The sequence below is a fragment of the Bos taurus genome, chromosome 3 (assembly GCF_002263795.3).
Source record: "Bos taurus isolate L1 Dominette 01449 registration number 42190680 breed Hereford chromosome 3, ARS-UCD2.0, whole genome shotgun sequence".
NCBI lineage: Eukaryota > Metazoa > Chordata > Mammalia > Artiodactyla > Bovidae > Bos > Bos taurus.
Genome location: NC_037330.1, coordinates 17,771,305 through 17,915,483, shown reverse-complemented (window position 1 = coordinate 17,915,483; position 144,179 = coordinate 17,771,305). Strand labels below are relative to the sequence as shown.

Genomic DNA, 144,179 nt, shown 5'->3' with positions numbered 1-144,179 from the left:
CTAGCATACTAATAAGCACAGAGCTTATCAGTGACCAAAGGGACATGTGACTACCATGTCATCTAAACTGGAATTCTCAGACAAAAGGATCCTATTTCTCTCAGAGGTGCAATATTCCCGTTAAGACCAGGTGCACTCTAGGGTCATAGATTTTTTTGTTGTGACTGAGATTTAGTAGATTTTCTTGCTTCCCCAATGGCTCAGCAGGTAAAGAATCCACCTGCCATGCAGGAGACACAGGGAGACACAGAAGACGCAAATTCAGTCCCTGGGTTGGGAAGATCCCCTGTGGAAGGAAATGGCAATGCACTCCAGTATTCTTGCCTGAAAAATCCCATAGACAGAGGAGCCTGGCATGCTACAGTCCGATGGGTTGCAAAAAGTTGAACACAATTGAGTGGCTAAGCATGCACTCACACACTTGACTAAAAGTTTCTGCATTTGTTGTATGTCTCCAGGACAATTTACATAGACTTTAAATACTCTTTTAAAGTAATTTTCAACAATTACAGATGTTTTTCTGGAGGGGAGGGTCCATGGAGTTTTTCATGCTATCACTCTGGAAGCCTTCCTTTAAGGTCTTTTGTTTAATCTGATTTAGGTTTCCTTTGAGGTTTAAAAAGACTGTGTCTCAAGATTTTAAGTATTTATGTATTTATTTAATAATTTATTCTTTAAAAGTTATTTTATGAGGAGTTTAAACAGTCTAACCTCTAAGCACAGTTTTAATTCTTTTTCTCTAAATCTCAGGAGCTTTTCTTTTCTTTCTTGGATGGTGAGAGGAGAAGAAAAGAGACTGACCCCTCTGGTGAAGGCAAGCTTACATTAAGCTCACTTTTTGCTGATAATTTCTTCTACTAAAATTGAAACCAAGCATTTAGACCCTATCAGTTAAGTTCAGTTGCTCAGTCCTGTCCAACTCTTTGCGACCCCATGAATTGCAGCATGCCAGGCCTCCCTGTCCATCACCAACTCCTGGAGCTCACCCAAACTCATGCCCATCAAGTCGGTGATGCCATCCAGCCATCTCATCCTCTGGAGTCCCCTTCTCATCCTGCCCCCAATCCTTCCCAGCATCAGAATCTTTTCCAATGAGTCAACTCTTCGCATGAGGTGGCCAAAGTATTGGAGTTTCAGCTTTAGCATCATTCCTTCCAAAGAACACCCAGGACTGATCTCCTTCAGAATGGACTGGTTGGATCTCCTTGCAGTCCAAGGGACTCTCAAGAGTCTTCTCCAACACCACAGTTCCAAAGCATCAATTCTTCGGCGCTCAGCCTTCTTCACAGTCCAACTCTCACATCCATACATGACCACAGGAAAAACCATAGCCTTTGTTGGCAAAGCAATGTCTCTGCTTTTGAATATGCTATCTAGGTTGGTCATAACTTTCCTTCCAAGGAGTAAGCGTCTTTTAATTTCATGGCTGCAATCACCATCTGAAGTGATTTTGGAGCCCAGAAAAATAAAGTCTGACACTGTTTCCACTGTTTCCCCATCTATTTGCCATGAAGTGATGGGACCAGATGCCATGATCTTTGTTTTCTGAATGTTGAGCTTTAAGCCAACTTTTTCACTCTCCTCTTTCACTTTCATCAAGAAGCTTTTGAGTTTTTCACTTTCTGCCATAAGGGTGGTGTCATCTGCATATCTGAGGTTATTGATGTTTCTCCCGGCAATCTTGATTCCAGCTTGTGCATCTTCCAGTCCAGCGTTTCTCATGATGTACTCTGCATATAAATTAAATAAGCAGGGTGACAATATATAGCTTTGATGTACTTCTTTTCCTATTTGGAACCAGTCTATTGTTCCATGTCCAGTTCTAACTGTTGCTTCCTGACCTGCATACAAATTTCTCAAAAGGCAGATCAGGTGGTCTGATATTCCCATCTCTTTCAGAATTTTCCAGTTTATTGTGATCCACACAGTCAAAGGCTTTGGCATAGTCAATAAAGCAGAAATAGATGTTTTTCTGGAACTCTCTTGCTTTTTCGATGATCCAGTGGATGTTGGCAATTTGATCTCTGGTTCCTCTGCTTTTCCTAAATCCAGGTTGAACATCTGGAAGTTCATGGTTCACGTATTGCGGAAGCCTGGCTTGGAGAATTTTGAGCATTACTTTAGCGTGTGAGATGAGTGCAATTGTGTGGTAGTTTGAGCATTCTTTGGCATTGCCTTTCTTTGGGATTGGAATGAAAAGTGACCTTTTTCCAGTCCTGTGGCCACTGCTGAGTTTTCCAAATTTGCTGGCATATTGAGTGCAGCACTTTCACAGCATCATCTTTCAGGATTTGAAATAGCTCAACTGGAATTCCATCACCTTAGACCCTATGGTCTCCTTTAACTAGCTAATCCTCATAACATTATAGCCTTGTGTACAAGTCAGCATAATTGGTGATTTGGCTATGGTCCTACTTGGAGGAAAACTCTAGGACCAGAAAATCTCTTAGCCTTTCTTTCTAGAAAAAAAGAACATGGATGGGCTCTGAAATAAGAAGTAACTGTGAGAGCCATAGGATAGATGTCCTGAACACTCCCTCTAAACTATATTTGCTAACACATTTTAAGCAGAAATATCACAGTGTTCAGGAAATGTAGTTGAGGTGTCTACGGTGTGATGTAGACAACCCCACCTCACTGTGTCTGATCTTGCTGTGGCTGAGTTCATATTCACCTGAAATTAATCAACTTAGGACATAATATTTGAAAAGCATTCTGGGTAAATGTTTTTTTTTTTTTTTTCCTTTTGGCAAAAGTTTGTGATAGGAATTTTTTGAAACTAGTTATTCAACTAGCATGGCAATTAACCCTTGTGCACCCTGAAAGGAGATAGAAGATGTATGAGCCATAGCTCTGAGAAATGGAGTATTTCCTGTCATATCAGTAAACAAGGATTTCACATTCCTCAGCCATGCCAGTTCTGCAAATGTGAATTCTTGAGCCCTAAGAGCATTCAGGAAGGAGAAGAATACCTGTGCAAACTGGCAGCCATTAGACTGCAGCTACTCCCTACTATGAGCACTGAGGAACTCAGGATGTGAAAAACACAGGATGCTGGCCCCAGATGGCTGAGATGCATATGAAAGGAATGGTTTCAGTAAGCCCAGACGCTCGCATATTCCCATACATAGAAAAGTGCTAATTCCTTAACTTGGGATATCTGGTTTTCTTTAATTCACAAAATACTTCTGATGTTCAGACTATCTGTCCTTTGTTGCAAACTTCTAGGCAACCTGATTCCTCCTCCCATCTCCTTGGAGTAGTTCTCTCAGGGTTACTTGAGATGCTATCTCTTGAGCTTGAAGTCCGAAAAATTCCCATCAAATGAAACATAACTCTCAACTTTTAGGTTGTGACAATATTTTAAGTCAACAGCCCGTGCTTGAAATGTTTACACTCTCACATAAAAGCAAGTGTGTGTGATAAGTTGTATGCGTGGCAAGCAATGACTCTTCTGAAGATTTTCTTCATTAGGTATTGTCAGGGAGCCCATTACAGAAAAGGTACTCTCAGAAAAGGATTCAGAACAAAAGAAAAAGGCAGAAAGAAAGATAGGAAGGAATAACGGAAAGAAGAGAGTGAGGGAGGAAGGAAGAGAGGGAGAAAGAAAGAAAAAAGATAGGAAAGAAAGAAAAAGGGCAAAGAGAGTGACAAAGGGAAGAAGGGAGGGAGGGAGAAAGGAAATGTCTATTGCTCAGAGAAAGAGTCACATATAGGGGTTAAGGAGTGAGAAGGGAATGGGTAATTCTCAGCAACAGGCTGTCCTGACCCCAGACAAGGCTGGATGTCAATAGGGGAACCACATTACTCAAAATACCATCACTCTAACATGGTACATTTCTATTCTCAGCTCATAACCAGAATTCACCTGCCTCTCTCTGTTTGTCCGTCTCTCACTTACAGTCTTGTGTTAGATACCAGTGTGTCTATATTCTCTCTAATGTGAAAACTTTGAAGAATAAGATGGGACTCATATTGTTTGTATCCAGAATATAGCAGATGCTGATACCAAGTAAGGCCCTGAGGGGCTCCTGGGCACAAAGCCTTTCTGTGTCCCCCATTTCTTTGATTACAGGAAATAGCCTTCATTCAGCCTCTATGACCTGAGTTCCAATGTGCAGATTCAAGCAATTGTTGATCAGGGAAAGGAAGGATGGGAGACAGGGAAAAGCAAACAGTCAAGAGAAACAGTGGTGCAGCCCTGGGGCAAGGTCCTGACTCCCCATCAAGGTGCACACAAAACAATATCCTCGAGCTGTTTTGCAGATACTGAAATCCCCCAGGTGGGGGAAATTAATGAAGATTAATGATGGTGTGCTGTCCACAAGCATGAAGACCCCAGATCAGTTGGAACCTGAAGGTTGATGATGCTGACCCCCACTTAGCCCACCACCAACCAATCAGAATATTGACAAAATGTTCACTCCCTCTCTGAACCACTACCATAAAACTCACTACACTCTCCAAGTGGAGACACACAGTTATAAGGGCATTAGCCCACTGTGGCCCCCTTTGCCTGCCAAAACTAAAGAAAAGCCAAAACTAAGAAAGTTCTGTTCTACTTCATCCCAAACTTGTCTCTGAGATTTAATTCTGTGTTGGGGTACAGAGGCCAGATTTGGCTTCAGGTCTTAATAAATATCAAACTCATAAATACAATCTGAACCAGGAAAAGAGAAGGAGAACATTAACTTTCTGGAGTCCTGACCTGGAACTGACTGGACTTATAAGTCTAGCTGGAGGACGAGAAGCTCTGTTGGTCTCAAGCAAGCTCACTTTAGGGGATGAGCAAAGCTAGATGCTAATCTCCTCCATTGAAAAGGCCAATTCTGGTGGTGTCAATCCCCAGTACTGAAAGCTTGTTGTTGACACACCAAAAGACGCTGGGATTCTTGGCCTCCAGAGGAGAAGAATTCAACCTAGGGCCAGAGACGAGGCTTGATTGCTCAGAGCTTTGTGTAATAAAGTTTTATTAAAGTATAAAGGAGATAGAGAAAGCTTCTGACATAGGCATCAGAATGGGGCAGAAAGAGTACTCCCTTGCTAGTGTTAGCAATGGAATTATATACTCTCTAATTAGTTATTCAGTTCAATTCAGTTCAGTTCAGTCGCTCAGTCCTGTCTGACTCCTTGTGACCCCATGAATTGCAGCACACCAGACCTCCCTGTCCATCATCAACTCCCGGAGTTCACTCAAATTCATGTCCATCGAGTCGGTGATGCCATCCAGCCATCTCATCCTCTGGCGTCCCCTTCTCCTCCTGCCCCCAATCTCTCCCAGCATCAGAGTCTTTTCCAATGAGTCAACTCTTCGCATGAGGTGACCAAAGTATTGGAGTTTCAGCTTTAGCATGATTCCTTCCAAAGAAATCCCAGGGCTGATCTCTTTTAGAATGGACTGGTTGGATCTCCTTGCAGTCCAAGGGACTCTCAAGAGTCTTCTCCAACACCACAGTTCTAAAGCATCAATTCTTCGGCGCTCAGCCTTCTTCACAGTCCAACTCTCACATCCATACATGACTACTAGAAAAACCATAGCCTTTACTAGACAGACCTTTGTTGGCAAAGTAATGTCTCTGCTTTTGAATATGCTCTCTAGGTTGGTCATAACTTTCCTTCCAAGGAGTAAGCGTCTTTTAATTTCATGGCTGCAATCACCATCTGAAGTGATTTTGGAGCCCAGAAAAATAAAGTCTGACACTGTTTCCACTGTTTCCCCATCTATTTGCCATGAAGTGATGGGACCAGATGCCATGATCTTCGTTTTCTGAATGTTGAGCTTTAAGCCAACTTTTTCACTCTCCTCTTTCACTTTCATCAAGAGGCTTTTGAGTTCCTCTTCACTTTCTGCCATAAGGGTGGTGTCATCTGCATATCTGAGGTTACCGATATTTCTCCCGGCAATCTTGATTCCAGCTTGTACTTCTTGCAGCCCAGTGTTTCTCATGATATATTCTGCATATATGTTAAATAAGCAGAGTGACAATATACAGCCTTGACATACTCCTTTTCCTATTTGGAACCAATCTGCTGTTCCATGTCCAGTTCTAACTGTTGCTTCCTGACCTGCATATAGATTTCTCAAGAAGCAGGTCAGGTGGTCTGATATTCCCATCTCTTTCAGAATTTTCCACAGTTTATTGTGATCCACACAGTCAAAGGCTTTGGCATCGTCAATAAAGCAGAAATAAATGTTTTTCTGGAACTCTCTTGCTTTTTTGATGATCCAGCGGGTGTTGGCAATTTGATCTCTGGTTCCTCTGCCTTTTCTAAAACCAGCTTGAACATCTGGAAGTTCACAGTTCACGTATTGCTGAAGCCTGGCTTGGAGAATTTTGAGCATTACTTTCCTAGCGTGTGAGATGAGTGCAGTTGTGTGGTAGTTTGAGCATTCTTTGGCATTGCCTTTCTTTGGGATTGGAATGAAAACTGACTTTTTCCAGTCCTGTGGCCACTGCTGAGTTTTCCAAATTTGCTGGCATATTGAGTGCAGCACTTTCATAGCATCATCTTTCAGGATTTGAAATAGCTCAACTGGAATTCCATCACCTCCACTAGCTTTGTTCATAGTGATGCTTTCTAAGGCCCACTTGATTTCACATTCCAGGATGTCTGGCTCTAGGTGAGTGATCGACACCATCGTGATTACCTTGGTTGTGAAGATCTTTTTGTACAGTTCTTCTGTGTATTCTTGCCACCTCTTCTTAATATCTTCTGCTTCTGTTAGGTCCATACCATTTCTGTCCTTTATCGAGCCTATCTTTGCATAAAATGTTCCCTTGGTATCTGTAATTTTCTTGAGGAGATCTCTAGTCTTTCCCATTCTGTTGTTTTCCTCTATTTCTTTAGTTATTACAGTGAATCAAAAGAATGGCTGGAGATTGTAAAGACCTCACTAGACCAACTCCTGTGATTTACATTTTAAGATAACATGATTAGCCAGAAGGTTTTTTTCCAGAGACTGTCCTCAAGCAGGATACATTATTGTTATATAATCCGAAGGAATGTAGAGGGACAAAAAAGTTTGTCCTTTCTTCCTCGAGAATTCCAGACCCCTCTTTCCTTGGGGCCCCTAGACTTCTTATCAACTTGCCTAGGAAATGACTCTCTCAGTACCATCCTACATGTTATGAAATTTCTTTGTGCTGAAAATGATGGGACCTAGAGATTCTTGTGGACAGTTATCATGAGGAGTGGCTCAGGGAGCTGTGGAGGTATCAGGGAAGCCTAGCTCATCCAGGGCAGAGCCCCAGAAAGACTCTTTAGCCCTTTCATAGGGGCAGTAGGGGTTGGGCAGATTCTAGTTGACCTCAAGGAAACTCATTTGTGAGTGTAGGTTTACTTGATGGGTTCTGGGTGGGGATAAGGAACAACTGGTAAACTGAGACAGAGTTCCTTTGCCCTTCTGCGAATGCTTGGTGTGTCTGCAGCTTTTCTGAGGAGCAGTTTATGGTTTTTCTGATGCCTGAGGGGAAGGAGAAGAGTAAGAGAAGGATAAAGAGGAAGAGAGGGAGAAAGTGAGGAAAGAAGGGTCTAGTCTACAAGGCCCCATTAACCAGGTGCTCTCTTGTCTCTAGTGAAATTGAAAGTTGCTCAGTCATGTCTGACTCTTTGCAATCCCATGGACTGTAGCTCTCCAGGCTCCTCTGTCCATGGGATTCTTCAGGCAAGAATACTGGAGTGGGTTGACATGCCCTCCTCCACGAGATCTTCCCAACCCAGCCCTCCTCCAGATCTTCCCAACCCAGGGATTGAACCTGCATTTCTTACATCACCTGCATTGGCAGGTGGGTTCTTTACCACTAGTGCCACCTGGGAAGCTCTCTCTCTAGGGTCTTGTTCTAATGGGATGAGATGGGTTTCATATCATTCTCTCTGTCCTACTCACAGGGATCTTTCTCCACTTTCATCCAAGTTACACATCAAGGCTGCCTCCTCCAGGGAGCCTTCCCAGATGAAGCAAGTAAGCCCTGATAATCCTGACCTGTTGAGCTTGGGGTGCCAGCAGGTGCTCCTATTCTTGTCCTATTTACCACCCTGGTTAGGTACTAATCCCTCACCCCACATATCAGTCCTACCTATTTTTTGTCCTCTATGTGACTGAAGCCTTTGAAGACTGCTCCTTAATCAGAATATCCCCTGCAATTGTTCATCTTTTTCTTTTACTCAACAGTTTCCTGAGTCCCTGCTGCTGCTGCTGCTGCTGCTGCTGCTGCTAAGTCGCTTCAATCGTGTCCGACTCTGTGCGACCCCAGAGACGGCAGCCCACCAGGCTCCCCCATCCCTGGGATTCTCCAGGCAAGAACACTGGAGTGGGTTGCCGTTTCCTTCTCCAATGCATGAAAGTGAAAAGTGAAAGTGAAGTTGCTCAGTCGTGTCCGACTCTTAGCGACCCCATGGACTGCAGCCCACCAGGCTCCTCCATCCATGGGATTTTCCAGGCAAGCGTACTGAAGTGGGGTGCCATTGCCTTCTCCGCCTGAGTCCCTACTGGGTGTCAAGCATTGCAAATGCACAGTCAGGCAAAACATCACCCCTAAGATCAAGGAACTTCATCAGGACCTTTTTTACTTAACTGCGTGTCAGCAGTAATTCTGAGATGGGCACATCCAGAAGTTAGGGACTGTATTTAGATGAGAGTATCCCCACTCTAAGGACAGACAACACATTTTCATGAAAGATGAAGAAAAAATTTTCACTCTGGACAGCTTTTCCCTAAGTTCTCTTGCTGCTAAGTCACTTCAGTCATGTCCGACTCTGTGCGAACCCATAGACGGCAGCCCACCAGGCTCCCCCATCCCTGGGTTTCTCCAGGCAAGAACACTGGAGTGGGTTGCCATTTCCTTCTCTTGATGACATAAATAGCTCCCTTTTTGCCTTTTAAGAGATGGCAGGGTGTATTAGTGTTTTACTTTCCACACTATTTTTGGCCTGTTCTATAAGATGAGGTCCATCCACAGTGTTCTCTGCACTCTATGAAACATTATTAGGCAAGGATGTGAATGCAAGTAGTTGAGATCTGATCCACAAAACAAACATGAGCAGGATCTTGTTTTCCTCCTGTCTTTTGTTCTCCCCAAACTCAAAGTCTGTTCTAATAGCACTTAGATTATTTCATTTGACAAATATTTATGTGTATCTTCTTTATGTCAGGGACAACATCAAGCTCTAGGAATGCAGATGTGATAAAGATAAGATCCCTGTCATCAAAAAACTGTTTAATAGTGGAGTTAGGACAAGAATTTAAGTCCTTGACCATGAACAGCTGTAAAGGCTGTGGAGAGGCATCTATGAAGTTCAGAGGGTGGAGGGCTTGCATGTGGCTGGGAGACCAAGCTACTTTCCATGGAGGCGATGGCATTGAGCTGGATGATGAAAGTCATGGGTGATAGGAGCAGGGGTACAAGAAGGATCGTCCTCACGCTTGGATGGTATTGAACTTGATCCCTCCATATCCATTCCCAGGTAGAACTGTCGTGTCCGCATTCAACTCCCCCAGGGATGTCATCTAGACTTGGTCAGTGTACACCTCCACTCAGTCCAACCTGAAAGCCCTAATCTTCGGTCACTCACTCATATGCAAATCCCTTTGACATACATCCAGTTGCGTGTGTGTAGCTGAGGAATCCAGCCCTGGGAATTGTGAAACATCCGGATAAATAAACCACTCCATGGCTGCCCTCCAATAACAAGTAGCCTGGAGGCTTTAATTGGAGTAGGTATAAAATGCCTCTTCCTTCCCAACCCCACAGGCCTCCAGACTCTTCCTGGGGTAAGTTATCCACACGTCTTCCTCTAGAGCAAAGCTATGTCTGGGTGGGGAGACGCATGGAGGTCCCTCACTCAGAGGCCACTAAAGGAGCCCCATTTCCTTCTCTGGCTTCTTCCAAGAGAATAGATGCACCAGGAAGGAGAGGTTTGGGGCAGGGAGAAGGAAAGGGAAATGGATCCCTTTAAAAGACCCCACATGATCTAACATGGAAGAAAGCCACAGAAGCTAGAAGAGCAGAGAAGGTATATGCAGGCTTAGGAACTTCAGGGTAAAGCAAGACTGAGTAACGAATGGGTAGAGACTCGGACCTCCTTAACCCTTGACCATTGGGGACATTGACCTGGGAAATGTGGACTGCCAGCTCAACTAGGTTGTGGTTTATTTATTTATTTATTTATTGTCTAAGATAAAGAGTAAGTGATTTGCTTGATTGTTGCCATAGAGTCCCCTGAGAGTTCTTACCACAATTCACTCCCCTTTCAAATCCATTATTCCCCTCCTGGGGTAGATTTTAGCAGGCTGTAAATGCTAGGCTCCATGAGACAGCTCCAGCTCATGAAGCAGAGAAACAGACACCCAAGCCCACTGGGTTCCTGATCTAACCAAATGTCCTTTTTCCTTCCAGGTTCCACGGGCTAGCCAGGCCATGTCACAACAGAATCAGCAAAACCACGGGTCTCCGGGTGCTCTCAGATGCCCCCCTCCCCAACGCCCAACTCCTTTCCCAGTTTCCTGCTCTGCTCCTTGCCCTCCCTATGCAGGACACTGTGGTTCTGGTTCCCAAGGGATCAGGCCCCGGGATCAGAGCCTAGCTGGCTCTTGGAGGGCCCTCTGGAAGCCCCGCTGCCTCAGCGGTGGCACAACCCACCATATCAAGGAGGAGGAATGTTGAAGAGTGTTAAGGAGACAGGCCCACCCTGATTTCCTGCACTCATTCTGCAGGAAGCACAGTCTCCTCCCTTGTACCTGGGCTCCTGGCGCCCCTACACTTAGGAGGCAAGAACTCTGCTAAGCTGTACTTCAGCTTCTGTCTTCCACCCACCCCTTCAGCTCAGCACCAACACCGCTGCTCTGGAGCCGTGGCTGCTGTAAACACTTGGGTTTTCTGCTCAGACATGCTAACACCTCTGCTGGTGCAGGCTGCCTCTCTTGCTTTCCACCTAAGAGAGACAGGTGGCTTGAGACTTCTGTCTGAGTTCTCAGCATCCTCACTGCCATTGTCCTGTGTCATCCCCTGATCCTAGCATTGAAGGCTTCAGTGTAATAAAAAAGTGTTCAAAACCTACTGTGTACTGGGCTCTGTGTTCACAAATATAAGTAGGAGATTTGTCTCTGCTCTAGAGAAACTTACAATCTACTGGAAGAAGCAATGCACACTTCAGATGGAAATAGGTGGACTAATACAGTTTTAAGCTGATTGACGTACTAATTTTTTTCTTTGTGTCTATAAGAACTCAAAGGAGAAAAAATAGTATGAAAAGGCAAGTACAGCAGGGAGAGACTCATCCTGATGGTGTAAATCTAAGGTGGCTTCCTGGGCCTCGGAAGGAAAAATTCAAAACAGAGCACACCACTTGTGGGAGAAGAGAACAGGCTTCCTGGGGTAGGAAGCATGTAAACAGGTCCTTGGAAATGGCAACCCACTCCAGTATTCTTGCCAGGAGAATCCCATGGACAGAGGAGCCTGACAGGCTACAGTCCATGGGGTCACAAGAGTCGGACATGACTTAGTGACTAAACGACCACCGCTTAAAGATAAGCAGACTTTGAGACTTCCCTGTTGGTTCAGTGGTTGGGACTTCGCTTTCAATGCAGCGGGTGTGGGTTTGATCCCTGGGCTTCCTCGGTGGCTGAATGGAATAGAAACTGCCTGCAGTGCAGGAGACACAGGAGATGCAGGTTCAACCCCTGCACCAGAAGCTCCTCTGGAGGAGGAAATGGCAACTGCAACCTACTCTAGTATTCTTGCCGGGATAATCCCATGGACAAAAGAGGCTGGTGGGCTAAAGTACACAGGGTCCCACAGAATCGAACATGACTGAGCATGCACACACAAGGAGGTTTAGGGAGCTAAGGTCTCACATGCTTCTTGGCCAAAAAAAAAAAAAAATTGAAGAAAGAAAAGAAGCAATATTGTAACAAATTAAAGACTTTAAAAATAGTCCACATTAAAAAAAATATTTAAAAAAAGAAACAGATAAGCAGACTTTGATGCTGGGGGTGGGATGAGGAGGAAGAATCTTCTAGTAAGAGGATACAGCACAGATGACAAATGCAAGGTAAATGAGGTATTTCTTAATGACATGATTTTCAATTTGGCTGGATTCCCAGGTATAAAATGATAATGTGGGGCAGTCTGTAACTACAATTCCTGGTGAAAACTCAAACTGGTTGAATTTGCTGAACTTAAGATATAAAACTCCAGCAAGGAAAAGATTGTACCCAAGTGCAGGGTCTCTCAGTCTGGGACTGGGAGTATCTGAGGGAAAGTATAGAGGACCGAAGGGCCTTGAGGTGCAACTCTGTTGCATATCAATATAAGTTTCATGTGAAAATTTTAGCTGATTCTCATTTTCTGGGAGATACTGAAAATATTTTTTTAATCAGGTACCCGACTCAGTAGGCTATATTGCCCAGACTCAGAGCAGAATATCAGCCTATTATTTCCTATACTTAGGTTGCTTATTTCCAGAGTATAACCATCTTCCTCATTGCTAAGACCTGATTTTGCCTCTGTTGTGAAAGATCTATATCTAGACATATAGATAGCATCACTGACTCAATGAACATGAGTTTGAGCAAACTCCGGGAGATAGTGTAAGACAGGGAAGCCTGGCACACTGCAGTCCATGGGGTCGCAAAGAGTCAGACACGACTTAGCAACTAAACATCAACAGCATAATTACATATAATTATAATTTTAAATGTATTTTTTCTCATAAAACAAGTGATATATACTTTTATGTATGCAACATATGTCAATGTAGATAAGGAAGATGATTAAGACCAACCAAAAATCTTATCACCTAAAAATAACCACTGCTAATAATTTTATGGATCTATTTCCATACTTTATAAAAATCACAAAATAAGATTAGTTCAGAATATTTTACAACTTTTTTTAATGTACAATACCCTTCTATGCTCATAAATATTGATAAACACTATTTTGCTCTATTGGATGAATACACCATAAATGAATTTGTGCCACTATTTCGTTGATACCTGGCACTTATGTGTTTCCACTCTTTTGCTGTTTAAACAGCAGTAAAATAAACTCTGTTGTTGGTGATTATTATTAGCCATTTTTCTAAGATAGATTTTTAGAATTGGAATTCTACTTTTGAATTTTTTCTTGAGGTACAGTGATTTACAGTGTTGTGTTAGTTTCAAGTCTCCAGTAAAGTGATTCATTTACATACATATGTATTATATTCTTTTCCATTATGGCTCATTACAAGGTATTGAATATAGGTCCCTATGCTACAGAGGAAATCCGTGTTGTTTATTTTATACATATGGTGGTTTGCATCTGCTAATCCCAAACTTCTAACTTACCCCTTCTCTACTCTCTTTCTTTTTTGGTGACCACAGTTTGTTTTCTATGCCTGTGAGTCTTCTTCTGTTTTGTAAATAGTTCATTCAATGCCAGAAATTATGAAGTTTTTTTTTCCTTTCAGACCCTCCATGAACACTGCATCTTGGTATCAATTACAGTGCTTCCATTTAAGAAAATGATTTGGGGGAATACTTTTTTTTGGGAGCAAGAAGGAGTACTATGTTAAAAAATTACCCTAGCTACAGAAAAAAAAAATCTGTCTTGTGAAAAGAAACATTTTTTGAGAAACTTGACAAGTGTCTACCTACTTTACTGTCATGAAATCATATTCTCAGAAAAAGACTAGATGCTTTATCTTTTTGAGGGAAAAAGTGTGCTTTATGTTGTATAAAGCAATGTCTTAGAAAGTTTGATATACCATTGCTTAAACTTTCATATTTAGTTGATAGATTAAAAATTTTTTTTTTACTTTAGATATTCATTTACATTTGTGTGAGAGATTTCTGCAAATGAAATCTCATTTTTCTCTAGGAAACAAGCAAAATATTAATGCTTAGTTGATTGTATAAAGCTTAATATCTAAGAATATGTTTTTTCCATTTTTTATTTCTGCTGTTTATTGAAAACAGACATTCTCCAAACAAACAGACAAAAAACAAAAGACTTTTTAAAAGTTTTAGCAGAAACACATTTCCTTTGACAAGAGTAATCCTTAATATTTTGACCTATTCAGATTTCCCTATTCAGCACTTGGATTCCCTGTGCTAATTGTTTAATTTATATAGTATTTTGTTGACACACTGTTTAGTCTGTATCAAATTGACTTCAAGATTACTACTTTGAAAATAAACTAGTAATTTGATATTGTTTCTTGGTAAAGGTCTACATTTGGCATCTTCACATTTTCCAAATGTTTATACATCAAAAATATCAATACTATGAATGTCTTTGTCTGTGGCTTTAGTACTGATTCATTTTAACATTGTATATTCATTGTGCATACATACTCAGTCGCTCAGTCGTGTCCAACTCTTTGTGACCCAATGGACTGTAGCCCACTAGGTTTTCAAGGCAGAATATGGAGTGGGTTGCCATTTCCTCCTCCAAGGGATCTTCCTGACCCAGAAATCGAGCCCTAGTCTCCTATGTCTCCTGCTTTGGCAGGTGGATTCTTTACCACTGAGCCACCTGGAAAGCCACATACATTGTACATTTATTTATTTAACAAAAAAAACAAAGACTTCACATTTTGTGCAAATTGTCCTATATTCAAAATTTTAACAAGTTTATGCTGCTGAGTCACATCAGTCGTGTCCGACTCTGTGCGACCCCATAAACGGCATCCCACCAGGCTCCCCCATCCTTGGGATTCTCCAGGCAAGAACACTGGAGTGGGTTGCCATTTCCTTCTCCAATGCATGAAAGTGAAAAGTGAAAGTGAAGTCGTTCAGTCGTGTCTGACTCTTCGAGACCCCATGGACTGCAGCCCACCAGGCTCCTCCATCCATGGGATTTTCCAGGCAAGAGTACCGGAGTGGGGTGCCATTGCCTTCTCCAACAAGTTTATAGGGCTAGCAAAAATCAGTAAGCGGTAACATCATTTTTCTTTAGACTGTATCTAATTTTATGGTTTTAACAAGTGTTAAATATTTACACATTTTAAATACTTTCTAATTAGAAGAAAATTATGTTGGCAGAGCATTTGAAATTTAATATGTTCTTTTATCTAATTTTCAAAAAGTGTCAAATGCAGTATTGTGGCGGGTGTGATGTGTGCGTGCTCAGTTGCATCTGACTCTTTGTGATTCCACGGTCTGTAGCCTGCCAGACTCCTCTGTCCAAGCTTACTCCCTCGGTCTAATGAGATTTCAACAACTCTTAGTTCACAACATCTGCAGACCAAATTTTATTACTAGATACTGTACACTTCATGATTCAGCACAAACATTAATAAAAGTAATTTTTGTTTCTGTCTATAAAACTGTCACAAATAAAACAATAAAAGAAAATCATCCTATGGTGAAAGAAAGTATGGGGTGCTAATTTTCTCTCTTATTTAGTAGGAAGTCAAGAAATACTGTCTAAACTTGGCAAGTGAAGAGAGAGAATTTTAGTTATAATGTTTAAAGTTACAGTGGTAAGGTGGTAAAGAACCCACCTGCCAATGCAGAAGACACAAGAGACGTGGGTTTGATCCCTGGATCAGGAAGATCGCCTGGAGAAGGACTGGCAACCCACTCCAGTATTCTTGCCTGGAGAATCCCATGGACAGAGCAGCCTGGCTGGCTACAGTGCATAGGGTTGTAAAGAGTCAGACACAACTGAAGTCACTTAGCACGCATGCACATGGTACTTGAAAAATAAAACCATGTCTAAGTAAGGAGGAGGGAGGGAGGGGTTGATGAACATGAGCTTCATTCACTGTGTTTCGCTGGGGGAAGTATATAGACATGTCTGTAAGGTATAAACAGGTTATTTAGAATGAGGCATTTTTCATATTACAAGCTATTTTAATAACTTGGTTTTTAATTTTTACTTAAATATATTATTTTTTCTAAAAATCAATAAAGCCACATCCCATTTCTACACCCTTGTATGAGTCCCAGGCCAAACCTTCCTTAACAGATCAAGTGTAAGTTCAACTCTTGGTCAGAGGGAACCCATTTCAAATCTCTAATAACTCTGTCACCTTACTCGAGTTTCTATGCTTTTCTGTGCCTCGGTTTCGTCATTTAGAAATAAAGTAACATAAGAGTATCTGTTTCCGAAACTGTGGAGGGGGTTATGGGTGATATTGTAGATAACGTGTTTTGACACATTTAGCTCAATTGTTAGCTATACCTTACATTTGGGGTATACTCTATTTTTAAAATTTATTTAGTTTAATTGGAGGATAATTGCTTTATAATTTTGTGTTGGTCTCTGCCAAATATCAACTTGAATCAGCTATAGGTATATGTATGTCCCTTCCCTCTTGAATCTCCCTCCCATCCCATCCCACCCATCTAGATTGTCACAGAGCATCTGATTTGAGCTCCCTACGCACACAGCAACTTTCCACTAGCTATCGATTTTACATATGGTAATGTATATGTTTCCATGCTACTCTCTCAATTCATCTCATTCTCTCCTTCCCCCATTGTATTCACAAGTCTGTTCTTTATGTCTGGTTTTTTTTTTAATAGGCTTTGTATTTAGAATAATTTTAGATTTATAAGAAAGTTGCAAAGACAGTACAGAGAATTCCCCATATCCCCTGTAACAGTTGCCTTTGTCGTTGAGATCTTACATTAGTATGGCATATTTGTTACACTTAAAGAATCAATATCGATACATTATTATGAACTGAAGTCCACACTGAATCCTGATTTCCTTAATTTTTACCTAGTGTCTATTTCATGTTCCTGGATTCCATCCAGGACACCACATACATTCACTTGTCTTGTCTCCTTAGTCTCCTCTCGACTGTGACAGCTTCTCAGACTCTCCTTATCTTGGATGACCCGTATAGTCATGAGGAGTACCAGTCAGGCATTTTGTAGGATGTCTCTCAGTTGGGATTTGTGTGTGTTTTTCTCATGATTAGAATGAGATGATGGATTAGGGGAAGGAGGACTGCAGGGGTAAAATGCCATTCTCATCCCATCATATCCAGGGTAGATACTATCCATATGACATCACTGTTGATAATGACCTTGATCACCCAGCTGAGGGAGTGTTTGTCAGGTTTCTCCACTTTAAAGTTATTCTTTTTCCTTCCACTCTGTATTCCTCTCTGGAAGGAAGTCATTATGAGCAACCCATTCAAAGGAGTAGAGATTTGGGCTCATCTTCTTGAGAGGGAAGTATCTATATCAATTCTTTGGAATTTTTCTGTAGGAAGAGTACCCCCCCTAGTTTACTCAATCATTTATTTATATCAGTATGTACTCACAGATACTGGTATCTATTTATATGATACTTTGAGTTTTAATCCATTGCCAATTTATTTATTTTGTTGCTCATATTATTCCAACTTTGGCAGCTCTTTCAGTGAGCTTCAATATTCCTTTGGTAACAAGCTACTGGACTCCTTTTTAAGCACTTCCTTATTTTATGACATTTTAAGATGATTCAGGTTCATTTTGTGTATTCTTTACCCCAGACCTACATTCATCTATTTGTCTTGTGAATCTTAGTTTGTTTTATTGGGAAAGTATATTATGAACTAAGATCTGAGTGTTGGTTGTGTTCAGTGCTACTGGGATATCACTGCTTCTTATCCTTCTCAATGGATGGAGCTTCGAAATATATATGTGTATAGACATGTGTCTATAATTCTTTCAATAGTTTTCCATTTATCTATATATTCAGCTGCCTATAAATTCATACCGATGTCTTCAACTCTAATTCAGTATCACATGGCTTGTCCTAGCCTCATTTTTTGCTTATCTATAATCTTCTCCTCCAGCACTGAGAAATCCAGTTCCCACCTTCTGTCTCACTTATTTGTTCATTCCCAGTATGCAAGAATAGTGTGCATTCTGTTTTGAAAACAAAATTATGAAAGCCCAGGAGGAAGTTCGTGCTATGTAAGAAACTTTTTTTCTTGCCTCTGGAGGCTATATAAACTACTGATTAAAGAGGAAAGAATGGGGAGCCAGAGTCCTTGAACTTATATAAGTATGGGTCAAGATAGAGACCAGACATCCTGAAAGCCAAGGGACTAAACTGAAATGGATTGTCATTCCACGAGGACTTCTACTCCCCACCCCCAGAAATCATCTGCCAAATATAGATGTCTCAACTTCCTCCTCCTGGCATCCCACCTTAGCATACTCATTTTCCATCAACAAGTTCATCACACGGCTTAGGCAAAAAGCATGAGATCACGAACAGTTTGTGTGGGACTGTGGGCATGAGAAAGCCTCATTCCATTCCTGGGCATGGGTTAGGACCAGTCTGGATTCTCTCTATGAACTAGAACAGGAGAGGACATAGCACCTCTGTCTTAAAACTACAAGTATTATAGCACATAGGAAGTGGGAGAGCCTGTGGGTAGATAAAAGAACACAAGTATTAAACTTGTGACCTAAGTAGTTCCTATATCTCAGAATGGTGGGTAGTTCTGAATGTCCTAGTAGGTAAAATCTAGATACAAATTATTTGACATATATAGTCTTCAAGAGAAGGCTGTTCTTCCTAACAATGGATTCTAAAAGAAATTGCTTGCAATGATCAGTGATACACTTAAAAACATTACTAGAACAAAATTACAGATGGATAACAACCAGTATTGCTTTACCTCCCACTGAGAAAAGCAAATCATATTAAAACAAAATGCTGAGAGGGTCAGTGGAAAGTATAAGGAAACCTGAAAACCGAAGGTCTTGCAAGTGTAGTCATTGCTCGGTTCACAAGGATTGTAATTCATCCATATGTGAAATACAGATAATAAAATACTCCTGTTCTTCATTCTGGTGTGAAATGATGCTCGAAAAAGATAAAGGGGTCTAAGTAAATCTTTTTTGTTCGTGCATGCCAGTCGTGTCCGACTCTTTGTGATTCCATGGACAGTAACCTGCCAGACTCCTCTGTCCGTGGAGTTTTCCAGGCAAGAATATTGGAGTGGATTATCATTTCTGCTCCTTTAACCATCCTGCTGAGGCATCATCTAAAACCCAAGACTGCTCTAACTGCATCTAACTCCTAGACTGCTCTGTCTTCAGCAGCTCTGCCAGTCCTTTCAAGTCCTTAGATTCTCACTGATCCCAATCTTCCTCTCTGGAGCTTCAATATACCCTCCCAACACGGACCTTTGGATGTCTCCATTCTTCTTCTGATTGAGGTCCTAGAAGTTCTCCCCTTATCTCTGACAGGTTCTCTCTGTCCTGCTTTGATTGCCCATGAAGTGGAGGGATTGACACATTCTAAACCCCAGGCAAACTCAGTCCCTGCCTGGATCTACCACTAACTCTACTCATTTCTTTAGTGCTGAGTTAATAAGTTTGCTCTCAGAGAATACAGGTAAATGATTTTTAGGGAACTTTCCTCATTACAGCTTTACGAGAGTGATTCTTCAAATATATGGCTCCAGTCAACCCTGAATCCTTGCCTGATCCATCCCAATGTCCAATGCCACAGCTATAGCCCAACCCAAGCATGACTCATGGGGATATTTGTAGGTGGTGGCGGTGGTCCTGTTAGAGGTTGTAGGAGAATGTTGTGAAACCAGCTTTTGCCAGTCACTGACATGTTCTTGTGATATCCACTAGTATTTATAAATCTTTAGAGAAATAAAAATATAGATCGTAATTACTGAGGGACACTGGACTAGCCAGATAATAATATAATAAGAACAGCAGCACAAAAAACAACAGCAACAATCTGTATTTATAGAGAGCCTACTATGTACAAGCACACTGCTAATCTCTGTACACATATCATTTACTTAATCCTCAAGACATCTCTATGTTGTTGTTGTTCGTCACTCAGTGGTGTTCGACTCTTTGTGACCCCATGGAGTCAGGATGCCAGACTTCCCTGGTAGCTCAGCTGGGAAAGAATCCACATGCAATGCAGGTTCAATTACTGGGTGGGGAAGTTATCCTGGAGAAGGAACACCACTCCAGTATTCTTGGGCGTCCCTGGTGGCTCACCTGGTAAAGAATCCACCTGCAAACTCTTGTTTGGAGAATTCAATGGACAGAGGAGCCTGGCAGGCTACAGTCCACGGGATCACAAAGAGACGGACATGACTGAGCGACTTTTCACAGCTCTATGAAGCAGATGCGATTTTATCATCCTTTTACGAATGAGTGATCAATTACAGAGACGTGACAAACCTAACGCTGCACAACTGCTAAGTGATGAGACCCAGATTCGAAGCTGGGCGGTCTGAGTGCAGATACTAGACATTTAGCCCCTATGCCATGCTCTCAGAATGACGGTGCTGCCTCTCAGCCCCGAGTCACCTCTCCACCCCAAGGATGAACACTGGGTAGAATCAACTGACCTTGAGTTTCATCCTACTTCTGTCACAATTTTAACTCTGTGAAGTGGCTCATCTGATCCTCCAACTCTCAAGTGTGAAATATAGACACTTAACCAAGTCAAATGACATATTTTATTTGTAATTAATTCACTCATTCTACTGACTAATATATCAAGAACTGCTTCTTGAGGTACTATCATTCTTTCTTTCTTTCTTTTTTTTTTTTTTTTGTATTGATGTTGTTGCTATTTAGTCGCTAAGTTGTGTCTGACTATTTTGTGACCCCAGGGACTATAGCCCACCAGGCTCCTCTGTCCATAGAATTCTCCAGGCAAGAATACTGGAGTGGGTTGTCATTTCCTTCTCCAGGGAATCCTCCCAACCCAGAGATCAAACTTGCATCTCCTGCCTTGGCAGGTGAATTCTTTACCTCTGAGCCACCTGGGAATCCCATTACCAATTTTATTTGTATATTCAACTGATATTTACTGGGGAGATAAAACAACGCAATTTGGTAGATTCAAAGATGGTAAGTAAAGGCAGAGACATATAAGATTTTGGTTTGCCAAGTCAGATATATTGACGGGCTTATAAAATTAGAGTTATTTTCTAACAAAAATAGCAGAAGAGTAATGGCCTAGTTTGTGAGGTAATGCATTATCCAAATTAAAGCATTTTATTTGAGGCCAGAAGTGCAGCATCAGGCACATGGGGGAGAGGATGTTGGCACCTGACTAGACGTTTGCTAAGACTCCTCCAAGGCTGAATGAGTTTGTGACTTGCCTGTGCTCCTTATATCTTGTAATAGCCTATGAAGATCCCTGGATGAGCTTGGAGAAAGGTAGCAGCGTTGCCAGAATGTTCCATGGGCTGACTTTCATTCCAAGGTACTACCAGCACCCTCTAGAACTATGTTTCTCAAACTAGCGGCATCACCCAGAGAATATTTAAGCAGTGAGAATGCTTAGGACCCAATTCTCAGAGACAACTCAATAGGTCATAGCTGGGAATGTGCATTTTAAAAAAGTCCTTCCCGCAAACGGCTCACATGCACAGCCAGGTTTCAAGTCTCTGATCTGTAACAGCACCAAGGGCAAGACTGAAAGAATTCTTTCCTTGCTTCATGAAACTCCTTGCTGGGTTGGCCCTCTTACTTAGAAACCTAGAATTGTGTGATCTTCACTACACATAAACTTACCAATATTCTGTTTTTTCATAGCCAGTAACACTAAACTCATAGCGTTGTTCAGGGGAGAGAGTAAAACTGGTGAAATGTAGTATAAATGTGGAGGAATGTGACAGACTTCCCTTATGGGACTACTTCCCTAAACCTTGAATGGCTTAGAGCTACAGTTCACAGACTGGCAGAGCAGAAATTCCTAATGCCGCAGAGAAGAATTGCAGGCCCCACACTGAGCACTTGCCTAAGCCTTCATCATACCTGAGCCCTATGCTCTAACAGTTTAGAGGACAGGCCTTCCTAGGTCAAGATAACCTCCAGATCCAAATTGAAGCTGACTTTTTGAGGGAGGGGTGGTATCACTATCCCTGCCTTTTTCTTCTCTTTTTAATAATTATTTATATTTAATTGGAGGTTAATGGCTTTACAATATTGTACTGGATTTTTTTAAGATGTGTTCATGGCAAGCTGAAGGATATGATCTACTGGACTATGTCTCTTTGGCACAGTGGAGAGAAGGATGGTGAAGTCTTTGGCATGGGGTTGTGATGAACCAGAGATATTATGAGTACGGAAATCTCTAAGAATGGTAGGATGACAGAGTCAAAGATCTATTCTTTTCCCTTTGGTGAGCATCAGAAGAGAGGGATGAAGCTATACAGGAGCAGGAAAGCCCTGTCACTATAGGCTGCAGTGTCTCGTTTCCTGGTAGGTTCAGAAATATCTTCTTGGGATCATTGCCTGGAGGAAAAGGAGTAGGCAAGGTGATCTCTCTGTATCTTTTCTGACCTTAGGACTAAAAGGTGTCATTTGATGGTGACATTTGTAAATGTAAGCCCTAGAGGTCTTAGTAGGCTTCCCAGTGGCTCAGTGGTAAAGAATCCACCTGCCAATGCAGGGGATGTAAGAGATGCAGTTTTCCGTCCCTGGGTGAGGAAGATCCACTGGAGGAGAAGATGGCAACCTGCTCCAGTGGTCTTGCCTGGAGAATCCCATGGACAGAGGAGCCTGGCAGGCTATGTAGTCCATAGGGTTGCAAAGAGTCAGACACAAGTGTGTGATAGAGCACACACTCAGGAGGTCTTAGTTATTGCTCAACTCACTGAGGTCAACTGAGGGTCAGGGTGGAGCCCAGGATTCAAAGGAAGATGCTTACATTTGTTACCAACACAACCATCAAAAATGATAAATCAGAAAGTCACTCAGGTCCTAAAAAGATCAAGCAGCCCCCATCATTACCTGAGAGATCAAGATAAGAACAATAACAACACTCATTTTACAAGTGAAGACACTGCAGCCTGGAAGAGGCAAGTGACCCACAGGTGGTCAATGTCAGGACTGGGCCTGTGCCCTAGGGTGACCTGCTACTTCATTCCAAGGGAGTTTTATATAATGGGAGCCTAAAGAAAAGAGGGGCCATAATGTTGGTACCAGATTACATTGCTGTGTGTCCCCTGGTCCCACAGGAATAAGACTCAGCAGCTGGTGAACATTGGAAACTGCGATAAAGAATGATAACGCTTATGCTGTACCTACAGCTCACAGAACCCCACTCAATGCTGGTGTTGTTTTCTTCTTTCAAACCACCATCCTATACAACGAGGTGGGCCTATGTCTCTAGTCCACACTGTACAGACAGGGAAGTGGGACTGGATTTGAGGCCATGTCAGTCCCAGAAGCAAGAGTTGGGGATGTGCTATGCTGAGTAGATCGTGTCTCTTTCTTCTATCCCCTAATTGGGATGGGTTCGGACCCACAGGGCCATCACTGAATGCAGGTCATGACTTCCATCCCAAGCCAAGCACAAGCATCATGGTCCTTCAGCAGTCCAAATGTGAATCCCATTGCCCTTGAGAGGACCATGAATCCTCTCCCTAGGCTGTTTTGCCACCAGTCTGCCCACACACTGGTGTTCTGGCCCATAGGAAGATGGTTCAAAGATCTCACTGCTCCGTCATAATGAAGATCCTTGTTTTCCTTTATTTCATCTCTTAGGAATTAACTTGATAAGAATCTCATACATGCCAGTGCTGGCCTGGTTGGTTCCTCACCCTTCTATTAAGGGCACACCCAAGACAGAAGGAATCCTGAGCATGCCTGAATCCTCAGGCAGGCAGGATGGTGAGGAGGTGTTTGGGCAGATGAGAGCAGAGTCCAGAAATGCACAAGGAATTCTCCAGTCCAGTTTTCTGTCAAGGGAAGACCTTCAATCACGTTTCAACAATTACAAACTCATTAACAAAAGAGCTCCCCCTAGTCCCACTCTGATCCTCACATCAGACTTGTAGCCTGGTTGTCACCACAGACATCAGCTCATGTAATCAAGTCAAGGCACCTAAGGCCACCTAAACTGAGGAATCTTTCTAAAATGTAAATCTCATCACGTCCCTTCTTTGCTTAAATGGTCAATGATGCCCCAACTGTCTCTTAAAAAGGTCAAACTATTTTAGGCAGCATAATAGAGTTTTCAGATGAAATTGATTGTTTACCTCCAATATATACAGCAGGTAAAGGTGTAATGACTCTGACTGCAGCAAAAGATAAGTGGAAGGTCCAGACTGATGTCTCCTCAGAACCCCCACCCCCACATAGCCCAAATGGTTAAGAATTAAAGATAAACACGGAGAAGGCAATGGCACCCCACTCCAGTACTCTTGCCTGGAAAATCCCATGGACGGAGGGGCCTGGTGGGCTGCAGTCCATGGGGTCACTAGGAGTCAGACACGACTGAGGACTTCACTTTCACTTTTCACTTCCTGCATTGGAGAAGGAAATGGCAACCCACTCCAGTGTTCTTGCCTGGAGAATCCCAGGGACGGGGGAGCCTGGTGGGCTGCCGTCTCTGGGGTCGCACAGAGTCGGACACGACTGAAGTGACTTAGCAGCAGCAGCAGCAAAGATAAACAATCTTTTAAAACCTGACTCAAAATTTTTAAGGAATCTTCTTATCAGTAAGATGGTGAGGGAAAGGAAGCAAAAATGTATTTACAATCTACTACCTGTTAAACGTTACTCTCATTATCACAGTAAATAGTTCTATGGGGTTCTTATTTTACAGATTAACCCCATTTTATAGATTAAGAAAAAGAGATGAGGCTCAAAAACACTAAATAGCATACTCATGATTCAAAGGCTAGTGCCCTGACTCTGAGAACCATCTTCTTCCAGCTTTTGTGCCTGCAGAGACAGGAATTTAACACAATAGCAACAGTGGCGGCAGGGCGAAAGGACTGGAAGTGACCCAAGGCAGAGCAACTCATACTGTCTGCAGGCGTGGCTCTCCAAGGAGGTGATATTTGAACATCCCAGGCAATAGGGTTTTGAGGGATATAGTTTTGGAAACCATTACTCTATAGGCTAAAGTACACAACCCAGTATGTAACTCTCCAGATGCTCTGGGCCCTCCTTTCCTTTTCATCCAGCTGGTGTCCTACTTCCGGCTCTTATCCAACAGTGTGGCCACTCTGCTCCCGGAAAAGATTAAGCCCTTTCACATCTCTGTGCCTATGCGTGTGTTCGGTTTCCCTCTCACCCCCTGATTAACGCCCACTCTGGTTTTGAGCCTCCGTCTTATTTTATGTTGTAACATGGGGTTAACAGCAAGAAACTCAATGAGATAATGTTTTGGAATAATGAAAATAACAAGTTTGACAGACGACAGGTTAAGAATAAATCTTAATTCCCTTCCTATCCCTCATATCAACCTACCTGTATCATTCCTTAAGGGCAAATAAGTATCTTAACCTTTTTTGTGAATTCACAAAACCCTGCACCCAATAGGTACTCAGTGAACAAATCAATGTCATTAAAATGGTCATTTCCAAGTTATGGTTAGAAAAGATTTTCTCTGGGATAAATAATTTTTCATGATTGAATCAATGGTTCGTTGATGATATTAGACCAATGCCATAGAACTGTTTTTCAACCTTTGAAAATTATTTGTAATGTTTTAGTGGGGGCCATGCAGTTCAGTTCAGTTCAGTCACTCAGTAGTGTCCAACTCTTTGTGACCCCATGAACTGCAGCACATCAGGCCTCCCTGTCTGTCACCAACTCCCAGAGTCCACCCAAACCCATGTCCATTGAGTCAGTGATGCCATCCAATCATCTCATCCGCTGTCATCCCCTTCCCCTCCTGCCCTCAATCTTTCCCAGCATCAGGGTCTTTTCAAATGAGTCAGCTCTTTGCATCAGGTGGCCAAAGTATTGGAGTTTCAGCTTCAACATCAGTCCTTCCAATGAACACCCAGGACTGTTCTCCTTTAGGATGGACTGGTTGGATCTCCTTGCAGTCCAAGGGACTCTCAAGAGTCTTCTCCAACACCACAGTTCAAAAGCATCAATTCTTCGGCACTCAGCTTTCTTCACAGTCCAACTCTCACATCCATACATGACCACTGGAAAAACCATAGCCTTGACTAGACAGACCATTGTTGGCAAAGTGATGTCTCTGCTTTTGAATATGCTTTCTAGGTTGATCATAACTTTCCTTCCAAGGAGCAAGCATCTTTTAATTTCATGGCTGAAATCACCATCTGCAGTGATTTTGGAGCCCAGAAAAATAAAGTCAGCCACTGTTTCCCTATCTATTTGCCATGAAGTGATGGGACCAGATGCCATGAAGGGATATAATGTTGCCCATCCCACAGATCTGGGCTTCAGTGGCTCAAACTCTTAGCTAGGAGAGAAATGACTAGGCAAGAGTCACATATATACACAATACTCCGCTTTGTCACAGTCAGATGACTTAAGTAATTTTCTCTACTAAATAGGATGAACTAAATAGACTATAAGGAATTGCTTCCTCATCATGTGTCTTACCTTCCAGTGTTTCGCATCCTCACATGCACATTAGCCATCATCTCCTCCTTCAGGTTCACTACCACTCACAACCCCAGATAAAATAAGTTCAGGGACAATAGCAAGCCAGGAAAAGCCCTTGAAAGTCTGATGTTAATGAGTAAAATACACATTTGAAGATGTACAGAGACCATCTGGTCCAGTCTCCTTTGAAACCCAGAGGACTAGCAGAGCCAGGACCAGAGGCCTGACTTCATTGCCAAACTCTTACGGCTGATTGGCACTAATGACTCCACCCTGGGAGCAGCCTCCATATCTGACCTATTTACCTGCCGCTGACCTGGCCTCCCAAGGTACTCTCTCTCCAGGAGTGAAAGGAGGGAGACCTTTGCCTCAACCACAAAGAGCTCATTAATTCACTGAGCAAAACTTTTTTTTTTTTTTTTGAGGCCTTACAAGATGTTAGGCATTGCAGGTGCCGAGGATAAACAGTGAACTAGCAAATACTGAGATTTCATTCTATCCAGGCTGTAGTTGTTCAGTCGCTCAGTCGTCTCCAACTCTTTGCAACCCCATGCAGCACTCCAGGCTTCCCTGCCCTTCACCATCTCTCAGAGCTTGTTCAAACTCATGTCCATTGGGTCGCAGATCCAGGATGACAGGTATTGAAAAATAAATGCAAGTATGGTGCAATGAGAAGTACAGGAAGCTACAATGATAATCTCTACAATCTTTTGTAGGAGATAGAAGAATCCAGAGCAAAGGAGTAGAGAGGCATTGGAAAAGAAAAGGAGCTGATCCTTCTCTAACACAGGAAGTCACAGAAGATAGTCGCAGGCATGGATAGGCTTGAAGACTTGGTGGTGGGAAGTGGAACACTTTACACTTGAGGCTCTTGTCTGCCCCAAGAAGTGGAGGCAGCAGCATGTATCTAGAGGGAGAAAAGTCATGATGTGTGTGCAGAGTAAGTACAGAGTATACGGGATTGCCAAGCAGTGTTTTGGGCTCAACTAAGGCTGCTGTCTCGGAGAAGGCAATGGCATCCCACTCCAGTACTCTTGCCTGGAAAATCCCATGGACAGAGGAGCCTGGAAGGCTGCAGTCCATGGGGTCGCAAAGAGTCGGACATGACTGAGCGACTTCACTTTCACTTTCTTTCACTTTTATAGCAGCAAGGCATAACAGGGAAGATTCAGCCAAAGTTGGAGTTTTGTCAGTCAAGTGCATTGACAAACTAAAGGTGCAAGAAAGTTTATTTACTGTTTTTCAGTTGCTAAGTCGTGCCTGATTCTTTGTGACCCCATGGACTGCAGCACACCAGGCTTCCCTGTCGATCACCATCTCCCAGAGTTTGCTCAAACCCTTGGCCATTGAGTCGATGATGCCATCCAACCAACTCATCCTCTGCTGCCCCCTTCTCCTCTTGCGTTCAATCATTCCCAGCATCAGGATCTTTCTGAGCAAGCTGGCTGTTTGCATCAGGTGGCCAACGTATTGGAGCTTCAGCATCAGTCATTTCAATGAATATTCAGGGTTGATTTCCTTTAGGATTGATTGGTTTGATATCCTTGCAGTCCAAGGGACTGTCAAGAATCTTATTCAGCACCACAGTTCAAAAACATCAATTCTTCAGCACTCAGTTTTCTTTATGGCCCAATCCTCACATCCATAATTTGTTGGTCAAAATGTGGTTGAAATGATGAACTAAGAAAAGCAAACTAGGAAAGTTGCTGGTGGGAAGGGAGCTAGTAGATTTCAAGCAAGTTAAAAACAAGGAACTATGATCAAAGAAAGAGCTAGCTAGAGAGTTAGGAGACCTGGTTTCTAGTTCAGACTCTGTAAGACTCAGAGCATCTCCTTCATCCTCTCTGGCTTTCAGTTTTGTCATACATGTGTAGAGGGTAAGAAGTGGCCTGAAATCTTGTCCAGGTGGGCTCTTCTATGAGGCTACATCATTGGTCAATGTTTTAGACACTTTGGGATCTGAATCAGATATACCAATCCTTCGGTTGTGGCCCCAGGGTGCTTGGATGACTGGCCCCTAATCTGTTAACAGAGTTTTCAGAAACTCCTACATATGTCCTGGGTGACCCAACATTTGTGGCTTCAGATTTTTATCTCAAGCATGCATTGGATTCCTCCATAAACCCTAAATTCAATCTCTGGGTTATTCTGTTCCCATATAAACCCCTTGGAAATCACAATCTGCTCATCTTTATGGAAATACTTCCAGGATTTATGGTGGGGAGGATGCTCTGGAAAGATATTCATGAGCATCCAGTAATGACCAAGTGTGACAGAGTGACAGAGCCCCTGGAATGTGGGAAATGGCCACCATAAGGACCTGGTTGGGAACATCTTTCATATGACCATGGCTCATTCCCTCGAGTTGGGGGCAGGACACGTATAAAAGGCCTCAGATCACGGTGTCTCCTCACTGCATTTGATATACCATCACTTGCCTGAGGTACGAAGAACAAGGTGAGTGTCTTCATTGAACTGATGGCAATTTGGGGAGGGCCAGGACTGCCACACATCAACTAGACAAGCCACTCCAGGTTGGAGAGAATGGGAACTACCTTGTAATTGAAGGACAATCAGGCTCATGGAAATCACTGAGGTGGCTCAGAAGAAGCAATCCTGGTCGGGGGGTGGGGGATAAATGGTAACCAGAGATTGGGCCAGGGGGTGGGGGGTGGTTACTTTGTAAGACAAGAGATAGCCACACAGGGCTTAAGGCAGAGCCCATGATGTAAAGAAAGAAAAAAAGGCAAATGATGAAACCGGTTAGTATGACCATGGGCTCAGGCTAAACATGTGGTTTCTAAGGTTCTTAAACCAGAAAATGTTATTTAAAAGTTTAAGATTTGGGGAACTATCTAGTGCCCCACATTGCTGCCTTTGAATTCAGAAGACTTAGGAGAACCATAACAGGTCAGAGAAGGTGTGTATGTGTGTGTGTGTGTGTGTGCTTAGTTGAGTCCAACTATTTGCAACCCCGTGGACTGCAGCCCACCGGCTCCACTGTCCATGGAATATTCTCGGCAAAAATACTAGAGTGGGTTGCCATTTCCTTCTCTAGGGGATCTTCCCAACCCCAGGGATTGAACCCATGTCTCCTGCCTTGCAAGCAGATTCTTAACCACTTAGCCACCTGGAGAAGGTGTTACCAAAGTCTAACTTACACACTGCTGATTTCCCCTATGCCAGGAAAGTAGGGCTACTCTGCTATAAAGATATGGGCCCTGGAGCCACAGAATCAATTACAGAACATCAGACTCCGGGGAAAATACTGATACAAATGAGGTTTATATTCACTGACCTTTTGGAATATCTGCATTGCTTTACAGAGCAACTGAACATTCTCCAAGATGTTCTGCCAGCAAAACCAGCAGAAGTACCAGCTCCCCACCAAGAGCCTTCCCAAATATCCACCTAAGCGCTTCCCTCAGGTTCCTCAGGCCCCTCAGGCCCCTCAGGCCCCTGCTCCCTACCTGCCTCCCACCCGCACCCACTATGTCTCCAGCTGCTCTATTTCTGGCTTTGGAGGCTGCAGCTCTCTGGTATCCCATCGGTTCCCAAGCAACTACCGACGCCAGCCCCAGCCTTCCAGCTGCTTAGACGTGGAGCTTGCTGGATGTTCCAGTTGCTGCCACGGTTTTGGGGACTACAACTGTTGAGGAACTGTTGTTGACCTGCAACTGTTGAGGATCCAAAGAGCCACAGCCAAGGACCAGTCTGGAGCCAATGTCACTTCTTGGTCTTATTCTTCCCTCTCCTCCTGAATTAAGCTGCTGGGATGGATTCCTCTTTTTCCCGAAAATCTCGTACCTCCTGGCCTTAGCTCTGGTCTTAGGTCAAGAAGATCCAAATACTGGAATAAAGTCTGCTTCTTAAAGCCTTCTCAGTGTGCAAAAATAAAGTTTATCTGTCTTGGCACCCAGAACTTCTTGGTATTTGTTGATGCCCCCAGCCTCGGCTCTGAGACGTTCCCAGGAATCTGGATTCCTTAAGCAGACTTCCTCCAAGAGACACCAGGTGGGACATTTCTCTTAGGTAGACCCTGGGTCTGAGCGGTTTGGGAGGCTGTGAACAAAAGATCCAGAGAGAAATAGGAGGGGGGGTCCCCAAAGTAGCATGACCCAGTTCCACTTCTGTGGCCCCCTTTGCCACCATCACTGAAGTTTCTTCCTACTCAAAAAGGACACACTACTTCCCAGCCCCAGAATTTAGCCTCCAGAACCTTCTTATCTGGGGTAATCATGTGCTTAAGAAAGAAATGACACAAAGGTACTTGTAGTTTCCAGATCTCAGTTCAGAAAGCCATGAAAATGATTCTCTGAGCAAATCTGCCTGACCTAGCCCCTCACACCTTCTCTCCACTCAGGTGCCAGAATCTGGTGGGAATATATGTCGAGGTCCAGTGAGCACAATACCCCTGAGAGACATTCGGGTCCTGCTGTTGCTTTTCATCCCATGTCATTTCTTTCCCTCTTTTATTTAATGGGACAAGTGGCATGGGTTGGGGAGCAAGTTCTCAAAGTACTTTTTCCAGACTAACAGTGGGCCATAGGCAACAGTAATACTTCTGCCCTTCCCCCAGCACCGTGGTTCTTTTTTCTTAAATTTTTATTTTATAATAGAGCAGAATTGATTAACAATGTTGTGTTAGTTTTAAGTGTGCAGCAAAGTGATTCACTTATATATGTATCTATTCTTTTTCAAATTCTTTTCCCGTTTAGGTTATTAGAGAATATTAAGCAGAGTTCACTGTGCTATACAGTGGGCCCTTGCTGGGCTTCTAGTTTTTTAAGTACTTTTATTCTTAAATTCCTTTATTTTATTTACTTTTGGCTGTGCTGGGCCTTCGTTGCAGCACGTGGGCCTTCTCTAGGTGCAGCAAGTGGTGGTGACTCTCTAGCTGCTGTGCACAGGCTTCTCGCTGCAGTAGCTGCTCTTGTTGTGGAGCCTCTAGATGTGCAGGTTCGGTAGCTGCAACTCACAGGCTCCAGAGCACCAGCTTAGCAGTTGTGGCTCATGGGCTTATTTGTCCTGCGGCATGTGGAATCTTCCTGGACCAGGGATTGAACCTGTGTCCCCTGCATCAGCAGGTGGACTCTCAACCACTGGACCACCAAAGAAGTGCCTAGCATATCTATTTTAAGTGTTTTAAATTGACAAAGGAGGCAAGAATATACAATGGGTTAAAGACTATCTCTTTAACAAGTGGTGCTGGGAAAACTGGTCAACCACTTGTAAAAGAATGAAACTAGAACACTTTCTAACTCCATACACAAAAATAAACTCAAAATGGATTAAAGATCTAAACATAAGACCAGAAACTATAAAACTCTTAGAGGAGAACATAGGCAAAACACTCTCCAACATACATCACAGCAGGATCCTCTATGACCCACCTCCCAAAATATTGGAAATAAAAGCAAAAATAAACAAATGGGATCTAATTAAAATTAAAAGCTTCTGCACAACAAAAGAAACTATAAGCAAGGTGAAAAGACAGCCTTCAGAATGGGAGAAAATAATAGCAAATGAAGCAACTGACAAACAACTAATCTCAAAAATATACAAGCAACTCCTGCAGCTCAATTCCAGAAAAATAAATGAACCAATCAAAAAATGGGCCAAAGAACTAAATAGACATTTCTCCAAAGAAGACATACAGATGGCTAACAAACACATGAAAAGATGCTCAACATCACTCATTATCAGAGAGATGCAAATCAAAACCACTATGAGGTACCATCTCATGCCAGTCAGAATGGCTGCGATCCAAAAGTCGACAAGCAATAAATGCTGGAGAGGGTGTGGAGAAAAGGGAACCCTCTTACACTGTTGGTGGGAATGCAAACTAGTACAGCCACTATGGAGAACAATGTGGAGATTCCTTAAAAAACTAGAAATAGAACTGCCCAGTAATCCCACTATTGGGCATACACACTGAGGGAACCAGAATTGAAAGAGACACGTGTACCCCAGTGTTCATCGCAGCACTGTTTATAATAGCCAGGACATGGAAGCAACCTAGATGTCCATCAGCAGATGAATGGATAAGAAAGCTGTGGTACCTATACACAATGGAGTATTACTCAGCCATTAAAAAGAATACATTTGAATCAGTTCTAATGAGGTGGATGAAACTGGAGCCCGTTATACAGAGTGAAGTAAGCCAGAAAGAAAAACACCAATACAGTATACTAACGAATATATATGAAATTTAGAAAGATGGTAACAATAACCCTGTCTGTGAGACAGCAAAAGAGACACAGATATATAGAACAGTCTTTTGGACTCTGTTGGCATGGGGGGGATGATTTGGGAGAATGGTATTGAAACATGTATAATATCATATAAGAAACGAATTGCCAGTCCAGGTTCGATGCAGGATACAGGAAGCTTGGGGCTGGTGCACTGGGATGACCCAGAGGGATGGTATGAGGAGGGAGGTGGGAGTGGGGTTCAGGATTGGGAACACGTATACACACATGACGGATTCATGTTGATGTATGGCAAAACCAATACAATATTGTAAAGTAATTAGCCTCTAATTAAAATAAATAAATTTAAATTAAAAAAATAAATAAATATTGTAGTACATACATGTCAGTCCCAAACTCCCAATCTATTCCAGTACTCTGGGTCTTCATCACAGTTTCATGACACTTGGTTACCTGTTGGGCTGGTGAGAGACAAAATATGGAGTTATGGTCAGTCCTCTAGAAACTGTACATAGTCCCAGCTTAGTTGAAGCAAGCCACACAGCTACTAAAACATCTGGGTTCACACAGTGGAGTGGGTCTCACACGTGAACGCTGTTCATTAGGTGTGTTATTGCAGAAGAGACGTGTGCAGGCTGCTGGGCCAGGCCATCCTCTTGGGTTGAAACTCATGGTTGGCCAGGGGCATCCAGGGCACTGAGAGCTCTGGGGTTAGAATGAAGGTAGACCTGACCATCTTTTGTTACTTCCCAATACTCTGTCCAAGGAAAAGGACTTTTAGTTCAGTGGTCTTCAACCTCTAACAGAAAGAACAGTAGGAGTCCAGAGAGGTATTTCAGAGATTTTTGACATGACTGCAAGAGAAAGACTGTGTTTGTGTATGCTTAAAATGCTGTGATAATATTCAGAATGCTCACCAAAAGTGTTAAATAAGAGGTGACAAATGATAATGCTTTGGAGATCATCAGGACTGCTAACCTCACTAGTAGATGTCAGATTAGAAACTGGGTAACACCTCAATGTGCATTTTTAAGGTCTTAGCTATATCAGTTGACTTAAAGAGTAATGTTCTTTTTGTCATATTCTAGATTTATTCCTTTTAAAAATTTATTTATTAAAGTAGATCCTTTTTGGTCACTAGCTTCATTCTTTAAAGTATCTTCCACCTCAAACTCAACAGAAGGACAGCTGGTGCAAATCTTTCCATTTTGCTACAATATGTTCAAATAAGTAAATACAAACGTGATTGATAGGTACTCAACAGAAAAAAGTAACTGTTTACATTGAGATCAGATTTTTTATATACTATTAAATAAATAGGTAAAAGTAGTGTTTTACTGAGACTACAAAAGCAATGGCAAGAAAAACCATGGCTGGAAGTTGTGCTTTGTATAGACATTACTGCTCAAACGTGTTAAAGAAATTGTTGCGTGTTGCAGCAGCAGACAAGTGGATTTTATAGGAAGCTGACACATCACAAAACAAGACCTGACAAAACCATTCGTAAAAATTGACTTTAACTTGCCAGATTTCCAGTGTCATTTGTGTGAAATAAGAAGAAACGGTATTTACTTTTTTATAACACAGACGATTGCCCATATAGAGGCAATGTCCTAGCACAGATATTTTGAATATGATAAGAATGATCATTTTGTTCATAAACATAATTATGGTTGATAAATATATCATAATTGCATAAGTTAAACTAACAAATTAGTTGCCAAATTTTACTGATCTATATAATAAACTCAACATATTGCAATGCCACTGTTTAAATCAGCAGATAAGTATAAACAATGAAATGAAACTTTTGACTCAAGATAGAAAAAGAATAAATTCAATTTTTTGTGGGAATTCCCTGGCAGTCAAGTGGTTAGGATTCTGCGCTTCCACCACACAGGGCACAGGTTCAATCCCTGGTAGGGGAGCTAAGATCCCACAAGACAGGAGGCATGGCAAAGAAAAGAAAATGAAACATCTAATCACTATTACATCATTAAATGGATATTTATTAAGCACCTACTATGTGCTAGGCATCAGGCTCAGAGATGAGGATATAGCTACAAGCAAAAAGAAAATAGTCCTACTCTTGTGGAGCTTAGAATCTAGTGAGAAAAGCAGACAATAACTACACAATAACTAAATGTTTAATACACTTTAAACATGACTAATATATATAGAGAAGAAGTGAAGGAAGGTTGGCGAACTGAGACTGCTGGGGCAAGAGGGCTGCTAGATTATACAGGGTGGTGAGGGAAGGCCTGTGCGATAAAATTTTCTTTACAGGAAATGAAGACATGAACTTAATGAATATCTGCAGCAACAACATTTTAGGCAGAGGGAGCCATGAGTACAACTCAGACAGAAGCATGCTTGCTCTTCAGGCACAGCAAAGAGGCCAGCATGCCTGGATGGAGTGAGTGGGATGTCTGGGTAGTTGTAGGAGCACAGAGATAACTTGGATCCAGTTTATGAAGATTTTATTGAATTTTGGCTTTTATAATGAGTGAAATGGGTATGTATTAGAAGATTTGGGGCAGAGGTGTGCCATTACCTAACCCATGTTTTAAAAGCATAATTTATGTGCGTGGATTTATCTCTGGGCTTTCTATTTTGTTCCATTTATCAATATTTCTGTCTTTGTGCCAGTACCATACTGTCTTGATAACTGTGGCTTTGTAATAGAGCCTGAAGTCAGGTAGGTTGATTCCTCCAGTTCCATTCTTCTTTCTCAAGATAGCTTTGGCTATTCGAATCAGTTCTAATGAGATGGATGAAACTGGAACCTATTATACAGAGTGAAGTAAGCCAGAAAGAAAAACACCAATACGGTATACTAACGCATATATATGGAATTTAGAAAGATGGTAACAATAACCCTGTGTACGAGACAGCAAAAGAGACACTGATGTATAGATCAGTCTTATGGACTCTGTGGGAGAGGGAGAGGGTGGGGAGATTTGGGAGAATGGCACTGAAACATGTATAATATCATGTATGAAACGAGTCGCCAGTCCAGGTTCGATGCACGATACTGGATGTTTGGGGCTGGTGCACTGGGATGACCCAGAGGGAGGGTATGGGGAGGGAGGAGGGAGGAGGGTTCAGGATGGGGAACGCGGGTTTACCTGTGGCAGATTCATTTCGATATTTGGCAAAACTAATACAATATTGTAAAGTTTAAAAATAAAATAAAATTTTAAAAAAAGCATAATTTATAATTTTGGCTGTTTTTTTTTGAGAATAGATTGTGGGGTTAAGGGCAGATCAGAGTGGCCAAGTGGGCTTCCCTGGCAGATCAGATGGTAAAGAACCAGCCTGCAATGTGGCAGACCTGAGTTCGATCCCTGGGTTGGGAAGATTCCCCTGGAGGAGAGCATGGCAACCCACTCCAGTATTCTTGCCTGGACAGAGGAGCCTGGTGGGCTACAGTCATGGGGTTGCAAAGAGTCGGACACAACTGAGCAATTAAGCATACACACACACACACACACACACACACAGAGTGGCCAAGTAGGAGGTCACCACACTAATCAAGGCAAGTATTAATGCTGGCTCGGACTAACAGGATTCATTAGTAAATAGGTATGTGTATATAAGGAAAACAGGAGTCAGAGATAGCTTTCATCTGACCTCTTTTCTTCGCCATCAGTTCAGTTCAGTTCAGTCGCTCAGTCGTGTCCGACTCTTTGCGACCCCATGAACTGCAGCACGCCAGGCCTCCCTGTTCATCACCAACTCCCGGAGTTCACTCAGACTCACGTCCATCGAGTTGGTGATGCCATCCAAACATCTCATCCTCTCATCTCATCCCTTCTCCTCCTGCCCTCAATCCCTCCCAACATCAGAGTCTTTTCCAATGAGTCAACTCTTCGCATGAGGTGGCCAAAGTACTGGAGTTTCAGCTTCAGCATCATTCCTTCCAAAGAACACCCAGGACTGATCTCCTTCAGAATGGACTGGTTGGATATCCTTGCAGTCCAAGGGACTCTCAAGAGTCTTCTCCAACACCACAGTTCAAAAGCATCAATTCTTCGGCACTCAGCTTTCTTCACAGTCCAACTCTCATATCCATACATGACCACTGGAAAAACCATAGCCTTGACTGGACGGACCTTTGTTGGCAAAGTAATGTCTCTGCTTTTGAATATGCTATCTAGATTGGTCATAAATTTCCTTCCAAACCTGTGGCGGATTCATGTTGATATATGGCAAAACCAATACAATATTGTAAAGTTAAAAAATAAAATAAAATAAATTTCCTTCCAAGGAGTAAGCATCTTTTAATTTCATGGCTGCAATCACCATCTGAAGTGATTTTGGAGCCCCCAAAAATAAAGTCAGCCACTGTTTCCACTGTTTCCCCATCTATTTCCCATGAAGTGATGGGACCAGATGCCATGATCTTAGTTTTCTGAATGTTGAGCTTTAAGCCAACTTTTTCACTCTCCTCTTTCACTTCCATAAAACTCCTCAAAAGTGTTCTTTGTGCACTTTGTCTCTAATTCTTCTTTTAACCTAGTCAGTCAAGCTTTTATCTCCACCACTTCACCCAAATCATCAAGGTCACTGTTGACTTTCTGGTTGCCAGATACTATGACTCCTTTTTCAAATGTTGAGATTAGCTTAATAGAAAAGTATACTGACAATGAAAACTGAGCTGTTGAAACCAAAACAAAGTGTTAGTTGCTCAGTCGTGCCCAGCTCTTTGTGACCCCATGGACTGCAGCCCACCAGGCTCCTCTGTCCATGGGATTTGAAACCAAAACAAAGAAACAGACAAATTCCAACAACTGTTAGTACTGGCCTATAGGTGGGGATTTCCTGGTGCCCCCTGGGGTTCTGCAGTGCATAGCCTGTGCAACTCTGAGTAGAGGCCCTGATTACCATTTGCAAAGTAGTGATTATGATTTTACCAATTCTATCCAACCAGAAAAAAAACAATCCAGAGAAAAGGGTGGATGCTAAACTGGTAATAAAACTTCACTGCCATCTGCTATCCACGGATTATTTTGTGTTGATCAAAATAGTCTAATTTCTCTTAATTGATTAATTCATAAATTTGAATGCAAAAGTAAACTTAAGTGAATAAACTCTTGTCTGTTTTATATATAGTGGTCCCAACGTAAGGTTTTGTCTGAGAAAATGGTTGTAGTTGTTAAAATATTTAGTTTCCACAGAACATTAAAGATTCCACGCTATATAAATGGGTATTCTATTAAAAATAATTGCAAGTGATATTTTTCTTTAAAAATATAAATTGTGATATAAATGATATTTTTACTATTTTTATTATTAGCATGCAAACTATGTTTAAGAAAATAACATGCCTAACCAGTGAAAACCATAAAGTCATTCATAGATTGTCTGACTTGGGAGCACATGACCTTTAACTTGGGCATTAATTCATGTGTAGAATTTCTGGTTAAATCTCTATCTTGATATATGTTGTATAAAGGATGGGAAAATGCAATAATATTTCTCTTATTTTTCAATATCAGAATATACTTGAAATACTATTCAGTGTTATTAAACAATAGGCATTTTACTACACAAATTTATTCCTCTTTGATGTGTTACTGAGAAAACCAATTTGTGGAATCTTTTTTTCTTCTTTAACATAAGGGTTTTTTTTTTGTTTTAATAGAAGGCATTATGTGTACTTTTTGAATAAAATTAAATGCTTTATTCCATTATTAAATTTAAAAATATCACCTGTGCCCTGTTCAAATAATTTTGGGAAATGCAGCTCTAGAGCAATGTTCATCAAATTTCTATTACAAAGTAACCCGTGCACTTCACTAATGAATTAGTACCTTTATTATTGGGCTAATTTTAAGTACGACCTAATGAAGAGCAAAAAATTTAAACTTACAAGATTAGGTTATTATAAGAAACACTTCTCTTTGAGTCAGGCTAGACACCGTTCAGTGTTGCGTAGAGTCTTCTTTGAGGACTAGAGCTGGAGACTTTCAGCCCCGTGAGCTGACAGATACGTTTCAGGAGTTAATATCTACTTGACCACAAGAGGGCAGTGGTAGGAAGACAACGGGCTATGCAGGTAGACAAGACCCTCTTTTTACAAGCTAGCAGGTGGCTTCCAACGTGCCTCTGAGTCTCGTCTCGGACCTTTGAAAATGACAGCATCCTTTATGACAATACACACTAAGCTGGTATTATTGTGAAGATTAGATGAAATAATGTATTTTGAAATGGTTTCTAAATTGTAAGTATTGTATGAAATGTTTGCCATTTGAAGTAAATTCAAGGACCATTAACTATTCAGCTCATTTGCCTTTTGCTTGATTTTATGTTAACATTTCTCTCTGCCTTTGGTTCTATCGGGTGTTTTTCTGGCTTATATTTTCCTTTTCTGACCCCCCCCCCCCCATTTGTATCTCCTTAACTGGCTACATCTAACAAAGCTTGCTGACTTGTAGGCACTTAATGTGCTCTGTGTAATTCTCATAATGACTGTACAAGGGCACGTAATCTGCCCTCTTTTTACAGACTGGGAATCAGAGTTTCAGTAATTTGTTCATGGTCACAGAGCTGAACAAATTTTAGAAGCAAGCTTTGATTCTGGGCTATCTGACTGTAGCAATGGGTCTAACCAGGTTATAGAAACCAATCAGTAAGTTAGAAAAGGAAAGTTCAATATAAGAATCATTAACAATAGTAAAAGAAAGAGTTCAGTTCAGTCACTCAGTCGTGTCCAACTCTTTGTGACCCCATGGACTGCAGCGCACCAGGCCTCCCTGTCCATCACCAACTCCCAGAGTTTACCCAAACTCATATCCTTTGAGCCGGTGAGCATCCAACCATCTCATCCTCTGTCATTCCCTTTTCCTCCTTCACTCAATCCTTCCCAGCATCAGGGTCTTTTCAAATGAGTCAGCTCTTCTCATCAGGTGGCCAAAATACTGGAGTTTCAGCTTCAACATCAGTCCTTCCAGTGTAGATACAAGATACGACAGAGGCTAAGGAAAAGTACTCAGAGGAGGACAGACTTGGAAGGGGTCCCTGTGATTGGAACATTTGGTTCAGCCACCAGGTAGCAGAGGAGCTCTCTGGTTCAGCCAGACCAGAGCTGATCTGGAGTTGCCAGGCAAACAGACCACCTTCCCAGTGCAGGGCAAGGGGGCCCTTAAGAACCTGTGTGGCTTGGGTCTGCCATGGGCGTCCAGGCCACAGTGTGGGCAGGAGGCCTTCAGCGAATGCCAGCAGCTAGGAGACTTGAGAGGGAGCTAAAGCTCTGTGTGGAAGACCACCATCCCCTTTCATCAAACAGAAGGCTGTGTGCACTTGGGCCAGTGGGGACTTTGATTTCAGGGTGAGAGGGCTGAGAAAAAAGGTCATCTTCATGTGGAGACAGCGAAGTGGCCCATGACTGGGGCGAGCACCTTCAGATGTCCCCACACTCACCTGTGTCTGCCCTGGTCCCACCTGCGTGGATATCGAAGGAAGCCCCTTCCTCCTGCAGAGTTTCTACAGCGCCCTCTATGGAGAAAGTTTAACATTGTGCTCACTTTTACGGAGAAATGAGCACATGTCCATTGTTCATCATAAACCACATATTAAAGAGTGCATTTGAAGCCAAGAAGCAATAAATTGATAACTGACATAGTGGTGTGCTCTCTCGCTTGCTCTCTCACACACACACAAACACAGACAAACACACATTCACACACACTCGTAATGTCATGGAGACCTTTGTTTCTCAGACAAATAGACCACATCACTGTCCTGGAAGGATGTACACTGGAGACAGTGATTGGATTCACACTTCAGTAAAGCAACTGAAGAGGAAAGCTCGTTTCAGAACTGTAAGGATATTTATATCCACCAGGGGGCAGTAAAGCTATGCCTTAAACTAAACTGCAGCAGCAATGCTTGGTCCTGAATTACCCGGAAATTCTTATGCTACATCGTAATCTTGAAGAGCCTTCTGATTTCTGGCTATTGGTGAGGCGAATTGGAGATGAAGAGAGAAAGGGACAACCACAGTCATCTCTGGGAGTAGTTCTTCCTGACTGGAGTTTGGACCCGAGATGTCAGCGTGGTCTTCAGAAAAGAATGTGATACTTTTACCCCTTAAAAGCAAATCATGACTGAGAGGAGGTTGACCAAAAAGTTCATTCTGGTTTTTCCATAACAAACGAACTTGTTGGCCAACCCAATTCTTCAAAAGTCCAATAGAGGACAGATACAGGTTTGAGTTAAAGGCTGCAGCTTTAATATTGCTTCCCATTCACATGGAGGGACTCAGGAGGTATCCTTGACCACATCATTCAGGCCTTTTACAGATCCCAGTAAGTTGATGCAAATTCATAGGTGGTTCACAGATTGTTTAGAATAATGAAGAATAGAGACTCCTGTACTTGTTCTGCTGCTGGTGGCAACTGATCCCAGAGATAAAGAACTCACTAAATGAACTGAGGGTGGTTCCAGAATATACACCTGGTTTAGGGACAGCACTCAGGATAGGTGGAAAGGTAGACAAGGGACTTGCCTAAAAGCTTATTTGCATAGTAAGCACTTTTATTTTTGCTTGTAGCTCTAAACATATAGAAAAGTTGCTAATCATTTTTCAATTCAGCCCTTATGCACTACTTAGAATGTGACAGATCACCATAGCAAACCCAAAGGCGCTTTAAAAAAGGCATTTACATAAAAATTATGTGTGGCTGAAATCTAACATAAAGGAGAAAAGGAAAGATATACCCATTTGAATGCAGAGTTCCAAAGATTAGCAAGGAGAGATAAGAAAGCCTTCCTCAGTGATCAATGCAAAGAAATAGAGGAAAACAATGGAATGGGAAAAATTAGAGATCTTTTCAAGAAAATTAGAGATACCAAGGGAACATTTCATGCAAAGATGGGCTCAATAAAGGACAGAAATGGTAGTGACCCAACAGAAGCAGAAGATATTAAGAAGAGGTGGCACGAATACACAGAAGAACTGTACAGAAAAGATCTTCATGACCAAGATAATCACGATGGTGTGATCACTCACACTCACCTAGAGCCAGACATCCTGGAATGTGAAGTCAAGTGAGCCTTAGGAAGCATCACTATGAGCAAAGCTAGTGGAGGTGATGGAATTCCAGTTGAGCTATTTCAAATCCTGAAAGATGATGCTGTGAAAGTGCTGCACTCAATATGCCAGCACATTTGGAAAACTCAGCAGTGGCCACAGGACTGGAAAAGGTCAATTTTCATTTCAATCCCAAAGAAAGGGAATGCCAAAAAATGCTCAAACTACTGCACAATTGCACTTATCTCAGATGCTAGTAAAGTAATGCTCAAAATTCTCCAAGCCAGGCTTCAGCAATACGTGAACTATGAACTTCCAGATGTTCAAGCTGGTTTTAGAAAAGACAGATGAACCAGAGATCAAATTGCCAACATCCGCTGGATCATGGAAAAAGCAAGAGAGTTCCAGCAAAACATCTATTTCTGCTTTATTGACTATGCCAAAGCCTTTGACTGTGTGGATCACAATAAACTGTGGAAAATTCTGAGAGATGGGAATACCAGACCACCTGACCTGCCTCTTGAGAAACCTATATGCAGGTCAGGAAGCAACAGTTAGAACTGGACATGAAACAACACACTGGTTCCAAATAGGAAAAAGAGTATGTTAAGGCTTTATATTGTCACCCTGCGTATTTAACTTCTATGCAGAGTACATCATGAGAAACGCTGGGCTGGAGGAAGCACAAGCTGGAATCAAGATTGCTGGGAGAAATATCAATAACCTCAGATATGCACATGACACCACCCTTATGGCAGAAAGTGAAGAGGACTCAAAAGCCTCTTGGTGAAAGTGAAAGAGGAGAGTGAAAAAGTTGGCTTAAAGCTCAACATTCAGAAAACAAAGATCATGGCATCTGGTCCCATCACTTCATGGGAAATAGATGGGAAAACAGTGGAAACAGTGTCAGACTTTATTTTTTGGGGCTCCAAAATCACTGCAGATGGTGACTGCAGCCATGAAATTAAAAGATGCTTACTCCTTGGAAGAAAAGTTATGACCAACCTAGATAGCATATCAAAAAGCAGAGACATTACCTTGTCAACAAAGGTCCATCTAGTCAAGGCTATGGTTTTTCCAGTAGTCATGTATGGATGTGAGAGTTGGACTATAAGGAAAGCTGAGCACCGAAGAATTGATGCTTTGGAACTGTGGTATTGGAGAAGACTCTCGAGAGTCCCTTGGACTGCAAGGAGATCCAACCAGTCCCTCCTAAAGGAGATCAGTCCTGGGTGTTCATTGGAAGGACTGATGTTGAAGCTGTAACTCCAATACTTTGGCCACCTGATGTGAAGAGCTGACTCATTTGAAAAGACCCTGATGCTGCGAAAGATTGAGGGCAGGAGGAGAAGGGGATGACAGAGGATGAGATGATTGGATGGCATCACTGACTCAATGGACATGGGTTTGGGTGGACTCCAGGAGTTGGTGATGGTCAGGGAGGCCTGGCGTGCTGTGGTTCATGGGGTCGCAAAGAGTTGGACATGACTGAGCGAATGAACTGAACTGAAATCTAACGAGGTCAAAAACACACCAAAAGATATTGTACATTTCATAGCAGAAAAATGGGCTAATTTCCCCAATATAGTATACACACCACAAATCAATAATAAAATGATCAAAAATCTAATTAATTATTAGGTAAATTGTATAACTAGACAGTTTCCCAAAAAAGAAATATTATGACTCCTAGACAAAAGAATTGAGCTGACTTACTAAGAAAAACCTCAAACCTACTCTGAATTATCAGTTTTACTTATTGGATTGATTAGAGTGAATGAGGTCAATAATGAACTCATTGTGTGAGTTTGTGGGGAAACATGAAGTTTTATACATTGTCAGGAGGGATATAAATTCGTGAAACCTTTATAGAAGAAAAATTGACAATGTCTCTCAGTTTCATCCTCTGAGGTGGCCACTGTACTTGGGCTGTGTATTCCATGTCCACACTGTCCGAGGCATGAAGAATGTATGGTATGTCACTGTAGTGTCATTCACAAGAGCCCAAACTGGGGATTTCCATGTGTCTCTGCCTTCCCAGGTGGTACTAGTGATAAAGAGCCTACCTGCCAGTGCAGGAGACGTAAGAGACAAGATTTCAAACCCTGGATGGGGAAGGTCCCCTGGAGGAGGGCATGTTCTTTTGCCTCCAGTACTCTTGCCTGGAGAATCCCACGGAAAGAGGAGCCTGGCGGGCTACAGTCCATAGGGTTGCACAGAGTCGAACAAGACTGAGTGACTTAGCGTGCATGTGTCTCTATATTATTATTCAAGCTGCAAACTGAATGAAGGTACTCTTTATGTACAGAAATCCCCAACTTATTGAATATGTTGGGAGGAAAATCAGTGAGCAAGACCATGTGGAGTTTCTTTTCTTATTTTGTTAAAAGAAGGGAAGATATACATGTTTTTGTGTGGCTTTTTGCACATACAATACCCTGAAAGGATATCTGAGAAACAGATCACTATTGGCTAAAGGAATTGGAGCAACAGGGGGGAATCGCACTCTGTATCCTTCCTACCTTCTGGGTTTGGAACCAAATGAATATATGATAATAGTGGATAGTATCAAAGGAGACTTGCTGGAAGCTAGGCCTCAGGGACCGGAACACAGATGTGAGCAGCCACAAAGATTTATTCCAGTAATGTTTACACCACTAGTTCCTACAAGGTGGCCTCGGTCTTTCTCACCACCAATAAATTAAGCTTCTCTGGCTAAGGAAGATGATCACAATCATCCCTAATTTTGATGACAGAGGCAAAAAGAAAAACAGAGGAGTGGACTATGAAGTCACACATTCTGTTAGTTTGGATGATGTTTTGAGAACCGACTTTAAAAAAACAGGTTTCTCACCTTGGGAAAGTGAAGCTGGGAGCTACAGCAGAGACCACGACCCACAAAAAAGAGTAACTAACAATCAGCTTTCATACATTCAACCAACACTGTTTATTTCCTATGTGTCAGGCACTATTCTAGAAGCTTGAGATGAGTCTGTGGGGGGAAAAAAAAACCCACTTTGCCCATTTGGAGATGACATTTTAGTGAGAGAAAAAACACAATAAGCAAAAACACAGCAAAGAAATTATATGTAAAGTATATTGTATGTATGTAAAGTGTTACCCAGGAAAAGAAGGGTTACCAAGGAAAAGAAGATAGAACTGTCTAAGGTGATTGAAAGGAGGGAAAGGGTGGCAGATTGTAGTTTTAAATAGGAGGATGAGGATGGTAATATTTCATTTAGAAAGCCACTTATAAGCAAAGACTTGAAGGAGGCGAGGGAGTTAGTCATGAAGACTGTTCCAGCCAGTACAAGCGAAGGGCCCTAGGTGGAGGTGGGTGGTGTTTGTGCTGGGAATATACTGGAAACATAGGAAAATGGTTAAAATAGAGCCCTTGCCCCTCAAGGGATCCTTGTTTCTCTCGGGTTTGAAACCTCTCAGTGACTCTCCTTATCCTCAGGTTAAATCCAAGCCCTTTCCCACAGTGTACAATGCTCTCATCAGAGCAGCATCCACCCGCTTTGCTAGCTTACCTCTTCTTCTTTCTCCTCCATGCTCCAGTCACACCGAGCTTCTCCCCTACCCAGGCCATGTTTATCTTATCCGTCTCTGAGTCTGAATGCCCTCCCATGTCTCCAGGTCCCGCTCCTTATCTTCAGTTGCCATCCAATCCCTGCTTAAACATCACTCCTTCCTGAAAGCATCCTAGACCCCAGACCTGACCCCGTGTGCTCCCAGGGCCACCTGTGCGCCCCTGCCATCATTCTCATTACATGGTACTGGCCCCATCTCCTGTCTCTACACCGAATTAGAAGAGTGTTGAGAATGTGAACTATTGGCTTGTGCGCCTCGCATTCAGGACACAGCCCGGTAGACAGTAGACACTCAATACATATGTGTGCGTTAAGCTTAGGTGATTGAACAAATATGGTTTCACTCAAGAGCTCCCTGTGCCCTTCAGGGGAAAAGAAACCAAGAGGAGCTCTGCTATCCAGCCAGCAGGGGGCGCTGGTGGGTCACAATCACAGACTCAGGGCGTGACTATGCCACGCCCACGTGACAGGTCATAGAGGCTAAGAACCTCAGAATCTTGACACAAGCAGGCTACAAAAAGCATTTGGCTTCTGATAATCATGGATTCACTAGGCTGCTGAGCAAGGGGCATATCTCCAGGGAAGACAGTTTTCGGAAGCCAAGCTTGGGAAGCACGAATTGAAGAGAGACAAAAAAGAAGTGACCAGAGCAGGTAACCCTGCCTGTCTTCCTGACTGTCCGTTCATCCATTTATTCACTCCTTGGTACTAAAGTCTACACAGTGTCATATAGTGTTAGGTGCCGAGAACAGTGGCAAGCAGGACAGTGAGGATGCCTGTGCTCGTCAGACAGCACACCTGAGAAGACAGACGATTAGGGAAATCATGGTAAAAATGTAGCGAGAAGTACAGGGAACGCCAAGAACTCACATCAGAACCACAGACCCTGTGAGTTAGGGACGTCTTCCTCAAGTGATGTGTGAGCTGAGACTTCAGATTTGAGTATAATTTAGTGAGTGCAAGGATGGGTGTTCTAGGCCATGGGAAGAGCAGTGCAAAGGTCCAGACAGAGGCCAGCAGAGTTTAGCAAGGATCTGCTCAGGGCCAGTCTGACAACACAGAGGAACAGCGGCTGGAGATGAGGTGGGCTAGTGGGCGGAGGTCCACCAGAGGGCAGCCTCGCATCCTCCAGGCAGAGGGACAAAGGAGAACACCGGAAGGAAGGCGTGGGGCCTGACGGCACTGCCCTTTCCCTCCCCTTTAGCGCACAGGACTCATTCCCAAGCTGCTGTCCATCTTTGACGTCTCTATCTCCCCTGGGGACTTGTTCTCAGGACCCACCCAAAGAGGAAGTGCTGGGAGGGGTTGACTGGGAGGAGCCAGGTGAACCCTCTGGGCACTAGGATGAGAACTGCTCCTATAGAAACAGCCCAGCCTGGACTTGGAAGGGTAGAGCCTGACATACTGGATTTCCCAGTGGGCAGGAGGCTCCCAACTGTCAGTCTAGGGGCCCTGGCTGCAGAGGGAGAAAGGTGAACCACAGACACAGAGCAGGAAAGAGAGAATGGAAAACAGTGACAGACAAAGAGGCAGGGACAGGAAATTGTGAAGAAAGCAGAATATGCTCAGAGAAAAGCTATGGAAAAAGTTTTAAAGGGCTCACCGTCCACCCCACCACCCGCTCCTCACCCCCTTCCAACTCCTCCTCCTTTTCCCTGATCTCAGGTCTGGCCCCGCAGGGGACAGAGGGGACAGGTTCAGACAAGAAGGAGCCTGAGTCATTTACCAGGCTCCCAGCACACGCACATGCGTGCATGCACATGTGTGTGCACACACACACACGCACAAGCTCACTCTCCAGGGCTGCAGGGCGCCCAAGTGCACACAGACTTTCTGTCAAACAGCTTCAAAGACCATAAAGGAGGCAGAGAGCAAGGCTGCATGGACCTTAACTCTCCTCTCCTTTTCCCCACTTTCCTGCTGATGTCTGCCTTCTGTTTTCCTGCCTGTGTGTCTCCCTTTGCCTTGCGTCTCCTTCCTCTTCCTCCCAGGCAAGTCAGGGCACGGACAGGGCAGGTCTCTGTCACCTCAGCCTCTTGGCAGCGTCCCCTGGCTTGAAGGGAGGGACTGTGTGACTTCTCTCCTACCCCCACCCCTTAGGAATCCTGCTCCTGAGTCGTGTGCTTAAAACTAAGCAGAAACCTCTCCCTGGATGACAGAATTAATTCCCGAATAACTGGCAGGCTTAGAGTCACAAGGGAATTGAGGCCAACACCCTACCCCAGGAGTAGGGAGTAGGTGCCTCTCCGGTGGGAACCTGCCGCTGACACAGTTGAGGCTGCAGCCAGATGGCCGGGGACTTGGGATACTGTGGAGGGTGCAGAGCTGGCAGCAGGGGCCCTGTGAGGTGATGCTTCCTTCTCATACATCTCTCACTCTGGCTCTCCAGCTCGGGAGATGCACAGCATAGTGGACCCCAAGTGGGAGTCACTTCAGTCTGTCCTCAAGACAGCAGCAAGCAGCACAGTGACAGCCCCTCTGCAGGCACATGCTGGGGACTCCCTCCCACAGAAGAACCCCCAGATGGGGCTCTGGAGGTTCTGAAAGTGGATGGAGAGAGGCTGAGCTGGGCGGAGGTGTCAGCTACACCTGGTTCACTTGGGTCTGGCTTGCACACCTGAGCTGGGTGAGGTGGAGCCCCAGATGAAAGGGCTGAGCTAAGAGCCTGACACCCATCATCTGAGACAGCTGAGGCCCTGGGTCTACAGCAAAGTGGGTCACCGGACAGGTCTGCCTCAGCAACAACCTAAGATGAAAATCCTGCACAGCTTCCGTGAACTAGAGCTGCCTTCTTTGGCAAGAAGGGGCTGGTAAGCCTTTCCTTCTTTACTCAGGGAACCCTCAGGAAGTGTTTGTTGCAAGCGGATTCGTACCTCCTATACCCAGGAGGCCTCCTATCCCAGGGCACAGAAAAGAGCAAACAGATGAGAACCGTGACTTTCTCAGCACATGGAGTATTCAGAGCAGGGCTGGGAGATGGTGTGTTAGTCTCTCAGTTGTGTCTGATTCTCTGTGACCCACAGGCTATAGCCCATCAGGCTCCTCTGTCCACGGGATTCTCCAGGCAAGAAAACTGGAGTGGTTACCATTTCCTTCTCCAGGGGATCTTCCCCACCCAGGGAATGAACCTGGGTCTCCTGCATTGCAGGCAGATTCGTTACCATCTGAGCCTTGTTCTGCAGATGGCAGAACAAGGGTGGGATGGAGAACGGGAGAATCCACTAGAAGGAGGGGCTGAGGCCAGAATAGAAGCAAGTTCCATTAGGAGCTGTTCACACAGGCTCCAGTTTGAAAGCCTGATGAACAAATATAACAAAATCTCAGTTTGATGCAGCCACACAGCCATGGCCAGAAGACTCAAGTTCTTCCTTCCTGTGCTTGTGCTTCTGTATAAACACACACTCACACACACACAGGGGCATAGGAGTGTGTGTGTCTCGTGGAAAGCCAACAGCAATAACTGGTTCAGTTTAAAAAAACAGTATGGAGGGACCTCCCTGGTGGTCCAGTGGTTAGGACTCTGCATTTTTCACTGCATGGGGCACGGTTTGATCCCTGGTTGGGGACCTCAGATCCCACAGGCCAGCAAACAAGAAAATTTTAAAAATTAAAAAAAAAAGAGGTTTATCTTTGCACACTGCAGGCTGGAGGGTAGAAGCAGTTGCTCTCAGCAGTTGTCAGATCAACTCCCATACCTACCCTTCTCCACCCCGGTGACCAGCTCTCATAGACCCACCTCTGACCCAGCATCTGCCTACAGGGTGGCCTTGTGGGATGAGCCCCCAGTTGGGCTACATGCTCATTTTCCCTCCTCCACATCTCCTCTGAGGCTAAAGGACTCTCTGTCTACTGACTTATGGCCACTTCTAGACCATCTGTCCTGCTCTGGGGCCTCCCAGCGGGTTTCATCCATGTTCGCTAAGAGGTACTGGGCAGAAACCGGAGGGGCTGCCCCAGGGGCCATATATTGGGTCCTAGGCCTGTGGATCTAAGGAGAACATTCCTGGATTTCCTGGGTAGGAGGAAGGTGTGTTGGTAAGATGCAAAGAAAAGAGTTGTTTGGGTTTTTCCTACTCCTAAAAGAATTGGGAGATTACAAAAGTCCTGAATGGTTGAGTCTGAGGACGCATACAGGGTCCAATCACCCCCTCTGCATTGCCAACACTGTCCCATAGAGGAAGAGAGAAAGGTCAGAGAACTGCTTCACTCTTTGCCTCAGTAGTCATAGAGCCAGCATGGATCTCGGCCCTCCATGCCAAGAGCGGTGGCCTCTCCATTTCCTCTTGCCAGAAGGCCCCCAAGGCAATGACTTCCTACTCACTGGGGAGAACGGGAGGAGGCGGTGCTTTCAGGACTGGTCAATGAGTCATCTAGCAAGACTCTCATTGCACCTGCACTCCTGGGTAGCACCAGACCAAGGACACCAGACCAAGCGTATGCTCCAAGTGGGGATGGAACCTGCTTTGGATCTACCTAATAGCAACTGAGGTAGATCACTGAACCTCAGTCTTACTCATAGGTAAAATGGGGTGAAAACACCGACCTCTCAGATTGGCTGCAATCATTCATGATATGAGGTTTGTGAAGTGCTCAGCACTCAATTCAGACTCGATTGCCAAGGGTCATACTTTTCCTCATTAGCCAAGAGACCCCAGGCAAAATTATTACATATTCTGGTCTTTCCTTTTCCATTGGGAAAATGACTCCCTTTGGGGCTTCCCAAGTGGCACTAGTGGTAAAGAACCCACCTGCAAATGCAGGAGACGTAAGAGATGCAGGTTTGATCCCTGGGTCGGGAAGATCCCCTGGAGAAGGGAACGGCAACCCACTCCAGTATTCTTGCCTGGAGAATCCCATGGACAGAGGAGCCTGGTGAGCTACAGTCCACAGGGTGGCAAAGAGTCAGATACCACTGAGCAACTGAGCACAGCACAGTGAGGAACCAGCTCACTGACCCGAATGAAAGCACAGCACTGTGGGACTGAGTTCCCTCTGAACATCTAGGCCTGATTTCTCAGCCCTTGTCTGTGTCATGGCTCTGAAGACTGGTGTACCTGGGGGTCAAAGAAGGAGTGAGGGAATGCAGACAGCCAGCTTTTTCTCTGAAAATCTTTTTGTTCTAGGACCCCCAAAACTTGAGAAGATGTGTGACCAACCAAAGTGCAACTCATGCTGCCCGCCAAAATGCAGTCCAAGCTGCCCGCCAAAATGCAGTCCAAGCTGCCCGACAAAATGCAACCCATGCTGCCCACCAAAATGCAACCCATGCTGCCCATCAAAATGCAACCCATGCTGCCCATCAAAGCCATGCTGCTGTTTGGAGCCCAAGCCTGAGTGTACTTGCCTTAATAAGGAGCCCGATCCCGCTGCATCCGAAACTCAGAACAACTCCCAAACCCAACAGCAGTCCCAAAGCCCGAAGCAGGGGCCCAAAAGTCCCCGGGGGCAGAAGTAACCAGACAAGTAGATTGTCCCAAACAAGTAGACGGGCCATGCCCATCACCCAGTGGCGTCAGGCTAGACCTACCTTTAGAAAAGCTGTTTCTCAGTGACCACCATTTACTTTGAACCAGAAGCCCCTACCTCCCTTCATAGCCCCCCACCCTTGTGAGGCTCCAGCTGGAAATGGGAGGTTGAAAAAGCTAGAACCATCTTGCCTAGTGATCCTGAAATTAGATAGCACAAAAATAAAACAGCAATAAAGAAAATAACCTCTCTTTCCTCCTTTACCTGTGAAACCATTGAAACCATCTCACTTGTCTGGCCTAAGCCCAGGAAAATATGCTATGCATGTCATGAAGGCACCCAGGACCCAGAAAACCAGAGTCTGGAAGCACAAGGCTTCTGCTGAGCCAGAATTAGTGACTGACTCATCCTGGTTTTAACATGAAAGTTCCATGTTCAGGAATCCCTCCAGTCCCAGGAAAAGGGGGGGGCGGTGGGATGGGGGGGTGGAGGTGGTCAGTCACCCTAAGTGAAGGAATTCCAGTGCCCCTGCGTCCTGGGGCAACTCACTTGAGGTCGAACCAGCAAAATCACATGCCAAGGAATGATTCCCCTCTCTTACCCCCAAGATCTTCCTAGAACCAGAACTCCCAGGACTCAGCACAGCACTGTGACTGGCCCAGGCAGCAGAGTCTTATGGCATCAATACCACCTCTGCAATGGTGGAGCAAGTTGCTGGACCCTCTCAGGCTCCATTTTCTCATCTCTTAAATGAGAGTAATGGTACTTCAAAGGGTTTTTATGAGAATGAAATAGGATCATTCATTTAAAGCGCTTAACATCAGATCTGACACATCATGGATACACAATGCATGGTTCTCCTCAAACTTCTCTATCCATCACCGGGTCCCTTTTTCCCTCCAAAGGAGTTACCATGATAAAACAATTTTCCCACAAAACACAGCTCAGTTAATCTAGGTGCACAGGTAGAAATAGAGAAATGAGCCCCATTCACTACACTGTGAATACCACTTCTTCCTGTATTCTTGGTATACAACTGCTATGTCCATTCCTTCTAACATTTTTCTAATGCCCTTCTGTATTTCCTCCCTCATGATCCTCCCTGTCCACCAATCCCAGAAAACACCTAATCTACTTCGGGTCCCTATAAATGAGTTTTAACTTTCAAGAATTTTATGTAAAAAGAATCATCCAGTATGTATTCTCTTATGCCTGGCTTCTTTCACTCAGCAAAACTACTTTGAGATTCAAACAAGTTGTTGCAAGTATCAATTGTTCATTCCTTTTTATTGCTGGGTAGTAAATTCCCATGAAGTGATGGGACCAGATGCCATGATCTTATTTTTCTGAATGTTGAGCTTTAAGCCAACTTTTTCACTCTTCTCTTTCATTTTCATCAACAGGCTTTTTAGTTCCTCTTCACTTTCTGCCATAAGGGTGGTGTCATCTGCATATCTGAGGTTATTGATATTTCTCCCGGCAATCTTGATTCCAGCTTGTGCTTCTTCCAGTCCAGCGTTTCTCATGATGTACTCTGCATAGAAGTTAAATAAGCAGGGCGACAATACACAGCCTTGAGGTACTCCTTTTCCTATTTGGAACCAGTCTGTTGTTCCATGTCCAGTTCTAACTGTTGCTTCCTGACCTGCATATAGGTTTCTCAAGAGGCAGGTCCGGTGGTCTGGTATTCCCATCTCTTTCAGAATTTTCCACAGTTTATTGTGATCCACACAGTCAAAGGTGTTGGCATAGTCAATAAAGCAGAAATAGATGTTTTTCTGGAACTCTCTTGCTTTTTCGATGATCCAGCGGATGTTGGCAATTTGATCTCTGGTTCCTCTGCCAGGAAATAGATGGGGAAACAGTGGAAACAGTGTCAGACTTTATTTTTTGGGGGCTCCAAAACCACTGCAGATGGTGATTGCAGCCATGAAATTAAAAGACACTTACTCCTTGGAAGGATAGTTATGACCAACCTAGATAGCATATTCAAAAGCAGAGACATTGCCAACAAAGGTCCATCTAGTCAAGGTTATGGTTTTTCCAGTGGTCATGTATGGATGTGAGAGTTGGACTGTAAAGAAAGCTGAGTGCCAAAGAATTGATGCTTTTGAACTGTGGTGTTGGAGAAGACTCTTGAGAGTCCCTTGGACTGCAAGGAGATTCAACCAGTCCATTCTGAAGGAGATCAGCCCTGAGTGTTCATTGGAAGGACTGATGCTAAAGTTGAAACTCCAATACTTTGGCCACCTCATGTGAAGAGTTGACTCATTGGAAAAGACTCTGATGCTGGGAGGGATTGAGGGCAGGAGGAGAAGGGGATGACAGAGGATGAGATGGCTGGATGGCATCATTGACTCGATGCACATGAATTTGGGTGAACTCCAGGAGTTGGTAATGGACAGGGAGGCCTGGTGTGCTGCGATTCATGGGGTCGCAAAGAGTTGGACACGACTGAGCGACTGAACTGAACTGAAATGCCCTCATTGTATGGATAATACCCAAATTTTGTTTACCCATTAATCTATTGATGGGCACTTGGGTTGTTTCCAGGTTTTGACTATTACAAATAAAGCTGATCTGAACATTCATGACAAGTCTTTGGATGGGCTATGCTTTCATTTCTCTTGGGTAACGGCCTAAAAGACTAGAATGACTGTTACACGGTAGGTGCATGTTTTACTTATTAAGAAACTGCCCAACTGTTTTCCAAAATGGTTGGCCATTTTACATTCCCATTGGACATATATGAGAATTCTGGTTGCTGCACATCTTTCTATTTTTGGATATTCTAATGGATATGCAGTGTTATTTCATTGAGTTTAACTTGCATTTCCTTAATGGCTACTGGTATGAACATCTTCCCATATGGTCACTTGTCTTCATATATCTTTTTTGGTGAATCATCTTTTCTAATATTTCCTCCATTATTTTACTGAGGTGTTTAGTTTCTTATGATGGAATTCTGAGATTTTAAAAAAATGGGCTATGAAATTAAAAGACGCTTGCTCTTTGGAAGAAAAGCTATGACAAACCTAAATAGCACATTAAAAAGCAGAGACACCACTCTTTGCTGACAAAAGTTCATATAGTTCAAGCTATGGTTTTTCCAGTAGTCACATAGAGATGTGTGAGTTGGACCATAAAGAAGGCTGAGTGCCAAAGAACTGATGCTTTCTAACTGTAGTGCTGGAGAAGACTCTTGAGAGTCCTTTGGACAGCAAGGAGATCAATCAATCCTAAAAGAAATCAACCCTGAATAGTCATTGGAAGGACCCATGCTGAAGCTCCAATACTTTGGCCACCTGATGTGAACAGCCAACTCATTGGAAAAGACCCTGATGCTGTGAAAAATTGAAGGCAGGAGGAAAAGGGGATGACAGAGTATGAGATGGTTGGATGGCATCATCAATTCAATGGACTTGAGTTTGAGCAAACTCCATGAGATAGTGAAGGACAGGGAACCCTGGCGTATTGCAGTCCATGGGGTTGCAAAGTCCATGTGTTAGGGGAAGCACACTGACTGAAACCACCCACGCTGACCAGGCACCATAGTAACCATTTTCACCAGTTGTTTTATGACAGGAGATCCTGGTAAAGAACACGGAACTAATAAGCCACCACCAAATGGAAGAGTTTGAGAAAGGTCAAAAGGAGACACCATATGTCTGATCACCTCCCAGAATCCTTCTCACTGGCATCCATCTTGGCTAAACAAGGCATGCGCCACCAGGAAGGACTCTGAGTTAGAATGATTGGCTAAAGACAACCCGGAAACGAATCCCATCACCATAAAACCTGAGATGGCCACTTGGCGGAGCAGTTCTCCTGGGTTCCCTTACCCAATAAAATCTCTTGCTTTGTCAGCACATGTGTCTCCTCGGACAAATCATTTCCGAGTGGTAGACAAAAGCCCAGTTTCTGGGCCTGTAAGGGGCCCCCCTTCCTGCAACACATGGGGTTACAACTGAGCGACTAAACAACAAATATATATATATCTTTACAAGCTGAGCCATAAGGGAAGCCCAAGAACACTGGAATGGGTAGCCTATCCCTTCTCCAGCAGATCTTAAGCCCATATGGGATAACTATATAGAGAGAGAGATATGAGTCCTTTATCAGGTAAGCTATCTGTACATATTTTCCCCAGTCTGTGGATTATCTTTTCATTCTCTTTCACAGTTTCTTTCAAAAAGGAGGTGTTTTTAATTTTGATAAAATCCAATTAAATTTTTTCTTTTATGGATCTTGCTTTTGGTGTCATATCTAACAAATCTTTGCCTAATCCTAGGACACAAACGTTTTCTCCTACATATTCTGTAAGTTACTTTTTATATATGGTGAAAGCTTTAGACAAAGTTCTTTTTTTTTTTTTTTTTTGAGTTGGGGAGTATGGAGGGGAACCTATGAATATTCAATTGCTCTGCTGCTGCTGCTGCTAAGTCGATTCAGTCATGTCCGACTCTGTGCGACCCCGTAGACGGCAGCCCACCAGGCTCCCCCGTCCCTGGGATTCTCCAGGCAAGAACACTGGAGTGGGTTGCCATTTCAGTTTTGTCAAAAATCATCTGACCTTGTTTGTTTTTATTTACCTCTGAATTCTTATTTTGTTACATTGATCTATTTGTCCTTCCTGACATTTTCTTATTATTTACTGTAGCTTTATAATGTCTTGAAGTCAAATAATGTAAGTCCTCAAATTTTGTCCTTTTTCAAAGTTGCTTTAGTTACTCTAGGTTCTTTGCATTACCATATGAATTTTACAATAAACTTGTCCATTTATACAAAAAAGAAAGTCTGCTTAGATTTTTGAACTGGGATTTAATTAAATCTATAAATTAAATTGGAGAGGAATGAATATCTTAACAATATAAAGTCTTTCTATTCATAAACATGGAATATCTCTCCACTTATTTAGGTCATTTTAATTTCGTTTTAAGTTTTGTAGCTTTCAGTGAAAAGATTTTGCACGTATTTTGTCTGTTTTTTCCTTAGGTATTTCACATATTTTTATCATAATGTGCTATTTTTGTTTCAATTTCTGGTTATTCACTGTTACGTGAAATGAAAATATCTCCTACCATATTAAGGAACAGGAAATGTCACAGCCATCAGCTATTTCTGGCCTCCAAATGTGAATGAGGGCTCCCAAAACTGCAATCCAGCAGATGCTGCCACCCCCACAGTGATTGCTGAGGAACTGGGGAAATGCAAGAAGCAAGGTGAACAAGGAAACAGGATTTGGCCCCAGGTAGCTGAAGTGCATATAAAGGAAATGAATTCAGGGAGCCCAGAGGCTTGCATCTTCCCATACACAGAATACTAAATTCCTTACCTTCATACCTGATCTTTGATGTTCAGACTGCCTGCTCCTATTGTTGCAAACTTGTATATAGCCCGACTTCTCCCCACCTCCTTGAAGCAGTTTTCTCAGAGCTACCGAGATGCTGTCTCCCTGGCTCAGAGTCCTAAACATTCCCACCAAATAAAATAACTCTCTACTTTCAGGTTGCGACTCCATTTTTTAGTCGACAGTTAGTATATTAACATGCAATTGTTTTCGTATAGCGATCTCATATACTGCTTCTTAGTTTTAGTAGCTTCATGTAAATTTCATAGGATTTTTCTATAAATGTCGAGTTTTGAAAACTGCTTTTTTCTGCATCTATTGAAATGATCATATAGTTGGGTTTTTTTTTAGTCTGTTAATATGGTGAATTATACTGATTGATATTTGATGGTAAAACAACCTTGCATTCCTTTGGCAAACCAACCCTATCTGATTGGGTTGTTTAATCTTTTTTTTTTTTTTTTTTCCAACTGGGTTTACATTTGATTTGCTAAAATCTTGTTACTTTCTCTGTCTCTATGTTAATAAGGGATACTGGTCTATAGCTTTCTTTTCTTGTCTTTGTCTGGCTTTGGTGTCAAAACAATGTCCTTATGAAGTGAGAAATAGTCCTTTCTTTTCAACTTTCTGGAGTAGCTTGTGTATAATTTGGTATAATCTTTTCCTTAGACATTTGGTAGAATTCACCAGTGCTCTTTTGTGGGAAGTTTTTTTTTTTTCTCAAGCTTTTAAAATCAACTTTACTGAAGTATAAATTACAAGTAATAAAAATATACCTGTGTAAAGTGTTTAGCTTGATAATTTATATCAAATGTATCTCCTTTGTGACTGCTAGAACATTCTGACCCTGAAATTTCCCTTGTGTCCTTTTACCGTCAGTTGCTACTGGAAAATTTTTAATTCAAAATATAATTTCTCTAACTGATTTAGAGTTTTCAGATTATCTATTTCCTTTTGAATGAATTTTGTCAATTTTTGTTTAAGAGATTTAGTCATGTTATCTATTTTAGAATTTATTGACATAAAGCTTTTTATAATATGTCCTTACTATTTTTTAATACCTGTGGAATTTATAGTAAGGTGACTTTTCATTTCTGATACTGGTAATGTATATCTTCTCCCTTTTTTTCGTGTGTAAGTTGGTTAATTTTATCAGTCTTAAAGAATCAGCTTTTTGTTTCATTGGTTTTGTTTTCATTTTTCTATTTCACTCATGCCTGAGCTGACTTTTATTATTTTCCTTCCTCTGTTTACTTTGGGCCTACTTTGTTCTTCTCTTTTCTTGTTTTTCAACATGAAAGCCAAGATCATTAACTTGAAGTCTTTCCTCTTATAATACGCATATTTAATGCTATACAATTTCCTCTCAGTACTATTTTAGCTACACTCTAAAATTTTTAAATGTTGTGTTGCAATTTTCTGGATCAAAAGACTTTCTAACTTTCTTTTTGGTTTGCCCTTTGGTTTATGAATTAGTTATAAGTGGACTTTCCCCGCCCCCTGCCCAAATGTTGGGAGACTTTCAAAAGATCTTTCTGTTATTTCTAATTTTATTCCTCTGTGGTCAAATAGCATGCTTTGCATTACTTAAAAGTTTTTAAACTTATTGAGACTTGTTTTATGGGTCAGTATATGCTCTCTCTTGGTAAATGCTCCCAGTACACTTAAAAAGAATGGAATCCGAGTGGAATCTGTTATTGCTTGGAATGTTCTATAATGTCAATTAGGTTAATTGGTGTGACAGTATGATTCAAGTCTTCTATATTTCTACTGATGTTATGGCCACTTGTTTTATCAATTATTAAATGAGTAGTGTTGATGTCTTTGAACATAACTGTAAATTTCTCTATGATTTCTTGCAACTAACAGTTTTGATTCATTTATTTTGAAAATCTCCTAATAGATGCATAAACATTTAGGACATGTCGTATCCTCTTCATAAATGCATCATAGTCATCACAGAATGAACCTCTCTGTCCTTGGTGATATTCTTTGCTCTAAAATCTACTTTCAAGTCAATTTAGTCACTTCAACTTTCATTTTATATATATAAAATTTCATTTATTTATTTGCTTGCTTTTGGCTGTGCTGGGTCTTCGTGGCTGTGAGGGCTTTTTCTCTAGCTGTGGTGTGTGGGCTTCCCATTATATGGGACTTCTTTTTTTTGTTGAGGAGCCGGCTCTGAGGGGCGCGAGCTTAGTTGGGCACATGGGCTCAATAGTCGTGGTTCCTGGGCTCTAGAGCACAGGCTCAGTGGTTGTGGCACAGTGGTCTTAGTTGCACCTAGGCATGTGGGAGCTTTCTGGATCAGGGAGCAAATCCATGTCTTCTGCATTGGCAGGATGATTCTTCACCACTTAGCCCCAGGGAGGCCTCAGCTTTCTTTTTACTGGTATAAACGAGGCATTTCTTTTTCTACCACTTCAGTTTTAACCTATTTGTATCTTTATATTTAAAATAAGTTCCTTGCAGATAATATATGCTGTTGTTCTTTAGTCGCTAAGTCATGCCCACTCCTGCAACCCCATGGACTGTAGTCTGCTAGGCTCCTCTGTCCATGGGATTTCCCAGGCAAGAATCCTGGAGCGGGTTACCATTTCCTTCTCCAGGGGATCTTCACAACCCAGGGATCAAATCCATATCTCCTGTGGCTCCTGCACTGGCCGGTGGATTCTTTACCCACTGAGCGACCAGGGAAGCCCAGATAATATATAAATAGGTCTTTTCTGTTCAACCTGACAACCTCTGTCTTTTATTCAGAGTTTAAATCTACTCTCTTGCTATTTATTTTCTATGTCCCACATACGTTCTGTTTTCTTATGCCTTTGTTTTTCTTTTGCATGGAGTGTTTTATATAATCCCATCTCATCTCCTTTGTGGATTTACACTCTATAACTCTGTGTGATTTGGTGGTTATGTTGTGTGTTGTGTTGCACAGATCCTTCACTTGGGATGGTTTATTTCATATTACATCACTTCACTTACAGTCTCAGAACCTATGAACAATACCCTTTCATCTCTTTATTTCTGACCTATGTGTTTTGGTATGATCCAGTTTTCTTTAACATCTGTTAAAAACCTCAAAATAAATTTCTATCAAGTTTGCTTAGGTTTAAATAATAAGCAAAAGCCTTCTGTTTTTATCTAGGTAGAGTGCTATTTCTTCTTTTGTGTGCATCTTTAAATCCATTTGATATCACTTCTATTCATCCCAAGGGATTATCTGTAACATTCCTTAGAGTTCAGAGTCTGCTGGTGTTAAATTATTTCACCTTTGAAATGTCTGAAAAAGTATTTTATCTTCATTCTATAAAGATATTTTACTGGATATAGAATTCCAATGTATACCTAGTTTCTCTTTCGGTGTATTTCCTCTGCCATTTTCTGGCTTGTGGTGTGGCAAATGAGCAATTTGCTTTTACTCCTTTTCCGTCTGTAATATGATCTTCTTTGTGCAATGTGTCTCTTTTTCTGTGCCTGTTTTTGTAATTATTTTCTTTATCACCTGCTACAAGCAATTTTATTGTGATGTGATGATATAATTTGTTTCACATTTCTTGTGCTTGAGTTCATTAATATTTTCGTATCTGTACAGAGCCCCTCCACTGCAATTTTTAAATATTTTAGTAATTGCTTGTCTATTCCCTCTTTCTATTCTATCACAGGCACTTCAACTGTGTTTGTATTAGGTTTCTTGATATTTCCCCACAGCTCACTGAAGCTTTATTCTTTTCTCTTTTAAAATTGTCCTTTGGTGTTTCATTTTGGATAATTGCTAAGTGAGATAAGTCTGACAGAAAAACAATACTGAATTTTCTCACTTATATGTGAAAGCTAAAAAAAAATCATGGAGACAGAGTGGAGTGGTGGTTGCTAGGGACTGGGCGGGATAAGGGTAGGGTATCAGAAGGTATTGTTCGGAGGGTACAAACCTCCAGTCAGAAAATAAATAAGCTCTGGAATTTAATGATATTTGAAAGCTGCTAAGAGAGGAGATCTTAAATTACCACACACACAAATAAATGGTAATTATAAGATGGATACGTTAACTAAGCTTATTGTAATTATTTTGTAATACATATGTTTATCAAAGTGTCACACTGTACACCTTAAACTTATATGATATATGTCAATTATATCTCAATAGAGATGGAAAAAAAAGAGGAATCATTTCAGTGGCAGAAAACCTAGGAAGGGACAAATTGGGGAGACTTAAATGTGTCTTTAAAATTGTGTGCATATGTGCTCAGTTGTGACCAACTCTTTGACACTCTTCTGTCCCTGGGATGCTCCTGGCAAGAATACTGGAGTGGGTTGCCATTGCCTCCTCCAGGGGATCTTCCCAACCCAGGGATTGAACCTGTATCTCCTGCATTGGCAGGCAGGTTCTTTATCACTGAGCCACCTAAGAAGCATCTTTAAAATCCTAATTTCCTCTCCCCTTCACACTAGATCAATTGCTATTTGATTGGTTAAGCACTGGATGAAGGGGTTGAATTGCATTTAGGAGTCATGGACAAAAATCACAAACTGTGTTTTTAAACTGATATCACGCAGCACAGCACAGAAGAGGGGACTCCTTGAACTTCAGATAGACTGAATGCTCCTCCTTCCCCACATAAAATCACATTATACTTACCCTGGCTTCAGCCCCTTTCCCCCTTCCTGCCTCCTGGGAAGGGGCACAGCACAACACCCCCCCACCCTCCCAACCCCCCAACCCTCCACCCCCGCCGCCAGAAGGGCTGAGGCCGGCTTGGCTCTAATAGCTCTTAGTGCCTGCAGTGCCTCTTGTTTGGCCTTATGGCCAGTTAGCTCCACCTGCTGCTTGGAACTACTTAGAGGCAAGGGTGGAGAATGGCTGGGGGCCCTGTATTGCCATGGAGGACCGGAGTGGAGGACTGAAGCGTGAAGCACAGAAATACCACCTAAAAGAGTGAGGGCACATGCTCAAGGAAAGATGGGTTTCTGGCTTTCCTCTCTAAAGCTTGAGACTATTAATGGAGAGGAAGAAATGTTTACAAAGTCAAATGATCACTAGTGCCAGGAAGGAGAAATGACATGGAGAGGTGAAACTTTGGAATATTTCAATCTCATCCTTTTTCTTGTACAAACCTCCCTGAGTCTTCCATCTGGCCAGCAGCACAGACACCAGAGTAGAGTCAAGGGCTGGAACTTCAAAAGAAAAGTCTGAAGGTTTCTAAGGTTTGGGGATTCATCCGTTCAGTTCAGTTCCTTTGCTCAGTCGTATCTGACACTTTGTGACCCATAGACTGCAGCACGCCAGGCTTGCCTGTCCATCACCAAGTCCCAGAGCTTGCTCAAACTCATGTCCATCAATTTGGTGATGCCAGCCAACCATCCCATCCTCTGTCATCCCCTGCTCCCGCCTTCAATTTTTCCCAGCATCAGGGTCTTTTCCAATGAGTCAGGTCTTCGCATCAGGTGGCCAAAGAATTGGAGTTTCAGCTCCAACTGGGGATTCATGGCAGAGATCTAAAATCATATACCTTTCAGAAAGGAAACTTAAAATAATTTGAGGCTAAGAGGAAAAGGGATAGGAGAGGGGATCTTATAATGCTTGAAGTTAAGCCAGAGTTGATTGAGTTTATCTGGATGTGAATGCATTAAGTTTTCTGTCATCAGGAACAGTGACTAGATATTACAGGTTACATTTATTTATGGGAAAGCATACTTGCATCTTTTTGACATAAGTAGACATTACTTCAAGGAGTATTTATGTAAGTGACAGATATATTGGGCATGCTGAGAAACCATGTGCCAAATATGAGGCTTCCCAAATGGCTCAGAGGTAAAAGAATCTGCCTGCCAATGTAGGACATGCAGGAGAAGCAGCTTTGATCCCTGGGTTGGGAGAACCCCCTAGAGTAGGAAATGACAACCCATGCCAGTATTCTTGCCTGGAGAATCCTATGGACAGAGGACCATTGTGAGCTACAGTCCATAGGGTTGCAAAGAATTGAACATGACTGAGTGAGCACTCACGCACATGCAAAGTATGGTCCTGAGTATTGGGAAAGTTGAGGAACTAGTGCAGTTAAGAACTCTCTTCTCATGAACTTATTTTCCTAGTGAAGCAAGAACACAAATAAATACCATAAGTTCAAATGATGATGATCACTCTAATGAGATAAATAGCATGGTGGAGTGAGTGGTCTATTTTAAGCAGCGTGGCTGGAGGAGCCATCTCAGGGAAGTGACATTTCGAGTAGAAGTCTGAATGAGGTGCAGAATTAAGTCATGGAGTTACTTGCAGAAGAGCTCTACGGGAACAGAGAAGAAGTGGGAAAGTCCCAGGCTGGATCCAAGCTTCTACAGGCAGGAGCAAAGAGTGAGGAGACGAGGTTGAAATGAGCATGGGCTCAAGAGCAGTCAGGGTAGAGCTGACTTGACTTTGGTCAAGACTCATAGACTTTGGTCTGTCAGTGACAGCTTCCTGGCAAGGGAAGGGCAAAGTCATGAGCAAAGTTCAGAAGAAGCTGGAGGACAGGAATTAGCACTGGCTATTTTCCCACTTATCTGCTCCTTTTCCCTGTAAGATTTTTGGAAAATGCTTTCTATCCTCACTGCTCCTAAGCCCTCTCTTCTCATTTGCTCTTGGAATCACTGCATTCTGGTTTCCATCCTCACCACAGCCCTTGGCTACCTTTGTCAAGGTCATCAATGGATTCCATGTTGCCCAACCAAACAGGCATTCTCAGTTCTCATCTTTACAGCCTTTTCCCCAGATGTTCATCCTTTCCAGTCAACAGCGTTTCTGCTTGTCTCCCAGGATGCCCTATTCTCCCGGTGAATTTCTTACCTCACCACCTACTCCTTCTCATTTTGTCCCAGTTTTTTGACTTGTTGCTTCTCATCTGACCCTTTGACACTGGAGTGATTCAGGGGATGGTCTGGGACCTCTTCTATCTATATTCATTCCCTTGACGACTTAATCCTGGCTCATGACTTCACATGCCATTTATATGCTGGTGATTTCCAAATGTATGTCTACAGCATGAACCTCCTTCTGAACTCTCCTAGTATATCTCATCGCCTACTTGACAGTTCTGCTTGGGTGTGTCTCCTGGGCACCTCAAACAACATGTCTCAAAACTCACTGTTGACTTTTCCCACAAAGCCAGCCGCTCCTGCGGTCTTCTCTGTAGCTGTTAAATGGCAGCTCCATCCTTAAAGTCCTTCAGGCCAAAAACTTTTGAGTCATTGTTTGCTCTCCCTATACCTTTCATCTAATCTGTTAGGGAATCTCACTGATTCTATTGTCAAGACATATCTATCATCTGACCACTTCACCCTGCCTCTACTGTCTCCCTAGCTCTGGGCAGCTGCTCCATTACTGTGGCTGCCCGCTTCCAAGTTAGCCAGAGAGAACCTTTTAAAAGTAAGTCAGATGAAGCCACTCCTCTGGGCAGTACTCTGAAGTACTTCAGAGTACTTCATCTCACTCACCATAAAAGCCCAAGTTGCTTCATGATTTCTCCCACTGCCCAGCATCACCCACTCCTCCACCTTCACCTCTTACAGCTCTTTCCCTCATCCATACATGCCCAGTTTTACTGGCCTCCTTGCTGATTTCAGAACATGCCTCCTTGGGACATGGCCCCTGCTGTTCCTTCTCCCCTGCCTATCCTCACCCTGACCCCACTCCTTTGGGTTCTTGCTGTAGGCCTTTCCTGACTATTCCCTTTAAAATACACAACATTAGACTTCCCTGGTTGCCCAGTGGTTAAGATTTTATGCTTCCATTGCACAGGATATGAGTTTGATTTCTGGTTGGGGAACTAAGGTCCCACATGGTATGCTGCACAGCCAGAAAAATAAAATACACAACATCCCATCCCATAGTACTCCCTAGACCTCTTTCCTGCCTTCCTTTTTCTACATAGTATTTCCAACATGCTTTATATTCCAGGTATGTGGTTATGTCACTTGCCACCTTCTCTCCACACACTGGAATGAAAGTTTTGGGAGGGTGGGGACTTTCATCTGTTTTGTTCAAAGCTGTACCCCTAAATGCCTGGAACACAGGTACATGGGAAGCTCTCAATCAGCTCTGAATGATCAAAAAAATCAATAAGGCAGGAGGTGAAAAAGCATTCCAGCAGAGAGAATGGAATGTGCAAAGGCACAGAGGTGAGTAAAGGTGAACTCAGGAGATCCGGAGATCTGGACCTGGCCGGGGCCTGCTGCTGACCCCCTGTGTGACCCCTGCCCTCTGTCCCCTCTCTAGACTGTGTCATCCTTCATGTGATACAAGTCAGGGTTGCATTTGATGACTGTGAAGTCTCCTCCAGTGCCAGGTTTCTCAGCTGTGTTCCTAGGCTGGGGAGAGAGGTGGTTTAGGGGTGCCTGGGGCCTGAGGCCCCTCGGAGGAAGAGCGCTGGAGGCTGGACCACAGGGTAGAGAGAGGGTGAAGCTACAGCCACGCAACCAAAGACTTGCCTGTAAGAGGAAGCTCTGGGCTCACCTTTCTCTCCCAAAGCCTTCTGACCTCCTTCTCCCCTTCATTTACCAACCCCCCATCCCACTCCAAGGAGGCTTTCTAGTAAAACCTGAGTGGCAGGAAAACAACTTTTCAGCCACTCTCCAGCAATTTCCAGCTCACCTGTCTTCTTCGTGGCAGCTCTCCAGCCCTCCTCTGTCACATTTGGACTCTACCGCTCCAGTATGTCCCATATCTATGGGACTTAATGGACATCTCTGCCTTCTCTGATGGAGGGGCCGGCCTGGGAGCAAACACACCCAGACTTGCTCCAGTTGCTGACTGGAAGACCCCTGTTCTGAGTCCCAGCTGTTTGCCTGTGAAGTGCAAAGGTTTAAATGAAATGGTAGATGAGGCTTGTTTAGCACCATGTCTGGTAAACAGCAGGCTTTGTAGGTGTCTTTGCCTTTGTGTCTCCTTTGCCCACCACCCCCTAGCCCATCCAGCCGGGAGACTCACAGCTCTGCCTGTTCACACCCGCATCCATGCACACAGACAGTTAGTTGTGGGCTCACATGTCACAGCATTAAATTGCACCCATCGCTCAGTTTCTGTACCCTTCTTCCCATCAGATGGGAGTTTCCTGGGAGCAGGAGCCATGTCTCCCTAATCTGGGTTTTCTGAAATCAGAGGTGGTATCTCCCTTTCAGACTGGGAGGTTAGGGTGATAGCCAAAGGACTCCCCAGTACCCTGGCCCAGCTGGGATTCTAGAGGCCAGGACTTGCCCTGACTCTGCATTGGTCTTGCTTAATGCAGATAGTAAGCAGGGAGGCACGTTTTAGGAAGGAAGGAATGAAGAGGCACTGTTTCACACTCTGCACCAGATCAACCCATCTGGAGGCCTGGAACAACTGGACAGCTTCATGGCAAGCAGTCCACAAATACAGAGAACAGATGAGGTTAGAAATGGCCCATGCTGAGGCTACTCAGAGGGGTCTGAGCAGGACCCCAGCAAGGCAGTGTGGGCTACTGACTCCTCTTGGTGAAAGCCTCTCATCCAAAATCAGATGATGCTAATCCTCTGTATGGAACTCTGCAGTGGCTTTTTCTTTGCCCAGATTTCACACACACACACACACACACACGTACATGCATGGACTCCACATGGATCTGAGTGGCCTCTGCAACCACATTCAGGAGTAATATTAAGAGCAATTAGTCCTCTACAGAAGCAGCTGATGCAGGGTCAGGTGTCCCCCAGCATCCTCTAATTAATAGAGGGGAAAGAGGATGGGGAATGATAAACCAGAGGTCAGCTGAGTCCCAGGAGCACCCTCACCTCCTCTGACTTGTCTGACCATGGATGACACTTCTGGGGGAGTCTGCACAGCTAGACTAGGTCCCACTCCCCTTCTCCTTCTGCACCCGCCTCCTCTCTCCTTTGTGAAATCCCTCCCCTATTCCCTCCAGCTCAGGCCCCCCACCCTTTCTGTCTGCCCTCTAGTGAGATGTGTCCCTCCCATCGCTGCCTTCCACTCCTTGTGCACATCCCTGTGAAGGCTTTGCCCCCTCGGGTTCTTTACCAGTCAGTCCCCATTCTGTGCAGCCGGCAGAACCCTTTCTATCGTCTCTGGCTCTCTGACTGCCTGTGTACTCCTCACTCTATTGCCGGGATTCCTTTGTCCACATCAAAGCTAGATCCAAACCACTACCTATTTTCTGCCCACACAACCTCCAGGCCCCTTCGTGGACTGTCATGCTGCAGGAATGCAAACCCATTTGGATTCCTCAGTGAGCCTACCATGTGAAAAAACAATCAGTCCATGTGGAGCCTCCTGAGTGCACAAGGGAAAGACATCACGGGCTGAGCAGGAGCGCCGCCCGAGGCCCGCAGCAGGCAGACTAGAGGGAGGAGTCAATGGGACACCAGGATCCCTGGTTTCGCACCCCACTTCACTCCACGCACTGTGTGACTTTGGGGTTTCAGATTTCTCATTGGCAAAATGAGAAAGGGAAACCTTGCATTATATACTCTGTGTATAGGCAGGTAGCACACTGCAGTCTGTCAGCTAACGTTGCCAAGACTCCCAACAGAAAACCAGTTTCTGAGCACCATCTATGTGCTAACCACAAATATCACCTCACCAAATCCTCCCAGAAGTCGAAGGAGGTGCAAATACCCATTTTTTAAATAATATAATCACACACATTTATTAAAAATTTGCTAATAATATCTGCATGTTCTAGTTTATTTTATAGTTAACAAATTCATATTTTAAATGAATTTAAATGAAGTTACCACAGTTAGTTCCTCATTCAGTTCAGATCAGTCACTCAGTTATGTCCGACTCTTTTCAACCCCTTGGACTACAGCACGCCAGGCATCCCTGCCCATGACCAACTCCTGGAGTCTACTCAAACACATGTCCATTTAGTCGGTGATGCCATCCATCCATCTCATCCTCTGTTGTCCCCTCTTCCTCTTCCGGCCTTCAATCTTTCCCAACATCAGGGTCTTTTCCAATGAGTCAGTTCTTCGCATCAGGTGGCCAAAGTACTGGAGTTTCAGCTTCAGCATCAGTCCTTCCAATGAATATTCAGGACTGATTTCCTTTAGAATGGACTGGTTGGATCTCCTTGCTGTCCAAGGGACTCTCAAGAGTCTTCTCCAACGCCACAGTTCAAAAGCATCAATTCTTTGGCACTCAGTTTTCTTTATAGCCCAATTCTCACATCCATACATGACTACTGGAAAAACCATAGCTTTGATTAGGTGGGCCTTTGTTGGAAAAGTAATATCTCTGCTTTTTAATATGCTGTCTAGGTTGGTCATAGCTTTTCTTCCAAGGAGTAAGCGTCTTTTAATTTCATGGCTGCAGCCACCATCTGCAGTGATTTTGGAGACCAAAAAAATAAAGTCTATCACTGTTTCCATTGTTTCCCCATCTATTTGCCATGAAGTGATGGGACCAGATGCCATGATCTTCGTTTTCTGAATGTTGAGCTTTAAGCCAACTTTTGCACTCTTCTCTTTCACTTTGGTCAAGAGGCTCTTTAGTTCTTCTTTGCTTTCTGCCATAAGGGTGGTGTCATCTGCATATCTGAGGTTATCGGTATTTCTCCCGGCAGCCTTGATTCCAGCTTGTTTCTCCAGCCCAGCATTTCTCATGGCGTATTCTGCATATAAGTTAAATAAGCATGGCAACAATATATAGCCTTGATGTACTCCTTTCCCAATTTAGAACCAGTCTGTTGTTCCATGTCCAGTTCTAAATGTTGCTTCTTGACCTGCATACAGATTTCTCAGGAGGCAGGTAAGGTGTTCTGGTATTCCTGTCTCTTTCAGAATTTTCCACAGTTTGTTGTGATCTACACAGTCAAAGGCTTTGGCATAGTCAATAAAGCAGAAATAGATGCTTTTCTGTAACTCTCTTGCTTTTTCGATGATCCATCGGATGTTGGCAATTTGATCTCTGGTTCCTCTGCCTTTTATAAATCCAGCTTGAACATCTGGAAATTCACATTTCACGTAATGTTGAAGCCTGGCTTGGAGAATTTTTAGCATTACTTTGCTAGCATGCAAGATGAGTGCAATTGTGCAGTAGTTTGAGCATTCTTTGGCATTGCCTTTCTTTGGGATTGGAATGAAAACTGACCTTTTCCAGTTCCTCATATGTGAAATTAATTTTCAAAAATAATTTAATCTTTTCATATTCTATCTTATCTATGAATGGAAAATTTTTTCTTCCAATTTTTGCTATTAAAATAGAGCTGGGGTGAATATGTTTTACAGATTTTCTCCCTCTTTCTGGGCATTTCATTGGTATGGATGAGAAATTACTAGGTTAAAAATAGTATAAATAAAGGAGTATAAAAAATAAATTTTTATAGACAAAGAAACTGAAGGTCATGGAGGAAAAGCAGCTCATTCAGATAACAAGAGGTTCACTGGGATTTAAACTCAGGTCCATCCGATTGCAAAGCCAACAGAACATCAACAATCCTAGGGGTTGGATGAGGCTAATATACATCAGTGCCAGCCAGGAGGGCTTCCCTGGTGGCTCAGATGATAAAGAATCTGTCTGCAATGGGGGAGACCCGGTTCCATCCCTGGGTTGGGAAGATCTCCCAGAGAAGGGAAGGGCAACCCACTCCAGTATTCTTGCCTGGAAAATTTCATGAACAGAGGAGCTTGGCAGGCCCCAGTTTATGGGCTCTCAAAGAGTCAGACACGACTGATGGACTAACACACAAACACACATATACCAGCCAAGAAGTAGAGCTTTCTGTTCCCAGAACAAATGAGGGTCATCCTCAGGGCATTTTGATTGAATCTGAACCAAAGAAGACTGATCCTCCAGGAAGCCCAGAACTGACCACATGGGGGTCAGCCCGTAGATGGCTGAGTCACACTCAGAAGATGTCCCAGGTTATCTAGTGGAGCTTGTTACCTCTGTCAGATGCTCAGGCACCTGGGAAGGCAGCCTGGTGGGGAAGAGAGCCCGCTGGACAGAGATCAGCATGTGGGAGCTCTACTCAGCTGTACTGCAGACCCTCTGTAGGGCCTTGGGCTTCTCATGTTCTCTCTTCAGACTTCACTGCCCACCTGTCACAAGACGGCACTGGCCCTAGCGGAGGGGACTGGGAAGTGCCAGGAATCTCCTGGGCACACTGGCCAGGCCCTCCCCATGCATTCTCTAGCTCCCACCCCTGCTCCCAGCTAAGAGATGCTGCTGTAAGCAGGTGCTGTAATCAGCTACCAAGGATGTGGTTTCCCAGGGAGCCCACGAGGAGGGCATCCTGCAAGCTGGAGGAGAGGGCACCAAAAAGCTCCTTTTCTCTGCTCCTGATCAACTTTCATGCCTTTGCTCCTTTCACTGCACCAGGAGCAGAGCTGTGTCTGTCTCTCCACAGTGATCAGATTCACAAGCAAGAAATTGGAACCTAGCCACCTCACAGGTCAAGGAAAAGAGGCCAGAGGAAGATACAAGGGGTGCACCAGGGTACATCAAACAGGCCAACCCAGGAGCCTGGAGAGGAAGACAGCCTCTTGGCCCTTTCTTGGTCTTCTCTCTCTTCCTGGAGCAGCAGATGGACACAAAAGGCAAATGAGGAGCAGAGGCCAGTTTTCAGGAGGCACCATGGATGAGGGCAGCAAGGTCTGTGAGCCTGTTGGAAGGTGACTGGTACAGGTTGTGGCCTGTGGGAAGATGTGGGCAAGAGTGCCCTGGGCAGAGAAGGCCTCAGGGGATGGAGAAGTTCGCGGCCTCAGAGGATGGGGGTTTTGCTTCTTTGGGAGACATCTTAGGCGTGGCTACCCTAGATGAGAACGTGAGACCTGGTCCAAGTCAGCGCTCCAGGACCATCTCCCATCACCCCATCCCACCAACTTACAAAGAGTTATGGTCACCTCCTCTCCGGCCCCCAGGGCAGTGAAGTACATGACCCATTCATCCTGCCCCCACAGCTAAGCAACAGTTCAAGAAGGATGTATCACTCAGAAAGAGAAACCAGCCAGTTTCTGGCTCTGCAAGAGAAAGAGCCAGGGCCTCCTTGAGCTGGGTTCAGGGCCTCTATATGTGTCACGGGATATGAGCTCATCCCCACAACAGTGGGCTGGGGCTAGACAGTTACCTGGCCTCTTGGTGTGGGCCCTGGGGCCCCGTGGGATCGCTCACGCAGACACCAAGAGAATCTCCCCCGTGCTCATGTCTGTCTGTGCCCCAGATGGGGCAATCTGAGGGCAGAGCATGGGGCCTCTGAGCCCCATGGGCTGGGGCTGGGGCTGGGGCTCCTCCAATCCTTTCCCTGCGTGCACACACACACACACACACCCTCAACTCCATGCTTCACCCTCCTCACCACACCCTGGCTCTGCCCAGTGGCCAAAGGCTCACACACTGTCTTCCCCCAAAGCTTTCATTATGCTGTGAATCAGAGGGCGGGAGGTAGATCTGGCAGATTCTAGTCCATGGAAACCCATAAGACCGGTGTGACTTCCTGGAGCAGGGTCTGCTGCCCTGGGACTGACAGTCATGAGCTGGGGAGAGGCAGATTCCTCCCCTGTGAGGTCAGCTGCAAAGCACAAGGCATGGGTGCCCCTTTGTGAGGGTGCTGGCTTAGTTCTGCGTGGGGGAAAGGGAGGGGGGTGGGGGCGGGGTGCGGAGGGCTTGCCCTGCCCCAGAAGATGGCCTGCCCTGTGCTAACGGGAGACGACGTGAGGTCCCAGGTGAGGCTCAGGGGCCACAGAGGGCACGAGCTGAGGGTATATTCCGGAAACAAGAGTCCTTCCATCTGTCTTTTCGGACTAAGCCCCAGGAGCATGACAAAATTAGCTCATAAATAGATCTACTGGGGTCTTGGAGGGAGTTGCCTGTGAGACACCATAGAGAAATCAGAACTTCTCAAAATTAGCCCCAGAAATGAGTATTTTCCTTGATTTTATTTTTTCTTTTATGATTAGGTTGTGAAGGACAGAGATTAAATGATGTCCATAAAATAAGCTGTTAAAGAGAAAGGCAAGTCACAATTTGATTTTGTTTATACACACACACGCATGACACTAAAATGCGCTGTTCCTTCATTCTTTCCACAGATATTTGTAGGGTACCGGTTATATTCGATGGTTAGGACAGGTTCTGGGGACATAGTGGAAAACACACCAGGCAAAACTCCTGCCTTTTACAGCTTATTTTTCAATGGGAGATTTGGAAAATAAACAAGTGAACAAATGCAAATAAAGCAGCCCTCAGTTGTTATAAGTGAAAAGCAGCAAATCGGGGGATAACCCTTTAGATGGTGTCCCAGGGGAGTCCCTCTGGCAGGCTCCAGCAGTAACTGTGAAACTGAAAGACACAAAGAGTTAGGGACCCTGGGAGGCCCCAGAGGTGGGGAGCACTGGGCTTGTCTTAGTAACTGAGGACTCTCAGTGAGGATCTTTGAACACTTGGTAGGGAGTTTACATTTTATTCCAAGAGGCTTAGGTCACCATTGCTGCTAGTGACAGACAAGCCAGCTCTAACCCCCACCCTGAAAATTTGCTTAAGCTGCGTTCAGAAAGTAGTTTAGAGAAAGTAGTGGATGATCTAGTTTTGGTCTTTATGTGAGAGAGTGTGTGTGTGTGTGTGTGCGCATGCGTGCACACACACTCAGTTACTTGGTCATGTCTGGACCTTTGTGATCACATTGACTATAGCCCGCCAGGCTCCTCTGTCTATGGAGTTATTAAAGGCAAGAATACTGGAGCGTGTTGCCATTTCCTACTCCATGGGATCTTCCTGACCCAAGAATTGAACCACGTCTCTTGTGTCTCCTTCATTGGCAGGCAGATTCTTTACCACTAGCACCACTTGGAAAGTCCCCTTAATCTTGATCTTCATGAATTTCCCCAAAACATTGTATGAGATGTTTGTTTTCATCACTGTAAAAAGTAATCCTTATTATTTTATATATTATAGATTTAATGCCTGTTTTCTTGCCTAAACTGGTCCACGCTTTGGAGTTTTTGTGAGCTTGGCATTCTTGGGAACTTCTGTAACTACAGTCTTCAGCATAGGGCCTGGGTAGCCCCTGACACATGGCAGGAGACTCCTGCAAGCCTTCTGCTTAACCTTTCCAGCCCTAAAGTTGTCAGACTGAACCCTCCCCCATCCCAGGACAGAGTACTTCTACACAGAATGAAGTTATAGGTATGTCTTGAGAGCAGATAGGTTGTGGGTTAGTGGCCAAGAGAATCTCCCAAGAGCTCTGTTTCTTCATGAAAAGTGGTTTCTCCCACCTTTAACATGTCTCCAGACTGGACATCCCAGAAAGACATGTAATTTTCTCTTCTGTGCCCTTGGAATTGAATCCCTCAGCCTAATAAGGAGGATAAACCCATTTTACAGGTAAAGAAACTGAGATTCAGAAGAAAAGTTTGGCTGAGGCCAACAAAAAAAAAAAGAGGAAAAGGGGGCCAGTTTCCCAAGATGCCTCCCTCACCTCCCTGTGCCAAGGTGATGAGCCTCATGGGGGTGACTGAACTCCCAGAGCCCACTGGCCAGGCAGGAGCTGTGTGTCTCTGTGAAAAGGGGCCCTTAGGGGTTTTCTGATTAAGGTGCCTGTGATGAGTCAGGAAGGGGCTAGAGGAAGTTGACCAACTGGAGTGGTGAAACCAGTCCATCTCCTTCAACTTGGGAAGGAGGCCAGGCTGGGGAACGGTATAAAGGGCACCTCAGCCCCTGCTCAGCTCAGCACTCCACTAGAAGCCTCTCCAGCTGGCCCCACTGTGAGTCTGGTAAGTGTTTGCTGGTAGAACCAGGCTTGGGACCTGGGGCCTCCCACAGGCCAGAATGTGGCTGGGGGTGGCCAGCCTGAGGGGGGGTGCAGGGGTCACTCGTGTGCAGGATTCAATTGGACCACTGTCCTTCTGGGGGAGCTCAGGTCACTGTGCTGAGGGCTAGGTGCATGGCTGGGAAACAGAACAGACAGCAATCCCCTCCTGCATCATATTTTCTTGGGGCTGTATTTTCAAATGTGGGGGACAGGGAGGAGAGAAGAGTAAGATAGGGATGCAGGGGAAATATGGTCAGATTCTCTCCTAAAACTGCTTAATTTGGGCTCACTATGTTTTTTGTCTTCTCTAAAGGGGAACAGGGTCTGGGGACACACTTGTAATTTTTAGCTGTGCTACAGAAGGGAGACATGCTGAATGGGGAACACTTTCTATCTGGAGAACCCAGGCATAGCAGGGGCAGGGAAACCCAGTTTAGAAGTAGGAAACTTGAAAGAATCAGCTCCAGCTCTTAGCAACCTTCCAGCCCCCTCCCTCCCACCACCACCAGCCAAAGTTCAGAAGGTCAAGAGAGAAAGAAGCTCTGGAGCTGAATATGCCAACTGGTTCATTTTGCAGAGGAGAAATCTGAGGCCCAGAGGGACTAAATGACCTGCCCAGAACCACACAGCATTTCACTGGGAGATTTAAGCCAAGATCATGTCATGTGACTCCAGTCCAGGGCATGCACCATCACCTCTCAGATCCTCTTGGGATAGGCTACTGATTTTCCAGGACTTGGGGGTCCTCCAGGAGAACTTCCCCCACCCCCAGCACCTTCCCTCTTCCTGTCATAATCCCAGACCTCATCTCTTCTCTTTGTCAGAGGAGGTCAGGAACAAGGGAGAAAAGGATAGGCAAGGGCAGGAGACGAGATGGTACCCAGCACACCTGCGCAGAGCAGCTCTGGAGACAGTCCTTGTTGTTGGCTCTTGGGAACAAGAAGCTCCCAGGAGGGCCTTTCCCCACCCCTCTCCATCCCTACGTTCACCCTGCTACTTCTGTGGAATGATTGCCCAGCATGATCAGCAGAGTGCCCCACCCAAGGGAAATGGGAATGCTGAGAAACCAGGTACTGCTACAGATTCTTGGGCTTCATCTGTTTCCTTGCCTTCAGTAACTCCTCTGAACCCTCCTCATTTTCAGGTTGACCGAAAGCAGCTTCCAAGATGTCCCAGCAACACACTCTGCCAGTGATTCAGCCCCCTGCCCTCTCTCAGGAGTCCCTCAAGCCTGCTTCTCCTCCCACCAATACCCAGCAGGAGCAAGTGAAGCAGCCAACTCCACTGCCTGCCCCATGCCAGAAGGTACACTCGGAGCTCCCAGGGGAGGTCCCCTTGGAGCTTGGGGAGAAACATACAATTGTGAAAGGGGTGGCTGAGCAAAAGTGTGAACCACAGCAACCAGAGCCAGAGCAGCAAGAACAGCATGTGGAACAACAGCAGCAAGAGTCACAGGTGCAGGAACAGAATGTGGAACAGCACCAGCAAGAGTCACAGGTGCAGGAACAGTATGTGGAAGAGCAACAGCAAGAGTCACAGGTACAGGAAGTACATGTGGAGCAGCAGCAACAAGAGTCACAGGTGCAGGAACAGCATGTGGAACAGCAGCAGCAAGAGTCACAGGTGCAGGAACAGCATGTGGAACAGCAGCAGCAAGAGTCACAGGTGCAGGAACAGCATGTGGAACAGCAGCAGCAAGAGTCACAGGTGCAGGAACAGCATGTGGAACAGCAGCAGCAAGAGTCACAGGTGCAGGAACAGCATGTGGAACAGCAGCAGCAAGAGTCACAGGTGCAGGAACAGCATGTGGAACAGCAGCAGGAAGAGTCACAGGTGCAGGAACAGTATGTGGAACAGCAGCAGCAGGAGTCAAAGGTGCAGGAACAGCATGTGAAGCAGCAACAGCAAGAATCACAGGTGCCAGAAGAGCATGTGAAGCAGCAGCAGCAAGAGTCACAGGTGCCAGAAGTGCATGTGGAGCAGCAGCAACAAGAGTCACAGGTGCCGGAAAAGCATGTGGAGCTGCAGCAGCAAGAGTCACAGGTGCCAGAAGTGCATGTGGAGCTGCAGCAACAAGAGTCACAGGTGCCAAAAGTGCATGTCAAAAAGCAACACCAGGAGCTACAGGAGCAGCAAGTGCAGCAGCAAAAAGAACAGCACGTGGAACATCAGGAAGCAGAACACCTGGGGCTGCAGCTGGAGCAGGAGAAAACACAAAGAGAGCAGCAGCTAAAAGGACAGCTGGAACAGGAGAAGAAGGTCTTGGGCCAGCACTTGGATCAAGAGCCAGCAAAGAGAGAGGAGCAAATGGAAAAGAAAGAGGAGCAGCTGCTGGAGCAGCAGGAGGGGCAGCTGAAACAGCCTGTGTTTGTCCCAGCTCCCGGCCAGGTCCAAGAGACCCACCCAGTCCTGCCACTGAAGGAAAAAGCCTTGCCCTCTGAAGAAGCAGGAGGTGTAGTGCCTTCTAAACATAAGTAACCACCTGCGGTGTCCCAGAGGCCCCTGGAAATCCCATACAAGTGAAGAGAGAGCCAGTGGCCTCACTTATCTTGGGCCCCCAACCTGGGTGACCCGTCTCATCTGTGAACCTGCCTGACCCTGACCTTCTGCATGTCTCTTTGATAGGGCTGGGGTGGGGGGAGTTACAACCCAGCATCCACCCCTGATGAGCCCAATCCCAACCTCAGGTGGCCAGAGGCTTTACCTGAGGAGAGAGTGACTATAGCTACTCTGAATACATCCCCACTATTATAGCTGAATCTGTGAGTGTGTACAATAATACAGAATAAATCCTGGAAGGCTTGGAATCCTGTATTTTATTTGACTTTTTACCCTCCATCATTCACCATATGAAAACCTGTGTGTGCAGGTTAAAGGTTGAGAATGACTCTCTTGGCCAGTTCCCATAGGTGGACAGATATTCTGACCCCTCTTTGATTCTGTACCCCAAATAACTCAATACATTCGACAGCTTCTAAAAATGAAATGAAAATAATAGCAAAACAAAAGTTCACTCGTGTACCTGAAAGTAGCACTCAGCAGTCAGGAAGAGGGAACGGGTTACCTTGGCTGAGGGAAGAGGATCTATCCATCTCAGTTCAGCACTACCTTCCATTATACCCACTGAACCCAATCCTAGCCCAAGGCCAAAGGCATGTGTAGGGAGTCAGGGCTCCACCTGGGTTCTGGTGCTTGCCCAGATTTTCTCTCCACAGAATGTGCTCATGGTTTCCAAGAGTCATGGTTAAGGAAGACTTTAGGAAAGTAAAGCAGCAGAATTGGGGGAAATAGGGAGAAGAGGGACTTCTGGGACTGGTCTCTGATAGAGAAAATGTCACTAAGGGAAACAAAGTTTGGGTCAACTGGAATCGGGGGAGCCAGAAGTGTTGAATAGCCTGGAGAAATACCGATCTAAGGTCATTGCAGTGGTTTTCCCCTCCCTGACATTTCTGTAGCCTTTACTACCTACCATCAACCACATCAGAACATGGGGCTCTTTCCTTCCTGGGAATCTCCTTGTGTGTGCACTCAGTCATGTCCAACTCTCTGTGACGCTATGGACTGTAGCCCACCAAGTTCCTTGGTCCATGCGATTTTCCAGACAAGAATACTGGAGTGAGTTGCCATTTCCTCCTCCAGGGGGGTCTTCCTGACCCAGGGATCAAACCCACATCTCCTGCATTATAGGCAGATTCATAACTGCTGAGCCACCAAGGAATCACTTGGCTCTGACAATTTAACATCGCCTCAGGCAGGTTGTCTCAAGTTACCCAAAGCTATTTCATCATAATCACTAGCATATGTCAGGGACATCTCTCTTGAGAATGTCATAGGCACCCAAAGTCAAAGGGTCCGAAAGGCACTTAGTATCCCTTACTCCCCGCCCAACTCCAGTGACACGCACTGTCATTCCTCTTTAGGGATTCTCTCTCTTGGGTAATAATGCCATCTGTGCCTTCACCAAAGCCAGAGAAACCACATCATTCCCTACCCGCATTTCCTCTTCTTCCCTACCCCCACAACAGAGATCAATCCTTGCTAATCCTACCCGCACCCTTCAAGCTTTGGCCGAGGTGGTTTCTCACCTGAACGATTGCAATGGCCCTCAAGCTCTTCTTTGATCCCTGTGTCCACATACCCTGCAATTCATCCATCACACAGTGAACAGGGCATTTCATTCAAAATTTTGATCCATTTAGATTTATTTCACTTCACTCCTTGGGTGGCTCTCATTATTTAGAGGATGAGATTGCAGGCTCAAGTTAAAGGACAAGAGTTAAAAGGAAGCTTGGGTAGAACTGGGTGGGACGATTAGGGGCACAGGGAGAAATAATTAGAAACACCCAGAATGTGTGCAATTTGTTTTGAAGTCCTAGATTTTGATTTTTATTAGACCTTTTTGGTGGTTCTCTTCTTTTTTAAAAAATTTATTTATTTAACTAGAGTAGATATACAATACTGTGCTGGTTTCAGGTGTACAACTTCAGATTCTTTCCCATTGTAGGTTTTTATAAGATATCGAATAGAGCTCCATGCACTATACAACAGAACTTCATAGATTTTATATATAGCAGAATGTATAAAATACCTTTTTGCAGAATAGCTTTTGATTTATGAAAAGGTCAAGAAGATAGTACAGAGAGTTACTTTGCACTTCACACCCAGTTTCCTTTATTATTAGCATTGTATATCAGTATGGCACATTTATAGACTATCCCTCAGTTTGGGTTTGTCTGATGTTTTCTTCATGGTTAGACTGGAGTTATGGGTTTTTAGGAGGAACACCACAGAGGTAAACTGCCTTTTTCATTACCTTATATAAACAGTACATACTTGATCACCTGGCTGAGGTAGTATATAGCAGGCTTCTCCACTGAAAAATTACTGTCTTCGCCCTCCCTCCCAACATCCCATCTGACTCCATTGTATTCTTTGGAAGGAAGTCATGATGCAAAGCTCACAATTGAGAAAGAATTAAGGAGTTAAGCTCCCTGTCACTGAAGATGGAGTATCCTCATAAATTATTTTGAGTTATCCATATAGGAAACATATCTATTTTTCTCTCCTTATGTATATATGGGTGTGTATATGTTTGGATGTGTACATGGGTAGATGTGTTTAATCATTTATTTATGTCAGCATGTACTCATTAATATTTTGTTTTATACTTTGGGTTATACTCCAGTAGTACTTTATTTTCTTTTCTATTGTGGTAAAATACACATGACATCAAATTTCCTATATTAATCATGTGCAGTTCAAAGGTATTAAGTACATTCATGCTGTTGTGCAACCGTCACCACCATCCCTCTTGTAAGACTGAAACTCTGTACCTATCAAACAATAATTCCCCATGACCTTCTCCCTGCAGCCCTTAGCAACCACCATTCTCCTTTCTTTCATTTTTTAGAGTCTCCCTTTTCCCCCTACACCCTTGCTTCTTATAACCACTATTCTGCTCTATGCTACTATAAATTCAGCTTCTTTGGGGTCACAAATATCAGGATTTCCTCCTTTTCTGAGATTAAATCTGCTGTTGTTGTTTCGTCTCTAAGCCATGTCCAACTCTTTTGTGACCCCATGGCCTGTAGCCCTCCAGGCTACTCCATGGGATTTTCTAGATAAGAATACTGGAAGGGGTCGTCATTTCCTTCTCCCGGGGATCTTCCGAACACAGGGATTAAACCCACATCTCCTGCATTGGCAGGTGGCTTCTTTACCACTGAGCCACCAGGGAAGTCCAAATTTTATATATATATACATTATAATATAACATCATATATCACATTTTCTTTACCCATTCATCCATTGCCATTTAAGTTGTTTCCATACCTTGGTTATCATTAATAATGCTGAAATGGACATGGGATATCTCATCAAGATGCTGATTTCATTTCCTTTGTGTATATACCCAGAAGTGGTATTGCTGAATCATATGGGAGTTTTATTTTTAAGTTTTTGCAGAAACTTCATACTGTTTTCCATAATAACTATAGCAATTACATTCTTACCAACAGTGTACAAGGATTCTCTTTTCTTCATATTCTTGCCAACACTTGTTAGCTTTTGACATTTTTATAATAGCAATTCTAATAGGTGTGAGAGGATATCCCATTGTGGTTTGATTTGCATTTCCCTGTTAATAAGTGATGTTGGGAACTTTTTCATATACCTGTTGGAAACAGGATGATATTGACATAAAAAAAGACACATGGATCAAAGAAACAGATTAGAGAAACTAGAAATAAATCCATGCTTATGTGGTCAATTAATTTTTGACAAAGATGCCAAGAATACAAGATGGAGGAAGGATAGTCTCTTCAATAAATGGTGTTGAGAAAGCTGGATCTCCAATGCAAAAAAATAAAGTCAGACTCTCAGAATGATACACAAAATCAACTCAACTGGATTAAAGACTTAAAAGCAAGACCTAAAACCAACTTATCTAGAGAATAAGTTCCTTGGCAATGGTCTTGGCTATAATAGTATGGTCTGTCACCAAAAGGAGTTTGTTCACATCCAAAATATATAAGGAACTCTTACAAATAAATAAAAAAAATAATAAAACAAAACAAACAAAGAATAATCTGATTTTAAAATGGGCAAAAGATCCAGATAGTACTTTCTTTATTTTGGGCAAAGGACCTGAACACTATTTTATTTTGTTGCTTAAATGGTTCCAGCTTTGGCCATTAGGAGATCTTGCAATTGATTCCTGTGTCCTTGGTTAAACATCAAAGTGGAGATTTTAGTTTTTGTTTTTCCTTTGTTCTTTTGATTTTTTGAGCATTCCATCCTTTCTGGTACTACAAGGTACACCAGGCTTATCATGTATATTCCTGCCCCAATCCTAGAGTTAACAAATTTTTTGAGGAGTCCTGGTTGATTATACTGGAGAATACCATTAAAAACCAAGATCTGTCATGCTCACTTTTACTAGTTCATTGTTTCTTTTGGGTCCACTCAATTCACAAAGGAAATATATGTATGTGTACTAACATGTATGTATATGTGTGCATGAGTGTGAATTTCTATACGTAACCACCTGTGTATATATTAAGCTAAACATTAAAAAAGACGCTTACTCCTTGAAAGGAAAGTTATGACCAACCTAGATAGCATATTGAAAAGCAGAGACATTACTTTGCCAACAAAGGTCCATCTAGTCAAGGCTATGGTTTTTCCAGTAGTCATGTGTGGATGTGAGGGTTGGACTGTGAAGAAAGCTGAGCGCCGAAGAATTGATGCTTTTGAACTGTGGTGTTGGTGAAGACTCTTGAGAGTCCCTTGGACTGCAAGGAGATCCAACCAGTCCATTCTGAAGGAGATCAGTCCTGGGTGTTCTTTGGAAGGAATGATGCTAAAGCTGAAACTCCAGTACTTTGGCCACCTCATGCCAAGAGTTGACTCATTGGAAAAGAGTCTGATGCTGGGAGGGATTGGAGGCAGGAGGAAAAGGGGACGACAGAGGATGAGATGGCTGGATGGCATCACCGACTCAATGGACGTGAGTTTAAGTGAACTCTGGGAGTTGGTGATGGACAGGAAGGCCTGGTGTGCTGCGATTCATTGGGTCTCAAAGAGTTGGACATGACTGAGCAACTGAACTGAAACATAGTTCATACCAACATCTCCAACTATAATCCTTAACCCCATGAATCATTCTAGCCTTTTTCTCATATGTAAATTCCAACTCCCAACAGTGAAAAATGTCACACGTACCATCCACCATCCATTATCTTAATTGTTCATTTCTAGTGTACATTTACAGCAGAATCAGAAGTGACACTAGTGGTAAAGAATCCACCTGCCAACAAAGGAGATGCACATTCCATCCCTGGGTCAGGAAGATTCCCTGGAGTAGGAACTGGCCACCCACTCCAGTATTCTTGCCTGGAAAATTCCTGAACAGAGGAATGTGGTGGGCTAGAGTCCGTGGGGTCACAAAGAGTTAGACGTGACTGAACACAGCATGAAAGTCAAAGTGTTAGTTGCCCAGTCGTGTCTGACTCTTTGCAACCCCTTGGACAGTAGCCTGCCAGGCTTCTCTGTCCATGGGACTTCCCCTAGGCAAGAATACTGGAGTGGGTTGCCATTCCCGTCTCAACCATACCGCAATGCTGATGAGCAGTTCTTATGCCTTTAGTCTTACATGTTTCTCTCACTTCCAAAGTTATTTAAGTCAGTTTCTTTTTCTCTCACATCCTCCAATGAGGCAGTTGCATACATTTGTAACACAGATAATATCGTAACAGTCTATATTCCTTTCTAGGATTCCCCAACTTTCTATTTTTTTTTAAATTTTGCATGCATTGTTTCACTTTGTGCTGTAAAAATCTATTGTTTTAACAAATGCAAAATTATATATATATATATGTATGTATATATATATATATATATTATCATACAGAGTAGTTTCATTGCCCTAAAACAGAATCATTTATGCTTCATCTATCCAACCCTTTGGTGCTCTCCTTGAACCCTAATCTTTATTCTATTTCTATAGTTTTGCCTTTATAGAATGTCATATAATTAAAATTGTACAGCATATAGCTTTTTCAGACTAGCTTCTTCGACTTAGAAATAGGCATTTTAAAATGCTGCAGAGGATGTGGAGAAAAGGGAACCCTTTTACACTGTTGGTGGGAATGCAAACTAGTACAGCCACTATGGAGAACAGTGTGGAGATTCCTTAAAAAGCTGGAAATAGAACTGCCTTATGACCCAGCATATCCCACTGCTGGGCATACACACCAAGGAAACCAGAATTGAAAGAGACACGTGTACCTCAATGTTCATTGCAGTACTGTTTATAATAGCTAGGACATGGAAGCAACCTAGATGCCCATCAGCAGACAAACGGATAAGAAAGCTGTGGTATATATACACGATGGAATATTACTCAGCCATTTAAAAGAATGCATTTGAATCAGTTCTAATGAGGTGGATAAAACTGGAGCCTATTATACAGAGTGAAGTAAGTTAGAAAGAAAAACACCAATACAGTATACTAACACATATATATGGAATTTAGAAAGATGGTAATGATGACCCTATATGTGAGACAGCAAAAGAGACACAGATGTATAGAACAGTATTTTGGACTCTGTGGGAGAAGGCGAGGGTGGGATGATTTGAGAGGGTAGTGTTGAAACATGTATATTATCATATGTGAAACAGATCGCTGGTCCAGGTTTGATGTATGAGACAGGGTGCTCTGGGCTGGTACACTGGGATAACCCTGGGGGATGGGATGGGGAGGGAGGTGGAAGGGGGGTTCTGGATGGGGAACACATGCGCGCCCATGGCTGATTCATGTCGATGTTTGGCAAAAATCACTACGATATTGTAAAGTAATTAGCCTCTAATTAAAATAAATATATTAATTTAAAATTTAAAAAAAGAAAGAAATAGGCATTTAAGTTCCATCCCTGTCTTTCTGTGATTTGATAGCTTATTTCTTTTTATCTCTAATATCCTATTGTATGGAAATATCACAGTTTGCTTATCCATTCATCTGTCAAAAGATATCTTGGTTGCTTTCATTTTTTGGTGATTGTGGAATAAAACTTCTATAAATCTTTATGTGCAGGCTTTTTGTGGCCTTAGATTTTTAAATAAGGTAAATCCCTATAGTTGCTGGGTCATATGGTAAGATTATATTTAGCCTTTTCAGAAACAGGTGTCCTCTCTTCCAAAGTGTCTGTATTATTTTATATTGCCACCAGCAATGAATGAGAGTTTCTGTTGCCTGGCATCCTCACCAATGTTTAATGTTGACTTTTTGTATTTTAGCCATTCTAATAGATGTGTGAAAGTGAAGGTCACTCAGTCGTGTCCAACTCTTTGCCATCCCATGGACTATACAGTCCATGGAATTCTCCAGGCCAGAGTACTGGAGTGGATAGCTGTTCCCTTCTCCAGGGGATCTTCCCAACCCAGGGATCAAACCTAGGTCTCCCACATTGCAGGTGGATTCTTTATCAGAGGAACCACAAGGGAAGCCCAAGAATACTGGAATGGGTAGCCTATCCTTTCTCCAGCAGATCTTCCTGACTCAGAAATTGAACCAGGGTTTCCTGAATTGCAGGCAGATTCTTTACCAACTGAGCTATAGATGTATGCTGCTGCCGCCAAGTCGCTTCAGTCGTGTCCAACTCTGTGCGACCCCCTAGATGGCAGCCCACCAGGCTCCGCCATCCCTGGGATTCTCCAGGCAAGAACACTGGAGTGGGTTGCCATTTCCTTCTCCAATGCATGAAAGTGAAAAGTGAAAGTGAAGTTGCTCAGTCGTGTCCGACCTTCTCGACTCCATGGACTGCAGCCTACCAGGCTTCTCTGTCCATGGGATTTTCCAGGCAAGAGTACTGGAGTGTGTTGCCATAGATGTATAGAGGTATCTCATTGTTTTAATTTGTAATTCCCTGATGAAAAATGATGTTGAGTATGTTTTCATTATACTTGTTTGTCATCTGTCTTCTTTGGTGAGCAGTTCTCTTATGGAAAGCTATCATATGATCCTGCAATCCCACTCCTGGGCATATATCCTGGGAAAAACATGGTCTGAAAGGATACATGCACCCCGATGTTTATTGCAGCACTGTTTACAATAGCCAAGACATGGAAGCGAGCTAAATGTCCACTGACAAAGAAATGGATAAAGATGAGGCACATATATGTAATGGAATATTACTCAGCCATTAAAAAGAATGAAATAATGCCAATTACAGCAACATGTATGGACCTAGAGACTGTTTTACTGAATGAAGTAAGTCAGACCGAGAAAGATATTGTATGATATTGCTCATATGAAGAAACTAAAAAAAATAATACAAATGAACTAATTCATAAAACTGAAACAGACTCACAGATTTAGGGAATGAACTTCTGGTTACCAGGTGGAATGGATGAAGGGAAGCAATAGTTAGGGAGTTTGGGACTTGCACACATTCCTATATTTAAAACACATAACCAGTAAGATCGTACTGTATAGCAAAGGGAACTCTGCTCAGTGTTATATAACAACTAAATGGGAAAAGAATTTGAAAAAGAATAGATGCATGTATATGTATGTATGTACACCTATACATAGAGTGGATGTCTATGTATACGTACCTATGCATACACACACACCCATGTATACATGTAGCCGAATCACTTGGCTTACATCTGAAACTATCGCAACATGGCTAATCAACTATACTTTAATATAAAACAAAAAGTTTTTAAAAAATCACAGCTGTGAAGAGAATTAATTATAGAGGCAGGCACAGGTGAAAACAGGGCCTAGAGTGGCGTAGCTGAGAGCTGTTTTGACTAATGACGTGGTAATGGACACCGTTTGTGATTCTAAAAATGTTAATTTCCTTAAAATGCATACATTTTTAATTAAACAAATAAAAATTTTAAAAATTAAAACTCATCAACTATCTCAAGCAACAGTTAGAACTGGACATGGAACAACAGACTGGTTCCAAATAGGAAAAGGAGTACATCAAGGTTATATATTGTCACCCTGCTTATTTAACTTCTATGCAGAGTACATCATGAGAAACACTGGGCTGGAAGAAGCACAGGCTGGAATCAAGATTGCTGGGAGAAATATCAATAACCTCAGATATGCAGATGACACCACCCTTATGGCAGAAAGTGAAGAGGAACTCAAAAGCCTCTTGATGAAAGTGAAAGTGGAGAGTGCAAAAGTTGGCTTAAAGCTCAACATTCAGAAAACTAAGATCATGGCATCTGGTCCCATCACTTCATGGGAAATAGATGGGGAAACAGTGGAAACAGTGTCAGACTTTATTTTGGGGGGCTCCAAAATCACTGCAGATGGTGATTGCAGCCATGAAATTAAAAGACGCTTACTCCTTGGAAGGAAAGTTATGACCAACCTAGACAGCATATTAAAAAGCAGAGACCTTACTTTGCCAACAAAAGTCCGTCTAGTCAAGGCTATGGTTTTTCCAGTTGTCATGTATAGATGTGAGAGTTGGACTGTGAAGAAAGCTGAGCGCAGAATAATTGATGCTTTTGAACTGTGGTGTTGGAGAAGACTCTTGAGAGTCCTTTGGACTGCAAGGAGATCCAACCAGTCCATTCTAAAGGAGACCAGTCCTGGATGTTCTTTGGAAGGACTAATGTTGAAGCTGAAACTCTAATACTTTGGCCACCTCATGCGAAGAGTTGACTCATTGGAAAAGAGTCTGATGCTGGGAGGGATTGGGGGCAGGAGGAGAAGGGGACGACAGAGGATGAGATAGCTGGATGGGATCACCTACTTGATGGATGTGAGTCTGAGTGAACTCTGGGAGTTGGTGATGGACAGGGAGGCCTGGCGTGCTGCGATTCATGGGGTCTCAAATAGTCGGACACAACTGAGCGACTGAACTGAACTGAACTGAACTATCCCAAGGTCACTTAGATTTTCTCCTAGGTTCAGTTCAGTCCAGTCGCTCAGTCATGTCTGACTCTTTGCAACCCCATGAATTGCAGCACGCCAGGCCTCCCTGTCCATCACCAACTCCCAGAGTTCACTCAGACTCACATCCATCGAGTAGGTGATCCCATCCAGCCATCTCATCCTCTGTCGTCCCCTTCTCCTCCTGCCCCCAATCCCTCCCAGCATCAGAGTCTTTTCCAATGAGTCAACTCTTCGCATGAGGTGGCCAAAGTACTGGAGTTTCAGCTTTAGCATCATTCCTTCCAAAGAAATCCCAGGTCCGATCTTTAGAATGGACTGGTTGGATCTCCTTGCAGTCCAAGGGACTCTCAAGAGTCTTCTCCAACACCACAGTTCAAAAGCATCAATTCTTCGGTGCTCAGCTTTCTTCACAGTCCAACCCTCACATCCATACATGACAACTGGAAAAACCATAGCCTTGACTAGATGGACCTTTGTTGGCAAAGTAATGTCTCTGCTTTTGAATATGCTATCTAGGTTGGTCATAACTTTCCTTCCAAGGAGTAAGCGTCTTTTAATTTCATGGCTGCAATCACCATCTGCAGTGATTTTGGAGCCCCCCAAAATAAAGTCTGACACTGTTTCCACTGTTTCCCCATCTATTTCCCATGAAGTGATGGGACCAGATGCCATGATCTTCATTTTCTGAATGTTGAGCTTTAAGCCAACTTTTGCACTCTCCTCTTTCACTTTCATCAAGAGGCTTTTGAGTTCCTCTTCACTTTCTGGCATAAGGGTGGTGTCATCTGCATATCTGAGGTTATTGATATTTCTCCCGGCAATCTTGATTCCAGCCTGTGCTTCTTCCAGCCCAGTGTTTCTCATGATGTACTCTGCATAGAAGTTAAATAAGCAGGGTGACAATATACAGTCTTGACGTACTCCTTTTCCTATTTAGAACCAATCTGTTGTTCCATGTCCAGTTCTAACTGTTGCTTCCTGACCTGCATAGAAGTTTCTCAAGAGGCAGGTCAGGTGGTCTGGTATTCCCATCTCTTTCAGAATTTTCCACAGTTTATTGTGATCCACACAGTCAAAGGCATTGGCATAGTCAATAAAGCAGAAATAGATGTTTCTCCTAGGTTACCCTAGAAAAAATTTATAGATTTTTTACATTTAGGTCCATGATCAATTTTAAGTTAATTTTTTATGAAAGGTATAAAGTCTGGGTCTCGAATCATTCTTCTTTTTTTTTGGTATATAAATATCCAATTGCTCCAACATGACTTTTTGAAAAGGCTTTCTCCACTGAAATGCCTTTGCCCCTTTGTCAAAATCAGTTGACTCTGCTTGTGTAGATCTTTTTTTGATTCACTATTCAGTTGCATTAAACTACAGATCTATTCTTTCACCAATATCATGCTGTTTTGATTACTGTGCTTTATATTAAGCCTTAAAATTAGGTAACATCAGTCTTCTAACTTTGTTCTTTTTCTTTAGTCTTTGGTTGGCTATTGTGAGTCTTTCACCTTCTCACATAAACTTTAGAATCAGTCTGTTGATATTCACAAAACAGCTTGCTGGGATTTTGTTTTGGATTATATTGAATCTGTAGATAAATTTGGGAAAAATTCACATCTTAACAATATTGAGTGTTTTATTTAGATCTTTGTTCTCTTTCTGCAGACTATTGTAGTTTTCACATAAAGGTCTTGAACAAATTTTGTTATATTTTTACCAAAGTATTTTTTGTAAGTGGTGTTATGATTTTAATATCAAATTCCATATGTTCATTGCTGGGATATAGGAAAACAATTGGCTTTTGTAGCCTTGTGTCCTATTGACCTTGCTATAATTGCTGTTAGTTTGGGAAGATTTATTGTTGATTCTCTGAGATTTTCTACATAGACAATCATGACATCTGGTTAGCACTTCTGTGTCCTGGTGCAGATTCCCTGCAGTGAATATTCCATCAGTGAATAATTCTTCCCTCCCTTAGCAGGATCAGTACTAATTCAGTTGGCTTTGCTGAGACTTGAACCAATGGCCAGGAGAGGAGGTGAGGGTGACCTTCAGTTAAATGATAATGCCTTACAAAGCATCTACTTCAGATGAAGCCTCTTCATATCTTCAGCCAGTGAGAATGTGGGGACTGATGCCATCTATCCAAGTAGAGTAACCCGCTTCTGCAGGCTGAGAAAATTCAGGGGATTCTGGAGTTCAGTGTTCTCTAAAACAGCCATGAATATATTTCCATCCCAAGTTTTGAGGTTTCATTCTTTCCCTATTAGGATCTTCCTTTGGTATAAAAAGCATGAAAGCTGCAAATTTGGCTTTCTACAGAGGTTACTATCAGGCTTCACAGGTGGTGCTAGTGATAAAGAACCCATCTGCCTATGCATAAGAGACATAAGAGACATGGGTTCAATTCCAGGATTGGGAAGATCCTCTGAGTAGGAATTGGCAACCCACTCCAGTACCCTTGCCTGGAGAATTCCCATGGAGGAGCCTGGTGAGCTACAGTCCATAGGGTCATAAAGAGTTGGACGTGGCTAAAGCAACTTAGCACACACATATGCTGAGGTTACTATTAGGTCTTAAGTCTGGCATTTAGCACTATCTGCAGGAGATGAGGGTCTTTTCAAACACTATTATGTACACCGTCTGACTTTCACATCACATCTGAAAGTAATAAGTGGATGACCTGAGCTTTTTTTTCCTCCTTAAAGCATCAATATCAACCAGCAACAATTGAGTTCACCATCCTCAAGCTTACCATTTCCTCTATTTATCTCAAAAAATCAAAGATGTAGCACAAGCCAGGGCATCACCTTCCATTAGATCCTGCCCTGATTCACCATGAAAGATAGTGCAATCAGTGAAGGGAGCTTGTTTCCTTCTAGACAGCAAGAAGTCAACTCCAAATTCCACCACCAGAATCAGCCTTCGGGAACCACAATTGGTATCATCTCACTCCCTGAGATGAGGATTTGTTTGCAAAGAATTTACTAAGGCTGTGCTTCCAGACAAAACTAGTAAGGGAGTAGGAGAAGCAGGACTGTGAGGAGAAGCCATGTAGATGTGTGTTTTCAGGCAAAGATGAGTGGGTAGCATTAACCCCCCCCTTTCTCTAGGAGAACTCCAGAGAGTAGAAAAAGACTCAGAGCTGTGCTGGCAGGAGGCAAGAAGGCTGGGCTGCTGTGCTCCTGCACTTTTAACTCGCTGGCTGAGAGCCACTCTGGGAAGATAGACAATGCCAGGTGCTTCAGCCTTTCTGCCAACTTACCCAAGGGCAGCTGTCTCATGAAGCACTACCATGTGGATAAATGAAAGCAGTACTATACCGAAACCCAGGTGGTGTTGAATGACTCCATGAGGATGCAGTCAGCAAAATCCAGACGAGAAGCACCCTGTATGACAGATAACACACTTTCTTCAGTTAAAAAATTCCAATGAGACAAAAAAATGGACAGGGAGTCTATACACAAAAATAAACTTGAGATAGATTAACCAATAACAATGTACCTACCTTATTTTGATCTCAATTCAAATACATTGTTAGAAAAATAATGACTTTTTGGAGATAATTGGAAATGTGAACACTGAGTGGACACTGCATAATAAAAATATTTTGGGGTATTTTTAAGGTGTTATAAGATTTATTTAATTCTATAACTGCTGAGGGAAAGTAAACAGTCCTTAATTTAGAGATATCTAGAGATAAAGTCACTCGGTCGTGCCAGACTTTTTGCTACCCCATGGACTGTAAGCCTACCAGGCTCCTCTGTCCATAGAATTCTCCAGGCCAGAATACTGGAGTGGGTAGCCTTTCCCTTCTCCAGGGAATCTTCCCAACCCAGGGATTGAATCCAAGTCTCCTACATTGCAGGTGGATTCTTTACCATCTGAGCCACCAGGGAATCCCTCACTTAGTCATGTCTGACTCTTTGCAACCCATGGACTATACAGTCCATGGAATTCTCCAGGCCAGAATACTGGAATGGGTAGCCATTTCCGTCTCCAAGGAGTCTTCCCAGCCCAGGGATTGAACCCAGGTCTCCTGCATTGCAAGTGGATTCTTTACCAGCTGAGCCACAATTCCCCGATAGCTTAGTGGTAAAGAATCTGCCTGCAATGCAGGAGACACCAGTTCAATTCCTGGGTCAGGAAAATCTGCTGGAGAAGGGATAGGCTACTCACTCTAGTATTCTTGGGGTTCCCTTGTAGCTCAGCTGGTAAAGAATTCGTCCACAATGCGGGAGACCTGGGTTCGATCCCTGGGTTGGGAAGATCCTCTGGAGAAGGGAACGGCTACCACTCCAGTATTCTGACCTGGAGAATTCCATGGACTATGCAGTCGATTGGGTCCCAAAGAGTCAGACACGACTGAGCAACTTTCACTTTCATAGATAAAGTGACATGAGCCTGGAATTTGCTTAAAGAAGTACTGAAGGGGCCAGTGAGTAGACATGTGAATGAAGAAACAAAATTGACCATAATTTGATAATTATTAAAGCTGGGTGATATACATGGCATTCTTTTCACTACTCTGTCCACTTTTGCATATGTTTAAATTTTCCCATAAAATAGTAAAAATAATGCATCGATAAATGCTAATATATACAATATAGAAATTGTGTCCTTTGTAACTAAACATAGATGTAAAAAAGATTAGATTTTAACTTGAAATGTAAAGAGCAGAGCAGAACTTTTAAAATATTTTATAGAGATGTCTTCACTTGGTTCCCCCAAAGAAGCATAATATGAGACCAGTAGTGTTTTTGATAAGTGACCCCAAAGAGCAGAAGTCAAGGGCACTAGAAAGAGCAAAACAAGACAGGAAAGAAAGTCAATCCAAGCATGTTTTGTTGAGCTGGGCATTACTGTGGGCACCTGGGCTGAATCCCACTTAGGAGCTTGTAAGGACTGTATAGAATGTGGATCAGAATTGCCCATCTGAGATAGGAAAGGATGTTATCTCTCCACGGATTCCCGCCTTCTACTCATGAACAGTTGTCCTAGGGGATGCTGACTCCCTCAGGCTTCCACACAGCGCTTGCACCCACATGCCGGGGCAGGCTCCTGGGAGTGTACACCCTGGGACAGAGGAAGAAAGCCCTGGTGCAGCTGAAGTAAAGTGCTGTCATACTACCCCTGAATGTGTGGGGTTGTGACAGCTGCGCACCCCTAGGCATAAAGGTGTGGGGTCAGGAAAATGGGAGATGGCACATAGAAGACATCAGACTGTAAACATCTAAAAAATCTGACAGGAGACACTTGGAGACTTATGGGCAGAGCAGTCTCTCTACTGCAACTGCTCCTCTCCCCCGCCTCCCACTGCAATCATCGCTTTGTATAGTCTGTCCTTAATAATAAAAATATATATAAAAAATAAAGTTTGAAAGCAATTATTTCCCTAGTAATTTCTCTTTTTCATTTAAATTTGCTATAAATTTGTTTTTCTTTGTAGTTTCTGCTCTGACTACAGTCATGATCTGCCTTTTAAAATTCCTAATATTAATTTTTCTCTTTTTCACCCTGGTAAAAAGTAACAATCTTAACTATTTTTTTTCACCTTCTCAAAGAATCCATTTGCCTCTGTTGATACCTCTTGGTTGTATCTTTGTTTTTGTTTTCATTAATTTCCAATTTTATATTTAGTAGGTTCTTACATTCACCTTTTTTTTTTTTGGCAATTCCTAATTTTTAAAATTCTAATTTCTCATGATAGACTTTTAGATCATTAATTTCCAAGCTTTTATGTTACTATAAAAAATTTTAAATCTTGAATCCTTTTTCATTTTGTTGCTTTCATTATATATCCAATGAGTTTTTGTATGCAGTTTTATGTTGCTTAGTTTTAAGCATTTTCTAATTTCCTCCAGAATATCATTCCCAGGTGAAGTTATTTTAATGCCACAATATCATGCAAGAAAGTCAACCTTGGCTCTTACCTCTCAGAGATAAATATTTGGACCAATATACTAGGTAATAATGGGTTTCCCAGGTGGCGCTAGTGGTAAAGAACCTTCCTGCCAATGCAGGAGAGGTGAGAGATGGGGGTTCGATCCCTGGGTAGGGAAGATTCCCTGGAGGAGGTACTGGCAACCCACTCCAGTATTCTTGCCTAGAGAATCCCATGGATAGAGGAGCCTGGCAGGCTACAATCCATGGGGCTGCAAAAAAGTCAGACACGACTGAAGCGACTTAGCAGCAGCAGTAGGTAATAATAATTATTAAACAAACAAATGAAACAACCTGACCAGGTGAGGCATCACTGTGGAGGTTAAAAGATGCGTGCTATAGTCAGACACAGCTAGGACTGAAGCCAGCTGCACCACTTACATTCTGTGTTATCGTAGGTGAGTTATGTAAGATCTCCGATCTGTCTTTTCATGGTTGTCTAAATCTATTCAGACTGCTACAACAAAAATACTATCGACTAGGGGATTTAAACATTTATTTCTCACAGTTCTGGAGGGTGGGAAGCCCAGGGTTAAGATGCTGGCAAATTTGGTGTCGGGTAAAAGACCACTTCCTGGTTCAGAGACTGCCGTCTTCACGCTGCGCCCTCATATGGAGAAAGGGAGAAGGGAGATCTCTTTCATAAGGGCAAAAATCCTACCCTGATAACCTAGTCACCTTCCAAAGACCTCCCACCTCCTAATGACATCATATTGGGGTTAGGATCTCAACATAAGAATATGGCGGGGGTGGGGGGTGGAGACTAACGTTCAGTCTATGACAATGGTGAAAATGCACACGGGGATACTAACCTTTCAGTATTGGTCTGATAATGAAATAATGTCTGGGGAGTCCTTGGCACTGGGTCTGGCACTCTGTCAGCTTAGCAAATGAAACATTGCACATTTGGGGTTTTAAAAGCTTCTCTGTGTTCCTTGTTGCCTTTTTTTCACTTCCCTAATTGGCCCTTTAAAATAGGCTTAATTTCTTTCTTATGTGCCAGGTCATGTTCAAAGCATTTTGCGTTCTTGAAGCCACTTCATCCTTAAAACATGAAGCATAGTAAAGGAGATATAATTACCAGAATATCCTGGCTGATGTTGATTAACCAATCAACTAAAGCAAACTTGGGGAGTGAGGAGGCCTTCCCAAAAGGACTACAATGATTAGCTCTTGGCTCATGTGCTTTTGGGAGAAGGCGATGGCACCCCCACTCCAGTACTCTTGTCTGGAAAATCCCATGGACGGAGGAGACTGGTAGGCCGCAGTCCATGGGGTCGCGAAGAGTTGGACACGACTGAGCGACTTCACTTTCACTTTTCACTTTCATGCATTGGAGAAGGAAATGGCAACCCACTCCAGTGTTCTTACCTGGAAAATCCCAGGGACGGGGGAGCCTGGTGAGCTGCCGACTCTGGGGTTGCACAGTGTCCGACACGACTGAAGCGACTTAGCAGCAGCAGCAGCAGCAGCATGTGCTTTTGGACTTTTCCTAGCACAAAGGAACGAGAGTATAGTGTAAGCGAGAAGAAACTGCAATAGGTGTCCCATTGCTGGTACAGACGACCGGCCTGTCTTAAAGTGTCCGTGGTCTCTTACCGCCCTCTAGTGTCATGATACAGAAGTGCAAGACTGGAAGAGACGGGCTCCACCCAAGGTCCAAAAAGCAAAGCTTGGATATCCACGGAAGACATCTCCAAAGAAATGGTGTTGAATAGGACAGTTTGTGCCCTTAAGAGTAAGCAGGGACAAAAAACAAATGCTCAGATAACTCTAGTAACAATAGACACCTCCATTTATTTAGCACTGGTCGTATATCAGTCAGAGCGTCGAAGGCTTTACATGCATGATCTCATTTTTCCAGCACAACAGCACCATGACGCAGGTGTGATTATACCCCTTACCTCACAGTCAAGAAGACTGAGGTTCAGAGAGGACAGACAAGTCATGCATCCAAGGTCACTCAGCTAGTCACTGAGACTCAAACTCAAGTATGTCTGACTCGAGAGCCCATGCTAAAGCTTTGGAGACTCACTGATGGGGAATCTCATGAGGGTTAGTGAACTGACAGGGATTTCCTGAAGGAGATGACATATGATCTGGGCTTTGAAGAATGAGCGCCAAGGAAGAGATCCCTAAAGGGGATGGAGCAGGGTCTCAGCAGGAACCACCTGAGTAAAGGTGTAGCCTGGGAAAACACTGTGGGTGTGAATGGAATGAATGCTTCAGGTTGGCTGAAGCATGGGAAGCAGAGGGAAATAAAATGGAAATGTCAGCCAGCCTTGATGCTGTGTTCTGTGTTCTTCCCATTGTGTTCTTAAGTTCCCTGCTATAGGCATGAGGCAGCTGAAAATGAAATAAGAGGTGTTGTTTCCAACCCATGTGGAAAAACAGAACCTACCAGCCCTGAGTGACTCTTCCTCATCAGCAGGGATGCCCCAGAGCAGCCAGGTACTCTGAGGGGCAGAAGTGGAAGGACCAGGTCAAGGCTAAGTTAACAAGTATGGTAGGGTTAGTCTGACATGGTAGTTCTGGCTGGGAGAAGAAGGGTAGGAGCACATTCCTTCTGCAAATTCCACTCAGTATGGGGATCCTCTCCTCTGGACCTCTAATGGGAGTGTGCAGTCCACCAAGGTCAGATATATTCAGATGGACAAAGAACACGCTTTTAAAATTGGATTCTTTCCCAGAAAAGACACAGCATACAATACAATGCAAAGGGTCTTGCACTTGGCAATTGTATCACTGCTACCCTACCAAGGGTTGGTTTCTTCCTGGCTAAATTTAAAATAAACATCTAGAATAGAAATATGCTCTCTGGGTTCTGATAAGGATCCAAGATAAGAAAGAAGACAGGAGCCATGGCTTGTGCTTTGGCTCAGCCTGGCTTGTAAGAATGGCCAAAATGACCCTTCTCAAGCAGAACTTAGGTCAAGTCACTACCAGCTCAGATCCTTTCACAGTCCCCACACCTGATGGAACTCAGTCCCCGCCTGACTCCCTGAATGCACCTGCTCCTCGTCTACCAGGCTCTAGCCATGGGATGCTCACGGAACGCAGCAAGACCATCCCCGTCTCAGGCCTTTGCACTCGCTCTTGCTTCACTTCCGTCCACAGACTTTTCTATGACCCTCTTGCCACCCTCCAGGCCCAGCTCCGATGTCTCTACCTCAGAGAGGGCTTCCCTGCTACCCTAATTAAACATCACCATGTCATAATCTCTTCATAGGGCCCATAACTCCCCTGAAATCACATTATTTATTTCTTAGGTGTAGATGTATTGTGCTGGCCAAAAAGTTCATTCTGGTTTTTCCGTAATATCTTACAGAAAAACCCAACCCAGTTTCTAGGTCAACCCAAGAGTAATCGCCTCTCATTTCCTAGGAGGATGTAAACTACAAGGGAGAAAACCCCATGTGGGTGTGGCTCTGCTCTGTGAGCTCTCTGGCTAGAAGATGGCCAGTGCATGAGTGTCTGTTGCTAGGCACACACTGGATCTGTATAGACTGAGTTATCCGCATATGGGGTGTTCTTGGTGATTCCCATCCCTTTCCACTGGATTAGGCCTCACAAAGACCTTGAGGTGTAGTGAGAGTAGGACCCTAACCTATAGCCCATGGACCTAGAGATTGGTTGGTGCCTCAGGCCAACTTCTGGACCCTCTCTCCAGATGCCCAATCCTCAAGCTCTTTTGGACTTTCATTAGAATAGCAGCAGTATGATGGAGTGATCTGATAGAAAGTTGGGTAGAACTAGGGGGAAAGGGGTGAACAAAGAAGGTTTCTCTGAGCTAGAGGGATGGGTAACATTATCTCCCAAACCAGGAAACGTCTAAGAGAAAAAGGAGGGTGTCCTTGACCGCACCCTGCCAGGAGTGCTTTGAGGAGGCAGTGCAGAGCATGGCCTGCCTCCTCTCGGAAGCCTCCAGCTGCTCCTCTGCACGGTTCATGTCCTCCTCTATCTCTGCTACAACGGCTTCTGAATAACTCCACCAAGACGCTCACCATATAGTGCTGAAGGCATGTGTGTGGTCTGCTGCCTCCTCTAGGGTCTGACGACTTACAGAGTGGAAGCAATGTCTGACTTATCTCTGAATCCTCAGTGCCTAGAACACAGGGGGTGCTCACCAACTGTGGGGTGAATATATTTTGGGCTGTGCCTGGTGAGTTCTCTGTTTCTATGCTGCTCTTGAGGTGACAGCTACTCACCGTTGTGCATCCAAGACCACACCCTGACAGTGGCCCATGGTCTATGGGGATAAATTCCAGACAGCCTCACAACAAAAGGAGGAGTCGAGAGGCAAATCTGGGACTTGCATCATGAAGATACCATTCTACCATCCTCAAAGACAAACAGACATATCTGTAAATGTGAAAGATCTCCACACACCTAAGTCTGAAACTGTGCACGTGGGGGTTAGGTGTGTGTGTGCACGTGCAAACGTGTGCATGTGCAGGCACATATGCACAGCACATCTCTTTGTGCTAGAGGATAAAGACGCTGTAGCATACGTATCTCCCTCAGCTTAGCCTCCCATAAACTTCTGTTTGGACTAGTCATTCAACAATATTTATTGTGTTATTATATGTGCATTATATTATATGTGTATCTAATATAATACATATTATATAATACATATGTTATATATTATATGTGTATTATATGTGTATTGTGTTATTATATTGTGTATTATATAATATAATATTTATTGTATTATTATATGCATGTGCTCCGCATGCGTTTGAGCTTGCTAGTAGGCAACCTTGGAAAACTTTGTCCCTGAAGACTGCTACTTAATCTTCCCCAAAGCAAAATGTCCATCAGTCCTGGGTCTGCTCCATGACACACATGACTTCAGTTCCTGGAACAGTTGCTGGAATCAGTATGTACTGGTATTTGGGGAAGGCATCTGTGGCTCTGCCTTCCAGGGTTGGACACTGGGGTTAACAAATCATATGTGCAAATATCTCAAGAACCAAGAAGAACATTCTACATTTCCTAGTAGATGTAGGAAATGCTATAGAAGTAAGAGAGAGTTGTTTCTTTAGACAAAACATGTGTCTTGGGGATGAAAAAGGCTTCATGAAGAAGATACCAGTTGAATTTTTTGCTTCAAATATATTTTTTTAATACTCTACGGGAATCTTAAAATAGTAGAAGCTACTCATTTAACATGGATATATGGTTGATTCTCAACTTCTGGGCTTGTATAAGCTTCATTTCCAAGAGTAGCTTGCTGCTCAGGTTAGTTTTGACTTCCATGCTGACAGTACTTCCATGCATTCTTTGCCACTCTAACTCTGGGCTCTACTGTCTCTGAGAATCATCAATCACATCCCTGTTGTAACCTCTAAAATTTCCACCACTTACCTCCTTCTCCCGCATGGACCACAGTCTGAACTACCCCACCCCAAGGTTTCTGTCACTAATAATGCGTTCTTGTTGGCCCCCATGAGGCCTTCAGCCCTAGGTCAGCCCTACACTATAAACCTGCTGCTCTTCCCTCTGAGCCCACAGTGGTGATGGGAGATGCACAGATGCAGCCCTGACTACCCTCATCCATTCATCCTAACTCGCCACAGTTCTACTCTTCTCTCTAGACCTAATCCTTGGGGCCTTCCCATCTCCTCAGAGTCTTACTCCTCTGTCCATAGCTTGATTCTCAGTAGAAACCTAGGATTCTATATTATTATAAAAACCAAGCTCCTCTTTTTTCACTTTTTTTCTCTAAGTAAACTCTAAGCAGCCTGAAAACACTGTTCCATTCTTGTTGGTATCCAGCCCTGCGCTTAGCTACATGATAGATGCTCAGCAAACACCTGGGGAATGCATCTTATTTGCATCTTATTCCTTCAATGCCCAGCAAAGGACTCTGCACACAGAGAGAGCACCCTGCATAGTAGGGGTGACCAGTGGAGGGTATGTATGTGTGTGTGTGTGTAACACAAAATATAGAGAGACCCACCGTCATGGAACCTTGGTATGACTCAGAACTTCAAACACAAATTCTGATCTCTCTACCTAGAAGCAAACATGAGACCTGATTGTCTGGGTTCCACACACCCACTTGCAAGTATCATCCCAATTGAAGGGTGTGCATGGAAAATGAGGAGGAGGCAGGGAGGGGGTCCTCCACTGACTTCATTTGTGCAGGCCCCACCTCACTGCCGAGAGCAGAAAGAAATTGGCAAGAGAAGAGAAGCTGGGCTGTTGGGACCTGAGGCTCCTGGGACCTCACTCAGGATCTCTTCTTCCATGATCTGTGGCATTGCCTTGTCTCAGCCCTAGAAGTGTTGAGAGACCAGGTCCCAGCCCCTTTGACTGATTCTTTGCCACCTAAAATAGTGTTGTATTTTAAACTGATTACTTAATGCATTTCTCTTTAGGTTTGTTAAGAACCAAGGAGCCAGCCTACATTTTAATATTGTAAGGATGCATTTTCCATAGTTAAGTAGTAATGTGTTTATATATTTCCTTGTATCTGTAGCTAAAATATGTTAGGTCAACTTTAGAACACTCCACATTGCATTTGAAATGTAATCTTTTTGAAATCTGCATATAATTGGAGTTTTATGACCTGGTATAAGAGAGCTATCACATCCAAAAAGGTAACTCAGAAAACAACTAAATTTTACTTTTAGATCACTAGAAGAGTACCAAAGAAAGTTTCCAATAACACTCAGAACAAAATTTCTTAAAATTATATGTCTTACTACCCTGTCTAGATATAGACAGCTATCAAGATAGATGCATATATCATTGGCAGAACACGTCCTCTTTAAAAAAAAAAAAACAAAACTCTCTCCTTCCTTTCTAAAATTGCATAGAAACTATACCAACACCAGGCACTCAACGTGGTGTATTCCTCATTTCCCTTCCACCGTCTTTTAAGGCTCAGTTCTTTAATACAAAGATCAACTTAAGCTTCTTGTTTTCTTCAGTTTCGTTTTAGTTTTTCTCACTTGCCCGTTTCCTTAATTCTGGACAACGTAGAAAGATCAGTAAGAGCTCTCCACTTGGAGAGACAAGGTGGTGTAAAGCCACTTATCATATCTTTCCCTAAGTCTGCATCAAATCTAAACCTACCAAGAGGACCTGTGGTTCTCCAAATGCTACGGAGGAAATAGAGGCCTCCAGCTCAATTGCTGCCTCTCAGATCAGAGAAGGTACGAGCAGATGCAGCATCCTATGGATCCAGAATTTTCAGGCCAGCCGATGTCCTTCTACCCAGTCATGGGAGCTCAGCATGGGGAGGGTGTCTCATTCATGCTGGTACAGATGAGATGTACTATCTGGCTGGCAGCCCTGAAGCTGGGGTGAAGGGAGGGGTGCTTCTAGGAAGGGGAAAGAGGACCTTGTCTGCCTCTGCGCCCTTCCCCCACACGGGTGCACACACAAGGTGAACACACACCTCCCCCTGGCCTCCAGCTTAAACTCCTCTGGTGCACTTTGGAGGGGACTTCCTGGAGGCTTGGAAATGGAGCAGGGCCAGACTAAATGACAGCCGTCCTTTTCCCAAGTGACAAAACATAAGACCAAAGGTCCAGGGGTCGCACTGGGAGACTGTGATCTCACCAAATACATTTCTCAGGTTCCTTTTATCTGTCTTGAGCTCACTTAGAACCATAGGCTGTTCCTCACAAACCTGTGTGCCTGTATTGCAGGGAAAGAGGGGACAACCACAACCATCTGGAGGGAAAGGTTACGGGAAGGCAGAAAGCTCACCTTGCTCCATCCTCCGTGCTCAGAGCGTGAGGCGTTCCTCTGACTTAACCACTTACCCTGTGCCAGGTGAGTGTCAGGGATTCCCGTCAGGATGACTGTGTGAGCAAAGACTTTGCAATGAGAAATAGCAGGTTGTCTGCCAGGAGCTGTAAGCAGGTCCTCGTAGATGGGGCAGAAGCATGAGCCAGGGATGGTGAGATAAAGCTAGAGACAGAGAACTTAGGCTTTAGGCTGTAGGTAGGGGGATGTGGGCCGCTTGAGGGATTTTCCGTAGGAGAATGATGTAGGCTAAGTTTTGTTTAAAATATGTTTATTTAGGGAATTTGCTCGTGGTCCAGTGGTTAGGGCTCCACCCTTCCATTGCAGGGGACACGAGTTCAATCCCTGCTCAGGGAACTAAGATAACACAAGCCATGTGGCCTGGCCAAAAAATAAAGAAATAAAAAACATAAAATTTATTTAACGTAGTTTCAGACTTATGGAAAAGTGTGAAGAACAGTACGTAGAATTTCTGGATATCCTTCATGCAGATTCACCCAGATTTTAAATGTTTCTCTCTCTTTCTATTTACATATAGAGATACACAAATATTTCAGAAAAAGAAAATAAGACATGTATAGAGAGATATATAGATATGCATATATGTATATCTATGTCTATGTATCCATAAATAGAAGGCTGAGGCATATATATATGTATGTGTATATATATAGCTGCTCAGTTGCTAAGTTGTATCAGACTCTTTGTGACCCCAAGGACTACAGCACAGCAGGCTTCCCTGTCCTTTGCTATCTCCCAGAGTTTGCTCAAACTCATGTCCATTGTGTCATTGATGCCACCCAATCGTCTCATCCTCTGATGCTCCCTTCTCCTTCTGCCTTCGATATATATATCTATACATACATATATATATATGTACATGCATGAATATGCATATAATATTGATTTATTTGTTTACATTTTATTTTCTCTTTCCTGAACATTTTGAGAGTAACTTGCAGATGTGATGCCCCTTTGCCCCTAAACACCTTAGTGTATATTTCCTTAAAACAAGAAATTCTTTTCCATACTTCCCTTTTAAAATTATTATTTTGGCTTCTGTGTAGAAAATGGTTTGCATCTAGACAAACACAGATAGGGAAATGGGTTAAGCAATCACTTTGGCAGTCAAGACAAGAGCTGATAAAGGCCAGACCAGGGAGAGGGCCCTTTTCAAATCACAAACGCTTTCTGTGGGGATAGATGCAGATCATTACACATCCAGGAGGTAGACCAGTCCCATCCAGGGAATGGTCAGTGGTGGGATATAGTTAAAGGTGGTACTCCTGGGTGCATGGTAGCTGGTGTGCTGTGCATGCAAATGGGGAAGGATGACAAGTTCTTTTCTGGGCACTTTGAGATACTAAGGAAGCAACAGGATGTCCCATGGACTGGAAGCATAAGGTAGATGCCTTGGTTGGAAATACAGATTTACAAGTCATTAGTAGCATTAGTAGAAAGGTGGTTATTAGAAGCACAGGAGTGAGTGAGATCACCAAGGGAGAAGAGGAGCCTGCAGGCAGATCCCTGTGGAAACTCCAGTATTTAGGGACCTCATTCCATATCGTGGGGCCATTGGAAAATGAGATTAAGCCTTAGATCCCTGGGGCAGTAAAGTATCCCAGGACATCCCTATATCATGACAGTGAAACCATTGATTCTGGGCATGGAGAAGCAAGGTGGCTGAGGAGCCAGCTATGGGGGGCTTGGAGGTAACTTACTCACTTCTTACAACTGGGGGCTTCCTATGAGTCAGGAGGGGGAAATGTGACTTGAAGAGTTTAATCCTTTTGATCTGAAAGGCTGGTTAAAGGCAAGAGAATAGTTTCTATCTTAATGACGTGACAGTGCAGGCCATAGCCTGTCTCCCAAGGAGAGGGGCAGGCCAAGAGGCGCAAGCCAGAGCCTCGCACTGTGACCGAGAGAGCCTGGAAGAAGACTCTTGGGGTGTGGGTGTTGCACAAGCCTGGTCCTGCCACCACTGAAAAGGCCTGGCTTTTAGGGGATAGTGGGGAGGGCCATTCAGGAAGGGAGGAGAATTTCCTAAGAATTTTGACATTAGCCAAAGTCCTGTTTTCTTTGTACGATGGGTTACTTTTTGTTTGGTTTGGTTTTTGATCAGGTACCTTGAGTTCAACTCCTTTCCCTGGCATTTGATAAATTGTGACCTCACACAAGTCACTTCCCTTTTCTATTTCACCTTTTCTATGTTTGTTAGTGATAAAACTCAATGGTATAACGTCAGATACTGAAAAGCTTCTAGAAGAAAACATAAGCAGAACACTCTCTGACATAAATCAAAGCAAGATCTTTTAGATCTATCTCCTAGAGTAATGGAAATAAAAACAAAAATAAACAAATGGGACCTATTCAAAAGCTTTTGCACAGCAAAGGAAACCATAAACAAAATGAAAAGACAACCTACAGAATGGGAGAAAATATTTGCAAATGATGTGACCAACAAAGGATTAATTTCCAAAATATACAAATAATACATAAAACTCAATATAAAAAAAAAAATCTCCATCAAAAAATGGGCGAAAGATGTACATAGACATTTCTCTAAAGGCGACATACAGCTGGCCAGCTGGTACCTGAAAAAATGCTCAACATTGCTAGTTATTAGAGAAATGCAAACCAGAACTTCAATGAGGTATCACCTCACACAGTTCAGATGGCCATCATCAAAAAATCTGTAAATGATAAATGCTGGAGAGGGTGTAGAGAAAAGGGAACCCTCTTACACTGTTGGTGGGGATGTAAATTGGTACAGCCACTAAAGAGAACAGTATGGGGGTTCCTTAAAAAACTAAAAATACAGTTACCATATGATCCCGCAATCCCACTTCTGTGCATATACCTGAAGAAAACCATACCTCGAAAAGATGCATGAACCCCAGTGTTCATTGCAGCACTATGTACAATAGCCAAGACCTGGAAGCAACCTAAATGTCCACTGACAGATGAGTGGATAAAGAGGATATGTTACATAAATACAATGGTATATTACTCAGACATAAAAAGGAATGAAACTGGGTCATTTGTAGAGATGTGGATGGACCTAGAGATTATCATACCGAGTAAGTAAGCCAGATAAAGACAAACATCATACTATATCCCTTATATGTGAAATATATATTTTCAAAGATACAAATCAACTTGTTTAAAAAACAAAAATACATTTGAATCAGTTTTAATGAGGTGGATGAAACTGGAGCCTATTATACAGAGTGAAGTAAGCCAGAAGGAAAAACATAAATACAGTATACTAACGCATATATATGGAATTTAGAAAGATGGTAACAATAACCCGGTGTACGAGACAGCAAAAGAGACACTGATGTATAGAACAGTCTTATGGACTCTGTGGGAGAGGGAGAGGGTGGGAAGATTTGGGAGAATGGCATAGAAACATGTAAAATATCATGTAAGAAACGAGTTGCCAGTCCAGGTTCGATGCACGATACTGGATGCTTGGGGCTAGTGCACTGGGACGACCCAGAGGGATGGTATGGGGAGGGAGGAGGGAGGAGGGTTCAGGATGGGGAACACATGTATACCTGTGGTGGATTCATTTTGATATTTGGCAAAACTAATACAATTATGTAAAGTTTAAAAATAAAATAAAATTAGAAAAAACAAAAAAACAAAACAAAAAAAAACCAAAAATAGATTCACAGGCATAGAAAACTAAACTTATGATTTCTGACTGGGAAACTGGGGAGAAGGGATTAACACATACACACCCTTATGAAATAGATAACCAACAAGGACCTACTTGTACAGGAGAACTGTAATCAATGTTTCAAAGAACCTGTAAGGGGAAGGAATCTGAAAAAAGTATGTATATTTACAAACATACATATATATATATATGTGTGTGTGTGTGTGTGTGTATGAATCATAGTGCCATATACCTGAAACTAATTATGACATTGTAAATCAACTATACTTCAATAAATTAAAAGGGAAGAAAAGAAAGTCAGGAAAAAATAGACTGGATGGACCCACATCAATGGTGCCCAGGCTTTTGGATTTCACTAAAAACTAAAATTACATTTTTAAAAAATTCATTGAGTAAGGAGGGCAAGCATTTTATTTTTCTAAGTAAAAGTAAAGGCCTCTTATGGTTGCCACCACTTCAATGCTGCTGCTACTGCTGCTAAGTCACTTCAGTCGTGTCCGACTCTGTGCGATCCCATAGACGGCAGCCCTCCAGGCTCCCCCATCCCTGGGATTCTCCAGGCATGAACACTGGAGTGGGTTGCCATTTCCTTCTCCAATGCATGAAAGTGAAAAAATCAACTGAAGTCGCTCAACCGTGTCCGACTCCTAGTGACCCCATGGACTGCAGCCCACCAGGCCCCTCCATCCATGGGATTTTCCAGGCAAGAGTACTGGAGTGGGGTGCCATCACCTTCTCTGACCACTTCAATACATAAAGGTAATTTTAAAATTAATAACTCTGGAAAGAGTATAGTCTCAAAAAGCAAACAAAAAAGAAGACCTTCCAAAGAAATAAGAGTCAACAACCTTATACCAACCTCTGCAAAATATAGTAACAGTTATCATTTCTCAGTGACTTGTTGAGAGTGATATCATGTGTTGGCACAGTCTTTGAACCATGCATTGGGAGTGTTTTGTCTGATTCCTGGGCTCTTTCCAGTCCTGGCACCTGCTAGTCTAGAGTGCTTTCTTGTTCCCTGAGCAAGCCCTGCCACCAGGAAGGAGCATGGGAGCTCTGGGACCTAGAGCTTCCTTGCTTTGCTTTCTGTGCTTAAGTGCTCAGCACAAACCTGGCTCCCAGCAGGTGAAGTCTCCATGGTCATATCCCTTCGTCACTCCCTCCTCTACTGCTGCCCATCAGTGTAGACTCACTTACCTCCAGTGCACAGACAACAGGGCATATGTACTGTTTCTATATAGCACACACACAGCATAGTTAATACAGGATCCTGCTGTACCAGACACAACGTGTATGAACAGGCATCTTGTCTTCCTTCTCCCTCGCCCCAGTCCTAATTTGTGCACTGCCCATTTTTGTCACTTAGAAGCAGAAGGGTCGCCTTGACTTCTCCTTCTATCTCCCTCCATCCTCTTAGTCCTCCTGTCCTGTGAATTTTTTAACTCAAAAACCACTTTTAGCTATGTCCCTCTTTTGGCTCCCATCTGCTATGGGAAAACCACACTTCTTACACCTGGAAAGGGCCTTAGGGATTATCATGTTCTACAGAGTAAAAAATCTGAGCCCCAGAGAGGGGAAGCCAGTTGTCCAAAAGCACACAGTTAATTATTGTCAGAGCCAGAAATATACTCATGCCTTCTAAATACAAGCCAATGACTGTCTGCCTCTCTAAGCTAACCAATAGAATTTTTTAATGTTACAGCATTTGATAAGGGGGTACCTCTGCAGTATTTAGAATCAAAGCTTAGGTCTCCTTATTGCACCTTCTACTCTGTAATTTCAGCTCTCTTGGCCTCAGCTCTTCAGCTCTCCTGACTATTCCACCTTCCTTGATGTCTGGCCCCCACTTCACTGCCCACGGCTCACTAGCACTGACCATCTACTCTAGCCAAGTTGGTCTCTTTGTCCCCCAAACACACATAGCATCTTCCCACCTTCCACATGGTTTCTCAGTCCATATTCCCTTGCCTAGAATGTCCTCATTCATTTCACAAAAATGTAGTTAGGTCTGAATCTGAGCTGGAACCTTTGCTAGGTACCAGGATACAAAGATGAAGTCAGTGTTTCTGCCCTGAAGGAGTTCACTGTCAAGGAGCTTTTCCTGTCCGCCCTGATGCTTCATGCCAACACTGACCCAGCCCAGAGGGGTGACCACTCCTCTGAGTCCTGAGCCTCCTTTGTTCCAGATCATCCCTCCTGACTCATGATGTCTGCCTCCCAGATCCAGTGCTTCTGTCGCATTGGGGTGGATTTGTCTCCCCGTGGAGGTCATCTGCTCCTTGAGGGCTGGGCTTGGATGTCACTCAGTTCCCCAGCCTGGGTATGGATGGTGTCTGCTTCCTGTATATTTGATGACTGACTAGATCGCTAGAGAACTCAGCCCCTTGGCCTTCTATGCAGCTAGGTCCTGGTCTTTCTCAGGGAGGATGTGCTACTAGGCACCTAGAACTAGAAATCAAGCAATCAAGTGAGCAAGTGTCTATTTGCAAAACAAAGACATCCTGGAACTAAAGTCCCCTACCTACCACCTCTCATCCCTACTACCTCACCAGCATGTTCATGTTCATGCAAGTAAAATGAGGATAAGATGAATACCAAGGGATACTTGAAGGGGGGAAATGTGCTCAAGAGCCATCTGGAGCCTTAGGGTATGGGAGCCATGCAAAGGAAGCAGGGTCATATGCCTGCTAGACATGACCAACAGTAAGTAGTGAGTATGTACATGTGTTTTGGAAATTGGTTGAAAATGCCACCTCCTGTCCCATCACCTTTCCTGAGGACTGGTTTTATGCCCCACAAATACTCAGTGCTAGAGTATAGGAGACACCCACGTGTGTATATGTGACTGTGTGTGTGTGTGTGTGTGTGTGGTGTGTGAGCCTGTGTGCATGAGAGACACAGGCTTAGAGAAAGAAAGAATTATGCTAGTGAAAGTCAGTGAACAATACCATTCCAAACGCTCAGGATAAGCATTTAGTTTTATCTGTTTCTTCTGGATTATCCATTCCTTCTGCTCTCTGGTGGTAGAAGCAATACTATGTAATGCGTTCTTGAGATAGCTGACTCCAGCACAAAAAATCTGATCTGGGTAGTGGGGGCCCAATAGAGGAAAATATTGACAGGATATAACACCCCAAACTCAAGGATTAGATGATGTTCACAGTTTCTCTAGTTATGCAGTCATTGTCACGGTAACATCTGAATTTGAGTTCTTCAGCTAACCCAAATCAAACAGTTGAAAAATACTAAAGATTTGGAAGGAGAAGGGGGAGAACAGAATGTGATGCAGTGTAGCGACCAGCAAGGGTCTGGCTTTCCTTGTTCACTACCGTTTCCAACACAGGGGTAGCACCGAGTACATGGTGTGAGCATCCTGCTTCTTGATGAATTAATGGTTATCCCAGGGCAGCTACCCGACATGACCTTTCCTCTCTGCTCCTTGGTACCTGAGCTGAAATTCCTCTCTTAGGCTATCTGGGGTTGCTTTCATCAGAATGACACCAGGCAGAAGGGATTCTTCTCCTAGGAAGACCTGGATTCTTCTGAGTACCTCCCTCAGTGCTTCACCCACACACAGCCTGCCCTCTCAGTGAGTCCCAGGGTGAGAAACCATTGATTTCCAAGCATGTGTTAGATTTCCTTGTAGTGTTGCAATGTGATTTCCCAAGACTTAGGGATATTCTAAGACTTTCAGCAGAACTGTGGCTAAATGTACCGTCCTCAGGACTAGCTTGCCTATTTTCATTCCTTTCAGTTAAGGGCTTATGACATGGGTAGCAAGCACCACTCCTTGCCTTCAAATGTTGTAACAACCTACTCCTTACTTCTGAGAGTATATTTTGTCCTAGTCTTCATAGCCCTACTCGATGAAACATTCAACATTTGTTGAACACTTATTTTGCACCAAACACTATGCACATACTTTACTTACGTTGCCCATGATAACTTGTACTGCTACTGACATTCAGGCTTCCAGACTTCAGACAATACTACAAAGCTACAGTCATTAAAACAGCATGGTACTGACACAAAAACAGAAATATAGATCAGTGGAACAGGATAGAAAACCCAGAAATAAACCCACATACCTATGGCCAATTAATCTATGACAAAGAAGGCAAGACTATAAAATAGAGGAAAGATAGTCCCTTCAATACATGGTGCTGGGATAATGGGACAGATACATGTGAAAAAAATGAAAGTAGAATATTCTTTAACACCATACTCAAAAATCTACTTAAAATGGATTAAAGACTTAAATGTAAGACTGAATACTGTAAAACTCTTAGAGGAAAATATAGGCAGACACTCTCTGACAGAGATCACAGTAAGATCTTTTTTTATCTACCTCAAAAAGAATGGAAATAAAAACAAAAATAAATAAATGAGGCCTAATTAAACTCAAAATCTTTTGCACAGAAAAGGAAACCATAAACAAAACCAAAAGACAACCCACAAAATTGGATAAAATATTTGCACATGATGTGACCAACAAGGGATTAATAACCAAAATAAACAGCTCATTGAGCTCAATATCAAAACAAACAGCATGATCAAAAAATGGGCAGAACACCTAAATAGATATTTCTCCAAAGAAGGAATACAGATGGACAAGAGACTCATGAAAACATGTGTAACATCTCTAACTATTAGAAAAATGCAAATAAAAACTACAATGAGATATTAACCTCATACCAGTCAGAATGGCCATCATCAAAAAATCTGCCAACAGTAAATGCTGGAGAGGGTGTGGAGAAAACATAACCCTCCTACACTGGCTGGTGGGAATGTAAGTTGGTACAGACACTATGGAGAACAGTACGGGGGTTCATTAAAAAACTAAAAATAGAACTACCATTAGGATACAGCAGTCTCACTCTTGGGCATATATGTCCAGAAAAAAAAAAAATAAAACATAGTTCAAAAGGATACAATGCACCCCAATGTATTTACTAAACAGAAACAGTCACAGACTTAGAAAATGAATTTATGGCTACCAGAGGGAAAGGGTGGGGTGGGGGAAGGGACATATTGGGTGTTTGAGATTGACATGTACACACCTCTATATTTAAAGTAAAATACATTTCCATGAAAAAAAGCAAACAAAAAGAGGATGTTGTTAGCCTCTTTAGGAGATGAGGAAAGTGACGCTCAAAGATATTAAGAGCCCAAGGTGAAGCTTGGGCTCTGGTGAAGCTCAGAGCTCCAGTCTGGGGGATTTTTTAAAGATATGTTCCATCAATTGTCAGATATGAGAATCATCCATGTTTGTGCCCTGTGTCATCCCTCTTCATGCTGCAATCTCTGACTGGAATGGGAAAGAAGAATCAAGACTAAAGCCCTAGGAGCTTAGAATTCAGGAGCCAGCCCAGGTGACTCCTCCAGCAGCTCTTTCCAAATCAATGCTTCTCAGCTCCCCCACCTTCTCTACCTATCTAATCATTTTCCTGAGAACCCTGGAGTCTGGGTATCTTATATATATGTAAAAAGATAAAGAGATAGGTACTGTCTATTGTTACCACCCAGTTTCTCTTAATGAAGCCTAATGGTTTTCTCAGTGGTAGCCAAGACAGAGGGCTGCAGCCCCCACTTTTTCCCTTGTATTACCAAAGGTGAAAAGCCAAAGCCACTTGCCCTGTTTTCTCACCAGTTCAGGCTGAATGTAGTTCTGAGCCTAGGTTAAGTCAAGTTCAGAGCTATAATGAGTTTAATGAGTTTCCCAGAGAGCCACTCACCCCTCAGTTGTCATTTCCCTAATGTGCTTCTGTGTACCCTGCCTGGCCCACCCCTCACCCCATCAACTGGAACATCTCGGAACACTGCCCTCACACCCCCTCACACCCAGCACTGTCCTAAATGCTTGGTGCCATCCCAGATGCCAAGGTTCTAAGTCAAAAGTCACGAGTGGGTTTGGAAATCTGAGGCAGCCAGGCCTTGTAAAGTGATGGGGAGGTGGGGCCAGGGCCGGAGTGAAGGTACCGTCATCCCCAAGTCCCGCCAAACCAAGAAGGAAGTTGCCAGCCTAGGAGGTGACTAAAACCTGGAATTTGAGGAAGGTACATTCTATTGTGACTAGGGCCTAATTAGGATGCCCCAATCCTAGGCCACCTCATGGCCTCAGACAGGGATTCGAGACGTATAAAAGGTGGACAGGCTCAGAGCATCCCACAGCATCCTTCAGCATCCCCACACTCCAGCAGCTAGTGAACTAAGGTAAGTGTGACAAAGGAGCGTCTCTCTTGGAAGCCTGGCTCCACACAGTGCCAACTCTGCCGGGAACTGAGGCCAGAGATTTGGGTGGTTGGTCAGAGAGGTCTCATTTGGGCATCTCTCTTCTACGTATCATTTGAGACCAACCTATCTTGGGCTGCAAGTCAACAGCTGAATGGTACTAGAAGTTGGGTTGAGATGGGAGAGGAGGGTCTGCCGAGAGGCCCATGTCTGAGGCTACTGGAGGCATGTGTGGTGAGTTTGTGTGTAGCCAGGTGCTGAGCAGGGCTGGGTAAAATGAAAGGGAGGAAACCAGCTCAGGGGCAAAGCTGCCCTTAAATGAATGGTAAATGTAGGGAAGAAGGAGAACACCTTAGGGATCAGGGGTACGAGGCCCCTGAGAGCTCAGAGCAGCAGGGACAAGACCATGTGGTGCAGTGGCCACACCCTGCCCTGAGAGTTGGGGACAGCTGCTTCCAGCCCCCTGTGCAGAGTGCTTATGGAACAATTACCTCCTTCTCTGAGTTTTGCTTTCCTCAACTATAATTAAGCGTTGAGCTAGATTCCCATTTTCTACAAATTCTCTTAGATAGTGGTTAAGATGCTGCTTGTTAGCCTTTTAAAATTGTTAGAAATTGATTTAATAAGTCGAAATCCTTACAACAGTACTCATCATGTGCTGGTTCTTGTGTGTGTATATACATATTTATGTGTGTATGTATGTGTGTTTGTCTGTATGGATTCTTATATATTCATTTAGTGCTTCCAATGACCTTAAGAAAAGGACAAAGAAGTTAAGTAACTCAAACTCACACAGGTGGTTTATGGTTTAGCCAAGACTCAGCTCCCAGGAAATCCGGTTCCATATTCCACAATTTTTGCTGTGGCAGTGTATTGCTTTTTGTTCTCCTTCTCACTGCCTTTCTTTCTTACTCTCTATTTCTCTCTCCTCTTTCTCTCCCTTTTTACATCTTTGTTTTCTTCTACCTAGCTCCCTTTCTCTTCTCACCTTTTCCTCCCCTCCATCTCTCCTTCTTTCCTCCCATGTTTGTCTCAAAAAACAAAAAAAAAACAAAAAACAAAAACAAAAAAAAAACTTGAAATGGCTTACAAACTGTAGCGACAATTTATATGGACATGCACACATGCATACACACACCTTAAATCAGTGAAGCCACCAGGGCAAGGTCAAAGTGGGGTGGGTGTGAACAGGGCAGGAGGTTCTCCGAGGAAGAGTCTCTCTAAGGCTCCAGCCTTCCTCACTTCTGTGTCTTTTTGCTTCCAGTGCACATCCGGCCCAGTATGTCTCAGCAGAAGCAGAAGCAGTGTGCTCCCCCACAGCTGTGCTGCCCCCCAGTGAAGCAGTGCTGCCCCCCGCCCCAGCAGTGCTGCCCCCCACCCCAGCAGTACTGCCCCCCACCCCAGCAGTGCTGCCCCCCACCAAAGCAGTGCTGCCCCCCGCCCCAGAAGTGCTGCCCCCCACCCCAGCAGTGCTGCCCCCCGCCCCAGAAGTGCTGCCCCCCACCCCAGAAGTGCTGCCCCCCGCCCCAGCAGTGCTGCCCCCCACCAAAGCAGTGCTGTCCCCCACCAAAGCAGTGCTGCCCCCCACCAAAGCACTGCTGCCCCCCACCAAAGCAGTGCTGAGCCCTGCCTCAGCAGACCAAGGAGCCTTGCCAGCCTCCACCCAAGTGCAAGGAGTCCTATGCCCCCAAGTGCCAACAGAAGCACTCACCCCTTCAGCAGTGCCAGAAGTCCAATAAGAAGTCTGCCCAGGCATGAGGCCAAGGGCTAATCCACCAGGAGAAGAGAGAGCATGGACCCCACTCCCCTCTCTCAGTCAGCTGTCAGCCCCACTCATCCCCGGTTCCTGGAGGCAGCCACTCTTCAGGAAAAGGCGGCAACAACAGGATGGCAGCTTCCTGGATCTCAACCTCTTATTAATTAGCAGCTGCAATTTTCATCTCAGATGAGGATCTGGCTCTAAACCGACTAACCACCTTTGCTGACATGTATCTACATCACCCTGTCGGCTTCTTGGAAACTTGGGCAGCATGCCCAGACACCCTTTTCTTTCACTCTTCATTTGCTGCTCCTGTTTTCCAAACAATTAAACAATTCTTCTGGCATTAATGTCTCGGTTCGATTATTTGCGTTCTGTTTGCTAACCCAGAGCCCTAGGAGGGCTAGGTATGTGGATGCAGGTGGAGGAGAAGGCATGGGGAAATGCACTTCTGAGCTGAGGAACATTTACTGTGGTCCTGCCAAGGTGAGGAGAAGAGATGGACACTTCTGCACCATGCGAACACATCCCCCATCCACGGACAATGAGAGCACCCCTTAGAAACGGGGATATGACGCCCATGTGCAAAAAAAAAAAAAATCTTTATCCTTGTAAGGTGCAGAAAGAGTAAGGGAATGCTCAGCCAGGAACTACATAATAGAGAAGAGGATTGAAGCAAGTAAGTTGTATTTCAAAGAACACATTCCAAGGGCTGGTGGGCCTGGAGGCTCAGTGGTAAAGAATCCACCTGCTAACGCAGGAGACAGAGTCAATCCCTGATTCAGTTGTACAGCAACTGAGCCCATGTGCCACAACTATTGAGCCTGTGCTCTGGAGCCCTGGAGCTGCAACTACTGAGCCCATGTGCAGCAACTACTGAAGCCTGTGCACCCTAGAGCCCAGCCTCAGCAACAAGAGAAGCCACTGCAATGAGAGGTCTGCACACCATGATTAGAGAGTAGCTTCCACATGTCACAACTAGAGAAAAGCCTGCACAGCAGTGAAGATGCAGCACAGCCAAAAATAAAGAAATATTATTCTTAAAATGTATTTTAAAAAGTTCTCCCATAAGTAAAAGAAAAGATCAAAGTTTCTTCAAGTTAGCCAAATGTATAATTAGGATATCTACTCCCAATATTTATTAAAATTGTAGTCCCCATTGTTTCCCCTGCAGGGATTCTTCTGGGCTATTTTTCTCTCACTGCCCTCTGACTTGCAATTTCCTAAATTATTGGGGTATGCAGATAATCTGATAATTCAGACCCCCAGGTAATCCAAACTTCTTGTTTCTATTGCTTTCACTATCTCCATACCTTTCCATCAAATCCTCCTTTCACAAAATAGTCCACAAATAGGGGTATTTGAATCTCTATTCTCATGCCTACTTCCCTTTTCATGACAAGGGAGTCACTGAGAACTAACAGAAGTATCCAAAAGGAGCCAGAAAGGAAAATAACATAAACTAAAAGTCTGAATTATCCCAAACATATATTACAGATTCTGTAGAATTCAGAACTAGCTGAATACTGAAGCTTTAGCTTTGCTTCCCTGGTTGACTTGTCTCTTCTTTCTCTATTGTTCCTTTTCATGCATTTCAGCTATGTTCCATCCATCCATCACTAAGCCATCTATCCCATCCAATGGTCCATCAGTGGCTCCTAGGTAAGCACCTCCCATCCTATTTGTATAGAATGTGATAGGTGCTGTGAAAACACAGAAGCACACAACTAGGCTTAAAATTTCTTGGTTTGATAATCCCTGTAAGAAGAACAAGCTGAGATCCTCAAGATAACAAAGAACAATTAGATGAGATGGATTCTTACTAATGGATAACTTGGAAACTGTAGATACATCATTTATGTCTTTGGAATTCAGACGAAATGGAGAATACCCAGGGCTGATGCAGGAAGAAAGGAGAACTTGGCCATCTCTGTCATCATGGCACCCACCACAGGGCTCCCAGAAAATGTTTGTTCCATGAGGAACACCTGTACAAGGGGGCTTCAGAATGGGATATGGGTAGGCAGGGAGGAGCACGTTCCAGAATCAGGTACAGCATGAGCCAATGGTGAGAGTCCAGGTATATCCAGGAGGCCAGCCCTCCCGGGTCTCAGCCCTGGTCCATGGTGGACCACACCAACTGAACACCTCAGAAAGCTGGAGAGTGGCTCCAGTGTAAACATTCCCCCAGAGTGCTGCATTCAACAGAATTCAAGTATGACCCACAAAAAGCATTGAAAAGCTGTATAAACCTTAACAGAACCCCTGAAAATAAATGATGAGCAGTTTTAAACATTTCCCCATAGTGAGATGTTATTTAGCAGAGCCTCCATATATCTACTCTCGTGACTCTCATACCTGACCTTCCCCCAAACCTCTCCTTTGGGTTTTTACTTCTCTTTCCTCATGCCCCCTCACTCAGCAGCTTAATAGAAGGTTTGATTTTGCCTCTTTGGGCTCCACTAATGATCATAATTAGCATGTGTACACATGTGCTTATGTACGGACCACTTTGCAGATTTTCTGTTGTCTCCAGCATACTGGTTTTGGATCCCAGATCCACCCTTACGCTACTCCAGGTCTCATTTTTCTCATCTGAATAGTGGAGAGAATACCTGCCACCTGGGGTTGAAGGGGAGTGGTGTGAAATTTTTGCTGTTGTTGTTCTGTCCCTCAGTTGGGTCCCACCCTTTGCGACCCCATGGACTGGAGTATGCCAGGATTCTTGTCCTTCATCATCTCCCAGAGATTGCTCAAACTCATGTCCATTGAGCCGATGATACCATCCAACCATCTTGTCCTCTGTCATCCTCTTCTCTTCCTGCCTTCAATCTTTACAGCATCAGAGTTTTTTCTAAGGAGTCAACTCTTCACATCAGTTAGCCAAAGCATTGGAGCTTCACCTCAGCATTAGTCCTTCCAATGAATATTCAGGATTGATTTCCTTTAGGATTGACTGGTTTGATCTCCTTGCAGTCCAAGGGACTCTCAAGAGTCTTCTCCAACATTACAGTTCAAAAGAATCAATTCTTTGGTGTTCAGCACTCTTTATGGTCCAGCTCTCACATCAATACATGACTACTGGAAAAAACCATCATTTTAACTATATGGACCTTGTTGGCAAAGTAATGTCTCTGCTTTCTAATACACTAAGTTGGTCTTAGCTTTTCTTCCAAGGAGTAAATGTCTTTGACTTCATGGCTGCAGTCACCATCTGTAGTGATTGTGGAGCCCAAGAAAATAAAGTCTCTCACTGTTTCCATTGTTTCCCCATCTATTTGCCATGAAGTGATGGAACCAGATGCCATGATCTTTGTTTTCTGAATGTTGAGTTTTAAGCCAGCTTTTTCACTCTTTCACTTTCTTTAATAGTCCCTCTTCACTTCTTGCCATAAGGGTGGTGTCATCTGTATATCTGAGGTTATTGATATTTCTCCCGGCAATCTTGATTCCAACTTGTGCTTCATCCACTCCAGTATTTTGCATAATGTACTCTGCATATAAGTTAAATAAGCAGGGTGACAATATACAGTCTTGATGTACTCCTTTCTTGATTTGGAACCAGTCTGTTGTTCCATGTCTAATTCTAACTTGACCTGCATATAGGTCAAGTTGCTTCTTGACCTGCATATAGATTTTGCAGTAGGTAGGTAAGGTGGTCTGGTATTCTCATTTCTTTAAGAATTTTCCACATTTTGTTGTGATCCACACAGTCAAAGGCTTTAATGTAGTCAGTGAAGCAGAAGTAGATGTTTTTCTGGAATTCTCTTTTTTCTTCTATGATCTGGTGGATGTTGGCAATTTAATCTCTGGTTCCTCTGTTTTTTCTAAATCCAGCTTGAACATCTGAAAGTTCTCAGTTCATATACTGTTGAAGCCTAGCTTGGAGAATTTTGAGCTTTACTTTGCTAACATGTAAAATGAGTGCAACTGTGTGGTAGTTTGAACATTCTTTGGCATTGCCTTTCTTTGGAATTGGAATGAAAACTGACCTTTTCCAGTCCTGTGGCCACTGCTGAGTTTTCCAAATTTTCTGGCATATTGAGTGCAACATTTTAACAGCATCATCTTTTAGGATTTGGAATAGCTCATCTGAAATTCCATTATCACCACTAGCTTTATTCCTAGTGATGCTTCCTAAGGCTCACATGGCTTCTCACTCCAACGTGTCTGGCTTTAGATGAGTGATTACACCATCGTGGCTATCTGGGTCATGAAGATCTTTTTTGTATAGTTCTTCTGTGTATTCTTGCCACCTCTTAATATTTTCTGCTTCTGTTAGGTCCATATGGTTTCTGTTCTTTATTGTGCCCATCTTTGCATGAAATATTCCCTTGGTATCTCTAATTTTCTTGAAGAGATATCTAGTCCTTCCCATTCTATTGTTTTCCTCTATTTCTTTGTATTGTTCACTTAGAAAAAGGTGTTAAATAAAACAGTGTAAATAAATAATAAGTAGAATGTAACCCATACTATGAGGTTTTTATATTTTCCATTGTATTAAACACTTAGAATAAATTTTATGTATGGCAGGGATGTCCAAAAGTATCATTTTATGTAAATTATGCTTTTCCTTTCCATCTGACTGGTATTCGGTGAATAGACTATGAGATTTGTGATAAAAAATTTGTGACAAAAAATCTAGAGTTGGAGATGTCTTGCCTATGAGAAATATTAGGACCTAGACTTTGCTCAATCCATTCCCTTTTTGGTTCCACATCAGCATTCACCACTAGCTCTCCTGTGTGTGATTTAAAAGCAGAGGTATGGATAAGAAAGTGGCAACCCACCCCAGTATTCTTGCCTGAGAAATTGCATGAACAGAGGAACTTGGTGGGCTACAATCCATGGGGTCACAAAGAGTTGGACACGACTTAGCGACTAAACAATAACCCATAGCAAGTGTTGGATGAATGTTACTGTTGCTTTTACTATTATTCTCCACTTTCTGAGAGAGCAGCAAGACCCTCCACTTATTTCCACCAACATGGGGACACAGGCTCCACTCCTGTAGTGAGACAAAGGTGTGAGGGTCAGGATACATCTTAGAGTCAAGGACAAGGACCAGTTGTGTAGAACAAAGAGTCTGAGGGGTGTTCATGGGTGGAAACAATTTACTCCAGGACATAATCACCCCATTTGGTGGTTGCCTTTTCTTTCAGAATCTTTCCTTTTTTAACACATGCCCATGATGAATTCTGCTCTTGAGGTAGTCCTGGGCAGCTCTAGCCCACAGTAATTTTTCTCTGTCAGTTTATACAGCCAGCCATGCCTTTTGGAGGCAGGCCCTGCTCCCTGGAGGCAAGAACTGAGGCTGATATGCTGAGGGAGCATGAGCAGGGCAGGGCCATGGTGTGTGCCAAGCACTCCCACACACTGATACCACCCTATTGAAGTAGGTGTTGCTTTTCCCATTAGAGATAGGGGTGAGGTGCAGAGAAGCTCCTTACTGCTCACAGCAGCAAGAGCTTGTAGGTGGTAGAGCTGAAATTCAAACTTGTGATGCTCTGGCTCTCTGGTCTGAATTCTTTGCAACAAAGCAAGTGCTCTGAACCTATTAGTTGCTGGAAGAAGCATAAAGTCTGGATTCCATCTTTCCAGAACTTACAACCCAGCCATTTGTTGGGAAGGCAAAGCCAGCATGTTCACACACTCATACATGTTTGTACAGGGGTACCTGCTCATGCATGTTCATACACTCACAGAAATGACACACATTTGTGCATGTGTGCTAAGTCACTTCAGTCATGTCCAACTCTTTGCAACCCTGTGGTCTGTAGCCTGCCAGATTCCTCTGTCCATGAGATTCTCCAGGCAAGAATACTTGAGTGGGTTTCTGTGTCTTCCTCCAGAGGATCTTCCTGACCCAGGGATCGAACCCATATCTCTTGCATCTCCTTCATTGGAAGACAGTTTCTTTACCACTAGCACCACTTGGGAAGCCCACAAATCACACACACACACACACATACACACGGTTATTATTCAAAGTGAATTCTGCAGATTTGGAGACTGATATTGAGCACTGAGATCCACCAGTGTCCCAGAGGCCCCAGATGTGACAGTCATTGGTCAGCAGCTTCCCGATGCTGTAGGACTGAGCTGACTGGCAGTCAGTCAGGGCAGGGGCTCTGGTGGGCAGGGGGCCTGGTGCAAAGGCTATTTGCCACTTGTCACAGAAGTAGTTTTAACATTTTAACTCTGGATTCATCAACACCTGTGCATACCTGTTGAATGTCAGCCCTGTGCACACTCACTCTTGCACACTTGAGTTCATCTTCCCACATGTATTCATTCATGAGCCCTCCTGTGAGACAAGGACTCACCACACCCTGACACAAAATCGCATGCTGTCAATCACCCTGAAATACATGTTCACATACCAACTCACACTCACAGACACCTGAATGCACCAACAGGCATGCTCACATTTCATTCTTGCTTATGTGCATGGCCCCAAAGCACAAAGTCCAGACCGTTCTCCAGGTTTCTGCAACATCCCAACAGGATGTCTGCCCATCAGTCTTGAGTCAATTTCCATAGCACAAAGACCTCAGGATGAAGGGTATGATGCTGAGGGTTTGGAAAGAGGTGTGCCTTCCTCTGGGAAGAATATAGTTACATATTCCAAATAAAGAAATTACTTAGAAGGTAGTATGGGACAAGTAAAAAAACAAACACCCATCCTGGAGCCTGGCAGAGCTGAGTTTAAATCCTCTCTTCCCTACACTTTTATTGAGTAACCTTAGCCATAAAAGTGTCTGAGCTATAAAACGAGAATGACTCAAACTCCAAGGCTGAGTTAGAAACTCTAGCAGAGGTTCTGCCAGGCAGTGGAGCTTGCCCTTCCCTCTTCCCTCCTCCCTCCCCCACAATCCCCCTGGGAAACTGAGGCCATCTCTCAGCTACCCAGCTGCTGGGCACAACCCTGCCATTCCCCAGGGGATACCCAGCTGGTAATGGATTTCACCAGGTAGACTTCAGCTCCAGCCACCAGGAATTCTTTGCAAGGAGTCCTGGGTTTGATCCAATTTGGTAGGCTCTGCCTTCCCCTGCATGTCTGTGCTTGGGCCTGGGCTGGTGTTCCTGGGGAATCACAGATACCTGGCACAGAAGACACATGGGCTTGGCCTGTGCCCAGATCTGCTGAGATCTCCTGGGTCACTGTATACTTTCCATCTCAGAGTGTGTGTGTGTGTGTGTGTGTGTGTGTGTAAGCACTGCAGTTGTCTGGGGTGGTCCAGGGCAGAGAATAGTCACCATTGTTGACTCTGACTTCAGGCTCCTGGTATTCAGTCCTCTGTCTTCTGGAATTTTTATGCCAGCTGTCAGGTATCAGACAAGGCTGCTTCCAACTTACTCTTTAGCAACATAAAAAGGAAACCATTCTGTGTCCTCAGGTCTCCAAGCAACCCCTGGGCTTGAGTCTCCTCTGTCCCCAGAGGCTAATGGAACAAGGAGGTTCACCTTCCATGGGTTTTAGGAGGCACTAAATATAGCTCCACATAAAGAGTGTTGGACAGGAGTCATGAGACCCAAGTTGTTGCCTAGGTTCTGCAGTGGGCCACCTATTTGATCCTGAGCAAGTCAGTTCCTTTCCCCAGGCCTCACCTGGGCTTCCTTACCTGCCCATGACCATGCTGGGCTTGCAGGAGTTTTTCTCAGCTTCCTTCTGGCTCTGACTCGGTATATGGTGACTCACTCTAATCTTTATTTCTCCTAACAACTTACAGTCATGGAAAACCCTGGAAAGAGGTAACAATGGAATGACAAGATGGGTCCACCCAGGCCCTAGAGCATTCTGTAAGGATTCCTCCCAGAGGCTCAGAGCTTAGCTGGAATCCACAACTATACTTTCAAGTCCCTCAGTCTTAGGACTGTCAACTACAAACTGGCACTTGCCAAGAGTATTGCCAGTGACTGGACAACAAAGGCATTTGCCCTCTGCCTCTGCAAAGATTGAACCTTGTGCTGCTGCTGCTGTTGCCCTTCAACACCCACTGAGAGAGTTCAGGGTGGAGTGAGGTACTCTGTGCTCCAGGGAATCTGGCCGGACAAGTCTTTAGATAGTTGAGTATTTTCAGGAACTGATTTCAGGATTCCATTCTTGCATCTCCTCATATTTAGAAAAGCACTAAATCCCTTCCTGATGACATCAGCTCCTCGTGACTGGCAGAAAACCTTTTGTAAAACGAATGCTTAATTGTATTGAACTCCCTCTTCACCAAAATCTTATATGTTGACTTTCCTCCACTGCATCTTTGGAGCAATTTCTCAGAGCTATCTGAGGTACTATCTCCTGGGCTGCAGTCTTCATTTTGCCCCAAATAAAACTTAACTCACAACTCCCAAGTTGTGCCTCTTTTATAGTCGACAGGACAAACTTGCCTCCCTCCAGGGAACCAAGACACACACACACGGTCTGAAACCAGTTATAAATATAGTATAGATATGTATTATACTATATATATAGAAATATTATAATTTCCTGCTATAAATATTTTATATTAAGCTATAAACATAATATAATTTAATATATGATTAACCTTAAATTTTAAATTTTATATTTAATTATATTAAATATTTAAACTAAAAATTAGATATTTAAAACAAACATAGGCATATATTTGGGGGCTTCCCCAGTGGCTCAGCAATAAAGAACCTGCCTGCAATGCAGGAGTCACAGGAGGTGCAGGTTTGATCCCTAGGTCATGAAGATCCCCTGGAGGAAGGCATGGCAACCCACTCCAGTATTCTTGCCTGGAGAATCCCATGGACAGAGGAGTCTGACAGGCTATAGACTGTAGCATCGCAAAGAGTCGTTCATGACTGAAGTGACTTAGCATGCACACACAAATGTATGGATATATCTATATTTTGAAAATGTGTTTTACTACTCTAAACAAGGCACTAAACCAAGATTTTAACACTCTTGTGCATGCATGCTCGGTAACTTCAGTCATGTCTGACTCTGTGACCCTATGGATTGTAGCCCACCAGGCTCCTCTGTCCCTAAAGAGCCTCATGATGAAAGTGAAAGAGGAGAGTGAAAAAGCTGGCTTAAAACTCAACATTCAGAAAACGAAGATCATGGCAACTGATGGCATCACTTCAGGGCAAATAGATGGAGGAACAATGGAAACAGTGAGAGACTTTATTTTGGGGGGTTTTAAAGTCACTGCAGATGGTGACTACAGCCATGAAATTAAAAGACACTTGCTCCTTGAAAGAAAAGCTATGACCAACCTCGACAGCATATTAAAAAGCAGAGACATTACTTTGCCAAGAAAGGTCCATCTAATCAAAGCTATGGTTTTTCCGGTAGTCATGTATGGATGTGAGAGCTGGACTCTAAAGAAAGCTGAGTGCTGAAGAATTGATGCTTTTGAACTGTGGTATTGGAGAAGATTCTTGGGAGTTCCTTGGACTGCAAAAAGATTAAATCAGTCAATCCTAAAGGAAATCAATCCTAAATATTCATTGGAAGGACTGATACTGAAGCTGAAACTCCAATATTTTGGCCATCTGACATGAAGAACTGATTCACTGGAAAAGACCCTGATGCTGGGAAACATTGAGGGTAGGAGGAGAAGGGGATGACCGAGGATTAGGTGGTTGGATTGCATCACTGACTTGATGGACATGAGTTTGAGCAAGCTTTGGGAGTTGGTGAAGAACAGGGAGACCTGGTGTGCTGCAGTCCATGGGGTCACAAAAAGTTGGACACAACTGAGCGACTGGACTGAATTGAACTTGGTAAAGAGAACTGCAGGTGACTGATGGAATGCTGAGGCATTCCATTCTGGCCTTTGTGGAAATGGCCAGGAGGCCTCTTTCTTGATCATAATAGCCTTGAGGAAAAGGATTGAATGGCAAGATACCTGTGCACAGAACTAGAACTTCTGTGTTGGGAAAGGATAAAGATTAGCTTGTGGTTTTTTAAGGTTGATTGATTACAGTCAGTCACATTCCATTTAAATCTTCACTGAATGTCCTTATTCTATTTTCTGCAGCAAACTAGGTCAGGATGGGGGCTTTGTGCCCTGGCTTCCTGAAGACAAAGTGTGTGTATGCTGTGTACATGCATGCATGTATGCTATTCTCTATGTGGACAACCAGGGAAGTACCACCAGCTTTCATAATCTTAATAAAGTTTCCTACTGGTCACCTACCATGTCTTATATTAGGACTGAGCCCCCTGTGAAGAGAGTTGTAAAATCAGAATCTTGGTTCTAAAGATGCTCATTTAGACACTCCTTAGAACCAATAGTTTGGCCACCTGATGCGAAAAACTCACTCATTGGAAAAGACCTTGATGCTAGGAAAGATTGAAGGCAAGAGCAGAAGGGGATGAAAGAGGATGTGATGGTTGGATGGCATTACCAACTCAATGGACATGAGTTTGAGCAGGCTCTGGGAGTTGGTGATGGACAGGGAGACCTGGCGTGTTGCGGTTCATGGGGTCGCAAAGAGTTGGACACGACTGAAGGACTGAACTGAACTGAACTGAACTGAATGGCTTCCCTTGAGAGTGTTGCCCTTAACTGCCCTGCAGAGTAACACGCCAGGCCAGTAACACACACTGTTATAATCATCCAGCCACTTTTCTTCCTGTCCCATTCACTGCCTGTTTGTTCTCTAAACACAGGGCTTGGCACTGATAGTACCTCCGTAACGCATAAGGACTTGCATGGGTCTCTGAGGCAGTGGTTTCACATGTGACTGGGGCCATCTACAGTCAAGCCTTGCTCCCTGCACTCACCAAGTGCCTGGTCATTAAGCCATCATTCTGTAGTCTACAGACTCCTTGAAAGAATCATACCATGTGGCCTGAATATCCCAAACCCTGCCTATCTGCATGCCCTGTGCAGGAAGAATACAGTCAAGAGGCATGGGGAGCCTATAGTTTGGGGTTGATATGGCTTGATGCAATACAGATTTCAGTCTTAGAACCAAACTGACATGGTCTTGAATTCTGACACAAACATTTCCCAGCTACATGACTCTGGACAAATCACTTAGCTTCTCTGGGTTTCAGTTTCCTTGTCTGCTAAAAGGAGGTAGTGTTTTTCTGGCAAGGACTGTGGGCAAAAATGTAGAGAGCCTTGCATTTTAGGTCATCACTGTTCAGTTAATGGAAGCCCTTGCAAGAGTCTTCCCTTATCCTCCATCCAGGTTGGCTCTCCTGAACCACAGAGTACTCACCTCTTCCCCACCCCACGCACCTACCCCAAACAGCTTGTCTACTTCGAACCCCACTGCCAAGGGAACCTTGGAATTGCACTAGCTATAATGGAGAAGAAGTCAGCCCTTCCCCTGAGGGTAGTGTGGCCCAACTTGAGAGGCCTTCAGAGGGAAACATACTGGCCCAAGTCCTCATTTCTTTGCCTGTAAAGTGAAGTGAAGGGATCACCAGGGTCACCTCAGCATTTGAGGCTCCACTCTGGGTCTGAACCTGCCCGTTGAAGGAGGAGACAGTCAGTTCAGTGTCTCAGTTGCGTCTGACTTTTTGCAACCCCATAATTGACAGCATGCCAGAACTCCCTGTCCATCACCAACTCCCAGAGCTTGCTCAAACTCATGTCAATTGAGTCGGTGATGCCATCCAACCATCTCATCCTCTGTTGTCCCCTTCTCTTCCTGCCTTCAATCTTTCCCAGCATCAGCATCTTTTCCAATGAGTCAGTTCTTCACATCAGGTGGCCAAGGGATTGGGGCTTAAGCTTCAGCTTCAGTCTTTCCAATGAATATTCAGGACTGATTTCCTTTAGGATTGATTGGTTTGATCTCCTTGCAGGCCAAGGGACTTTCAAGAGTCTTCTCAACACCACAGTTAAAAAGCATCAATTCTTCAGTGCTCAGCTATCTTTATGGTTCAACTCACATCCATACATGACTACTGGAAAATGATAGCTTTGACTAGACAGACCTTCATTAGGAAAGTAATGCCTCTGCTTTTTAATATGCTGTCGAGGTTGGTCATACCTTTTCTTCCAAAGAGCAAGCGTCTTTCAATTTCATGGCTGCAGTCACCATCTGCAGTGATTTTGGAGCCCCCAAAAATAAAGTCTCTCACTGTTTCCATTGTTTTCCCATCTATTTGCCATGAAGTGATGGGATCAGATGCCATGATCTTCATTTTTGTATGCTGAGTTTTTTTTTTTTTAATTGGCATATAATTGCTTTACAACATTGTGTTAGTCTCTATACAACAATGTGAATCGGTTATATGTATACATACATTCCCTCCCTCTCAAGCCTCCCTCCCCTCCCCATCCCACCCTTGTAGGTCATCCCTGAGCACCAAGCTGAGCTCCCTGTATTATACAGCAGCTTCCAAGTAGTATATATGGAAGTACATCTATTTTACACATGGTACGGTATATATGTCAATGCTACTCTCTCAATTTGTCCCACCCTCTCTTTCTCCTCCATGTGCACAAGTCCATTCTCTACATCTGAATCTCTATTCCTGCCCTGCAAATAGGCATTTCTTTTTTAATGACATATTTTAGGTGAAATGCAATAAAAAGTAGCCCCTAAATACCAGCAAATATTCATTAGACTACACTATATACAATAAAGACATAACTTTGAGCTACAGCTACAGTTGATGAATGTGATTATTTTGCCTCTTTAATGGCAAAATCAGTCAGATAAAGTCAGATTAGAAGGCACTTTGTCAAACCATGTTAAATGTAACCAGTTTGACTTTATTGTTTTAAATCCTACTGATTAAGTAGCATTTTTATTTTAGTTTTTTAAATATTCAAATGTCAGGGTGAAAAAACAGTATAAGAGGACATATAATAAAAACTTGGTCTTACATCATATTCTTCCCATCAACCCCAACCCTGTTTTTTTTTATTTTATTTTTAAACTTTACAATATTGTATTAGTTTTGCCAAATATCGAAATGAATCTGCCACAGGTATACATGTGGTCCCCATCCTGAACCCTCCTCCCTCCTCCCTCCCCATACCCTCCCTCTGGGTTGTCCCAGTGCACCAGCCCCAAGCATCCAGTATCGTGCATCAAACCTGGACTGGCGACTCGTTTCATACATGATATTATACATTTCAATGCCATTCTCCCAAATCTTCCCACCCTCTCCCTCTGCAACAGAGTCCATAAGACTGATCTATACATCAGTGTCTCTTTTGCTGTCTCGTACACAGGGTTATTGTTTCCATCTTTCTAAATTCCATATATATGCGTTAGTATACTGTATTGGTGTTTTTCTTTCTGGCTTACTTCACTCTGTATAATAGGCTTCAGTTTTATCCACCTCATTAGAACTGATTCAAATGTATTCTTTTTAATGGCTGAGTAATACTCCATTGTGTATATGTACCACAGCTTTCTTATCCATTCATCTGCTGATGGACATCTAGGTTGCTTCCATGTCCTGGCTATTATAAACAGTGCTGCGATGAACATTGGGGTACCCGTGTCTCTTGCCCTTCTGGTTTCCTCAGTGTGTATGCCCAGCAGTGCGATTGCTGGATCATAAGGCAGTTCTATTTCCAGTTTTTTAAGGAATCTCCACACTGTTCTCCATAGTGGCTGTACTAGTTTGCATTCCCACCAACAGTGTAAGAGGGTTCCCTTTTCTCCACACCCTCTCCAGCATTTACTGCTTGTAGACTTTTGGATCGCAGCCATTCTGCCTGGCGTGAAATGGTACCTTATAGTGGTTTTGATTTGCATTTCTCTGATAATGAGTGATGTTGAGCATCTTTTCATGTGTTTGTTAGCCATCTGTATGTCTTCTTTGGAGAAATGTCTATTTAGTTCTTTGGCCTATTTTTTGATTGGGTCATTTATTTTTCTGGAGTTGAGCTGTAGGAGTTGCTTGTATATTTTTGAGATTAGTTGTTTGTCAGTTGCTTCATTTGCTATTATTTTCTCCCATTCTGAAGGCTGCCTTTTCACCTTGCTAATAGTTTCCTTTGTTGTGCAGAAGCTTTTAATTTTAATTAGGTCCCATTTGTTTATTTTTGCTTTTATTTCCAATATTCTGGGAGGTGGGTCATAGAGGATCCTGCTGTGATGTATGTTGGAGAGTGTTTTGCCTATGGTCTCCTCTAGGAGTTTTATAGTTTCTGGTCTTACGTTGAGATCTTTAATCCATTTTGAGTTTATTTTTGTGTATGGTGTTAGAAAGTGTTCTAGTTTCATTCTTTTACAAGTGGTTGACCAGTTTTCCCAGCACCACTTGTTAAAGAGATTGTCTTTAATCCATTGTATATTCTTGCCTCTTTTGTCAAAGATAAGGTGTCCATATGTGTGTGGATTTATCCCATATGATTATCTCAATAGATGCAGAGAAAGCCTTTGACAAAATTCAACATCCATTTATGATAAAAACTCTCCAGAAAGCGGGAATAGAAGGAACATACCTCAACATAATAAAAGCTATATATGACAAACCCACAGCAAACATTATCCTCAATGGTGAAAAATTGAAAGCATTTCCTCTAAAGTCAGGAACAAGACAAGGGTGCCCAGTTTCACCATTACTATTCAACATAGTTTTGGAAGTTCTGGCCACAGCAATCAGAGCAGAAAAAGAAATAAAAGGAATCCAAATTGGAAAAGAAGAAGTAAAACTCTCACTGTTTGCAGATGACATGATCCTCTACATAGAAAACCCTAAAGACTTCACCAGAAAACTACTAGAACTAATCAATGACTATAGTAAAGTTGCAGGATACAAAATCAACACACAGAAATCCCTTGCATTCCTATACACTAATAATGAGAAAACAGAAAGAGAAATTAAGGAAACAATTCCATTCACCATTGCAACAGAAAGAATAAAATACTTAGGAATATATCTACCTAAAGAAACTAGAGACCTATATACAGAAAACTATAAAACACTGGTGAAAGAAATCAAAGAGGACACTAATAGATGGAGAAATATACCTTGTTCATGGATTGGAAGAATCAATATAGTGAAAATGAGTATACTACCCAAAGCAATTTATAGATTCAATGCAATCCCTATCAAGCTACCAAAGGTATTCTTCACAGAGCTAGAACAAATAATTTCACAATTTGTATGGAAATACAAAAAACCTTGAATAGCCAAAGCAATCTTGATAAAGAAGAATGGAACTGGAGGAATCAACCTACCTGACTTCAGGCTCTACTACAAAGCCACAGTCATCAAGACAGTATGGTACTGGCACAAAGACAGAAATATAGATCAATGGGACAAAATAGAATTCATTCTCCTTTTTCACCTTCATCAAGAGGCTCTTTAGTTCCTCTTTGCTTTTTGCCATAAGGGTGGTGTCCTCTGCTTGATTCCAGCTTGTGCTTCATCCAGCCCAGCGTTTCACATGATATCTCTGCATAGAAGTTAAATAAGCAGGTGACAATAAACAGCCTTAATGTTCTCCTTTCCCAGTTTGGAACCAGTCCATTGCTCTATGTCTGATTCTAACTGTTGCTCCTGCATACAGATTTTTCAGGAGGCAGGTAAGGTAGTCTGGTATTCCCATCTCTTGAAGAATTTTCCACAGCTTGTTGTGATTCACACAGTCAAAAGCTTTGGTGTAGTCAATGAAGCAGAAGTAGATGTTTTTTAAGAACTCTCTTGCTTTCAATGATCCAAAGGATGTTGGCAATTTGATCTCTGGTTCCTCTAAATCCAGCTTGAACATCTGGAAGTTCTCTGCCCATGTACTGTTAAAGCCTAGCTTGGAGGATTTTGAGAATTACCTTACTAGTGTGTGAGATGAGTGCAATTGTGCAGTAGTTTGACCATTATTTGGCATTGCCCTTCTTGAGACTGGAATGAAAACTGACCTTTTCCAGTCCTGTGGTCACTGCAGAGTTTTCCAAATTTCCTGGCATATTTACTGAAGCACCTTCATAGCATCATCTTTTAGGTTTTGGAATTCCATCATCTCCACTTTGTTTGTAGTGATGCTTCCTAAGGCCCTGTTGACTTCACATTCCAGGATGTCTGGCTCTAGGTGAGTGATCACACCATCGTGATTATCTGGGTCATGAAGATCTTTTTTGTGTAGTTCTTCTGTGTATTCTTGCCACCTCTTCTTAATATCTTCTGCTTCTGTTAGGTCCATACAGTTTCTGTTCTTTATTGTGTCCATCTTTGCATGAAATGTTCCCTTAGTATTTCTAGTTTTCTTGAAGAGATCTCTAGTCTTTCCCATTCTATTGTTTTCCTCTATTTCTTTGTACTGAGGAAGCACTGAGTAAGGCTTTCTTATCTCACCTTGCTGTTCTTTGGAACTCTGCATTCAGATGGGTATATCTTTCCTTTTCTCCTTTGCCTTTTGCTTGTCTTCTTTTCTCAGCTATTTTAAGACCTCCTCAGACAACCATTTTGCCTTTTGCATTTTTCTTGGGGATGGTCTTGATCACTGCCTCCTGTACAATGTCATGAACCTCCGTCCCTAGTTCTTCAGACACTCTATCAGATAATCCCTTGAATCTATTTGTCACTTCCACTGTATAATCATAAAGGATTTGATTTAGGTCATGTCTGAATGGTCTAGTGGTTTTCCGTACTTTCTTCAATTTAAGTCTGAATTTGGCAATAAGGAGTTCATGATCTGAGCCACAGTCAGCTCCTGGTCTTGTTTTTGCTGATTGTATAGAGCTTTTCCATCTTTGGCTGCAAAGAATATAATCAATCTGATTTCGGTATTAACCATCTGTTGATGTCCATGTGTAGAGTCTTCTCTTGTGTTGTTTGAAGAGGATATTTGCTATGACCAGTGTGTTCTCTTTTCAAAACTCTGTTAGCATTGCCCTGCTTCATTTTGTACTCTAAATCCAAACTTGCCTGTTACTACAGGTGTTTCTTGACTTCTTACTTTTGCATTCTAGTCCTCTATGATGAAAAGGTCATCTTTTTTTTGGTGTTATTTCCAGAAAGTCTTGTAAGTCATCATAGAACCATTCTTCAGCTTCTTCAGCTTTAGTGGTTGGGGCACAGACTTGGATTACCGTGATACTGAATGGTTTGCCTCGGAAAAGAACAGAGATCATTCTGTCATTTTTGAGGTTGCACTCAAGTACTGCATTTCAGACTCCTGTTGACTATGAGGGCTACTCCATTTCTTCTCAGGGATTCTTGACTACAGTAGTAGATATAATGGTCATCGGAATTAAATTCGCCCATTCCTATCCATTGTAGTTCACTGATCCCTAAAATGTCAGTGTTCACTCTTGCCATCTCCTGTTTGACCACTTCCAAATCATGGTTCCTATGCAATATTGTTCTTTACAGCATTGGATTTTACTTCCATCACCAGTCACATCCACAACTGGGTGTTGTTTTCGTTTTAGCTCCATCTTTTCATTCTTTCTGGAGCTATTTCTCCACTCTTCTCCAGTAGCATGTTGGTCACCTACGGACTTGGGGAGTTCATCTTTCAGTGTCATATATTTTTGCCTTTTTAATACTATTCTTGGGGTTCTCAAGGCAAGAATGCTGAAGTCATTTGCCATTCCCTTCTCCAGTGGACCACATTTTGTCAGAACTCTTCACCACGACCTGTCCATGTTGGGTGGCCCTACATGGCATGAGTCATAGTTTCATTGAGTTAGACAAGTCTGTGATCCATGTGATCAGTTTGGTTAGTTTTCTGACTCATTGAAAAAGACCCTGATGCAGGGAAAGACTGAAAGCAGGGGAAGGGGATAAGAGAGGATGAGATGTTTGGATGGTATCACTGACGATGGACATGAGTTTGAGCAAGCCCCGGGAACTGGTGATGGACAGGGCAGCCTGGAATGTTGCAGTCCATTGTGTTGCAGAGTTGGACATGACTGAAGGAGAAACTCGGCTGAAATTGGAAGTGGTTGCACTGACTTGGCAACTCCAGCAGGTGGCACTCTGTCCTCAGTTCAGCTCAGTGTAAGATGTAAGATGTGGTTTGGCACAAAATCCTGTGAGGAAACAGTTTTATTTAGCTTCTCAACCACAGACAGAAAGTCATTTGTAGGCAAATGTCAGTTGCCCACAAGCAGATGGTCCTCTCCCTGTGCTGTATAAGCCCAGGCTTGCTCCTCCGTTCCCCCTCCCCTCCCTTCTCCTGCACCCCACCTCTGCATACAGTCATTTATTCACACTTGTCACACATATCTACACACACCCCACACACGGCACATACACACATACCTGAGTCACTGTCTGACTGCTACTCAGCATGCACTGGACTTAAAAACGTATTTTCCCTTTGGGCAGAGTCAAGCTGAACTAGGAATACATTCTCCTTGAGAGAAGTTCATTATGTCCCTGTGTATCAGTCAGGATAGGCTAAGTTATGCTGCAGTAACAAATGAGCCCCACATTCAGTGCCTTAACACAACAAAGGTTTATTGCTTGCTCACCTTACATGTCTACCAATGGTCAACTGCAGTCCTGCTACACATTAAGTTGACTTAAGGATGCAGGCTTACAGTGCAGCTTCAATCAGGAACAAGGTCAATCTTCATGGCAGAGAGGAAAGAGGGCATAATGAACATGGCTCTTAAGGTTTATGGTCTTGTAGGCAGCACAAGTCGCATGGCTGGGGCTGCCATCATGAATAAGGCGGGCAAGGATACCCCCTGGGGCAGAGAGGCATTGGCAGAAAAACACTTAGGAGCATAGTGCAGTCAACCTCACCCATGCAGAGGTTCTTGGATATCTGCCCTTTGGAATTATTGATCTAATTACTGTCTTTTGAACTTGAGTATCATCCTAGAAAACCTAGCCAGTCTTTATTAAGTTCTCTTGCATGCAAAAGTCTGCCAAGGCCTTGGATAGGAGGAGGAACTGAGTCTGAGAAAGATAGGTACCTGCTCTTCACAGGCTCAATATCCAACAAGGAATAAAAGCCACAGGCTGAACATGAAGCTCGAAGAAGTCATGCTTGACATAGGCCACATGTAGAAGCATGAATACCAGGCAGGGAGAGACCCAATCATGGGGAGGAATTTGGGTTTGCCTGTGTCAGGCAGAGGAGCTAAGAAACTCTCACAGCCACGCACCAGGAGAGGCTGGAGTCACATATGCTCCAGACGGACTACATATCTGGTTTGTATGAATGTATATTTGTTGTATATCTATTATGGACAAGGCATTCTATAGGAGTCAGAGGAGTAGGTAGTGTTGTTTCTGCCTTCCAGGAGCTCGCAGTTTACAAAGAGATGGAGCAGAGGAGACTGTTTCCAAAAAGAATCAGCACCAGGACAAGAGTTTCCAGAACAAACACAGATACCAAATTCTACTTGGGTAACACAGATTGGTGGGGGAGTATTCAGGGAAGAAGTAAATTAGTCGCTGAAGTTCTGAGATCAGTCAGGCACAAGTTAAGGACAGGCACTCCAGGCAGAGGGAGTGGCTTGCTGGGAAAAGGAGAGTGAAAAAGATAGAATACTCTTTATATATAAAGTCTTAGTCATTAAGTCATGCCCAATTCTTTGCAACCCCATGGCAATTGTAGCCCGCCAGGCTCCTCTGTCCATGGGATTCTCAAGGCAAGAATGCTGGAGTGGGTTGCCATTTCCTTCTCCAGGGGATCTTCCCAACCCAGGGATTGAACCTTCATCTCCTGCATTGCAGGCGGATTCTTTACCATCTGAGCTACCAAGTTGTTTTTCTTCATATATATTTATATTTTCTTATATATATTTAATTTATGTTTATATATTTTTATTATATATTTGTAAAATATATAAATCACATATGTAATTTTATTTATAAATTGGAGGATAATTACTTTACAATACTGTGATGGTTTTTGCCATACATCAGCATGAGTTGGCACTTGGTATACATATGTCCCCTCCCTCTTGAACCCCATTCCTGCTCCCTCCTCATTCCATGCCTCTAGGTTGTCACAGAGCACTGGCTTTGGGTTTCCTGCATCATACATAGAATTTCCACTGGTTATCCATTTTACATATGGCAATGCATATATTTCAAGGCTATTATCTCAAATCATCCCACTCTCTCCTTCCCCAACTCTATCCAAAATGTCTGTGTCTCCTTTGCTGCCCTGCAAGTAGGTATATGTATATGTACCACAAACCCCTTATCTATTCATCAAGAGAGACTATTCTTTAAAAAAAAAAAACTGTAAATAGCCATTATGTTCTGTAAAAACCTCTATGGGAAAAGAATCTGAAAAAGAATGGATGGTAAGTCACTTCAATATTCTTGCCTGGAAAATCCATGGACAGAGGAGCTTGTCAGCTGCAGTCCATGGGGTCACAAAGGATTAGATACCACAGGGTGACTAAACCACAGCAATATGCATATGTATAACTGAATCACTCAGCTGTGCGCCTGAAAACTAATACAACATTGTCAATCAACTACACTCCAGTACAAAACAAAAATTGAATTAAAAATTAAAATTAAATTTAAAAAATAGTTATCATGGCTTATGGTTGAAGCAGTAGAGTATTTGTGCATAGAGAAAAAGGCAGGTGGGATGACTGGGGAGAGAGGAGACTAGAAGCCTCTCAGCAAGGGACAAGAGTAGAAAAGGGCCTTTTCACCTCTGTCAGCAACCAGGGACTTTTTCCCGAGGCCTCTGGGGAATCATTGAAGGGTTTGGGCATGGAGGGGCTTAGTTACTATGGAAACAAGCTACCTGTATCCAGGTTATTGTCCTGCGCCTTCCTTCTCATCCAGGTCAGGAGCGATGGCTGTGGCAGGGTACTGTAATTGCCTGTCAGTCAGCTGAGTAGATGCAGGGTCAGTCACCACATAGCACTATGAGCCCTGCTCCACCCTAGGGGCTTCAGTCATCACCAGGCACTGTCTGAAGCCGAGTCTGGCAGCCCCCGCTTGCTGCCTGTATATCACTTTCCCAAGGAAGGTCTCTGTGGTCAGAGAGCAGGGTATCAACTGGACCAACTGGCCCAGCTTGTGCGTCCACTAACTTGTCTGTTTGATTTGGTTCCCTATCTTGGCCACCATCACAGAGGCCCTTTCCCCAAACTGAAAGATGATCTGAGCCCCAGAACCCCACTCCCAGAGCCTAAGACCCAGGGAACAATCAGGCTCCCCAGTGAACAAATGTCCTCTGGTCCCAAATACCTTCTTACAGGAAGAGAGCCACTATCTGACCATGCCTGCCTCTGGCTGGTGTTCCCTTGAAGTCACATCCACTGACCTCAGTTGACAGGGAATGAAAACCACAGAGAACTCCTAAGAAAAAGAAAGAAAACCAGGAAATGGTTTTCCAGTTCATAGCATACACTCCTCAGGGGGTCCCATACCAAGGATCCTCTTTTGTGCCATTTGTCCCATGTTCCCAAGAAAACCTCCTTTGCTATACGAAGATCTGCTTTGGAAAATTAGCCATCAGCTTGCTGGCCAGCCAGGCAGCCAGGCAGTAAATCAGTTTGTCAACCACTCAACAGTCAGCCAGTCAGCTGTTCAGTGAACTAGCCAGTCGGTCAGCTAGTTTGTCGGCTCATTTCTTATTTATACATTTGCTTACTCACTCCCTCCATCTTTTAGCTCACTCGCTCACTCACTCATTCAACAGCATCCTTTAGTAACTGGGCCACCCACTCAACAACTAGCTAGTCTATCCAAGTACTAATTTTCACCAGGTGTAAGGTATTTCCTGAACATCTCTCCTCCCCTTAGGAAGCTCACTGTTTGGGTATAAAGAAGCACCCCATTTACCATGCATGTGCATGCACGCATGCACACACACACACACATCCAGGCACCTGGGCCTCTTACAGGTAATGGATGATTTCAGCATCAATCTTCAAGTTTGAAGGAATAGAAAGACAATGTGTGTGGTTGAAACGGGCTTTCCAGGTGGCACAGTGGTAAAGAAACCATCTTCCAATGCAGGGGATGTAAGAAATGCAGATTTGATCCTTAGGTTGAGAGGATCCCCTGGAGTGGGAAATGGCAACCCATTCCAGTATTCTTGCCAGGAGAATCCCTTGGACAGAGGAACATGGAGGGCTACAGTCTAAAGAGTCATAAAGAGTCGGACTTGACTGAGCATGCTCACCATGTGGTTAGGATAAACAAGGAGAGCTATTTAGAGAGGGCAAGTATCTCTGAAATTGGAAAGATGGTTTAGTCCAAAACATACCTTGGCACTTCACTGGTTCTGACTGTTTAGCCAAAGTGTCTAACCTTGTGTTTACCATTCACTTCAATTCATTCATTTAAATATCATTCATCTTTTCTTTTGTGCATTTATTTGTTTCTATTTCTGAAGTGGATATAATATGTGTTTGGCTAGTATGGTGGTAGATGACAAATACATGAATATATGATGAGGGAGAAATTATTCCTCATCCTATCAAGGAATTTATATTAATGCTGAGATAAATAACATATATTTTATAATTTATATGTATACCAAGTAAAAACATTAGATAAAAAGTGCTCCAAATAGTTATAAATAAAAAATTGTGGGGGGTTGAGCAAAAGAGGAAAACACTTCTTCAGGGAGAGAATAAGTACAGAGGTCATGGAGAACGTAATGTTACCAACTGGGGTGGAAACCAAACTCAAGTTGGCCATTTGTCACTCAAAAGTCAATGTTCAAGAGACAGGGATTGGTGGAAAAGAAAGATGCTTTATTCAGAAAGCCAACAACCTGGGAAGATGGTGGAATAGCATCCTAAAAAGGATCTCTCAATTGCTGGCCAGAGGGCAAAAGCCTTCAAAGGAATGCTCCTATATTTTCTCTGTGGACTGGCAGACTGGTAGGAAGAGAAGCCAAATTTCTAGTGACTACAGAGGAAATGAGTGAGCAGGATTTAAGAAGTAGTCATTTAAATAGCTTTCATGGAATGGAATTAGCTCAATATTAGCATTAGGAGCAATAGAGGGTTGCAATGTCCAGACATTCAGATTCTCCATCAGTTATTTTTGTTATCCATAGGAAGATGATTCAACTGTTTATAATAGCACTTCTATGTGAAAGACAGCATATTAAAAAGCAGAGACATTACTTTGCCAACAAAGGTCTGTCTAGTCAAGGTTATGGTTTTTCCAGTGGTCATGTACGGATGTGGGCTATAGAGTAGAGTTGTGCTATAAAGAAAGCTGAGTGCTGAAGAACTGATGCTTTTGAACTGTGGTTGGAGAAGACTCTTGAGAGTCCCTTGGATGCAAGATCCAACCAGTCAATTCTAAATGAAATCAGTCCTGAATATTCATTGGAAGGACTGATGTTGAAGCTAAAACTCCAATACTTTGGCCACCTGATATGAAGAGCTGACTCATTTGAAAAGACCCTGATGCTGCGAAAGATTGAAGGTGGGAGGAGAAAGGGATGACAGAGGATGAGATGGTTGGATGGCATAACCGACTCAATGGACATAAGTTTGAGTAAACTCTGGGAGTTGGTGATGGATAGGGAGGCCTGGCGTTCTTCAGTCCATGGGGTCGAAAAGAATCAGACACAACTGAACGACTAAACTGAACTGAACTGATGTGAAATGTTTGTATTTTACATTGCTTTATTTTGATATTTTGAAGACAGTGCTGTCAACAGATAGAGTATATTTTTAAGGAAATAAATCGTACTGGACCCTTCCAAAAGATTTTGAAATTTTGGTTGATGACCCAAAGAGTTTGAAGCAGTCTTCGCAAAATATGTTAATAAAAGAAATAATGGAAATACTTGAAAGACAAACCTGGCTTCTTCTTCAAGAGTTAATACACCAATAAATTATTGGGACAAAAAATAGTAATTAATTAAATAAAAATAAAGAAAAGCTTCAAGGATGTGCTGCTGAGGGCTACGTGCAGAACAATACAACTGACTCCCATAATCATGTTGAAAACAGGCTGGTTGGTGTCATCTTGGTTGTTTTAAGAACAGTTAATCTTCAACTCCAGTGTCAATTTATTCTTTTTCTTGAGGCCAGTTCCTTGAATGGTGAAAATCACAGATTCAGTACAGCTCAAGGTAGAGTAGCTGATGTCATGACTACAGTCTGGTCATCACGTAGTTAGTTTTTCTATCTAGTAGCAGTTACTGTACCTGCAAAACAAGTCAGGAATGTGTCTCAGACACTGTTATCTATGTACTTCAGGGAGGAAATAAACACCCTATGACTGCTATATGACTGATTTACTGTGTAAATTGTAACCAGTTCTCCTGTCCCAACTGCTATTTTTTTCACTGCATGTCTACATCCTTTCAATCATTAATTCTTGAGCCAGTCATTTGTGACTCAGGAGAGGCCTCTAGCAGACTAAAGTTTTTTTCTGTACAGAAAGGTACGGAAGAGCTTCTGTACCTGTGAGGGGCCAGCAAGGTCCTGCTCAATTTTAGCAACATTTTGAATGGTTCTTAGAGATTACCTTGAATTTTGCTGGGATGTTTGACAGTAGAGAGTCATCACAGTTCAAATGGTTTGAGACAAGTTTTGGAAACAGCAGTCCTCTTAACAGCTGTGTTAAGGAAAGGTGGGAGCTCAGATGGGATTCTAGTTGATAATGGCACCCCACTCCAGTACTCTTGCCTGGAAAATCCCATGGATGGAGGAGTCTGGTAGACTGTAGTCCCTGGGGTGGCTAAGAGTTGGACACGACTGACTGACTTCCCTTTCACTTTTCGCTTTCATGCATTGGAGAAGGAAATGGAAACCCACTCCTGTGTTCTTGCCTGGAGAATCCCAGGGACGGGGGAGCCTGGTGGGCTGCTGTCTATGGGGTTGCACAGAATCGGACACGACTGAAGTGACTTAGCAGCTTAGCAGCATATCTTCTCTCCTTCTTCAAGTGCTTCAGTTATCCTCACTCATACATCCTAGTACTGTATACCACTCCCTGCTTTAGGCTAAGCCAGGGATGCGACTGCCTGCACACGTGGCCACTTCTGCCTCTCACGGCAGACATCTCTAGTCAATATGTTCATGCTTTCAGATCAAGCTGAAACTCAACCTCAGTCCTCTCAATTCACTATTGATTTCAAAGGGATGAGAAGAGGTTTGCCTTCCCAGACCTAATGAATGTTTATAGAATCTTAGCCCTTAATGGGACTTTAGAGGTGGGGCTTTGGGGCTTTCTAGGTGGCTCTAGTGTTGAAGAATCTACCTGTCAATGCAGGAGACACGATTTTGATCCGTGGGTTGGGAAGATGCCTTAGAGGAGGAAATGGTGCCCTGCTCCAGTATTCTTGCCTGGAAAATCCCATGGGCAGAGGAACCTGGCAGGCTATAGTCTATGGGGTGGCAGAGTCAGATACCACTGACCACAGCACAGCACAGAGGAAATTTTAGCCAATCAGCTCATATTGGAGAACAAAAATGTTGAGGCCCAGACAAGTTAAGGAATGTGCTCAGTATCTCAAATGCAGTGAGGGGCAAGTATCAGTAGAATTATTTCTTAAGTGCCCTGGCTCCTTCCCTACGTCTCTAAGGATACTGTGCTATACCCAAGTGGTATTTCAGCACCACTCGACTTCCAAGAGGCTGATCTCGGCTCTCTTCTCAGATGGATGCTTTGCCCACTCATCCCCTCTGCTTCCACAGCCAGCCTCAACTTCCACAGGTGAGTCCACAGGTATTCCATTGGAACTAACCTCTCACCATGTCCAGGACTTTGTTTCCCCTTTATATAACTCCCAGGACCATGGAGGGTCTTCTAGAAATATCATATACGGATAAGGGATGGAGGAAAGAGATAAACTAATCACACATTTTTGGAAACTCATCCTATTACTCTCCTCTCTCCATGGGCCTTCTTAGAATACTCTGATACAAAATATCTAATATTAGGATCTGAGCATCTCATTTGCAAACAGATAAATTAGAGGATGAAATGATTCATGTTGCAAATGGATTTCCCACATTAAAAAAAAGGTCACAAGGTCTCTTTAAGTGGCCTCTTCTAAAGTGTTTGTTGATAGATTATTAAGTAATTAGTGGAGGTAAACCCGAAACTAAAATGTTCTAAGCCATGACTACTGTTTAAGTATCACGTGGAAATTAAGCTAATGCAAATATCAATGATTATGATTTTTAAAATAAGATGCAATTTGCTCAGTTTTAGGTTTGCATTTTACTGAATAAACAGCAAAAATACAGGAATGATGGCAGCTCCAAACCTCCACTGTCCTCTCTATGGTAACTCAGAATTCCCCTTTTTGGTTTTCTTTGTTTAATTCCTGGAAGTAACATGACAAGTATGTTTCACGTGTCTCCAGATGGAAACATCAACAACTCTTCTTTTCCCCCCAAACCCAGAGGCAAAAGTGCCCTCATGAAGATGTGTCTAGATAGAGTTGGATGATTAGCATGGTCTCTGACAAGATCCCCTCCCAGTGTCAGGCCTCTGCTGCCCGGTCACCTCATTGTTTGTCTACGGGGTGGGGCTGGGGTTTCTCAAGCTTTGACTCACCTTTAGAAATGAGTCCTACCTCTGCCCTCCCCTTTCTAATGGAGTCACGGGTGCACACCTGCTCTCATGTCTGCTCCCTAGAGAGGCAAGATGCAAAGCCTGGCTTCCTGATTTCAGCGCAACATGGTGCTTTGAAGATGACAAAGAAGATGTAGGACTCATGATCGATTGATCATGGCCATGCTGGAGCAGTGTGGGTGGGAGCGGGTGCCACAGAGTCATCATTCCACATAGCTTCTCAGGACCCACCTCATCTGGAGGAGGTGTTTAAATGAGGTGATTTGAGGGGGTGCCAGGAAGTCTCCACTCCTCCTTTGAAAAAACATTCATTCTCCCAGCCATGTGGGGTGCCTGGAAATGAGTCATTGCTGATTTAAGAGACTTAAGTAGGCCACCCTTTCTGGGTTCCAGATCTAGCCACCATCAGAGCCATAATTTTTTCATCTATAAAATTAGAAATACAATTAGCTTTCTTCATAGAGTCTTGTGAAAATTGTATATAGAGGTGCTTTATAAGGTTTAATGACCAAAAATATGTGCCTGTGCCTGGCAGTGCAGGGGAGAGGGATCAGTTAGGGCTTCTTAGAGCAGTGGTCTCCAGCCATTTTGGTACCAGAGACCAGTTTTGTGGAAGACAATTTTCACACAGACCGGGGCAGGGGAGGTGGTTTGGGGATGATTCAAGCACATTTTTTGTGTACTTTGTTTCTACTGTTGTTACATCAGCTCCATCTCAGATCAATAGGCATTAGATCCCAACGGTTGGGGATTCCTGTTTTAGAGGAAGAAGGGTGGACAGGCTTGATGGGAAAGAGAGCATCTGTCAACCAGGGAGGAAAGAGGATACATACGGATCTGGTTCAAATGATGGAGACCACCAGAATCAGCTTCCTAATTCTGTCATTAACCTAGCATGCACTAGATATCAGCCCAGGGACACAGGCACTTCAGCTGACTGTAAATTACTATGAAGTCAGGAGACCTGTGATCCAACCCTGGCTTTGATATGAACTCTGTGTGACCTTGGGTCAAGCATGTCCTCATTACAAATCTCAATTTATCCTTCTGTGAAATAGGGATAATGTGGCCAAGATGGAAGTTGAATGCCAAAGTTTTGAAAAGTTTAACATGTGAGATGTGTATGAGCTTGAGTGACTCTTGGAGATTTATGACCCGGAGGACACAGCCACCTCAAGTCCAGCCATGTTCTCTATAAAGTCCATCCCCAGAGTATCATCCTCTGAGATGATAATTGTGTTATAAGCCAGAGTCTATTATTAGATAGAGTTCTCCAAAGTAAGCAGGAGTTGTTGATAGACAAAGTAAGAGGTCAATGAGCAGACTGAGGAAAATAGGAAGTAACATTTATCCCAGAGAGGATGTGTGGGTGACAGAGACATGAAGAATGGAAAACCCACCCCTTCCTAAGAAGCACACATAGATTGATGCCTTCTAGGTGCCAGATGTGGGAGAACACCTTGATATGTGTCTACACCAATCCGTCCTGCCACATGCTTCCCTTCTGGAGAATTTGCATCATGATGAACTAATAGAACAAGAAGTTCTTGGGCTACTTGAACAAGGCAAATTTGACCTTGGAGTACAAAATGAAGCAGGGCAATGCTAACAGAGTTTTGCCAAGACAACACACTGGTCATAGCAAACACCGTCTTCCAACAACACAAGAGAAGATTCTACACAAGAACATCACCAGATGGTCAATACCAAAACCAGACTGATTATATTCTTTGCAGCTGAAGATGGAGAACTCTATACAATCAGCAAAAACAAGACCAGGAGCTGACTGTGGCTCAGATCATGAACTCCTTATTGCCAAATTGCCTTATTACTTAAATTGAAGAAAGTAGGGAAAACCACTAGACCATTCAGACATGACCTAAATCAAATCTCTTACGATTATACAGTAGAAGTGAGAAATAGATTCAAGGGATTAGATCTGATAGACAGAGTGCCTGAAGAACTAGGGACGGAGGTTCATGACATTGTACAGGAGGCAGTGATCAAGACCATCCCCAAGAAAAAGAAATGCAAAAAGGCAAAATGGTTGTCTGAGGAGGCCTTAAAATAGCTGAGAAAAGAAGACAAGCAAAAGGCAAAGGAGAAGAGGAAAGATATACCCATTTGAATGCAGAGTTCCAAAGAATAGCAAGGAGAGATAAGAAAGACTTCCTCAGTGATCAGTGCACAGAAACAGAGGAAAACAATAGAATGGGAAAGACTAGAGGTCTCTTCAAGAAAATTAGAGATACCAAGGGAACATTTCATGCAAAGATGGGCTCGATAAAGGACAGAAATTATATGAACCTAACAGAAGCAGAAGATCTTAAGAAGAGGTGGCAGGAATACACAGAAGAACTATACAAAAAAGGTCTTCATGACCCAGATAACTACGATGGTGTGATAACTCACCTAGAGCCAGACAGCATGGAATGTGAAGTCAAGTGGGCCTTAGGAAGAAGCATCACTATGAACAAAGCTAGTGGAGGTGATGGAATTCCAGTGGAGCTATTTCAAATCCTAAAAGATGATGCTGTGAAAGTGCTTCAATAAATATGCCAGCACATTTGGAAAACTCAGCAGTGGCCACAGGACTGGAAAATGTCAGTTTTCATTCCAATCCCTAAAAAGGCAATGCCAAAGAAGGTTCAAACTACCACACAATTGCTCTTATCTCTGCACTAGCAAAGTAATGCTCAACATTCTCCATGCCAGGCTTCAACAGTACATGAACTGTGAATTTCCAGATGTAAGGCAGTGGAACCAGAGATCAAATTGCCAACATCCGTTGGATCATCAAAAAAAAGCAAGAGAATTCCAGAAAAACATCTCCTTCTGCTTTATTGATTATGCCAAAGCCTTTGACTGTGTAGGTCACAACTGAGGAAGATTCTTAAAGAGATGGGAATACCAAACCACCTTACCTGCCTCCTGAGAAATCTGTATGCAGGTCAAGAAGCAACAGTCAAAACTGGACATGGAACAACAGACTGGTTCCAAATTGGGAAAGGAGTACATGAAGGCTGTATATTGTCACCGTGCTTATTTAACTTATATGTAGAGTACATCATGCAAAATGCCGGGCTGGATGAACCACAGGCGAGAATCAAGATTGCCAGGAGAAATATCAGTAACTTCAGATATGCAGATGACACCACCCTTATGGCAAAAAGTGAAGAGGAACTAAAAAGCCTCTTGACAAAAGATAAAGAGGAGAGTGGAAAAGCTGACTTAAAACTCAACATTCAAAAAATGAAGATCATGGTATCCAGTCCCATCACTTCATGGCAAATAGATGGGGAAACAATGGAAACAGTAAGAGACTTTATTTTCTTGGGCTCCAAAATCACTGCAGATGGTGGCTGCAGCCATGAAATTTAAAAAACACTTGCTCCTTGGATGAAAAGCTATGATGAACCTAGACAGCACATTAAAAAGCAGAGATATTACTTTGCTGACAAAGACCCATCTAGTCAAAGCTATGGTTTTTCCAGTAGTCAGGCATGGATGTAAGAGTTGGACTATGAAGAAAACTGAGCACCAAAGAATTGATGCTTTTGAACTGTGGTGTTGGAGGACTCTTGAGAGTCTTGGAAGGCAAGGAAATCAAATCAGTCAATCCTAAAGGAAATCAGTCCTGAGTATTTGTTGGAAGGACTGATGCTGAAGCTGAAATTTCAATACTTTCGCTATGTGATGTGAAGAACTGACTCACTGGAAAAGCCCCTGATGCTGGGAAAGATTGAAAGGCCAGAGAGAAGGGGACAACAGAGTTTGAGATGGTTGGATGGCATCATTGATTGATGGAGATGAAATTGAGCAAGCTCTGGGAATTGGTGTGGACAGGGAAATATGGCATGTTGCAGTCCATAGGGTTGCAAGGAGTCAGACCCTACTGAGTGACTGAAGTGAACTGAAGTGAACTCGTAGAGTGGGGGCAGGGAAGAGAGGGGTATAGGTGGAGAAGGTGTTCATCCTGAAGATGGAAGGCAGAACCTGGCATCTGGAACTCAGGGTACTACATTCTTAAAGTTAGGCAAGAGAAGAGGTGGAGAAGGAAACCCTGCTTGCATGGGAAATATGGAAAGGATTACCTATTAAGTGAGGCTGACCCCTCAAAATGACCAATGTTCAGTTTATAGATGACAGGAAGCTCAGAAAAATTATTAGTCATGGCCTCCACCCAATGACAGTCACTTGCCTATGGCAGGGACACCAGCCTCTGTGATGGAGTGGAATTGAGCCTTGGGCCAGGGCCTCCACCCAGCTCCATGCCTATTAGCCTTTTCTTGTTGAGCAAGTCAGTGAACTTCCTTGGATCTACATTTTCAAACTATAAAATCAGATTTGCACAACTGACAGAATTGCCACGATGCTTAAATAGGGCAAGAGGTACGCTTTGTTCTAATACTGACAGAAATTACTTCATCAATGGCCTCTAGTCAGCAGGATCCTGAGGTTTGGGGCAGTGGTCTAAAATCGGACCCACCCCCTCCTAGGAAGGTTTTCCTATCCCAGGAGGCCAAGTAGGGGGGTGGGGGTGGGGACCAGGACACCTTTCTCCCATCTGAATTAGTTTTTGAGCAAAGTTGCCAGATTTAGCAAATAAAAATACAGTCTTCCCCATTACATTTAAATTTCAGATAGACAACAAATTCTGTAGTATGTTTCCTGCAATATTTGGGGCACATCAATATTGAAAAATTCTGCTTATCTGAAATTCAAATGTAGCTAATGGCCCTATATTTTATCTGGAAACTCTACCCAGAAGCCAATTTTTTCCCCCACTCTTTCACCACCTCTAATACCCAAAGCAGCCTGATTCCTGGTGGGTAGGTGGGGGACAGCAGCACCTGCTCTACATGTGATCAAAAGGAAGCCTCAGAGAATACCATGTAAGCAGGCCCTTCTGGATTGGGCAAACCTTAAGCACCATGTCAGGCGTCCCTTTATAATGCTTAAGGGTCTGGATTCTCTGAATCCACTAGAGCGGAGTTCAAATTCAATCTCTGTACTTTACTTCCTATGTGATCTTTGCCAGCCTTGCTTTTCTCACATGCAAAAGAGCAACAATGGCATCATCTTACAGGGATTATAAAGGGATTATAAAGGTAAAATAAAACAATGGGCATGAAGGGTGATCTCAGGGCTGGGCACCAGTCAATGCTCAAAAAATGGCAGCAATAGCAGAAAAGGTTACGCTCCTTTTTTGAGGGGCTGTATCTCATGGTATGAAGAACTTCCCCCACCAGGAATCAAACCCACCCCCCTTACAGTGGAAACCCGGAGTCCTAACCACTGGACTGCCAGGAAAGCCCTACATTCCTATTTTTGTTGGAAGTGCCCCCAGCCCATATTCCTTCCCTCTTTGCCGCTTCCTTCCTTCCTGTTTCTCATAACTCTCAGTCTACACGCAGAGCTTCACATAAGTCCTATTTTTCAAAGACTTGAGTCCTTGAGTTTGAGTAGACACCTTAATGGATGAAGTCAGCTCAGGTAGCCAGGAAACAGAATGCTGGAGTATCTAGTGGGTGGTTTTCATTAAAACAGGCCCGTAAAGCAAGTCTCTGGAGGAAGTGCAGGTGGGAGAAGTGGGTTAGGAATCCTTTGGAAGATGGTAATGAAGGCCACACCAGGTGCCTGGGGCAGGCTGGGGGCCTTTAAAGGTTCCCAGGAGTAGCTGATGTGAACCTGTGCTCAGCCGAATCTCCTAGAGTCTGGCTTGTGCCTCTGGTAAGTAGTGAGGGATTTGTCCTCCTGCGATCTGCTGGGCCCTTTTCTACTCCTTGAACTGTCTTAAGCCGCTAGGCCAAGCTCCTCTCCTGTTCTTGGGTAACCAGAGAAGTAACATAAGCCTTGTGACAATTAAGAAAATGTCACACTAATTATTACTTAAGAAATTCAATCTCCCACACCAATGCTAGGTCCAAGTAATTTCCTAGTTCTCAGTTTGATTCCCTAGTAAGAGGAATTTTGTCATTGAGGGGAGATATTTAGAGCTACAGCATTTTGTGGCCTCCTCCAAAGCTTTCTCCTGCCTTTTCAGTCCTACCAGCAAGCTCTCTCAAACTTTCCTTTTAGGTTTATAGAAGCTGGTCTATTAAATATTGTATTTTATACTCTGTAGCCACCACGCCTCTCTATCATGATTGCCATCTGGAAACTATACTTCTTATATATAGTCATGAGCTTAAAAGATGAGGGACATGCCTACCAAGAGAACCAGAGACACGTGTCAGAGTTGGGAAGGCCTCAGAGCCCTTCCAGATCAATAGCCCCCAAACAGAGGCATGGAGGTCCAGAGAAGGCAGATTTCCCAGGGATGAGCCTGGCCAGCGAGTGGCAAGGTTGGATCTGGAACTTCCACCTGTGCCTTCTTGACCATTGCTCTTTCCTCTGGACCAGGGTGCGTGCATTCTTGCATGCTAAGTCGCTTTAGTAATGTCCGACTCTTTGCAACCCTATGGACTGCCAGGCTCTTCTGTCCATGGGATTCTCCAGGCAAGAATACTGGAGTGGGCTACCATGCCCTCCTCCAGGGGATCTTCCCAACCCAGGGATTGTACCCGCGTCTCTTATGTCTCCTGCATTGGCAGGCAGGTTTTTTGGACCAGGGTGTCTCTTGGTAAAATATCCTCCTAAAGGCCCTTACCTCCAGAGATCTATTTGACCTTCAATTCCCCAGTTCTCCGTGGAGGGCCAGAACCACTATCCCCCAACTGCATTAAATGACTTGTGTTTACATACCATGGTAAATTAGGCGTAGAGCCAGGATTAGAACTGAGCTCCCACAACAGGTGTACTCCAGCCCCATCACTCACACACCACGACATTCTGTCTTCCCTCTAAGACAGGATCTGCTCCTGATCTTTTCCTCGTGCCTTTCCACCTTCACCCACACCCATCACCACTTCTGAAAGTAGACGGTTGGCATTGCCAACCCATCGGCCAAGATCTCATGCCTTGATCTAGTGAAATATCTGGACCATCTTTTCATCCTCAGCTCAACACCCTGTCTTATTTCCTGTTAAGACTAAGAAATACACCATATATTCAATTGGGTCAGGCATCCATGGGAAGACGGAGGGCAATTAGAAATCAGAGTATCAGAGACAAAGGAGAAAGAAAGAGAGCGATTGCAATGAGTGTGTGTGAATCAACTCACTAGTCAACTTGAACCTATTAATTACTTATCCTTTGCTAGAGGAGAAAACACTCTTTAGAAGTCAGAGGGAGAAGAGATGGAGGGAGCTGCTCT

At 43.4% G+C, this 144,179-nt stretch overlaps 3 protein-coding genes and 2 long non-coding RNA genes across 6 annotated transcripts in view; 4 read left to right on the top strand and 1 right to left on the bottom strand.

Moving 5' to 3' along the window:
* Window positions 1-32,901: 32,901 nt before the first annotated feature.
* LOC101904767 (uncharacterized) lies at window positions 32,902-92,715 on the bottom strand. The gene is made up of 3 exons (XR_805365.4): window positions 92,462-92,715; window positions 88,413-88,536; window positions 32,902-32,981 (listed from the first exon to the last, which is right to left on the bottom strand). It is a non-coding gene; the product is annotated as an uncharacterized lncRNA (long non-coding RNA).
* SMCP (sperm mitochondria associated cysteine rich protein) lies at window positions 45,642-50,858 on the top strand. Its single transcript, NM_001008417.3, is given in 2 exon segments — window positions 45,642-45,803; window positions 50,274-50,858. A coding segment is annotated over 1 exon segment (312 nt). The 5' UTR covers window positions 45,642-45,803; window positions 50,274-50,293; the 3' UTR covers window positions 50,606-50,858.
* IVL (involucrin) lies at window positions 72,579-75,530 on the top strand. Of its 2 annotated transcripts, none has more exons than XM_005203832.5 (2): window positions 72,579-72,685; window positions 73,868-75,530. In XM_005203832.5, the coding sequence occupies exon 2, from the start codon at window positions 73,891-73,893 to the stop codon at window positions 75,199-75,201; it is 1,311 nt and encodes a 436-aa protein (XP_005203889.1). In that variant the 5' UTR covers window positions 72,579-72,685; window positions 73,868-73,890; the 3' UTR covers window positions 75,202-75,530.
* A 15,916-nt stretch (window positions 92,716-108,631) lies between the features above and the next one.
* Window positions 108,632-110,875, top strand: LOC132344985 (uncharacterized). The gene is made up of 2 exons (XR_009494084.1): window positions 108,632-108,752; window positions 110,035-110,875. It is a non-coding gene; the product is annotated as an uncharacterized lncRNA (long non-coding RNA).
* A 31,584-nt stretch (window positions 110,876-142,459) lies between these two features.
* Window positions 142,460-144,179, top strand: part of SPRR4 (small proline rich protein 4) — a 2,434-nt gene continuing 714 nt past the window's right edge. The window contains exon 1 of the mRNA XM_024989828.2: window positions 142,460-142,654. The gene's annotated coding sequence lies outside the window, so the exon portion shown is untranslated. The remainder of the gene's footprint in view (window positions 142,655-144,179) is intronic.

What these genes read in the sequence shown, in the direction of transcription:
- IVL (XM_005203832.5), top strand. Translation starts at nt 73,891, where the DNA reads ATGTCCCAGCAACACACTCTGCCAGTGATTCAGCCCCCTGCCCTCTCT.